This window comes from Rhinoderma darwinii, chromosome 11 (genome assembly GCF_050947455.1).
Source record: "Rhinoderma darwinii isolate aRhiDar2 chromosome 11, aRhiDar2.hap1, whole genome shotgun sequence".
NCBI classification, from domain to species: Eukaryota; Metazoa; Chordata; class Amphibia; order Anura; family Rhinodermatidae; genus Rhinoderma; species Rhinoderma darwinii.
The window spans coordinates 61,677,324-61,821,502 of record NC_134697.1 but is presented as its reverse complement, the minus strand read 5'-3'; the positions used below and the strand labels follow the sequence as shown (position 1 = coordinate 61,821,502).

The following is a 144,179-nucleotide window of genomic DNA, read 5'->3' as shown; positions in this document are numbered from 1 at the left end:
CATACATTGAAAATATAGCGTCTATGAAGGGGATAGGGAAATTAAAGGACAGCAAAACTTTTCTCATATATAACCAGTCAATTCTATCAAATGCCTTCTCGGCGTCTGTGCTGAGAAGGACCATAGGAAGTTTGTGTCTGCGTGAATAATGTAAAACGTGCACGACTCTAAGAGAATTATCTTTACCCTCTCTATTTTTAACGAACCCTACCTGATCGGGTGAAATAATATCAGGAAGAATATGTTTAAGTCTGTTTGACAATAATTTAGCAATAAGTTTTAGGTCTGCATTGAGAAGAGAGATGGGCCTATAATTGGAGCAAGAGGACGAGTCTTTACCCTCTTTAGGAATAAGAGTAATATGTGCATGAGTGATATCAGAGGAAAGTGGATGTCCCAGTAGAGAGAGGTTCGCTAATGACAACAATCTAGGTAGCAATATATCCCTAAATGAGGAGTAATATATAACAGGTAGGCCGTCTGGACCAGGACATTTACCGGGAGGAGTTTGCCTCAGGGCAACTTCTAATTCCGTCATAGTGAATGGCTGAATCAGCCCCTCACTTTGGGAGGGTGAAATCTGTGGTAAAGATAAGGATTCCAAAAATTTAGAGATGAGCGAGAGTCTGTCTGTCTTAAGAGAGGAGGTATCAGCTGCTGTTAGATTGTAAAGATTGTTATAGTAAGAACGAAATTGTTCAGCTATAGAGGTTGAAGAGTAGATATAAGCACCTGTCGCGTCTTTCAGCATATGTACGTAGTTAAGAGTATGTCTTTGTTTAAACCTTTTAGACATAAACTTAGAAGCTTTATTTCCATGTGCATACAATTTATGTCTAGAATGCATAAAGGACTTGGCTGAGGACAAGTTCAATTTATTTAACAGCTGAGTTCTCAAGGAAGTCAACTCCTGCGTATGCTGTATCGCGACAGATGCTTTATTCAATCTCTCCACCTTCTGAATTTTAATTAAAAGTTCGTCAACACACTTAGTTCGTTCTTTTTGTAGGTGGGAACAGTAGCTAATAAAATGGCCACGGATAAACGCCTTATGAGCGTCCCAGATTATTTCAGGGGAAACTTCCGGGGTTTCATTAATTTGGAAGTAATCAGCTAATTTAGATTTGAAATGTTCTTTAACAGTCAATGAGCCTAGTATAGAATCATTTAGCCTCCAGGTAGATGAACGTTTGTGCCTGTTCGGGAAATTTAAAGTTAGAATAATAGGTGCATGATCGGAGTGCAACTGCGAACCTATCTCCACTTGGGAGCAATATTTAAGTGAGGATTTGGAGAGAAAAAAATAGTCTAACCTGTGGTAGGAAAAATGTACAGATGAATAATAGGTGTAATCCATCTGAGTCGGGTTTAGGCATCTCCAAACATCTATTAAACCATACGACATTAGTAAAGATTTAAATTTACATAGTGCATTAACCGATAAAGCCGACTTCTTGGAGGAGGAGTCAACCAATGGATCAATAGTTAAATTGAAATCTGGCAATATGAGTACAATTGCATAAGATAATTACTATAAGTAGAGAAATAATGAGCAGACAAGGTCATAGCAGATATGCATCACATCATGGTAAGTGAAGAAAATAAACTTTACATATTTAGCTAGCTCAGAGAAAATCGAACGAAAGGACGCATAAACGCATAGATCAGTCATTATCTTCCACCAATCTCCTCGGAGTCATACGACCTGCTCGTTTCCTATGCCTCGGCGCTTTGAACGCTGGATTTTGCTTCCACGGAGTGGTCTGAGTGACCGGAGGGAGAGAAGCGAGATCCGTTACAAGGTCCCAATCTTCTAGGTGATCGTATACTTCAGCGACATCACCCACAGACGAGATGTTAAACCTGTGGCCCTCCACCGAGAAGGATAGACCAAAAGGAAAGTTCCAACGATATAAAAATTTTCTTGCTTGTAGGAGATCTGTAAGTGGTTTAAGCTTACGCCGCTTCTGAAGGGTGACCGCTGCTAAATCTTGGTAAATGGAGATCACTGTGCCTTTAAATAAGAATGGTGCAGCTTCCCGAGACTTAAAGAGGATTTTATCTTTCACTTTGAAGTTAAGATATTTGCAAATTATATCTCTAGGCGGCTCGTTCACCTTAGGCTTCGGGCGTAGTGCTCTGTGTGCTCTTTCAATAATTATTTCTTCGTCAGAATAAGTGTCCCCCAGGATAGAGCGGGATATGGACATAATGGCATCCGAAATTTCTGTCGGCGATACCGATTCAGGGATACCACGAAAACGTAGGTTTTTTCGGCGGCTACGATTTTCTTGATCCTCAAGAGATCTAAAGATAGTATTGAATGTAAGTTGGCAAGAGGAGAAGCTTTGCACTGTTGCTGCATTAAATTCTAAAATGGCTGCTTGATTATTTTCCAGGGTCTCAACCCTGTGGCCAATTTGCTTAATATCTTGCTTTATCTCTGCAATATCTTTTATAGCCGGTTCCAATGTTCTGGTAAATACCTGAGTGATAAAGTGTCTCGTCAATGGTAGTTCCTCAGCGTGCAAGGTGTCAGCATTTTCTCCTTCCACATCAGAGGCGTCTGCACTCGTGTCTCCTTGCTGTCTGTGAGAGGACGGCGCCATCTTGGGGCCTCTCGGCGGGAGGGAGACGGCACGTTTCTCGAAGTATTTCTCCACCTTTGCTTGTGAGGGGGTCGGAACAATGGTCTCTGGTGCTTCCCTCACCTTACTGCCTCCATACTTCACCATTGTGAAGTTTTATGCCGCTTATGTTAGCTTCTGTGGGTCACTGGATGTACGGAGCTCAGCGAGACACGTCCATGCAGTCTCAGCGCTGTGACAGAGCCTCTTTAAACAAGGTAGTTATCTCACCTCATGAAAGATCAGACCCCAGAGAATAGTGTAGACAATGTTGCATCATCAAGCTGGCTATGAACACTACATAGAAGTGGTCCAAACCTGCTGGTTTCGATGGGAATGGTCAACTTTCTAATTTGTATTTGAGCCTTCAAACTGTCTCCCAATCTCATGGGAAAGAAAAATCAGACGTTAGATTTCAACATGAACATTCAGCAGATCCAAGCATATATGTTTACAGTGGAGTTGGGAGGGATAACTGTTGGATAAATAAGCATTTAGGAGACACCTATGTGGTGACCACTTGGGATAGTTATATTGAACAATTTATACAGAACAAGAAGTTAATACCGCAACCCGGCCTCTCCGTTCCTTAACATCTCGCGATAGCATATGGAGCCGGCCTCCCTTCTTCTCCCGCCATGGTCACAACAAAGAATCTGCTCTTCTCCATGTCCTACTCTATCTCTACACCTATCTCGTGTATTGCCAGCTTTTAAATCCTGTGGGGCAGACGATTTAAAGTATATAAAAAAGCAGCAATGTTAATATTTGCTGTCCAAATGTAGGTGACGATTTTAACCCATGTTATTTTGCAGGCCAGCTCTGTTCTAGTGATAGAATACTGGCTAATTTTTCTTTTCTTCTAATTCACACCATTTATTCAATCAGATGCTTGGAAGTCAATCGCCGTACAGTTCATGGTGTGTTAAATAAAAATGACAGCGTCTATTCTTACACTCACGTGATATATATTTGTGCTGTGTGTAATGTCAACACTGGTCTTATTGTACTGAATAATCCTTTGTCTAGATGTCTATGTGCGCTGTTTGTGTAGAGATTTATAAGGTTGTGGTCAGAGGAAGTACGGCTGATTCCTTACAAACACTCAGAGCCTACGGTCACAGTAATATACTAAACCCACTGGATTGAAGTATTTCCGAAAAATGTTTTCCATAAAACTGAATTTAATCTGTGTAGATAACAAAACAAGGGACAGTGATGTAACCCTGTGTACCTGTTGTATCTTGTAAAGATACTTGTCAGACTTTGTCGCAAACTGATACAATATGGCCGATCTGCAATACCAAACAGCCCATGGGCAAACATGGCACTGTTTTCTAATGTAACACTATTCCTTTTAAGGGGTATTCCCACAAACGGCACCAATCACTTATTCACAGGATAGGTGATAACTGTCTGATAGCTAGGAGCCTCACTGCTCACTTCCGTGTCCCCGTTTGAATCGAATGATAGTCAGACATTTGCACTGCCGCTCCATTCAACTCTATGGGACCGATGGAGATAGCCGGGTACAGCATGTCCAGTGTAAACACTACAGAATTTCCTAATAAATTTTCTATGCCAAAATTCGGAAGCGCATTCGCAAGAGAAATTGACATGCTCCAGATTTCATCCACTTTGCTGCTGCTCTAATACTACTAATGTGGAGATTACGTTGTGTGTGGATATACCATTATTGTGCAAAAGTAATAAAAATGTTCACACGCAAACTCAAAAACGTCTGAAAATACGGAGCTGTTTTCAAGGGAAAACAGTTCCTGATTTTCAGACGTTTTTAAGCCACTCGCGAATTTCGCATCGTTTTTCGCAGCGTTTTTTATGGTCGTTTTTGGAGCTGTTTTCTATAGAGTCTATGAAAAACAGGCTCCAAAACCGTCCCAAGAAGTGACCTACACTTCTTTTTCGCAGCCGTTTTATTACGCGGCCATTTTTCAAGACGGGCGTTTAAAAAAACGGCCTGTCGGAACTGAACGCCGTTTTTCCCATTAAAATCAATGGGCAGATGTTTGGAGGCGTTTTGCTTTCCGATTTTTCCGCCGTTTTTCGGCCGTTTACGACCCAAAAAATGGCCGAAAATATGCTGTGTGAGCATACCCTAAATGTACCGATCCATACAATAAAGGATACATGTTATTTATGCCCAAAAAAACAAAGGCGAAATTGCTGTTTTTGTTTTTTTTTTTCAATCCCCCCCCCCTAAAAAAAGATAATAATAAGTTATATGTAACCCAAAGTGGTGCCATTGAAAAACACAACATGTCTTAAAAAAAAGCCCTCCTACAGCTCATTCGGCCGTAAATATAAAAGTTATGACTCAGAATGTAGCAACACAAAAAAATAATGATTTAAAAAAAAAAAAAAAATGTTTTTATTGTGCTAAAGTAGTGAAACATAGAAAAAAAATATACAAATTTGCTATCGTTTAATCATAATGCAGAATAAAGTTAACATGTCATTTTTTTTTGTTGATAATACAGAAGTAATACAATGAAGAATTAGGAATAGGAAAGGTGCAACAGGGTCGATGTTGGAGGATACTCTTTCATGTTGCGCTGGCCTACCCCATTAATAGATATTTATTCGTTTTAGAAATAACAGTAGATTCTTTCTCAGATAATTTATTAAAAACAACCCATTCAGGGGACAATGAGAATTTTAAGAGCTAGGGCAAGTCCAGAAATGATGATAAATATCAGTATTTATGGTTCAACAATTAGCACAGGGCAACATTCCTGATCCAGGCATTTTGAATTGCAAATAGGGGGTGTTATATGCCCAATGAAAAATTAAGAGCGCCATGCCTTGATAACTAGCTACTGGGATCGAATTATTGAGATCTAAGGTGGCATCTAAAATTGATTAAAGTGTGATGTTTGATAATTGGGTGGTCTTACTTTGAAGGGCCATCATAGACTGAGTCCCGTTATATCTCGGGCTTGATGAATTTATAAATCATGTTCATGGATAATCGGGTGGATCTAAGCTTGTTAAGGAGTGAATTACAATGGTCAAAACATTCCCCTGGTAAAGAAGAAATGACTAAATGTCTAACATAACTACTAAACTGTGGATAAATAAATTGTTTTCCCTGTAGAGCTGGAAATTTAGGACACGCAGTTGAGTAGGATAAGATTTTATGGTTGAAAACAAGTATATCTGAGATAAGTGTATAACCTACTGAATCCAAAGATTGGGAAATATGGGGTGGTCTAAGAAAGGCAAGCGGGGAGATACTTGGTGTGGTAATAAAATCAGGGATAGCAGCTTTGAGGGTTGGATATTATCAAAAGAAGTTTATCCATCACCCATAGGCAATAATGGTATTTGTTTAACAAACAGTATATGTCATGAACAGTCGTGAGCGTCCATGACGTGTATGTTAAACTGATAATATTATAGTCAATGGGTGACAATCACAGCGACTTTTCCAACGTATATGTTAAAACGGAGACCATAAGGCAGTGTGAACAGGGGCTAATGGGTCTTACTATGGCTTTCCTAGTTTGCCCTAGCAGTGCCTGATAGTTCTCCCTCAGTTTCCGTAGAAATGCTAAGCACTGGGACTCAGAGGAGGTTTCACATATCTGACTGAGCATATGGTAGGGAGTCATAGACGCGGAAGCTGTCAGGCAGTGATATCTCTAGCCATTCTGCTTGTACAAGTAGGCAGTTGTCAGTCACGTTCTGTGTCTGTCCTGTCCTGAGGGCTGTAGCTGGGCTCTGTAGTTCTCCACACAGGTTCGGTGCGGTCTCCTCACTCTTACCTTCCACCATTCCTCTCTGCTCAAAACCCACACTCGGCCACTCGCCCTTTCTCCATATATGGGTTCACCTGCTCCTTCATTGATTCATACTGTGATTTGAATAGGTGGTTTTCTCATCCTGCCACTTGCCCATAATCCCTGACAGCCTCCTGCTGTGGTAGTAAAACATGTTGTTGTGGAATCTATGGGGTTAATGCAGGTGGGCAGCTGTCAATCACAACCATCATCCCAACTGTGGATAGATAGATAGATAGATAGATAGATAGATAGATAGATAGATAGATAGATAGATAGATAGATAGATAGATAGATAGATAGATAGATAGATAGATAGATAGATATGAGCTCTTACACTATTTACAAATAAAGAACTTTGTGTCTACTCAGATGTAGGATAGTCCTCAATGCCTCAGACCTCATATTTGCTCTATACTACGATATGCTACAGACCAATTATACAGCGGATCTTTCTTACGTGTCCAAATGGGAGACAAACCACCCAACTCACTGACGAACAATGGCGCCAGATATGGGAGTCCACTGTGAAAAGCTCTCTAAACACATTGGGCTTGTCTTGTAGCGTCCTTTACACCAGACAACCACATTCCCTCCTTTTGCATCGCGTATGGTTGATTTTTTTTCTCCTTACCTATTGGAGTCAGAATCATGGTTGGACATTATACCTCCACTTCACATTGAAGTTCTATTTGGGCTTCTACTAATAGCACTTTGCACTTTATATTTGTATTTGTGGTTGATTGTATGCCTCACATCTTAATGTATTCATGTATTTATCATGAGATATAGCTACGCTTTTTCAGCACTTTATCTTTCTTTCCAAATTTGGGGCCAAGTAGCACAACAGTGAGGGTGTTACATCAACTATTCATTTTTTTGCAACAATTTTTCTCTGTTAATTTACATATTTTGGTTTGTCACTCCAAAAGGGTCTTATGTTATAGGTTTTGAAATATTTTGTAACTTTTTGTCAGGTGTATTGTTTGCTTATAATGAAATAAAAATTGTCTAAATATATGATATTATGGATGTGCACATTGCTTTTTTGGTTTGTGTGGTGCTTGAGACCTTTTTACAAGGTGTTAATGTAGTGGTGCCTTTTGCCTAACCGAATAGCTCACACTGTCCCTGGCTGTCTTTCTACCTGTTTAAGAAGTTGTCCCGCAAATGGTGACGTATTGCAAATCTGGTGGTCATGTCCTAAAGTAGATCATTTTTGGTATAGACTCTACCACCTCATTCACGTATTCAAAGGGGAGGCAAACTATTTTAGATAAATGTTATAATGTGATCTATTGATGGCTGCTTGGGACAGTCTTGCTTCTTTTTTTTTTTATGTAACCACCTCATTCACGTATTCAAAGGGGAGGCAAACTATTTTAGATAAATGTTATAATGTGATCTATTGATGGCTGCTTGGGACAGTCTTGCTTTTTTTTTCTTTTTTTTTAAATGTAATCCTAATTAGTTTCCCTTTCTTGGCTGCGAAACAAACCATTGCTTGTTTATGGAAATAGCCTATCTTTTGCTTTTACAAAATTAGGTCCCGGATTACCCTAAACACTTTCTGTAAAACTTGTGAATCATAGACAATTTATATATTCCCGACAGGAGAACCCTTGAATTAAAACACTCACACAACCCAGGGGTGTAGCTAGAGGTGGCAGGCGGGGCTGGGGCCCTGGGTGTAATTAGGATGGAGGACATGCAACCCAGTTCCCCCTGCACTCAATTGTATCTGCGTACCTAGGACGCAGATACAATTGAACAGCCTCACTTAGCGCTGGAGGTTGCACGGGAACCATCAGTTCTCTGCCCCACTATTCGGAACTTCTTTTGTGTTGCAGGTGGCATGATACCATCATCGCGCTGTCTGCAACATTCCGCTTGAGAAGCACTGGTCTGAAGGAACCAGGCCTGCATTGCTGGATGACAGCATAGCAACGGGGACAGGCGAGTGTGTTTTTGCCTGTTTGACACATTCTACAGGGTGCCCAGAGTGTGGCACAATCTACCGGGTGCCCAGAGTGTGGCGCAATCTGCAGTGTGCCCATGGTGTGGCACTTTCTACAGGGTGCCCAGAGTGTGGCACTATCTACAGGGTGCCCAGAGTTTGGCACAATCTACAGGGTGCCCAGAGTGTGGCACTATCTACAGGGTGCCCAGAGTGTGGCACAATCTTCAGGGTGCCCAGGGTGTGGCACTATCTACAGGGTGTTCAGGGTATGGCACTGTCTACAGGTTGCCTAGAGTGTGGCACTGTCTACAGGGTGCCCGAGTGTGGCACTATCTACAGGGTTTTTTATTTTTATTTTCACTGAGTCGCTTAGGGGATATATCCCCTAAATGACTCAGTGAAAATAATCTTAACTATTCATGTTGGGGAAAACTAACGGAAACTGAGAATTACTGACAGTGATTTAATACTATCAACAGGGTGCCCAGAATTACATATTTTATTCAGGGGCATAGTGTGTAATAGATTGTATTCAGGGGCACAATGTATTGTGCTATTATGTTCAGGGGCGTAGCGTGTCGCACCATGAAAATTTTGTGATAGTATATGTATAGTAAATGGATAGTTTTTTGGATATGTTGAAAAAGTGAGAAGCCGAAGACAGCTGAGCGGCAGTCTCTGCAGATATGAGGTCGGAAGAAGTCGTCTTCGTGGTCTGGACCAGATACAAAAGAAAGGAGAACGACTCCAGTCAGAGAAGACTTCACCTTGTGAGTCACTAAATTTAAATATTTTTTCTCCCTCTGACGGATCAGTACTGCAGTCACTGTATGATCTGAAGCAAAATGATGGATTGTTCAATTCTCTTTGTAAAACAGCAACTTTCAGCATATACTTGCCATTGTTCAGGCCACACTGGGAGTTCTAGTTTCACATGGTACAAACATATAAGACTTATTAAGGCTAATCTTAATTAACTAATGGTTTCTGTACTGAGCTGCATTTGTGCTCGTATTGTATAAATATTGAGCCTGTTTCTGGCACTGTATTTGATTACTAAGCTTAGTTGTGGTGCTGTATATATGTATTGAGCTTGGTTCTGGTACTATATTTATCTATTGAGCTTGGTTCATCTGCTGTATTTATGTATTGAGCTTGGTTCTGGTGTTGTATATATGTTCAGAGCTTTGTTCTAGTGCTGTATGTATATACTGCACTTGGTTCTGGTGCAGTATGTATATACTGAGCTTGGTTCTAGTGCTGTATATATGTACTGAGCTTGGTTCTTGTGCTGTATTTATGTACTGAGCTTTGTTCCGGTACTATATTTATGTACTGAGCTTTGTTATGGTGCTGTGTATATGTACTGCGCTTTGTTCTGGTGCTGTTATGTATGTACTGAGCTGCTGTATATATGTATTGAGCTTGATTCTGGTACTGTATTTATGTACTGAGCTTTGTTCTGGTGCTGTTATGTATGTACTGAGCTGCTGTATATATGTATTGAGCTTGATTCTGGTACTGTGTTTATGTACTGAGCTTTGTTCTGGTGCTGTATATATGTACTGAGCTTTGTTCTGGTGCTGTATCTATGTATGTACTGAGCTTTGTTCTTGTGCTGTATATATGTACTGAGCTTTGTTCTGGTGCTTTATGTATGTATGTACTGAGCTTTGTTCTGGTGCTGTATATATGTACTGAGGTTGGTTCTGGTGCTGTATGTAAGAACTGAGCTTTGTTCTGGTGCTGTATATATGTACTGAGCTTTGTTCTGGTGCTGTATATATGTACTGAGCTTGGTTCAGGTGCTGTATATATGTACAGAGCTTGGTTCTGGTACTATATTCAATTATTGAGCTTGGTTCTTGTGCTGTATTTATGTATTGAGCTTTGTTCTTGTGCTGTATTTATGTACTGAGCTTTGTTCTGGTGCTGTATATATTTACTAAGCTTGGTTTTGGTGCTGTATTTATGTATTGAGCTTTGCTCTAGTGCGGCATATATCTACTGAGCTTGGTTCTGGTGCTGTATATATGTACTGAGCTTCGTTCTGGTGTTGTATATATGTACTGAGCTGGGTTCTGGTGCTGTATATATGTACTTAACTTGGTTACGATACTGTATATATGTACTGAGTTTGGTTCTGGTGCTGTATGTATATACTGAGCTTTGTTCTGGTGCTGTATATATGTACTGAGCTTGGTTCTTGTGCTGTATGTATGTACTGAGCTTTGTTCTGGTGCTGCATATATGTACTGAGCTTTGTTTTGGTGCCATATATATGTACTGAGCTTGGTTCTGGTGCTTTATATATGTACTGAGCTTGGTTCTGGTACTATATTCAATTATTGAGCTTTGTTCTGGTGCTGTATTTATATACTGAGCTTTGTTCTGGTGCTGTATATATTTACTGAGCTTTGTTCTGGTGCTGTATTTATGTATTGAGCTTTGTTCTGGTGCTGAATATATGTACTGAGCTTTGTTCTGGTGCTGTATATATGTACTGAGCTTGGTTTTGGTGCTGTATATATGTACTAAGCTTGGTTCTGGTAGTATATTCAATTATTGAGCTTTTTGCTGGTGCTGTAATTATATACTGAGCTTTGTTCTGGTGCTGTATATATTTACTGAGCTTGGTTCTGGTGCTGTATGTATATACTGAGCTTTGTTCTGGTGCTGTATATATGTACTGAGCTTGGTTCTGGTGCTGTATGTATATACTGAGCTTTGTTCTGGTGCTGTATATATGTACTGAGCTTGGTTCTTGTGCTGTATGTATGCACTGAGCTTTGTTCTGGTGCTGCATATATGTACTGAGCTTTGTTTTGGTGCCATATATATGTACTGAGCTTGGTTCTGGTGCTTTATATATGTTCTGAGCTTGGTTCTGGTACTATATTCAATTATTGAGCTTTGTTCTGGTGCTGTATTTATATACTGAGCTTTGTTCTGGTGCTGTATATATTTACTGAGCTTTGTTCTGGTGCTGTATTTATGTATTGAGCTTTGTTCTGGTGCTGAATATATGTACTGAGCTTTGTTCTGGTGCTGTATATATGTACTGAGCTTGGGTTTGGTGCTGTATATATGTACTAAGCTTTGTTCTGGTGTTGTATTTATGTATTCAGCTTTGCTCTGGAACTGTATATGTATACTGAGCTTTGTTCTAGTGATGTATACATGTTCTGAGCTTTGTTCTGGTGCTGTATATAAGTACTGAGCTTTGTTCTGGTTCTGTATATATGTACTGAGCTTGGTTCTGGTACAGTATATATGTACTGAGCTTTGTTCTGGTGCTGTATATATGTACTGAGCTTGAGACAGCACTACCAAATATTCAAAACGAAGATCCTTTTATTCCACGTGTGTGCAACGTTTCAGCTCGATGTGAGCCTTTCTCAAGCATGAGAAAGGCTCACATCGAGCTGAAACGTTGCACACACGTGGAATAAAAGGATCTTCGTTTTGAATATTTGATAGTGCTGTCTCAATTTCTTGTTGTCCTGATTGAGGGGTCACTCTTGGACTGTGACCTAGGAGGCGTGCACCCGCTTGAAAATATTGTCTTGTGCTGCTGATCTGTATCTATCTCTGTACTGAGCTTGGTTCTGGTGCTGTATTTATGTATTAAGCTTGGTTCTGGTACTCTATTTATGTACTGAGCTTGGTTCTTGTGCTGTATGTATATACTGAGCTTGATTATGGTGCTGTATATATGTACTGAGCTGGATTCTGGTGCTGTTATGTATGTACTGAGCTTGGTAGTTGTGCTGTATATATGCACTGAGCTTTATTCTGGTACTGTATTTATGTACTGAGCTTGGTTCTAGTTCTGTATTTATGTATGTACTGAGCTTGGTTCTGGTGCTGCATATATGTACTGAGCTTGGTTCTGGTGCTGTATGTATGCACTGAGCTTTGTTCTGGTGCTGTATATATGTACTGAGCATTGTTCTGGTACTATATTCAATTATTGAGCCTGGTTATTGTGCTGTATTTATGGATGGAGCTTTGTTCTGGTGCTGTATTTATGTACTGAGCTTTGTTCTGGTGCTGTATATATGTACTGAGCTTGGGACTAGTGTTGTATATATGTACTGAGCTTCATTTTGGGGCTGTATATATACTGAGCTTGGTTCTGGTGTTGTATATATGTACTGAGCTTGGTTATGGTACTGTATATATGTATTGAGCTTGGTTTCGGTAGTTTATTTATGTACTGAGCTTTGTTCTGGTGCTGTATGTATATGCTGAGCGTGGTTATGGTGCTGTATTTAAGTACTGAACATGGTTTTGGTACTATATTCAATTAATGAGCTTGTTTCTGGTGCGGTATGTACTAAACTTGGTAGTGGTGCTGTATATATGTACTGAGCATTGTTCTGTTGCTGTATTTATGTATGTACTGAGCTTTGTTCTGGTGCTGTATATATGTACTGAGCTTTGTTCTATGGCAGTATGTATGTATGTATGTATGTATGTACTGATCTATGTTCTGGTGCGTCATATATGTACTGAGCTTGGTTTTGGTGCTGTATATATGTACTGAGTTTGGTTCTGGTGCTGTATGTATGTACTGAGCTTGGTTCTGGTACTATATTCATTTATTGAGCTTGGTTCTGGTGCTGTATTTATATATTGAGCTTGGTTCTCGTGCTGTAATTATGTACTGAGCTTTGTTCTGGTGCTGTATATGTGTACTGAGCCTTGTTCTGGTGATGTATATATGTTCTGAGCTTGGTTCTGGTGCTGTATATATGTACTGAGCTTTGTTCTGGTGCTGTATATATGTACTGAGCTTTGTTCTGGTACAGTATATATGTACTCAGCTTTGTTCTGGTGCTGTATACACTACCGTTCAAAAGTTTGGGGTCACCCAGACAATTTTGTGTTTTCCATGAAAACTCACACTTATATTTATCAAATGAGTTGCAAAATGACTAGAAAATATAGTCAAGACATTGACTAGGTTAGAAATAATGATTTTTATTTGAAATAATAATAATTTTCTCCTTCAAACTTTGCTTTAGTCAAAGAATGCTCCATTTGCAGCAATTACAGCATTGCAGACCTTTGAAATTCTAGCTGTCAATTTGCTGAGGCAATCGGGAGAAATTTCACCCCATGCTTCCAGAAGCCTCTCCCACAAGTTGGATTGGCTTGATGGGCACTTCTTGCATACCATACGGTCAAGCTGCTCCCACAACAGCTCTATGGGGTTGAGATCTGATGACTGCACCGGCCACTCCATTACAGATAGAATACTAGCTGCCTGCTTCTTCCCTAAATAGAGGTGTGCTTTGGGTCATTGTCCTGTTGTAAGATGAAATTGGCTCCAATCAAGCGCTGGCCACAGTGTATGGCATGGCGTTGCAAAATGGAGTGATAGCCTTCCTTATTCAAAATCCCTTTTACCTTGTACAAATCTCCCACTTTACTAGCACCAAAGCAACCCCAGACCATCACATTACCTCCACCATGCTTGATAGATGGCGTCAGGCACTCTTCCAGCATCTTTTCAGTTGTTCTGCGTCTCACAAATGTTCTTCTGTGTGATCCAAACACCTGAAACTTCGATTCGTCTGTCCATAACACTTTTTGCCAATCTTCCTATGTTCAATGTCTGTGCGCTTTTGCCCATATTAATCTTTTCCTTTTATTTCCAGTCTCAGATATGGCTTTTTCTTTGCCACTCTGCCCTGAAGGCCAGCATCCCGGAGTCGCCTCTTCACTGTAGACGTTGACACTGGCGTTTTGCGGGTACTATTTAATGAATCTGCCAGTTGAGGACCTGTGAGGCGTCTATTTCTCGAACTAGACACTCTTGTCTTGATGCTCAGTTGTGCAGCGGGGCCTCCCACTTCTCTTTCTACTCTGGTTAGAGCCTGTTTGTGCTGTCCTCTGAAGGGAGTAGTACACACCGTTGTAGGAAATCTTCAGTTTCTTGGCAATTTCTCGCATGGAATAGCCTTCATTTCTAAGAACAAGAATAGACTGTCGAGTTTCAAATGAAAGCTCTCTTTTTCTAGCCATTTTGAGAGTTTAATCGAACCCACAAATGTAATGCTCCAGATTCTCAACTAACTCAAAGGAAGGTCAGTTTTATAGCTCCTCTAAACAGCAAAACTGTTTACAGCAGTGCTAACATAAATGCACAAGGGTTTTCAAGTGTTTTCTAATCATCCATTAGCCTTCTAACACAGTTAGCAAACACAATGTACCATTAGAACACTGGAGTGATGGTTGCTGGAAATGGGCCTCTATACACCTATGTAGATATTGCATTAAAAACCAGACGTTTGCAGCTAGAATAGTCATTTAGCACATTAACAATGTATAGAGTGTATTTCTGATTCATTTAACGTTACCTTCATTGAAAAAAACTGTGCTTTTCTTTAAAAAATTAGGACATTTCTACGTGACCCTAAACTTTTGAACGGTAGTGTATATGTACTGAGCTTGGTTCTGGTGCTGTATTTATGTACTAAGCTTTGTTCTGGTACTGTATTTATGTACTGAGCTTTGTTCTAGTGCTGTATGTATATACTGAGCTTTGTTCTGGTGGTATATAGATGTACTGAGCTTGGGTCTGGTGCTGTATTTATGTACTAAGCTTGGTTCCGGTACTGCATATATGCATGAGTTTGGATCTGGTGTTGTATTTATGTAGTGATCTTGGCTCTGTTGCTGTATATATGTACAGAGCTTTGTTCTGGTGCTGTATTTATGTACTGAGCTTGATTCTGGTGCTGTATTTATGTGCTGAGCTTGGTTCCAGTACTGTTATGTATGTACTGAGCTTGGTAGTGGTGCTGTATATATGTACTGAGCTTGATTCTGGTGCTGTATTTACGTACTGAGCTTGATTCTGGTGCTGTATTTACGTACTGAGCTTGGTTCCGGTACTGTATTTATGTACTGGGCTTGGTTCTGGTGCTATATGTATATACTGAGCTTGATTATGGTGCTGGATATTTGTACTGAGCTTGATTCTGGTGCTGTTATGTATGCACTGAGCTTGGTAGTCGTGCTGTATATATGTACTGAGCTTTGTTCTGGTTCTGTATTTATGTATGTACTGAGCTTTGTTCTGGTGCTGTATATATGTACTGAGCTTTGTTCTGTTGATGTATGTATGTACTGAGCTTTGTTTTGGTGCTGTATGTAAGTACTTAGCTTGAATCTGGTGCTGTACTGTATTTATGTACTGAGCTTGGTTCTGGTGTTGTTTGTATGTACTGAGCTTGGTTCTGGTACTATATTCAATTTTTGAGCTTTGTTCTGGTGCTGTATATATATACTGAGCTTGGGACTAGTGTTGTATGTATGTACTGAGCTTGATTTTGGTGCTGTATATGTACTGAGCTTGGTTCTGGTACTGTATATATGTACTGAGCTTGGTTCCGGTACTGTATTTATGTACTGAGCTTGGTTCTGATGCTGTATGTATATACTGAATGTGGTTTTGGTGCTGTATATAAGTACTGAACTTTGTTCTGGTACTATATTAAATTAATGAGCTTGTTTCTGGTGTGGTATGTATGTACTAAACTTTGAAGTGGTGCTGTATATATGTACTGAGCTCTGTTCTGGTGCTGTATTTATGTATGTGCTGAGCATTGTTCTGGTGCTGTATGTATGTACTGAGCTATAATCTGGTGCTTCATATATGTACTGAGTTTGTTCTGGTGCTGTATATGTATGTACTGAGCTTGGTTCTGGTACTATATTCAATTATTGAGCTTGGTCCTTGTGCTGTATTTATGTATTGAGCTTGGTTCTAATGCTGTATATATTTACTGAGCTTTGAACTGGTGCTGTATTTATGTATTGAGCTCAGCTCTGGTGCTGCATATATGTACTTAGCTCTGTTCTGGTGCTGTATATATGTACTGAGCTTTATTCTGGTGCTGTATATGTACTGAGCTTGATTCTGGTGCTGTATATAAGTACTGAGCTTTGTTCTGGTGTTGTTTATATGTACTGAGCTTGGTTATGTTGCTGTATATGTACTGAGCTTGGTTCTGGTGCTGTATATACATACTGAACTTTGTTCTGGTGTTGTTTATATGTACTGAGCTTGGTTCTGTTGCTGTTGATGTACTGAGCTTTGTTCTGGTGCTGTATATATGTACCGAGCTTTGTTCTGGTGCTGTATGTATATTCTGAGCATTGTTCTGGTGTTGTATATATGTACTGAGCTTAGTTCTGGTGCTGTATACATGTACTGAGCTTTGTTCTGGTGGTGTATATATGTACTGAGCTTGTTTCTGCTACTATATTCAATTATTGAGCTTGGTTCTTCTGCTGTAATTATTTATTGAACTTGGTTCTTGTGCTGTAATTATGTACTGAGATTTTGTTCTGGTGCTGTATTAATGTATTGAGCTTTGCTCTGGTACTGCATATGTGTACTGAGCTTTGTTCTGGTGCCGTATATATGTACTGAGCTTTGTTCTGGTACTGTGTATATGTACTGAACTTTGTTCTGGTGCTGTATATATGTACTGAGCTCGGTTCTGGTGCTGTATTTATGTACTGAGCTTAGTTCTGGTGCTGTATATATGTACTGAGCTTGGTTCTTGTGCTGTATTTATGTACTGATCTTTCTTCTAGTGCTGTATGTATATTCTGAGCTTTGTGATGGTGCTATATATATATATATGTACTGAGCTTGGGTCTGGTGCTGTATTTATGTACTAAGCTTGGTTCTAATACTGCATATTTGCATGAGTTTGGTTCTGGTGTTGTATTTATGCAGTGATCTTGGTTCTGTTGCTGTATATATGTACAGAGCTTTGTTCTGGTGCTGTATATATGTACTGAGTTTGATTCTGGTGCTGTATTTACGTACTGAGCTTTGTTCCGGTACTGTATTTATATACGGAGCTTGATTCTTGTGCTGTGTATATGTACTAAGCTTGATTCTGGTGCTGTTATGTATGTACTGAGCTTGGTAGTGGTGCTGTATATATGTACTGAGCTTGATTTTGGTACTGTATTTAAGTACTGAGCTTTGTTCTGGTGCTGTATTTATGTATGTACTAAGCTAGGTGCTGTATATATGTACTGAGCTTGGTTGTGGTGCTGTATATATGTACTAAGCTTGGTTCAGGTGCTGTATATATGTACTGAGCTTTGTTCTGGTGCTGTATATATGTACTAAGCTTTGTTCAGGTGCTGTATATATGTACTGAGCTTGGTCCTGGTACTATATTCAATTATTGAGCTTGGTTCTAGTGCTATATTTCTGTATCGAGCTTGGTTCTGGTACTGTATTTATGTACTGAGCTTTGTTCTGGTTCTGCATATATGTACTGAGCTTTGTTCTCGTGCTGTATATATGTACTGAGATTGGTTCTGGTGTTTTATATATGTACTGAGCTTGGTTCTGGTGCTGTATGTTTGTACTGAGCTTGGTTCTGATACTGTATATATGTACTGAGCTTGGTTCTGGTGCTGTATGTATATACTGAGCTTTGTTCTGGTGCTGCATATATGCACTAAGCTTTGTTCCGATGCTGTATGTATGTACTGAGCTTTCTTCTGTTGCTGCATATATGTGCTGAGCTTTGTTTTGGTGCCGTATATATGTACTGAGCTTGGTTCTGCTGCTGTATATATGTATTGAGCTTGGTTCTGGTACTATATTCCATTATTGAGCTTTGTTCTGGTGCTGTATGCATGTACTGAGCTTGGTTCTTGTGATGTATATATGTACATTAGCTTGGTTCTGGTACTATATTCAATTATTGAGCTTGGTTCTTATGCTGTATTTATGTATTGAGCTTTGTTCTGGTGCTGTATTTATATACTGAGCTTTGTTCTGGTGCAGTATATATTTACTGAGCTTTGTTCTGGTGCCGTATTTTTGTATTGAGCTTTGTTCTGGTGCTGCATATATGTACTGAGCTTGTATTTGGGGCTGTATGTATCTACTGAGCTTGGTTTTGGTGCTGTATATGTGTACTGAGCTTGGATCTGTGGCTCGAAAAAAACAAGTGGTTTGTAGATCAAGTGGAGTTCCAAAAACCGGATTGACTTACTGTGTTGTGTGTGACAAAGTGGGGGGCCATTGTATGTGATATATGTATTGATTGCTTGCTTGCTACAAAGTTTGCAAAAGTGACATAATTTAAAACCATTTTTCCTTTGCAGCTTCCTTCCTGCTGAGTAGCTGACTAGGGGGAGGGGTTAGCTGGTCCCAGGTGGTATAAATCAGGCCTCAGTACTCTGTAGATCCTGCTCTGTCGCTTGAAAAAACAAGTGGTTTGTAGATCAAGTGGAGTTCCAAAAACCGGAGTTGCAAAGAGGCGTTAAGCCCCAGTAAGTACACTTCTACTTCTTTTTCTTTTTGCATTAACAACTGTTCGCTGTTTTTTTTGTAACTTGGATAATGGATAGCAAGATTGGAGGTTTTCTTCAGTGCACAGTTTGCCATATGTATGCACGACTGGAGCAGGAGTTCCAGGGTGAATACCTCTGTGGCAGATGTGAGCATGTTGGTCACCTGGAAGCTCGTATTAGAGATCTGGAGGAGCAAAATGCAACACTGAGGAGGATAGACAATCTTGAGCTGAGCTTGCTGCTCACGGAGCATGCAGTTAGTGGGTTAGAACTGGAGGGTGAAGACATGGGTGAGCAGGATCAGGTAAGTAGCTGGGTTAATGTAGTTAGGGGCAGTAGAAAGGGGTCAAAGAAAAGGAAGGCCGATCCGGTTTCTGACATTCCAGGCAAAATTGCCAAGTTGGGTGATGATGCGAGGGTGTCAGTCTCAGAAATGGCAGCCCTAGTCGATACTGATCTCCCTAACAGCCTGATTCTATAATCAGGAAGACGGATAGAATAATTTGTCGCCAAGACCACCTCAACCGAATGGTTTGCTGTCTCCCTGGTGCCAGGGTTCGGCATGTGGTGGAACGGGTGGACAAATTGCTTGGAGGGGCTGGTGATGATCCAGCTGTCGTGGTCCATGTCGGTACCAACGATAGAATAAATGGTAGGTGGAGGAGCCTTAAGAATAATTTTAAATAACTAGGTTACAAGCTGAAGGGACGGACCTCCAAAGTAGTATTCTCAGGAATACTGCCTGTGCCATGCGTATCACAGGAAAGACAGCGGGAGCTCAGGGAGTTAAATGCATGGCTGAAGTCTTGGTGTAGAGGAGAAGGATTTGGGTTCCTAGAGCACTGGGCCGACTTTTCATTGGGGTACAAACTGTATTCTGCAGATAATTTGCACCTAAATGGAAGGGGGTCCGCTGTGCTGGGGGAGAGAATTCTAGCTGGGGTGGTGGAGTATTTAAACTAGGGCTGAGGAGGGAGGTCAATGTAGAAAAAAAAGGGGTAGCCAGGTTAGAGAGGGGTCAGACTATATTGGTGGGGGGAGAAACAGAATGTGGGTAGAGGACTAGACAACAAGATAAGGAGATCCTTTCGTTACAAAACATCAGTGTAAATAAAAAGGCCCAATTAATGTCAAATCACATTTCTGATAATAAAAGTGAAAAACTGACAGGCAAGTTAAAGTGTATGTTCACAAATGCCAGAAGTCTAGCAAGCAAAATGGGGGAGCTGGAGGCCTTGATACTGGAAGAAAATATAGATATAGTTGGTGTTGCTGAAACATGACTGGACTCTTCACATGACTGGGCTGTAAATCTTCAGGGTTTTACACTTTTTCGGAAAGACAGGACAAATAGGAAAGGTGGTGGTGTATGTCTGTATGTGAGAAATGATATGAAGGCGAGTGTGAAAGAGACAATAGTGGGTGAATACTGTGAGGAGGTTGAAACCTTGTGGGTGGAACTAGAAAGGGAGGTAAACACTGAAAAAATTACTTTTGGTTTAATCTATAGACCCCCCCAATATAACTGAGGAGATGGAAGTTCAGCTATATAAACAGATGGAGCGGGCTGCACAGGCGGGTACTGTAGTGATAATGGGAGATTTTAATTTCCGGGATATTAATTGGTGTCATGGTTCAGCTTCAACTGCAAAGGGGAGACATTTCCTCAACCTGTTGCAGGAAAATTTTATGGGCCAGTTTGTGGAAGACCCGACTAGAGGTGAAGCTCTGTTGGATCTGGTCATTTCTAATAATGCAGATCTTGTTGGGAATGTCAATGTTCGTGAAAACCTCGGTAACAGTGATCATAATATAGTTACATTTTACCTATACTGTGAAAAACAAACGCAGGCTGGGAGGGCAAAAACATGTAATTTTAAGAAAGCCAATTTCCCGAGGATGAGGGCTGCAATTCAGGATATGGACTGGGAAGAACTAATGTCAAATAATGGAACAAATGATAAATGGGAGATTTTCAAATCTACTTTGAGTTATTATAGTGCAAAATTTATTCCTATAGGTAACAAGTATAAACGACTCAAATTAAACCCCACATGGCTTACACCTTCTGTGAAAGGGGCAATACACGACAAAAAAAGGGCATTTAAAAAATACAAATCTGAGGGTACATCTGCAGCCTTTGTAAAATATAAAGATCTTAATAAAATCTGTAAAAAGGTAATAAAATTAGCAAAAATACAAAATGAAAGGCAGGTGGCCAAGGATAGTAAAACAAATCCCCAAAAATTCTTCAAGTATATAAATGCTAAAAAGCCAAGGTCTGAACATGTAGGACCCCTAGATAATGGTAATGGGGAGTTGATCACAGGGGATCAAGAGAAGGCAGAGTTACTAAATGGGTTCTTTAGCTCTGTATATACAACAGAAGAAAGAGCAGCTGATGTAGCCGGTGCCAGTGCTGTTAATATATCAGTTGTTATACTGAATTGGATGAATGTAGATATGGTCCAAGCTAAATTAAATAAAATAAATGTGCACAAGGCCCCGGGACCAGATGGGTTACACCCTAGAATTCTTAAAGAGCTTAGTTCAGTTATTTCTGTCCCCCTTTTCATAATATTCAGAGAATCTCTAGTGACTGGTATAGTGCCAAGGGACTGGCGCAGCGCAAATGTGGTGCCGATTTTCAAAAAGGGCTCTAGGTCTTCCCCGGGTAATTATAGACCAGTGAGCTTAACATCCATCGTGGGGAAAATGTTTGAGGGGCTATTGAGGGACTATATACAGGATTATGTGACAATAAATAGCATTATAAGTGACAGCCAGCACGGTTTTACTAAGGACAGAAGTTGTCAAACTAACCTAATCTGTTTTTATGAAGAGGTGAGCAGAAGTCTAGACAGAGGGGCCGCTGTGGATTTAGTGTTTTTGGACTTTGCAAAGGCATTTGACACTGTCCCCCATAGACGCTTAATGGGTAAATTAAGGACTATAGGTTTAGAAAATATAGTTTGTAATTGGATTGAGAATTGACTCAAGGACCGTATCCAGAGAGTTGTGGTCAATGATTCCTACTCTGAATGGTCCCCGGTAATAAGTGGTGTACCCCAGGGTTCAGTGCTGGGACCACTATTATTCAACTTATTTATTAATGATATAGAAGATGGGATTAATAGCACTATTTCTATTTTTTGCAGATGACACCAAGCTATGTAATATAGTTCAGTCTATGGAAGATGTTCATGAATTGCAGGCAGATTTAAACAAACTAAGTGTTTGGGCGTCCACTTGGCAGATGAAGTTTAATGTAGATAAATGTAAGGTTATGCATCTGGGTACCAACAACCTGCATGCATCATATGTCCTAGGGGGAGCTACACTGGCGGATTCACTTGTTGAGAAGGATCTGGGTGTACTTGTAAATCATAAACTCAATAACAGCATGCAGTGTCAATCAGCTGCTTCAAAGGCCAGCAGGATATTGTCGTGTATTAAAAGAGGCATGGACTCACGGGACAGGAATGTAATATTGCCACTTTACAAAGCATTAGTGAGGCCTCATCTAGAATATGCAGTTCAGTTTCTGGGCTCCAGTTCATAGAAAGGATGCCCTGGAGTTGGAAAAAATACAAAGAAGAGCAACGATGCTAATTAGGGGCATGGAGAATTTAAGTTATGAGGAAAGAATTAAACCTATTTAGCCTTGAAAAAAGACGACTAAGGGGGGACATGATTAACTTATATAAATATATTAATGGCACATACAAAAAATATGGTGAAATCCTGTTCCTTGTAAAACCCCCTCAAAAAACAAGGGGGCACTCCCTCCGTCTGGACAAAAAAAGGTTCAAGCTGCAGAGGCGACAAGCCTTCTTTACCGTGAGAACTGTGAATCTATGGAATAGCCTACCGCAGGAGCTGGTCACAGCAGGGACAGTAGATGGCTTTAAAAAAGGGTTAGATAATTTCCTAGAACAAAAAAATATTAGCTCCTATGTGTAGAAATTTTTCCTTCCCTTTTCCCGTCCCTTGGTTGAACTTGATGTACATGTGTCTTTTTTCAGCAGTACTATGTAACTATATTCAATTATTGAGCCTTGTTCTGGTGCTGTATGTATGTAGTGAGTTTTGTTCTGGGGCTGTGCATATATATATATATATATATATATATATATATATATTTATATTTACTAAGCTTAGTTCTGGTGTTGTATTTATGTATTGAGCTTTGCACTGGTGCTGTATATATGTACTGAGCTTAGTTCTGGTGCTGTATATACATACTGAGCTTTGTCCTGGTGCTGTATATGTACTGAGCTTTGTTCTGGTGCTGTATTTATGTACTGAGCTTGGTTCTGGTGCTATATGTATAAACTGACCTTTATTTTTGTGCTGTATATATGTACTGAGCTTGGTTCTGGTGCTGTATATACATATGTACTTAGCTTTGTTCTTGTGCTGTATGTATGTATATATATATATATATATTTACTAAGCTTAGTTCTGGTGTTGTATGTATGTACTGAGCTTGATTTTGGTGCTGTGTATATGTACTGAGCTTCGGTCTGGTGTTGTATATATGTTCGGAGCTTGGTTCTGGTGCTGTATATGTACTGAGCTTTGTTCTGATGTTGTATATATGTACTGAGCTTGTTTCTGGTGCTGTAAATATGTACTGAGCTTGGTTCCGATACTTTATTTATGTACTGAGCTTGATTCTGGTGCTGTATGTATGTACTGAGCTTTGTTCTGGTGCTGTTTGTATATACTGAGCTTGGTTCTGGTGCTGTACATATGTTCTGAGCTTGGATCTTGTGCTGTATATATGTACTGAGCTTGGTTCTGTATTTATGTATTTAGCTTAGCTCCGATGCAGCATATTTATACTGAGCTTGGTTCTGGTTTTGTATATATGTACTGAGCTTGGTTATGGTGCTGTATATATGCACTGAGCTTGGTTCTGAAGCTATATATATGTACTGAGCTTGGTTTTGGTGCTGTATGTATATACTGAGCTTTGTTCTGTTGCTGTATATATTTACTGAGCATGGTTCTGGTGCTGTATTTATGTATTGAGCTTAGCTCTGGTTCTGTATATATGTACTGAGCATGGTTCTGGTGCTGTATATATTTACTGAGCTTGCTTCTGCTGCTGTATATATGTACTGAGCTTCGGTCTAGTACTATATTCAATTATTTAGCTTGGTTGTAGTGCAGTATGTATGTACTGAGCTTGGTTATGGTGCTGTATATATGTACTGAGCTTGGTTCTGGTGCTGTATTTATGTACTGAGCTTGGTTCCGGTACTGTGTTTATGTACTTAGCTTTGTTCTGGTGCTGTATGTATATACTAAGCTTAGTTTTGGTGCTGTATATATGTACTGAGCTTGGTTCTGGTGATGTATTTATGTACTAAACTTGGTTCCGGTACAGTTTATATGCATGCGTTTGGTTTTGGTGTTGTATTTATATAGTGATCTTGGTTCTGGTGCTGTATATATATACAGAGCCTTGTTCTGGTGCTGTATTTATGTACTGAGCCTCATTCCAGTACTGTATTTATGTACTGAGCTTTATTCTGGGGCTGTATATATGTACTGTGCTTGGTTCTTTTGCTGTATATATATACTGAGCTTTGTTCTGGTGTTGTATGTATGTACTGAGCTTTGTTCTGGTACTGTATATTTGTACTGAGCTTTGTTCTGGTGCTGTATTTATTTACTGAGCTTGGTTCTGGTGTTGTATATATGAACTGAGCTTTGTTCTCGTGCTGTATATATGTACTGAGCTTGGTTCTGGTGTTGTATATATGTACTGAGCGTTGTTCTGGTGTTGTATGTATTTACTGAGCTTGGTTCTGGTACTGTATATTTGTACTGAGCTGGGTTCTGTAGTTGTATATATGTACTGAGCTTGGTTATGGTGCTGTATATATATATATATATATATATATATATATATATATACTGAGCTTGTTCTGGTGCTGTATTTATGTACTGAGCTTGGTTCTGGTACTGTCTTTATGTACTCAGCTTAGTTCTGGTGCTGTATGTATGTACTGAGCTTTGTTCTGGTGCTGTATTTATGTACTAAGCTTGGTTCCAGTACAGTATATATGCAGGAGATGGTTCTGGTGTTGTATTTATATAGTGATTCTGCTGCTTTATATATGTACAGAGCTTGGTTCCAGTACTGTATTTATGTACTTAGCTTTGTTCTGGTGCTGTAGATATGTACTGAGCTTGGTTCTTTTGCTGTAGATATATATACTGAGCTTTGTTCTGGTGTTGTATATATGTACTGAGCTTTGTTCTGGTGCTGTATTTATGTACTGAGCTTTTTTGTCGGTACTGTATTTATGTACTGAGCTTTGTTCTGGTGCTGTATGTATATACTGAGCTTGGTTCTGGTGCTGTATTTATGTACTAAGCTTTGTTCCGGTACTGTATATATGCATGAGTTTGGTTCTGGTGTGGTATTTATGTAGTGATCTTGGTTCTGGTGCTGTATATAAGTACAGAGTTTTGTACTAGTGCTGTATATATGTACTGAGCTTGGTTCTGGTGCTGTATTTATGTACTGAGCTTTTTTGTCGGTACTGTATTTATGTACTGAGCTTTGTTCTGGTGCTGTATGTATATACTGAGCTTGGTTCTGGTGCTGTATTTATGTACTAAGCTTTGTTCCGGTACTGTATATATGCATGAGTTTGGTTCTGGTGTGGTATTTATGTAGTGATCTTGGTTCTGGTGCTGTATATAAGTACAGAGTTTTGTACTAGTGCTGTATATATGTACTGAGCTTGATTCTGGTGCTGTATTTATGTGCTGAGCTTTGTTCTGGTGCTGTATATATATGTACTGAGCTTGGTTCTTGTGCTGTATATATTTACTGGGCTTGGTACTGGTGTTGTATATATGTACTGAGCTTCGTTCTGGTGCTGTATATATGTACTGAGCTTAGTTCTGGTGTTGTATATATGTACTGAGCTTGGTTCTGGTACCGTATTAATATACTGAGCTTGGTTCTGGTGCAGTATTTATATACTGAGCTTAGTTCGGGTGCTGTATATATGTGCTGAGCTTTGTTCTGGTGATGTATAGATGTACTGAGATTGGTTCTGGTACCATATTCATCTATTAGGCTTGGTTTTTGTGCTGTATTTATGTATCGAGCTTTGTTCTGGTGCTGTTTATATGTACTGAGCTTTGTCCTGGTACTATATTCATCTACTGAGCTTGATTCTTGTGCTGTATTTATGTATTGAGCTTGGTTCTGGTGCTTCATATATGTTCTGGGCGATTTCCTATTAAAATCAATGGGATGATTTTTCAAAGCACTTTCTTGCATATTCTGGAGTGGTTTCCATGCGGAAATACATGTGAAAATTCTCAGTGTGAATATAGCCTTATGGTACCCACAAAACATGGCAGATATAGCTGCAGATTTGCTGTGGTTTTCACCGCTTCTACACATCCGCAAAAGAATGAGCTTCCTGTGTATTTGAAAATCCGCAGCATGGTCTGATTTCCATGCAGAAATAAATGGAATCAATCTGTCACATCTTCTATGTTTTTTATACTAGATTTCTACACTTGGGTCTTAACAGATGTTAATACTTTATAACTTAGGGTTAATGTGCCACCTACTGGCAGAAGTTTCAAATTGCATCTGAAAAAAATAGGCGCTTGATGACTGTTGAAATTTCCAAACAAACAATGGTCCGTTATGGCAGTATAAGCTGATTTGAACAGGCCCTAACAAGTATTCTGTGGTTTTTGCTGCCTTGGTATTAAGGACAATGTTTTTTGCGAATTCAAAATACATAAGAAAAAAAAATGCTTTAGTAATTTTTATAATTTTTAACTGTATTGCTAATACCATTTCAATATGCATTATCTTCTCCTAAATTAGAGGATTGTACATCCTTCTAATATAAATTAGAATTGAACATAAAATATAATACTCTGAAAGGCAGACATATAGCTTAAAGCTTTTGGCCCCCAGAGTAAATGGCTTTACCTGGCCTAACACCTAACCATTGTTTCCAATACATTCTGCTATATTACACATTATCTGAACCCTGTATAATTATGCCACTGCTGAGAGCAACACCCAATATAATGTGTGGCCAAGCCAGCTTTGCCCCTTTCATGAGATGTACAGCAACTACTACTACCTGAAGCCATCAAAGAGAATTAGCCGTGCTGTTCATTACAAACAGTTTTGTATCGGCGCTGGAATTTTTTTTTTTTTTTTGTGAACTCTATAAGCCTTTTGTACATCTTTTTCCCAAATGTTCTTTCTCTTAGTGTCACACGCCCCCTTGTGGTGGTTCTCTTTATTTTTTATATATGTCAGCTCCCCTACAGCTGTTTTTCATATTTGCATCCATTTAAAATTCTGGCCTTGCTTCCATAAAAGCAAAAAATAAAAAACTATATAATAAATATATAACAGGAGGTTAGGAATTGGTTGGTGATCTTAGACTCCTAACATCAGATCGATGTCTTAGACTGTTTAGGATCGGCCTATTTTGTGTCTTTAGGACAAAGCATCTTTATTATTTTTTTTATCATAGCATTCCGATGGGTGGCGATTGGGAAACAGAGAGAGCACCTTCTGTTAAACTACCAAAAAACAAAAAAAAGGGGGAAATAGCAGGGGGAGGAAAGAAAGGAAGAAATAAGGAGGGCATCGGCGGAAGATGTGCTGAAGGTGAAATAAATTCAAGTATTACCTTTTAGACATCGGGGAAGCGCATGTCTGACTTTGTACAGAATCCAACCTGTCCAGCTATTAAGGAATCTGTCAGCTTTTCCATTAGGGTATGTGCACACGATGAGAGGCTTTAACGTCTGAAAAGACAGACTGTTTTCAGGAGAAAACAGCTGCGTCGTTCCAGACGTAAAAGCTCCTCCTCGCATTATGCGAGGCGTCTGTGACGCTCGTAAATCTTGAGCTGCTCTTCATTGACTTCAATGAAGAACGGCTCAAATTACGTAGCAAAGAAGTGTCCTGCACTTCTTTGCCGAGGCAGTCATTTTACGCGTCGTCGTTTGACAGCTGTCAAACGACGACGCGTAAATTACAGGTCGTCTGCACAGTACGTCGGCAAACCCATTCAAATGAATGGGCAGATGTTTGCCGACGTATTGTAGCCCTATTTTCAGACGTAAAACGAGGCATTATACGCCTCGTTTACGTCTGAAAATAGGTTGTGTGAACCCAGCCTTATCGCTCACCAAAATACTTTCCATTCTCATTATGTGATTTAATTCTGAGGCCCATTCAAGTAATGAAGGGCATCTTGTGGATTTCCGGTGTCGAGGAATCACACATCTGGCAGCTGTAAGGAAGTGTCTGAAAATATATTTTTTTAAAACTGCTTCATGGCCCGGTATAATGGAAAAGAGGCCTATGGATGTACTACAGGTAGTTGGGATCCAGAAATCACATTGTAAAGTGAGAACATTTTATTCCAGAAAGGAAATGGGACATTCCCGCCAAATGCGAAGCATAGATCCAGGAGCAGTGAGGCATCTCCAACAACGATCCGATACAGAGAGAAATGCTTTGTTTAATGGGACCGGGTAACGATACTAGCGGGTGAGTATCTTGTAGTTCTTTTCCGGAGCATAAGCTGTTGGTAATCTATGAGTAAGAATAAATATTTTGTGCCAGTCTTTTTCCAGGATATGGAACCCCAGTTCACGTTCCCATGCCTGCAGATATCGAAGTTGCGAGAGATCAGAGGAACAGCGAATCATGGTATGGAGGGTTGACAGAAGTTTAGAAGGCATAGGAGGCAGCAACAGAAAAGTTTCAAGTGCAGTTTTATCCAAGTTAAGAGCAGCACAACCAGTAAAGGTTGATATGAAATCCCTAATTTGGAGCTATTCTAGCCAGGATAACCGCTTGTGAGGACAGGATGTGCGGAAATTTGAAAGAGGAGGACGTCCCGGAGTACTTGTACGTATAGACAATATCCTAACATTATCCTGTTTATTCCAAATTAAAAACGCATCTGACCCAACCTCTGATGGAAAATCAGGGTTATCAAACAAAGGAGTAAAAGGTCCAGGAGAGTGTGATAAATTGGAGGACACCACATCCCTATCCCAGGTCACCTAAAATTGTTGGATCAATAAAGGTAGTGTGAACGAAGTGCTGTGTTTCTGGTCTACCCACGGGAGAGATGTTAAAGAGGCTCTGTCACCAGATTTTGCAACCCCTATCTGCTATTGCAGCAGATAGGCGCTGCAATGTAGATTACAGTAACGTTTTTATTTTTAAAAAACGAGCATTTTTGGCCAAGTTATGACCATTTTTGTAATTATGCAAATGAGGCTTGCAAAAGTCCAAGTGGGTGTGTTTAAAAGTAAAAGTCCAAGTGGGCGTGTATTAGGTGCGTACATCGGGGCGTTTTTAATACTTTTACTAGCTGGGCGCTGTGAAGAGAAGTAACATCCTCTTCTCTTCAGAACGCCCAGCTTCTGACAGTGCAGATCTGTGACGTCACTCACAGGTCCTGCATCGTGACGGCCACATCGGCAGCAGAGGCTACAGTTGATTCTGCAGCAGCATCAGCGTTTGCAGGTAAGATCGACTTACCTGCAAACGCTGATGCTGCTGCAGAATCAACTGTAGCCTCTAGTGCCGATGTGGCCGTCACGATGCAGGACCTGTGAGTGACGTCACAGATCTGCACTGTCACAAGCTGGGCGTTCTGAAGAGAAGAGGATGTTACTTCTCATCAGAGCGCCCAGCTAGTGAAAGTATTAAAAACGCCCCGATGTACGCACATAATACACGCCCACTTGGACTTTTACTTTTAAACACACCCACTTGGACTTTTGCAAGCCTCATTTGCATAACTACAAAAATGGTCATAACTTGGCCAAAAATGCTCGTTTTTTTTAAATAAAAACGTTACTGTAATCTACATTGCAGCGCCTATCTGCTGCAATAGCAGATAGGGGCTGCAAAATCTGGTGACAGAGCCTCTTTAAAGAAGCTCTGTCACCAGATTATAAGTGCCCCAACTCCCACAAAATCTGATCGGCGATGTAATGTAGGGTAACAACAGTGATTTTTATTTTGAAAAACAATCAATTTTGAGCACGTTATGCACAATTTTAGATTTATGCTAATTAGTTTCTTAATAGACAACTGGCCATTTTTTTAACTTTTTGCCAACTGAGCGCTGTAAAGAGAAGTGTATGACGGTGACCAATCAGTGACCAATCATCATCATACATTCATTCATTCATTCATTCGAGACGTTCATTGTGTCCTATGCACTGTAGCTGCCGTATTTCATCAGTGTATGTGTCGTTAAGAGACACATACACTGATGAAATATAATATGGCAGCCCCCAGTAAAGAAAGAAAGTGTTAATAAAAAAAACAACATTGTGTGTGAAAAAAAAAAATTTCAATATATTTTATTAAATAAAAACACAAATTAATAAAAATAAATAAATCATGACACTGTCCCTTTAAGCACCATACCACCAGATCAGGTTGATCTCTGGGCTTTCTTATTGTCCCCATATGACCAATTGTAAACATCACTTGCAGCAGGAATAAGAACATGTCATCTTTGGAAGAACTTGCAGGCAGACGGTAGATGTAGCACGCTGGTAAAGTTCACTGCAGATAAATTAGAGGAGTTGGGAACACAGGTTCTATCCCTGGGCTCTGCTCCTTGTGTCTCAGCTTTGTAGGCTCACAAGATGTATTGCCCTGTTGAGAGTCAGCTGCTCGACAAAATTGTTGTCATCCTTAAGCACAGGCAGCAAGATTACATAGGTAAGGAAAATTTCATCTACTACACAAGCTTTGAACCCAGGTGCATGGGCTGGCTCCATAGAATGCCTGACCTCAGCTTTCAAGCCCCCAGCCACTGTGCTCCCCTCCTCCAATGTGGTCTAAAGTAACTGATTATCAAATTTAAAAAAAAAAAAAAATAAAAAGAGATGAAAAACGTGTTCTGGTTGAGCTGCTGTGCAGCTAGCTCACAGAGAACAGGGATGATTTCTGTACAATGTGGGTTCCGGTACCCATGTTTGCCTCCTGGTGACATTGGCCAACTTCCCCCCTTTCTCAAAGTTCCACCTATGGAGTGATGGAATATTATACCTGTTTGAGTGAGGAGTATATTGCTGAAATCTACAATAATGTACTATATAAATACAACTGTCTAGAAAGAGACAGCTGCATAAGTAACTTTCTTATGCAGCAACATTCTCATTGCGCTGCCTCCACACCACCATAAACACTGCATATGACCACATAGCAAGGTATGGTTTTGGACAAGGCCACACATCAGGATTTGAACCGGGGTCTACACAGAAGACACTCCCTGTTTAGGCACTGCTTAAGCACCATACAGTACCACATCATCAGGATGATGATCATCATCATCATCAGGGCTTTCTTATCTTCATCATGAGACCTTAAGTAAAGGTCACTTCCAGGAGGAACAAGACCATGTCATCTTTGGAAGAATTTGCAGCCGGCACTTGACTGCAGACTGGTAAAGTTTTCTGCTGCTAAATTAGATGGGTCGGTAACATGATGCTCTGTTCACACTGAGATTTTTTTTCCACGGTTTTTGCCGCAGAAACAACTGCCAAAATTGCATGGGAGGCAGAGGCGTTTTTTACCCTCGAGCGAGAAAAACCGCTCGCGGGAGTAAGAAGTTACATGCCCTTTCTTCAGGCGTTTCCTCCAATGGGAGGCAGAGTTGTTCGCTGATTTTTTTGCCCACGGCGCTCAGTGGCCGGGGCTGAAAAAAACGGCAAAGAGAGTGCAGGCAGGTCAATATCTGCCTCAAAATTTCAGCCGTTTTACATGCATCAATCGTTTTTTGATGCGTTTTTACAGCCGTTTTTGGAGCTATTTTTCTATTGAGACACGAAAAAAAGACTCCAAAAACGGCTCAAGAAGTAACATGCACTTCTTTTTACGGGGCGTTTTTTTACGTGCCATTTCTACAAACGGCCGCCTAAAAAAAAACGCCCCGTGGGAGCAAAACGCAGTTTTTCCCATTGAAATCAATGGGCAGATGTTAGGAGGCGTTCAGCCCAAAAAACGTCTGACAATAAGCTGTGTGAACATATCCTAAGAGTTCTATCCTCAGACTCTGCTCCTTGTTTCTTTTTTAATTTAGCCAGTTCCTTCATCCAAAAAAGATGGTCAGTCAGCCAGAACAACTGGTAACTTTAAAAAAAATTACTGAAAAATTCCAAGTAAGAGGTTACCTCAAATCTCTAATACAAACTCCTAAAAATCGAGCCACGGGATTAGACTGGAGAGAACCGATTACACAGAGGACGGAAGATAGGAATCAGCAAAGGATCCCCTTTGTGTCAATGTAGAGTGAATACAGCACTAGGATTTCCAACATTATCAGGAGACACTGGTCAACACTAGGTAAATGCATTACAGGGATACCTGAATTCCAAAACCCACCTCCTTTTTCCTACAGGCGCTCAAAAAAAAACTAAGACACATTGGTCAACTCAGATGTAGGCTCCCTAAGGGTATGTCCACACAGGCTATTTTCGCCCGTTTTACGGGCCGTAAACGGCCCTAAAAACGGATGCAAAATCTAAGCAGAACGCCTCCAAACATCTGCCCATTGATTTCAATGGGAAAAACTGCGTTCTGTTCCGACGGGGTGTTTTTTACGTGGCCATTTTTCTAAACGGCCGCGTAAAAAAACGGACGCAAAAAAGAAGTGCATGTCACTTCTTCAGCCGTTTTTCATAGACTCTATAGAAAAACAGCTCCAAAACCGGCCGTTAAAAACGACGCAAAAAACGCGACTTAGAATCAAAAACGTCTGAAAATATGGAGCTGTTTTCAAGGGAAAACAGCTCCTCATTTTCAGACGTTTTTTATTCACACCCTTATACCCAAACTACCATAAGAGGGCAGGCACAGAAAGGTTGCTATCCGTGCATAAGCTGTGTCAACTGTCCCCAAATGATCAAGGGGGACAAGTTTACACATCCCCACACTGGAAAAACTTACCATATTAGACATTCTTTAACATGTGATAGTGATCATGTGATTTATTTGCTCCAGTGTCCCTGCAATATCTGGTACATTGGAGAGACAACCCTTAACCTAAATACCAGGCTTAACCAGCACCGATATACTATTCAGAAAAATAATGGTGATTTGCCCGTCCCTAAATGTTTATCTTAATGTAAACACTGAGTGGCAAATGAAGTTCAGGGTCATAGACCATGTGCCCCCATAATGGCGTGGTGGCATCAGGGTCCAGTTTCTAAATAGAAAAGAACTTCAATGGATACACAAAATAGGTACCCTCAAACCTAGTGGCATGAATGTTGATTTCAAGATTAGCAGTATTCTATAAAGTGACATAATGGTCGTTGTATGGAGGGACTTGCCCTCTGTGCGTGTTTCCCTCTCCCCCAGAGATAGGAATGGTGTACTTCTAATAATACAGCAAAAACAAACAAGCAAACAAGCATAATATATATACATACACACACACACTCATACACACAATATATGTCATTTATGTATGGGAGTAGTTGAGACACATACCAGGATCCAATCTAATGGGAGATACCTATGCTACACGGAGGCCTTTAGGATTTGCTGCTTTTTAGGTGGTCTATAATCGGAGTTGCTATACTCCAACTATTTTGGTGGAGCATTAATGTCCCCTGCCATCAATATAATGACAAATCACCATAGGGAGCAAATCCCCTGATATAGGGGTTATTCACTATAGTGGGGTATACGTTGGGTAATGGGTGTGAACATTGTCATAGAACCAATGGTTTGCGTTTTCTCAGATGGCCACTGTGGTCTGATATTCAGAGAGTGTAGTGCTAATGTTTTATTGGCTCTCCTCTCTACAACAGCCCGACAGTCAAGTATTAGCGTCCCCACACATGGGTGTTCGCAATCTTATTTTGCGCCACATTAATATACCAACCCTAAGTCCATAACTACCGGCTATAAACTAACATACAGTTTAGCTCTGTGGGTCTGTCTAGCTGCCAGTAATAAATATGGCCGCCGTGCTTTCAACAGTTCCTACAGCCCACGTGCATTGAATCGGCGCCTCTCTCCTATACTTTCAGTGGCCAAGTTATTGCCCATCCACCTGCTATTGGTTTAGGAGGCTAACCCGGCCTCACTGTCTGAAATGTAGGTCTACTGAAAAGTATGTACAGTATATATGCACTCAATACTTGGTCTGGGCTCCTTTTGCATGAATTACTGCATCAATGCTGCGTGGCATGATCAGCCTGTGGCACTGCTGAGGTGTTATGGAAGTCCTCTATGGGGTTTAGGTCAGGCGAGTTTGCTGGCCAATCAAGCGCAGTGATACTGTGGCTATTACACCAGGTATTGGTACTTTTGGCAGTGTGGGCAGGTGCCAAGTCCTGCTGGAAAATGAAATCAGCTTCTCCATAAAGCTCGTCAGCAGAGGGAAGCCTGAAGTGCTCTAAAATTTCCTGGTAGACGGCTGCGTTGACTCTGGACTTGATATAACACAGTGGACCAACACCAGCAGATGACATGGCTCCCCAAACCATCACTGATTGAGTGCCTCTCCACTCTTCCTCCAGATTCTGGGACCTTGATTTCCAAATGAAATGCAAAATTTACTTTCATCTGAAAACATGACTTTGAACCACTGAGCAACAGTGTTGATCCACCAAACCAGGAAGTGGCTGGGAGACCTCGGAGCCGAGTAAGGTAGGACTAGTGGTCCCCGCTCTAGAGATTTGTTCGGGTCCCAGAATCTAACATTTATGAAATATCCTGTGGATGTCATAAATGTCCATTATGGGAAGACCCCTACAAATGCCACGGTCGCTATTGACTACGGCTTTTAACTAGTTAAATGGCCAGGAACAGCGCCATAGCTGTTCCTGGCCGTTAGAGCAGGTCAGCTGTAAAACACAGCTGACACCTGCAGTGTATGGAGCGGGCTCAGCACGTGAGCCTGCTCCGCTCCAAACATCATCCCCTCCCCATGATGTGCTGGCACACCTGGGTCCCTTGACTGCAGACTAGAATACGCAGGGACTTTGTAGCAAGATTTATTCTTGCTAAAAACTGTCTTATAGCCTGAAAAATCCGATATATATATATATACACACACACACAAACACACACACACACACACACACACACACACACTAACAAAAAAGTTAATTAGCCTAGCGAAAAATGAATCACAGAATGCTCTCTGCAGGGCAGACGTACACCTTGCTGTGCTCCAGCAGTTCAGGCTGCGATACAGACACTGCATCAGAAGCAGAACATGGTTCAGAAAGCGACACAAGTTCTGCTTCTGACACTGGACCCCCCCCACCCTCAGCCCTATAGTGGTGGACGCAGCTGCCACCGTGGAACCATCAGGAGCAGGCCCTAGTAACACAGTCCCTCCCGCAATGTGGGATCCTGCAGATTCTCCCCCCCCCCTCCATTTATAACCACTCCAGTCATCAACACGGATGTTGCAAATTTTACTCCCTATGACTTTTTTAATTTGTTCATAGGCGATCAGGTCCTGGAACTAATTGTCCAGAAGACAAATTAATATGGCAGGCAACGTGTGACCGAAAATTCCAGGTTTTGCTATGCCAGACTATGGATCCCCACAATGGTTTTCTGAACTAATTTTTTTGGGGAGAATTACCCTAAACATGGGGTTAGCCCAGTAGGACCGGATGGAAGGCTTTTTTACTACCAGCGCTATCCACAGCACCCGTTTTTGTAGCCGTTATGGCCCGAATTCGCTATGAAACAATAATGCGTTTCATGCACTTCTGACAATTCCCAAACCACCCCAAGCAGTGACCCAGGCTATGATCGTCTCAACAGATTAAGACCCCTTCTCTCCCTCTTAAGAGAGTCATTTTTAAACTTATATACCTCAGGCCAAAGACTATCAGTAGATGAATCTCTTATGAGCTTCAAGGGCCATCTATCATTCTGACAATTTATCCCCTCCAAAAGAGCCTGAATCAATGTGAAACTTTATAAGTTGTGCAAGAGCACAAACGGGTTACACCTGGTGTTTTTTTTTTTTTAAAGAGGGCAGGGACCGCCATCTTAATCCCCCAGGCTACCCAGAGGATATTGGCATTAGTGGGAAAATAGTCTGGGAACTCATGGTGCCCTTTCTAAGAAAGGGTACCAGGTGTACACAGACAACTACTACACTAGTGTGCCCCTGTATAAGTCCCTCCATGCTGCTAGTACAAGGGCCTGTGGGACGATAAGAAAAAAATAGAACCAGCTTCCCTCAACAACTGGTGTCCAGACGTATAACAAGGGGTGCGTCACTCATTTGCCAGTGAACAGTTGCTTGCTGTTGAGTGGAGTGACAAAAAGGTGTACATGCTGACAATTGTGCACGAGGACACCACAGTCGCAGTGAGAGAGGGGAGCTACCATGGATAAAAGGAAACCGGTCTGTGTAGTGGATTATAATAAATTCATGGGGGGAGTCGATCTTTCGGACCAGGTCCTACAATATCAGGAAAAAAAAAATTATAGAGCACCACCTGTTTGACTCCCTCGCACCTGGAGAATCCTTTGTCAGATGTCAAAAGGCTCACTGAGCGCCACTTCCTTCATCCTGTCACTGATTGTGTACCGCGTCACTTGGCACGTTCGTCCCTCATATAGGGATTGATGGAGCTAAAGAGACGTTGTACAACGAGTCACGGAAAAAAAAAAAAAAAGCTGGTCATGACAGTCCTACAGGTTCTATCTAGTGAACAAACTCGAGTCGGTCAAATAGTTGGATACATTTTCCTCCATTTTTTTTAAGATATTGCCCGTCACTCTGATTTTATATTAGAACAGAATTGTGTCCACAATGACACAGATGCGGAACAACTGCTTCTTTAGAAAGACAGTCATAAGTACAGGCAAATAAGTCTATAGCAACATGTATCCGTTATGAATACACGGCTTCACTTCTCTTCTGTATGCCGCACAAGTTTATTAATGTGGCATATTTCTAACAAAATAACCTTTTACCACAGGTCTCCCCTATTTCATGTGGAAATGTAAGAAGAATTTGAGGAGAACATTTTATACCCATAGTGTCTGAAATAATACCCATAATATCCTACTTTAACTTTTTTTTTTTGTCAGCATTATCACTACACCACTAGATGAATAAATTAATACCTTTAGGGGTCTGGTTTTTTAAATGGAGTAATTCTGGGTGGGTTTTTTTTTGTTCAGGCAGCTCAAAATACCTCTAAATGCACAATATGGGGCCTAGAATTTATTCAATTGTGCCCTGAAAGCCAAAAGGGTGATCCCTCTCTTTTTGGCCGAGCCACACGTCTAGTAAGCAGATTGAGGCCACAATGGGGCTATTTCTGAACACAAGAGAAACAGGGTTATAGATTTTGGGGTGTGTTTCTTCATTCTCATCTTCGTTTTACAAGGAAATCGGTCTTAAAATTTTTTCACAAATGTGTCGTCATTTTAAACTAGATTATTAGGACTTTTTACGCCTGCTTTTCATGTATTCTTACATAAAAACTGTGGGCTCAAAATACTTACAACACCCCTTAATACATGCCTTAAGGGGTATCGTTTTCAAAATGGGGTCATTTGCGGGGGTTCCCATCATTCTGAAACCTTTGAGCCTATGAAAGCTTGGCTTGGTGCAGGAAAACAAAATGTACTTCAAAATTTATAAAATTCTTATAAAAGTTGTAAGTCTTCTAAATTGCTCAAATTGATTTATTTTTTTAAAAAGTGCTGCCAAAATTGGAGATTGAAATATATATTTAATTTAAAAAAATGTACAGTATGTATGTACATGTGACAGTACAGTTCAAAATAGAGAAAATGTTCATTTTTGAAAAATGGAATACATTTTTGTATTTGATACGATTTGCGTAAACTAATAAACACAGTCTACCTTTGCGGCTAAAATAAAGTACAACATGTGACGAAAAAAACTGTCAGAATTACTTGGATATGCAAAGCTATTGCAGAGTTATTCTCTGATAACGTCAGACATACCAGATTTGAAAAATCTGTCTTGGTCATTAAGGCCCAAACAAGCTTGGTCATTAAGGGGTTAAATATTTGAGAAAGCATGAGGCTTCGAATTATTGGGCTGGCGTCACTCTTATTGTAGAAGGTACCACCTCACTTTTCCCAGATTAGGGGTTTCATATCGGTTTGATTAAACCATAGGAACAGTACGGATACAAAGTTGGACACACAATCACAACCCATTTACCACAGAAACATCCTTTAATAGTCATAAGTCCTTTAATATTTTCAGACAAATGTACATATTTCCCAAGCTATAAAAAGAATTTAAAAAAAAACAGGGCAGATTCGGTTTTAATAGAACTATTTTATATATTTATTTGAAAAATACTTACAAAAGCAAATGTTTTGACACTAAAATATTTAATTTATCCTCTAGCTGTTAACATCAGTGGGTTTAAGCATGCAGTGATAACAGTCATCTGTTATGAACTTGCTACAATTACTGGGGAGAAGGAAAAAGGGGTGGGCAGGGCATTCTTCAAGAACCGTGGTATTGCCCCCCTCCTCTCCTACCTCCCTTACAGTAGTCAAGATTTGTGCTTAACTATCTGCATGGTTAACGCTGGGTTTACTTTTCAAGTCTCTTGACTGCACGATGGTTTTCTGTATAGTGTGCCACTGGATAACCAACCGCTGAGCGCCGGGTCCTTTGGATAGTTTTCTCTTAGCCAGTGGTTAACGGGTCCTTTTCTGGCAGCAAAAGCTATTAAGGTAAATTCAAGGAAGGACCGACTATACACCCTGTAGAATTGCAGTGCATGGGTAAAAAAAAAACGGATACGATCCTTTGGTCACAGACACCAAAAGGAATCCAACACATAACAAAAATGGTTTACTCTAAGTATCACCACTGCAACATATAACTATTGCTAACTGAAGCAGGGTCTGAGAGAGCAAAGGCAATGGTTTCCAAAATACTTCGGCTTTACTCCTTTACAGAGTAGTTGATAAACACCCTGTACATTAACGCTCTCTTTTTAAGCATATTATTGCTAAACAAGCACCATACTGACAAGGTAGGAAATCAGCAATTGTTCTTATGGTTTGTTAAGTGGAAGAATGATTTGTCAGCAATTCACACACCTGAAGGAGCTGTAAGCTTTATAGAGTATGAATGTCTGCTAGCTCTGATGTTACGTCATTGCAAAACCCTCCTGCACCAGTTGGGCAATCTAAAATAGTAATTACGATTCCAAATCTTGACCAAACATCTAGCACAAAGGGACTTTCCACAGGCTTAAATGTGTTAAGACAAGACTGGCGATCACACTACAAACAAATAACCTTTGCGTTGCAAGGCTTGGATCAAAGGTGTAAGATGCAAATCTGGCAACTTCTGTAAGTAAGCATTCCGGACAGCTATACAAATACATTTACCTCCCGTTTCTAGAAAATGCAGAAGTACCCCTCCAGCTGGCTTTACCGTACATGTCAGAGGCAGACGAATAGTTCCGATGAGGGGAATATGTTGGATGTTGCCTCCATTCACTCATTTGAGGGGCAAAATTGTTCTGTCTCCAGTCTTCCTCTGGTGGCATGTCTACTCTCCTAGGACCCTGGATTCTAGGCTGCGGAGCAAAAGCATTCGCCAACACATCTCCTCTACCCATGGAAGAGCTACGTGGCATACTTAAGGTGCAGTACTCTGTAGATGGTGGTGGTCTACGATTTATCTTATAGGTCTCATAGACTCTGTGACTTGACTCTTGCTGAAACAGACCATTTTGTAGTTTTCTGCCCGGTGAGCCCAAAAATCTGGAATTTATCATGTTTTGGTCTGGTCCATTGGCCTGCACTGTGTGACCTGACCACGGGTGGTAGGTTGGAATGTTATGTTCCATAGCTCCTGGTTGTTGCCAAGAGTCAGGCGAAGACCTCTGTGAAGTAGTGGAGTATAAGTTGGAACCGATCTTGGGTGCCCTTGGGAGAGTCGCATAGCTCACTGCCATATCGGAGTGTTCGCTACCTCTGACACCTTCACTCCTGTCAGGCAAAGCCAAAAACTTCTGCATAGACGAGTCTCCTTAATTTAAGGAAGAGACGATACAAAAATACATTTCATTACTTATCAACATAGCATAAGATCACTTAAGACAGATCATAGGACACATTCTCTATGGCGCTCAATACGAGGCCTCAAAGCTTTAAAACATTAGTTTTTAGTATTTGACTAATAAATATTGCATCATATAAGTCAGTAATGTACTTCAATTTTTCATTTGTGTATAGAAGAACAGACAGTTGTAAGAATAGCTATCTTGCTTCGATGGGAGGGGGCTGCCAATGAAGAAAGCTACTGGTAGGCCCGATTGTGTCTGGACTGCCAAGAAAAAGTGCTTCTGGTAAACTCTTGCGGATTGATTCACAAGCATGTGTATGATTATTTCCTCATTTCCTATGTCGAGGTGCTGAAGGGAAATTGAACACTTAGGGTATGTGCACACGGTAGCAGGCTTTTACGTCTGAAAAGACAGACTGTTTTCAGGAGAAAACAGCTGCCTCGTTTCAGACGTAAATGCTCCTCCTCGCATTTTGCGAGGCTTCTCTGACAGCCGTAAATTTTGAGCTGTGCTTCATTGAGTTCAATGAAGAATGGCTCAAATTACGTCTGAAAGAAGTGTCCTGCACTTCTTTTGACGAGGCTGTATTTTTACACGTCGTCGTTTGACAGCAGTCAAACGACGACGCGTAAATGACAGGTTGTCTGCACAGTACGTCGGCAAACCCATTCAAATGAATGGCCAGATGTTTGCCGACGTATTGTAGCCTTATTTTCAGACGTAAAACGAGGCATAATACGCCTCGTTTACGTCTGAAAATAGGTCGTGTGAACCCAGCCTCACTGACGAATTAACCCGCAGATTAAAACTGGTCGCTCAAAGTACTACAGCGGGATACCCTGTGATCAACTAATTTTTGGGGAAATACTCTATTGGAAAAAGAAGAAAACCCCTTTGTTTAAAATGGCACTCAGGGTTACAAGGACTTTTCATGGTCAGATGCATTTAAGGAGTCTCTCCTGAGCATCTAGGGTGGCGTTTCCATCAGATTTTGAGCTCTGGTGAACGTGTTCGTGGCAGACGGGTACGCCCTAAGCTTCAGCAAAAGGAGGCTACCCATCCCTGCCTCTTGCGGGACCTTCTGGCATGGAGGGTTGGGGAATAGGTTGGGAGCCCTTCTCAATTTGGAGAGGGATTGCGATAGACCACAATCTTTGTGCAATTTTTTTTGTGTGTCACGCTGCACTTTTATTTATTGCACTAGGGTGACATATTTGATTTTTAAAAGCCCACGTGTATGTTTTCTATCTTCATTCTTAAAAAGTATATGCACTTTGAAAACTTCTGATATGTCAGAGACATATAAGATCTTTTCATTGGTGGGGGTCCGGGTGTTGAGACACCCATCGCTGATCAAAACAAAGGGGCTGAAGCACTCTGCTGAGTGCTCCTCCTTAGGTGGGCTCATAGACGTTGCGTGTGAGCCCACTTCAGTCTAACAAGGAGCTCTGATCACGTGAGGAAGGTGCAGGGCGCTCAGCTGAGAGCTTCTGTGCCTATGTTTCAGCAACAGTGAAGGTCTCAGCACCCGGACCCCACTGATCAAAACTATGACACATCAAGTTTTTTTTTTAAATGTGTAGATACTCTTTAATGACCCTAAATTGGTATGCCATTTACAATCAAATTAAAGCAGGGTTTTCTGGACATCTAGTCTTCATGCTGCAAACGCCACGCAAATTAGCACTGGCATGGAATGCGGTTTTGTTCCAAGATCAATTTACATTGACTGTTTGATAGCAGAACAGGCTCCTGCTCATACCAGAAATAATCAGTTCCCTGTAAAAAAGGCCGCTGTATTGCTCATTATAGTCCAATGCAAAATATTCGTAAACATTTCCTACTTAAAGCAAGAGTACATTTGACATTCAACATCACAGCTAATCGGAGACACATTTGAGGAAAATACGTAAAATAGAAGAGAAGCACTTGTTAGCTGTAGTAGGAGGTGCATGAATGCATGCCCTTTTATTGTGTATAACTCCTTTAAAAAGGGAACTGGTCTCCACCATTTCACCTATTGAACTCTCCTCATCTCTCGTTGACCTCTGCTGTCAAATGTTCATTGGCATTACCCCCTCTCTTAAACTCCTCCTCCGACCGTAAATAACGGTCTGCAAACATTTTGCACCTTTTATGGTAATAATCCGGCAGTCTCGTTTGTTAATCTTCTTATGCCCATCCACCGCCAAAAACTGGCATGCCCTGAATGCGGAAATCTTGTCTGAGATAGCGCGCATGCGCCCGTCATTAATAGCCATCTTTATCTTGACTCTTAACGCATTAAATATACTGTGTCAGGAAGTTTTAATTTGACTTTTTCTATGGCTTTTGTTGTGTGATCTCACGCTGCAACAAGTTATCAGAGTCAAGATGGCTACATCTGTATGGTCTAAACACCCTTCCCGGTTTCATCCGGGCCTCAAATCTAGTTACTGAGCATGCGCTGCTATGGTGTCCCATTGTGCGCATGCACCAGAACATCGATGCACAAGCGTTGGATTTTGTGTGTGTGCTGGAGGGAAGCGAAGAGCTGTTAATCAAAAGTAAGGAGGTGGGGTAAACTCGGAAAGGCTTGAGGAATGAAGATATATGTAAAGTGAACACTAAAAAAAAATTATGGAATACTAAAAAGGTACAGAGCCGACTTAGAAGAGAATTATAGGTTATGATTTTTCACCCACTACCACCAGGTATTGCTGGTTTAATAGATGAAATGCTGGTGACTGGTTTAAAAATATGAAACATAATAGTACAGTATAACGCATGTTTAAACTTACATATTAAATCACAGTATAAATTCTACATACAATGTTGTGTATATGCCATTAATGTATGATTGTTAGGGTAAAACCTTTTGCAATCCCACTGATGCATAGAATGAATGGGCCCAAGCAGGCTCTCTGTAGGGAATGATACAGATGTATTGTATTACCATGGCACCTTCTTTCTAGGCAGCGGTGGGGGTTCTAGCTGTCAGAACTCCACCAACTTTACATTGGTGGCATATACTAAATTCTGCTGGATTCCTACCAGCGCTCAGGCTGCATTACTTCACATCTCCAAACAGCCGTTTGCTGGTTTAACATAGATTATAGTTATACTGTGTTGCTGTATGGCAGCCTGAACAGTCGGCTTTAGAATAGAAATACAATTTCCAAGATATTTATATTATTGGACATTAGCTAAGCTGTCAATACAGTATAGACAGATTTTTTTTTGTGGCAAGAAGCAGAACTCTGAATGCAGCTCTGGATGTGTAAGGTGCATAAGAGATTTTACTTATTTTGTTCAGATCCACAGTTGGATCAATGTATTTAAGAAAACGGACAATGGGGTCGATTTAAAAATTCACCAGAATTACGCCTCAAATTGCGACAGAAAAGTGGCAGAATGGCCATGCCCCAAATTTATTATTTGTTTTAGATCTTTTTTCCAAACTTTTGAAAGAGGTATAAAGTGTCTACAAAAATTGTCGTGGCTAGCGGGAAGAAGTTAAATGCAACACATTTATTAATGTTGTGTGACATTATTATAACTGTAAAGTACACCAGCCAAGAAGTGGAGCGTGTCTAAACATGTATAGCAAAAAGCACCACTGTGATTAATTTGGCACAGTTACAGTCTGTCTGGTCTAGTTTTAGGACGTCTAACGTTAAGACCCCATTCACATCAACTATAGGCCTTCCATTGAAGGTATACGTCGGGAAGACTCCCAACATATACCTACCGACGAAAGTTCCAAACGTATCCCACTGTATGTCATACAGTGGGATACACCCCACCTAGAAAACACCGGGAATATTCCTGAAGTCACTGTCCATTTGCAAAGCCGGAGTCCCTGGCCAGAGTGTCGGCAACACCCTGCCGGGATTCCGGTCTGAAGAATCCCCGGACGTCCTTGTCCATGTAAGGACAGTGACGTTGGGAGCTTTGAAAAGCTTGAGTCCCCGGCAAAGCTCTGACTGGGGATTCCGGCTCTAGTGAAGCCTCTGACATCACTATCCATGTATGGACAGTGATGTTGGGAGCTCCCCGAGGTATACGTTCAACGTATAACGGTGACGATTGCCATGCTCCCATGTTAAAAAAAAAAAAGGATCCCCAGAATGGAATACCGTTTTCTACTATGCTATTCCATCCTTCAAAATAAGGTATACCGACGTATACCAGTCTGACAGAGGCCAAAAGGACACTCTTGGTCTCAGTTGAAATAATGGAGCCCTCTGAACAGGTTTATCGTGTATTTCGTGAGCTTTCCCGATGTCCACGATAAACATAGGGCAATAGCGTAGTATGAACAGACTAAGACAGCATTATTAAATCTACCCCATTGGATGTAGTATCAGCCGTAAAATTATGACTTACATTTAAGTAACATGACTTCGTCTTAAGACTTAAAAAGCTATGTCCAGCTTGCTATGTTTATTTTCTTTTTATTTCTCATATGCATATAGAATGAAAACTGAAGCCACTTTGCAAACATCCTATTGTTTTGGGTCTACAGCTCCTATACAGACCTTTGTGTCTCCATGGTAACAGACTCAGACTACACAAGGTTTGTTAGTAAAGTTTGGTCATACGCTCTTCCATTTGTCCTCTACTTCTTGCTAACCTACCAAATGGATGTTAGTAAGAAGTAGGGCACAAATTGAAAGGAGTAATACATGACTAAAGGGTCAGACACAGGATTTGTTTGCAGTCTGTACCCATAGAAACATAAAATAGAATATATTAAATCAACTATTTGCAAAGTTGCTTCATTTTATTCTCAAGATATATTGAAGAAATATAAAATACAAATAGGAGAAATGCTGTAAATTGTGAGGCACCAAATGCTCAAAGAACCATCCAAGCTTAACGCTCACTGAATACAGGGTGATAAAGAAAAAAACAGAACTATACGCAGCCAATTCAAGACATCACAAAGGATATAACAGGAAAAGCGAATGGCTTTCAATGAAGTAGAACAATACCGTACATGAGATAAATAAAACATGCAGGAGGGTTGTGTGCAATTACCTGGTGGCCTGTGTGCCTCACCCACCATGCTGGGCGCCAGAACCTCATGAGATGGGTGCTGCATCTGGGTTGGGCAGTGCTGGGGTTCATAGGATAAAACAGAAGGATTGTGGGTATAAGGGTAGGAGGAGGAGCTGTGAGAGCGATGACTGCTGTCCACAAGCGGTTTCCTCTCATTGGATGCCTCCTTTTAATAAATGAAACAGAAAAAATAAATACACCCATAAACAAGATGGTTAATGTGAAACTAGATAACATTTTGTAAGAAAACATACTTGTTTGGGATAACATGTGGCTAAACATCAAGCACCACATACAAGAATTAAAATGAAAAACCAACCAAAGACCATAAACAAAAGCAGTGTTACAAGCAAAAGAAATACAATTCTAGGCCATGAAACATGATCCACGTTAGTCATACACCCATAAAGTACCAACAAGCAATCCAATTATACTGTATTTACTGCTTAGCTAAAGCTGCACTTAGCAAATGAGTATTTGCATAATCGCCCCTTTTAGACATTCAGTAAATCAGAAAACAAAAGTGAACATAAAACTTTTTTGTGATGTCACAGGCCCGCCGTCAACACAAATAGTAAATCCAACCAGTATGACAATCCACTCCCTTACATTCATGATGTAGTAATCTATAAACTAGTCCCATACTTGTCGTGTTGTGCCATGATCTAATAATTGTTATGTATGCCATGATCTAATAGTTATGTATGCCATGATCTTATAGTAGTCATGTGATAAGGCACAGTGGTTGCTCAGTGGTTAGCACTGTTGCCTTGCAGCACCGCAGTTCCAATCCAACCAAGGACAACATCTGTATGTAGTTGATATGTTCTCCCCATGTTTGCGTGGGTTTACTGCGGTTTCCTAGCACTCTCCAAAAAAAATACCGCCCAATTAATTGGTACTGGTGTGCATGTTTGAGATACTGAAATTAAACCGTGAGATCCATTGAGGACAGGGACTTATGTGAATGGTGACAGTCTCTATACAGTGCTGTTATGTTGGCGCTATATAAGCAAAAGGAAATAGAGAATGAGCCATGATGTTAGTCATGTTGTGCCATAATGACTGGCAACAATGCCTAAAATATAAAAAAAACAAAACAAAAAAAACAAAAAACAACAAAACTTCAGAAAATCAACTGAGCAAACAGGAGTGAAGATGACAAACAATAAGTGTCTGGTGGTAGTAAGAGTGGACACAGACAGCTCGGGGCCCCTGTACAAGAACAGTAAATGGGCCCTTTGCTCTCCAGTATCTTATTATAGATCACCCCGTTATGTCCTCTAACAATCCATCAGTAATTGTTAGCCATAAAATATATTTACTCAGACATTTACATGCAATCTAATAGATAGGCGACAGTGGGCCCCGTACCTACTGGGCCCCTGTGCAGCTGCACAGGTTGCACCAATGTTATGTCCGCTCGTGGGTGGTAGGATAAGTAAGTATTGCCATTAGATCCTTCCATGATTTTTACACGGCACCACATTTTAAAGCTGTTAATGCATAGATGTCTGTAAAATGATGGGAAAATATTGTGTTTGTCTGATTCAATGTTGTCAAACATGTCAAATCAAGTCGTTACTACTTACAAAACTGTGAGAAGAGACCAGAGTCTCTTCTCTGCTAGAGATGACAGTCCCACTGAGGCTCCTTGCCAGCCGCCGGAAATTCTCTGCACTGTACAGCTTGTCTTCCTCAGACCTCCTGCCCTGGTCCCTGACATGAGTGACCTGCAGGCGCACACACAATTTGGCAGGAAACTCATAATATATAGCACCATTTACACCTGCCACTTATTTCTAGCCATCTAAGTCAAATACTCACTGCCCCTAATCTTTCAGGGCATAAACAATACCAAAAACTGATTTGACCCCAGGGCCTACATTTGCTAAAAAGTAATTATATAAACAGAAAAAAAATAATATGACTGATAACATTATCAGAGTGCGATTTTGAAGCGCAAAAGTATTACTCCAAACACCTTTGTAATTTAAATTACCAAGGGTGGAAGGAAGAAAAAATAAATAAAACGGCCCCATGGAACAAGAACGTTCAAGAGCAATATTAATAATTCATCCTAAAACAATAGATTGTCCTTGTCCATTAGGCCCAGTTCACAGTTTTTTTAGCGCTGATTTTGAGCGGAAGCAGCTTCCGAATCGCCTCCCATTGATTTCAATGGGAGGCGGAGGCGTTTTGTTCCCGGGAGGCTTTTAGACGCTTGCGGGATATAGAAGCGGCATGTCCTTTCTTGCTGAGGTTCCGCCTCTGACCTCCCATTAAAATCAGTGGGAGGCAGAAAAATTGTTCTATCGCAGTGTTTTTTGCCCGCGGTCCTCAATGGCCGCAGGTAAAAAATGCAGTAAAGGCCTTGGCAAAAAAGCGAAGGCAGGTCAAAATCTGTCTCAAAATTCCTGAAAGAATTTTGACGCATATTTTTTCTGCCTGCAAAATACTGTGTGTGAACTGGGCCTTCGGCTTAATGCACAATATACAGAGAATATGTACATAGCCTTTAAAAAGTATTTGCTCCCTTCCTGGTATCCAATTTTGTTTCTTTTGGGCCATTCAGAGATGGACAATGTGACAATTATGCTAAAATAGTAAACTATGCTTTACATATAAATAGTAAGTAGTGTAAGGGTCACTGCACACGATGCATATTACTAGTGGTTTTGCCACGTGTATTGGTGTGCCGCAAAACCGCAGCATAATAAAGTACCGGCATAGTCAATGAGATTCCAGGTAATCTCATGTCCACACTGTAGTATTTTCGGGATATAAATTGACACGTGGTGCATAATTTCGAAACCGCAGCATGTCAATTTCTTGCGATTCCGCTTGCGAATTCTTTCCCTATAGTTCTACAGAAATATGCAGCAAAACGCTGCAAATTACACAGCAAAACGTAAAAACCAAACCGAAAAACGCATCAGAAAACGCACGTGCGTCTTTTCCTACGAATTTCTTACGGTTTACTGCAGTTTTGTTGTGTTTTCCATAGCAAAATACGCAACGTGTGCATGTAGCCCAAGCGTGGAGATCATTCAGTAAGAATGCTCAAATATTGAAACAAAATCTGCTGCTATCGCTAATTTTTAATGACAGGAATTTCTTAATTTGCCTTGGTTTTAAACCACATTCAGACAGCCACAATGCGGTTGAATTATAGAGTCCGTATTACGGCCACAAAACCTGGGCTACAGGGTTCTATGTTGATCTAAGTTCAGTTCACTTGAACCGCGCACTAAAATGCAGGAGTATTATGGCCGTCTGGCTGTGGCCTTACAGTTTTTTGGTCAGAATCTAATTAGTGTGACAAATAAGCAATAATGGGGGGACATCTGGGAGGCAGCAAATACTTTTTCAAAGCACTGCACATGTAGAAAATTATTTTACAAGGAAATCTTTTAACTGCCAATTTGTATCATGCTAAATTACTTAGTAGCAAATGGCGTCCATCATGGAATGAAGGTTAGTATTTTATGCAAAGCGCAAGAACCGTTTTGGACAGCATAATACTGGACAGTATATAGAGGTAAATCAGTATACAAAGATACTCTATGCTTATTAATGTAGAAATGAGTGCATGGAGAGAGAATGTGGAAAACAACCAGTACAACATGCCATTACTCTAGTCAGCCGGATGTACTTACACATGGCCTAAATGGTTGGTTACTTGTGCAAACAGGACTCATAACATGGTGAATCTAACAGAGTACTAACTTGCAGGCTGTCCATAGTATTGGTGCACCAGTTGAAGAGACGACCATGCATACAAAGCCTGGTATAGATCAAACCCGTTCAGCCATAACATTAAAACCCCCTGCCTAATATTGAATAGATCCCCCTCGTGCAGCCAAAACAGCTCACATGCCGTAGGGGCATGTGAAGGTGTCCAGTGGTATCTGGCACCGAGACGATAGCAGCAGATCCTTTAAAGAGGTTGTCTGGTGAAATAAAATTGATGGCCTATCCTTAGTATAGGCCATCAATATCTGATTATTGGGGGTCCGACTCTCGGCACACCCACCACTCAGCTGTTTGAAGAGGCTACGGATGCTGCGGCAACAGCGGATTCCCTTACAATTCCTACACAGCTCTATACTGCACAACACTGTCTTATGAGCCTTGGGCGTCCATGACCCTGTCGCCAGATCACCTGGAGTTCTTCCCTAGACCACTTTTGGTGGGTACTAACCACTGCATCCCCCAAGACTTGCTGTTTTGGAGATGCTCTGACCCAGTCGTCTAGCCATCACAATTCAGCCCTTCTCAAAGTCAATCAGATCCTTACACTTGCCCATTTTGTCCAACACATCAACTTCATGAACGGACTGCTCACTTACGGTCTAATATAGGACACCCCTTGACAGGAACCATTGTACTGGGATAATCAATGTTATTCACTTCGCCTGTCAGTGGTTTTAATGTTGTGGCTGTACGGTGTATTCACCATAGTTTTAATGTTATGTATTTTCTGGATCAGTAATGAAATTCCTTTTATTAAATGCAATAACCCAGGGGTTGACTTTGGTAGTTCATTTCAGTTAGTTTATCATATTTATAAAGCTGGCCCTAGGGTATGTTAACATGGTCAGGAATTGCTCTAGGCAAATCTGCTATGGATTTTGAAGAATGCTAGAAATTTCCATCAGGATAAAAACAATTAAAAAAACAAAAAAAAAAACACTAAAAATGCATGTAAAAAAAGCCTTAAAAAAAAGAAGAAAAAAAAAAAGTTTGAAGTACAGGCTTTTTTAACATGCATTTTCCAACACCAAAAAACAAACAAACAATAAAATGACAACATTGTGTGAAGGAGGCATAAAAAGCACCCTATAGTATGTACGTGGACAGTGTCTGGGGAAAGTACAAGGAATTTGATTTCCTGTGGCACCATTAACTAGTTGCAATTGACTTCTTTTAGCTACTTAAAGTGTATTATTGAGTTTTTAGGTTTCATGTGTGAAGGCAGCCTAAAACAACACTGAATAAGCCCCAAATGTACAAAAGCTGTTAATGATCAGCTTAAAATTTGGAAGGATTTGGCATCCAAAAGCTCTGGCAAAAATAAAAAAAAAAAAATATTCAGAGATGCTCACACTTAGAGGATCTGTCACTAGTTTATTCATTCCCTATTTCCTAACTAATCTAATAGGCGCTGTGATGCTAACCACAGTGTAAGGCTTCATTCACATCTGTGTCGACTACGCTATTGCACAACAGAGACAAACGGAAACCATGGGCACCGGATCCGTCACCATTGAAATCAATGGCGATAGAAACGGAAACCTCTGTCAGTTTGTGTCTGTTCAGGATCCCGTTCTGATGGAAAGCTCAGACGAAACGTCAGAACGGGACCCCAACGCAAATGTGAACAAAGCCTAAATTGTGTTTCCAAATGTTTATTATTTGCAAAGTTATGAGCATTTTTCTAAATATGCTAATTTGGCTAAGCTTGCCAAATGGGAGGTAACATTTATAATGTTTTCTCTAATATTTTCTGAATGACAATGTCCAATCAGCATCATACAGTTCTCCACTTCCCAGCCCAGCGTGATCTCAGCTTCAATCGCGATATCACACTGTGTTGCTGGGCTGGGAAGAGGAGAACTGTATGATGCTGATTGGACAGCTTCATACAGAAAACATTACACCACCCAGAGAAAAGAAAAAAAGTTACCTCCCATTTGGCAAGTATAGCCAAATTAGCATATTTAGAAAAATGCTCATAACTGCAGATAATTTTGAAACACAATTTACACTGCAGTTATCAGCATCATAGCGCCTATTAGATTAGTTAGGAGATAGTGAACTAATAAACTAGTGGCAGATCCTCTTTAACTGTAGTATGCGTTTCCAGTCATTATAAAATTTAATTTGATCCTGACCATCCAGTTACCAAACATACCTTAGATACAGGTGAATGTGTGGTTCCACAGAGACTGCGTTCTATCTCAGCTGTTGGTGTCCTTGACAGACTTCTTCCAGCAGCATGCTGCATTTTCCTTGCAGATGTGTTGTCCAAAACTGTTGGGCAAAAAAGAAAATTGAGACCTTAATAATGCAAACTGGTCAAGATAATACAGATTTAGAGCGGTTACTGCAACTATAAATACTTTTTGTTAACCAAAGCCTTACATAAACTGAATAAGACTTGGAAGCATGGCTTCAGAACCAAAATACCAACATATGCACAATGACACACTGTTGAAAGGGGTGCTTTTTTGGGGGGCCAAACGTGCATCAAATGGATTCTTTTTCAGTATTATAATAGTTTACTTTTTTAAGCCACATAATGAATTACTCAACTTAGAATTGGTGAAACAATTAAAGTGTAGCTAAACCTGACAAAACTTCTGACATCTCATAGTGACATGTCAGAAGTTTGTATTGGTGGGGGTCCAAGCACCGAGACCCCCACTAATCGCTAGAACAAAGCAGCTGAAGCGCTCGTGTGATGGCTCAGCCGCTTCGTGTCTGTTCGGCTTTTTCTGGAAAGCCGATGTATCGTCTCAGACTTTCTATTGAGTCTGTACACCGATACATTTATTTCCGGAAAAAGCAGAGAAGAAACCAAGCGGCTGAACACTCACACGAGCGCTTCAGCTGCTTCGTTCTAGCGATTGGTGGGGGTCTCAGTTCTCGGACCCTCACCAATATAAACTCCTGTCATGTCACTATGACATGTCAGAAGTTTGTCCAACGTTTAGCTACACTTTAAAGTTGGCCATTTGGTGCACACAAAACAACCTGCAAAATCTAGTGTAGTTCATAGATTAAACACTTACATGGTTTTCCGAATGTCTGTCTGGGGTTCTCGGATCTCCACTGCAGAGTCCTGTTGCTGGGACAAGTCTGAAGGCTTGTTTTATATAAGGTATCCAACTCAGAAGCATCATGCTCCGAATCCTGCTTCCACTCCTGCCGGAGATCAATGGAGCTCTTTGATAAGCCATATCGGACAGACTTTCGATTGGAGAGACTTGGACGAGCATGGTGTTCCACATCAGTATCCTCCACTTGGGCATTATAATATCTGCTAACACTATCAACCCACTGGTTCATGGGCGCAGAGGCTGGCAAATGAACTGTGCTTCCAAATTTCACCTTTTTCTCAGCTTTGTAGTAAAACTTGCCACGGTTAACACTGTCGACCAGGTCTCCTGGTAATACTTCCTTATGTGACACTGAATTATGGCTGTTTAGATGGCTTACACTGGATCCATTTACATTACAAGACCCATCCTCAGAGTCTGGAGAAGTACTTGCTTGATCTGTACTGACTGATTTATTCTCTCGCATTACTAGAGGACGTGAACCAGATTCTGTTTCCAAAAGGTTCAAGGAATTCTGCATTTTCCCTGCTGGTGTAGACTTCTGTTCAGTGCTGTCTATTCCAGTAAAATTCACACCAAAACTGCTTCTCTTTGGTGAGCCCCCTTGTAGCCTCTGGAACTGTTCTGCGAGAGATCGCACCAACCCCTTACTTTTTGGCGCCTCAACTTTGCTAGTCTCAAAGATATGCAATTCACATTGTTTATTTAATAAGTTGTCCTGGCTGTTTGTTTTTGTGGAGACGTTAGCTGGATGAACATTATTACTATTTGTAACAGTTGGAGAGACTGGTGGGGCTATGCAAGAACCAACCTTATCTTCACTGGTATGAATTTCTGTACTAACAGATTTGTTACAGTGGCTGGGTTGGTTGTTTCTATCTGGAGACGGAGCATGTGCTCGACGTGCCCAGGGAAATAACAATGATGGTAAAGAACCAGATTTAATACCACTGAGTTTCATCTTCCGCAGAGGTAGAGGACCATCTTTAGCTTCATGTTCCTCAGTCACCTTACCATTATTAGGGCTTCCATCAGCAGCTTGTTCACTTTTTCGGCTTTTGAGTTGTAGGTCTGGACTACAATCATTCACTCTTAAATTTTTATCAAATGTGCTCTGTGTAGGAGTTGAGGAACTCTCTGGGGAATTAGGACCTGAAGGAGCACGGTTGTTAGAAAATGCTTTACTACATGGGCAATGTTCAGAAGCTGACAAGTTGGAAGACTCAGCTGACAATGGAAGCAACTCATGGCTAGAAGCAAACGGGTGTGGTAATGGAGTGGTCGTGAAATCCTCCTTTGTGGTGGTCTCTGCCATTACCTGATGGTTCACTGGAACTTTGTCCGAGATAGCCTGGTCACTGCAAGGAGGCGAGATATTATTTATTTACCATATTATTTGAAAATAAATAAAGGGACTTCTGGTTAATTATGAAAAATATATATATTCTAGACACCTACCAATGCTGCAAAAATATAATTTTTTATACCTTGAAAATTTTATATGGCACATCAATTATACAAGAATAAAATATTTTCATATCAACCCCAAATTTTATGTATATAAATTAAAGGGAACCTGTCACCAGTATTTCACCTATTGAACTTTACTTATCCCTCACTGGCCACTGCTATCAAAAGTTCATTGCCGTTATCCCCTCTCCTAAACTCCTCCTCATACTTTAAATAACGGTCTGCAAACATTTCGCGCCTTTCATTGTAATAATCCGGTGTCCCATTGTAAGCACACACCAGAAGAGGACATCAATGCACAAGCGCGGGATTGTGTGTGCTGGGGGAAGGCGAGGAGCGGTCAATCAAAAGTAAGGAGACGGGGTCAACTCGGAAAGACTTGAGGAATGAAGCTATGACTCTCTTCAAAACTAAGCTATGACTCTCTTCAAAACTAAGCTATGACTCTCTTCAAAACTAAGCTATGACTCTCTACAAAACTAAGCTATGACTCTCTACAAAACTAAGCTATGACTCTCTACAAAACTAAGCTATGACTCTCTACAAAACTAAGCGATGACTCTCTTCAAACGAAGCGATGACTCTTCAAACGAAGCGATGACTCTCTTCAAACGAAGCGATGACTCTCTTCAAACGAAGCGATGACTCTCTTCAAACGAAGCGATGACTCTCTTCAAACGAAGCGATGACTCTCTTCAAACGAAGCGATGACTCTCTTCAAACGAAGCGATGACTCTCTTCAAACGAAGCGATGACTCTCTTCAAACGAAGCGATGACTCTCTTCAAACGAAGCGATGACTCTCTTCAAACGAAGCGATGACTCTCTTCAAACGAAGCGATGACTCTCTTCAAACGAAGCGATGACTCTCTTCAAACGAAGCGATGACTCTCTTCAAACGAAGCGATGACTCTCTTCAAACGAAGCGATGACTCTCTTCAAACGAAGCTATGACTCTCTTCAAACGAAGCTATGACTCTCTTCAAACGAAGCTATGACTCTCTTCAAACGAAGAACTGACTCTTTTATGCTCATTAGCATATGGTGTGGGAACACTGAAAAATGGAACACTAAAGCTACAGAGCCGACAAAGCAGACAATTACAGGTTATATGGAAATTATTTTTCACCCTCTACCACCAGGTATTGCTGGTTTAATAGGTGAAATGCTGGTGACAGGTTCACTTTAAGTACTGCATATGATAAAATTAAGTTTTTAAAGTTGGCAAAATGTACTAAAATGCCTGCAAAATATATATTTTTCATATTTCAGACTGGTAAAACGTACATTTAGTAGAAAACTCCAAATCGAATATGAAAAAAAGAGTCACAAATGTAAAATCAGTTAAGCACTTGCAAATCAACAAATGCAAATAACAATAAAATGACTAAGCCGCAATGGAATTAATGCAGAAGAACAAATATGAACTTCTTCAATGTATCAGCTTGGAAGGCTTCTTGTCTCTTTTAGCAATAAATAATCACTCTATACATTAGTTTTTTCAGTCTGATCCTGAAGTCTATCTATCTGTTCTCCACTAATTGCTAATCTACCATTATATGTTAGCATGAAGTAGAAGACAGGTTGGAGAGAGTATGACCGTAGGATTAGACTATACAGGGTTTGTTAGGTCTGCATTGGACCTAGCTAGAAGATGGTAGGAAATTTTTAAATCAATAATTTTTTTCCCATATTCCACCATCTTTATCTTTCCACTTTAGATGGCAATGTTCCTTAAGGCTGGGTTCTCACATAGCGTATCTGCAACAATCACAGTCCAATGGAAAATAAATAGGGTTTTACGAAACCGGCCTAAAGGCTCAGTGAGTCATTTATAAAAAGACAGACTTCATTAGATAGACCTCTATAATTGGGACAGTCATAAGAGGCAAATTTTTTTGCATAATTTTCCCACTGCTTTTGAACAACCATATAGTTGATCAGAGAGTAGACAATCCAAAAAGAGCAGCACTAATGCAAGATCCCATGTTGATCAATATACAGTCAGTTTTTATTTTATGTATAGTATTCCTTTAAATGATTTCTAAGTCATGTTAAGAGCAACAGTTCTCTAGTTCATTCCTAGTTAAGGAAGTTACATGGCAGCTACCTTGTAGATTGGTTTATAGCTCCCCCCTGTGGAAAGGGGTAAGCTGGTGGCAGTGGTTGAGGAATTGTCGACAGCAGCATGCGGTCCTGAAGAGTCCGTGCCTTTCGTAAACACATTTGCACCTTCTTATCTGCTAGGGTTCTGCAGTGTGTGCTAGATCTGGCATCATGCATGGTAAGTCTGAATTTAGCTAAAATGCAAAAGAAAACATAGCAGAAACAAATGCACGCACACAAACCAAAATAAAAAAAAAATAGAAATGCCAAAAAGAGCATAACATGGAGTCATGCAATACAGAGGGAAAACAAAACAAAAAGTAACGCATCCTAAGAGTCATCAACAATGCACACTTATGTAAGCAATGCACCCTGAGCACGTTAACTGAGCCAACTGAACCAATATGGAAAGACTGGCAGGAGGAACAGACTCAACTACATACCTTCCAAAGTGCGCTTCATCACCCCAAAATATAATGGTCTGCTCCATTTCAAAACACATGTTCCTATAGCAATTACCTTATATAATTTCTCGTGGAAAAACTAATATGCATTTCATTTTATTTTTATTAATTATATGGAAGTCTGTAGCAGAAAAAGAAAGTGTTTGTACTGTATTTTTTATATTTTCAAACACTGTTGCTATTTTATTTGTTTTTTTAAACCTCTAGGGGGAGGGGGGGGGGGTCAGATTTTTACAGACCAGGAATTGATGATGCACAGCTCCAGAGTCACAGGGGAACTGCACATGGAGCCTTATTTGTGTGTATAGATCTGTGTGTGTATAGTGGTACTATCTTGCCTTATTTAGGCTTCTAACATTGCAAGAGAGTTGGAATAAACTTGCCCACCCTCTAATGAGATGTCCCGGCTATACTATACAGCAAAGCTGACAGTGGGCTATGGAAGATAGGAAGGGAAAGCCTATTGTGGCCGGTGTGGTTATCCACATTAAAAAAAAAACACCAAAGAGTTTAAAAAAAATATGGTTATAATAAAGATCTGATTTTAAAAAAAACATTAAAAAAGGAGCAAAGAAAATAAGTATGTTGCTTCACTAACAGGCAATATATTATGTTGTATTTCCTGTAGTGAATAACATACATAAACCTATGATGGCAGAGGTACCACCTGGTACCTCTGGAGTTTTATTTACTATAATTAGAAACATACTTGAGGGGCGTTAAAACAGTTCTGGTGCATCTACTGTAAATGACATTAGATACATCAGTTGGAACTTTAGGCCAAATATCTAGTGTGTATGGAGGTCCCCCAACTCTCCCTAAACGGCAGATGTCGGGAGGGTGCGTGGATCGGGTATTATGTAGTTTAACATGCCCGATCCTTTGTTCCCGTGTGGGGTCTGGCAGTAGCTTATTCCCCTCTAATTGAACTAAACATGAATGCCCGGATCACCATATCGGGGAAATTCAAATGTTTCTTATGCCGATGAATACAATATTTTGTGCGACGTATGAAGCAATTATGTCCTGGAAGAGGATGGTTTTTACGTTCCTTAATGGGGTTACTAACTGAAAATTCCAAATATGGATGTGGCTTGCCCAAATATCACTACTTAACCTCGCAACCTCCAGATCTCAGAGCCTCCAGAAACATTTACATACGTGTGTGAATTATATTAGCTACTTATTTATTAAGCTACATTTTTATAATCTGCAGACTTTTAGGTGGACATACACCTTAGATTAATAATTAATTAGATTAGATTAAGTTTGGGCAGAATCGGCCGACTAATGTGTATGGGGGCCTCCAGACTCTACCCCAACGGCAGATGTCAAGGGAGGGAAGAATCGGGCAGTTGGATTTCAACATGCCTGATCCATTTGTTCTTGGGGGAGATAAGCTGCCGCCAGAGGTGCCTGGCAACGACTTAAGGCCCTTTTGCACAGGCCAATGATCGGGTGAACGAGTGTTCATATGAACGCTCATTCCAGATTATTGCCCTGTGTAAATCGGCTAAAGACCAGCTGATGAATGAGCAAACGCTCGTTCATTGGCTAATCGGGGGACAGGGAGATGCAAATTGACGAATGATGGTGGTAACGATCATTCGTCCCAATACTTAAAGATTGTTGCTTCTTGTGAATGGATCAAATAAAATGCAGATTGACAAGCCGTATTGTCAATTGGTGTTCGTTAAATGTGGTTTAACACGAGAGATATCTGCCCGTGTAAAAGCGCCTTTTATCTCCTCTCGGAGAGCGTGCATATGAATTGGGGGTTTGGGAGGAATAACGGTTTGCTGAACGACAGCTATCGGAGGTGTATGAGCCTTAAGTTTAGTGCTCCTTTAAGAATTCTCCCATTCCACAGAGAACCCAACAACCTGGGAAAGAAAGGTGGAAGTAAAGTCCCTACATGTTCCTTAACTTAAGGGGCATTAATGTTACTGTGGGTTCAGAATCCTGATGAATTTGACCAAGTAGCTGAACAATGCATGACCTTCAACTGGAAAGAAAAGTAATTAAAGTGTCTCTTCTGATCCATGGTACAGTCAGATGAAAGAGACGTTTTGTTATTCTTGTCACATGAAAAATAATTGGAACCTAGAGCACTGTTTCCACACTGCAAAGTCTCTTTTGTAGAAATGCGGGCAAAGCAACAAAAGCAGAAAGAAAGCAATGAAGTATTTTTTATTTGAGTTAACAGCAATTTGCAAGATTCTGTTGAAATAGAGAGACAAAGGTCACCTTCCACAGCCAATAGCTGAGCCACAAAATGCTAAGCATGCCATGTTAAACTATACAGAATTCAAAGCAAAGTGAAGCATTGGTTATGAGTTACTTACAAATAGCTTCATTACACAGTGCCAAAGCTGTAGTGTAATCTCCTTTCTGCTCCAGCCTCAGTGATTGCTCAAAGACAGAGTCTGCCTCCTGTATGGATCGCTCAAAGCTGTCACTCCTCCCTGCAAAATAGCCACATATAATTGTCCATTTCTTAATTGCTTCTTATATGGCTTACATCAAAATCTACACCGTCCGTCAGTTTCTTTATAGTTGCTATGGCCACAAAAAAGCGTCTAAAAACCACCGCGACTACCGCTTAGCAACTACACGGAGTAAAACCAATGTTTTCAGAGGAGCTTGTGCCACTCACAATAAATTATAACGCCTGCCAAATAGCACTGACACTTATAGTCGTGTTAACATTTAAAAAAACTACTAAAAACAAATGGTTGTTGTGAATGTGGCTAGGAAAGCCCAGAACATCCCTTGCCCGTATCTGAAAAGCCTGGCTTCACCTAGGTCAAATGTCGAACTAGAAGGGAAAACATGCAATGATGAACTATATTTTAAAAAAACTAAATGTTAATTTGATTTGTCATTTTTGGTGAATACTATAGTGAAGAAAAAACACACGCACACAACCCCGAAATATTGGTTTTATGTGATGAAATAAATTGAAAGCATCAAATTTATTATGCGTTTGAGTTAAAGAAGAAAGGGTCATGGCTAACAGGAGTCGTAAACTGCCTTTCAGAGGTTTACATAGCCTTTCTTTTCAATAAAAAGTTCAGTCAGTGTGATTGGTGCAACTTTCTAAATAGTTTTCATAAAAAATTTGTTTTACTTTGAGATACAGCTGCTCTGTATTATGTATACAGGGCAGCTGTATCTAGTGCTATTCACTGAATCCATTCATCCCGCGGACGAGACGGGTTCAGTTACAGTGGGTCCTGCGTTTCTGTCTAGAACACGAACAAGAATAAGACATGTTCTAGAAGTGCTCATGCACATCACAGGGAAGCCAATACTATCCGCGTTTTGCAATCCGCCGAATGAAAACGGTGGTGTACAGATCTAACTTTGCGGAATATACGTTTCCACAAAAAAAAAAAAAAAATAACTGATGCGTGCATGGCCCCATAGAAATGAATGGTTCAGTATGCTATCCACAAAAAAAAAAAAAAATAGGATAGGTCACCGACGAAAACAAAAGGTCATATGCATGAGCCCTATAGTGTGTAATACTGTAGGGGGTATGTTCACACAGGGTGGATACGCTGCATAAAAGCACACCGTGTGTCACCCCATGCCGCCACAGGGAATTCTGGCCGAAAAACCGCACCAAATTGTGGTGCAGTTTCTCTTCCGGAATGTCCACTGCAGGAAAACTGCACATAAAAAACACGTAGTCATGGCGACGCGTCCCTCTGCCGTCCTCCTAGAATGAGGTTTCATCCCATGTGACCACTGCAGCGGTCACAGGTGATGAAGCGTCATCCCCGGTTGCCGGCGAGGATGAAGTAGCACAAAGTTCTGGATAAGTAGAAGATTTTTTTTTCTTTTTTCTGAGTTGCGATCTTTGCAGCGGAATCGCAGCTTGTCCGCCGCAAAATACACAACATCTGCTATTTGTTGCAGGTTTTACCTCAGTATTGAATTCAATCTGGAAAACCCAAAACAAAAAAGAAGCGATTACGCAAATACAATGGACAATGCTGCAGATTAAAAAAGTTTTTTAAAACTTTTATTCCACTTATCATTTACGAAACGTGTGGATGAGATTTGATCAAATCTTATCCGCTTTGCTGCAGATTTTCTGCAATGAAATCGGTTTTGGAAAATCAACAGTATTTACACTATGTGTAAACCAGGCCAAACAGTGAGGATCAATTATGGCTGTCTTGAATTCGGATTAACTGAGGCCACACTTAAAGAGGCTCTGTCACCAGATTTTCAAACCCCTACCTCCTATTGCAGCAGATCGGCGCTGCAATGTAGATTACAGTAACGTTTTTTTTTTCAAAAACGAGCATTTTTGGCCAAGTTATGAGCATTTTTATATTTATGCAAATGAGCCTTTCTTAAGTACAAGTGGGCGTGTATTGTGTGTGTACATCTGGGCGTTTTTACTTGTTTTACTAGCTGGGCGTTGTGAATAGAAGTGTATGATGCTGACGAATCATCATCATCCACTTCTCTTCGTTACCACCCAGCTTCTGGCAGTGCACAGACACACAGCGTGTTCTCGAGAGATCACGCTGTGTCGTCACTCACTTCCTGCCCCAGGTCCTGCATCGTGTCGGCAATTAACATAACTGGTATCTCCGCGTTTGTAAAAGTCTGATCTATTACAATAGTACATTATTTAACCCACAGGGTGAACGCGGTAAAAACAAGAAATTAAAAACACCAGAATTGCTGTTTTTTTGTCACCTCAGTTCCCCAATAAAATGGAATAAAAAGTGATCAAAAAGTCAATATAGTACCAATAAAAACTGGAGTTCGCCCCGCAAAAAAATAAGCCTTCACATCGCTCAATCGATGGACAAAAAAACATTATGGTTTTTAGAACGAGGCGGCAACTTTTTTTTTTAACTAATAGGCTTTTTTGTAAAAAGTGGTGAAACACAAAAAAAAAGGTATATACATTTTGTATCCCTGTAATCATATTAACCCGTAGAAGAAAGTTAACATGTCGTTTTTAGCAAATTACGTACGCTATAAAAACTAAACCAAGAAAACAATTGCGGAATTGCAGTTTTTTGTCCATTTAACCACACAAAGAATTTTTTTTTCAGTTTCCCAGTACATTACATGGTACGTTAAATATTGCCATGAAAAACTGCAACCTGTCTCGCAAAAAACAAGCCCTCATACTGCTACGCTGTCTAAAAAAAGTTATGTCTTTTGGAAGGCGGGGAGGAAAAAAATTTAAATTAGCCTGTTTACTTCGAGTGAGAGAAAGGTTGACAGAAATGAAAACGTTCAGTGAACTGGAGCCAGTTATGTAATTTTAATTAAAAAAAGGTTAGCTGTTCCACAATGATGTCTTCCATAGGTTGCCAACTTAAAAATCTTGGGACAGATGGAAAAAATAATCCACAACCATTCTGAACTCTGAAGTGTAGGGGGGAGGGGGGTAGGCAAGTGTAAATTACCCTGGTTCTGTAACTCATCCAAATCCAAAAACCGCCGAGGCTGCGGGTTGAACCCCATGGCTGCCTCAATATCTTTTTCCCTCTTCCAGCGCAGTTCTTGCTCACTCGCCCTTCTTGCAACTTCCTCTTGAAGTTCATCCAATTCACTCTTTATGGATCCCGGACTCTCTGCTGCTACAATTACAACACAGAAACATGCTGAAAACCACAGGAAACAGTAGGTTTTGTTAAGGCAAACCTAGATGGATTGAAAATAAATGAAAACGGCTGTGTGAGAAGTGCAGCATGACGTATAAGTCTTCCAAAAATGACCACCGTTTCACCCATCAGAACATCTCTGAGCCGTAGCCACTCAGTGAGCTGCTCTAGGGATTTCTTTCCAGTGCCTTGTTAGAGTTACTCTCCCCTAGAAGAACAGATCTCTGTAACAAGGCATCCAATGGAGCATGCCACGATTTTTTTCACATGGATTTGTACGGCAATGTACAGAAAACAAAAAACAAACAAACAAAACACTGCATAGGGCTATTTCACATGAGGATATACAGAGAACATTCAGACAGTGATGACTGTTTATTAAAACACAACCTCTTTTAGAAGCGCATAGTAAAAAATATCTTACCAACATGAGAGGGATGGACCTTAACCCATACACTGGAGGCAGAATCGGCCATATCTAATGCACTGCTGCTCTGAGACTTTGGGATGTTTCGCCTGGTAGGAGCTTGAGCTGTACCAGGACTTTTCCTTGAGTGATATTCCCTTAAAGTAACAGAATTCCACAGTAAAATAAGTGATTTGTGATACCATTTTAATGCACAGGTGGCAAGAGGGTGATCAGTCTACGCATAAAGCAAGGCTTAGTTTTGCACATTAAGGCCCCATGCACACGACCGTAAAACCATCCGCGGATTTACAGACCCATTCGGTCCTATTGGCAGCGGACACCATTCCATAGCGCTACAGATGGGTATCTGTGCCGTAGAACAGTGCCGGGAATTATGGAGCATGTCCTATTTTTTGTATTTTACGGGCCATGCTCCTATATTTTGTATGGGACAACGGCTTGAAAATGCGGGCGGCAGTCAGCGGCCGGCCTGCTGAGATTACGGGCACACGGTGTGCACGGGACCATAGTTTGTGTGTTTCCTCTCTAAACATCACATCAGAGAAATTACTCATCACTTATTACATTGTTCTGCAAGGAAATACAGAATCATGGTCCTCTAGAATTACGCCTTCTGCATTTAATATAATTTTAGATAGAGTAGTACACTATATTAAAAATAATCTTTCCTAATAGCTTATCACAAGAAACATAAAAAATATAACAAGTGATTTCAAGTTTGACCCATCGTTTACGCTTTTTAACAATAAATACTGTATTCAAAGATAATAAACTTGCTCTATTTCTCTACTTATCAGACTTGCACCTTTTCCTGGCTATTGCTCCGTAACTGTTCAGAAACTCTGCACTCACTGAAAAACAATGAATCTATGAGGCACAAAAATTGTCAGAGTTTAAACGATGCCTGTGCACATAGCGGTAGTGTGAACTTGTATCATCTGTACAAGCTGTAGCCATATTGTTTTTTATGCGCAGTTCTCAGCCGCACAGTACACTACCGCTACGTGATGCAGGCACGGGGACCGGGTGCAGAGCTTGCTCCATTCTGGGACTAATAATAGCAAAAACTGAGCATTACAGATTAAACCTGCAAAGGGGAAAAACTGCCGAAAATGGCTTTATAATGGAGACATTGTGGTCAGGAATACTGTTGTGGTCAAGTACACACAGTTGATGGTTTCACCTAGAATGATAGGCAAGCTTTAAACAAACCAGTAAAATGATATGACCAGGGAATCCCTTTCCTAATCCATCTGGAATTCAAGCTGTGTATTTTTCTTGCTACATTATAATTGCAATTTTGAATGCATGTGGTTGTTATAATGTATTTCCTTTAAATGTTCTATGTAAAGCAGTACAGAATATAACGATGCTATATAGTTATTAAAAGGCATTTACCGAAAAGCACTACAATTCTCTGATAAAGGCAAGTCCATGCTGATGGGACTATTGCTGTTCCGTTCACTGCTTTCATAGCCAGACTCCATCCTCTGGATAAGACGAGGCTGCTGCTGATCCACAAGATGAGGATGAATACCGAGTCCGACACCCCAACTCCTATATTTCACACATGGATGCTTTTCCTTTGTATCAGGATTGGCGGTTTCCCTCCGATCATTAACAGAGAATTCCTTAGCTTTTATAGGAAATAAAAAATTTATTTCCTCATCATATTTCACTCTATGAAATCCTTAAAAGAAATCCTGGAGAATCCCTTAAAGTTTATAAAGTGTTGTAAACCACAAACAGTCTTTACAACAAATACAGCATTTGGATGGACACTGGCGAACAGGGTCAGAATCAGGGAAAACCACGTGAAGGTAACTATTCTTATGTAAAGGTAACTATTCTACATCAGTATGTAAAAAATAAAAAATAAATATTTTTTTTTATAAATATATAAAAAAAACTGTTATTTAAGAAGCTCACTCTATCCCACCACATGCAAGTGCATTGACATAACCCTACATTAAGATGAAGCATATATAGCAACAATTCCTGATATACTTTCATGGGACACAAAACATCTGGATAAAAACTACTAAACCCTTATGCCAAGTTAGACCCACAAAGGCTTATGTTTATGGGCTGCTTCAGCGAAAGGTCTATACTATGAACAACACCTGTTACTCCTTCATAGGAATAACATTTAGCTGCACATTAATGAGGAACAACATTAAAAAGCCGTTATCTTCACATTTGTCTTAGACCTTGGAGAAGTCATGAGAATAGAGGAGTACAAGACCAACAAAGGAGCATAAGACGTATTTACAAATGACATCCCCTTACCAGAGTCTTCTGAGAAGGGACTGAGTGGACTGTATCCTGTATTTTTCCTCTTTTCATGTCTGAAGACACTATCAACATTTAATGGCTCACGTGTTGGGCGCCAAGTAGGCCGATACCTGCCAGATAACCCAGATTTGATCTCATTGCTGTTATTTTCCATATCCCAGTCCCTGGGTCTTACTGCTAAGCTTGCGGGTGGCTTGATCTCTGCCTGATCCACCGCACTTCCAACATGATGTACGCTTTGCGTTGTTTGTGATGCTTGCGATGGTCTGTGAATCATATTGCTAACAGTGGTTTTAAAGTCTCTCAACCTACTGGAACTGCTGGATAGCTTCAGACCTGCTCTTGGAGCTTGCTTCTCCTTTAAGGTTTCACCTAATACAATGAACAAGCAGTTAAAGAGAAAGCCACATATTAAAAAAGGAAGCAAAACTAATTCAGAAAAAGGAAAAAGAGATATCAAGCAGGACCACTAGTAATAGTGCAGGTCAGACCTTCACTGTGATAACCTGACGATTGGGACTCATCTCCTTTTCTCCGAGGCCGACTGGAACTTCGTTTTCGGTCAGTTAAGGGTCCCTTCCTTGAAAAATGTCTCTGACTACACTCACTATCTGTCAGGTGTCCTGTATACAAGAAAGTACACCATAAAACCCTAGAAAATGAGGATACCTGCACAGCAACCTTAAACTCATTATAAAAATGTATATCATGGAAACCGCGAAATACCTAATGTGATATCACACGTTGGCTTTCTTCAGAGTAACTGAGGCATAAATTCCCACAAATGTGAGACTCATGATGATATTAACAGCTGATCTCTGAATCGGTTTGCACGCAATACAATGGTTGGTAAAATCTTTTGATGTAAACAATAGAATAGTTATCGTTGCAAAGGAGAAAGAAGAATATTTACATCTATTCCTGGTAAAATATCAATAAACACCTTTAAGAAAAATTCCACCTAAAAATCTATAATATATTTCTGGATATTATTTAGGAAAAAAAAATTGTAATTGATATATATTGCCTACCCTCCCTCCATGATGTGCATCAATAAACGAACAGAAGTTTTTGCTGGTCACACATAGAACCGCTGTCCAGGCCTGGTGATTGACACATGGAGGGAGGGATGGAGCATAAGGGTTGGCCCGACAGCACAGAGCAGAAGTTGTCAGGCTCTCTAAAAAATGAACAGTTTTATACACATACATTTCAATGAAATACCCTTAAAAAAAAGTCAGTGGGTTTAAAAACATAATATAATTCTACCACTATCCATTATATCCAGAATTTTATTACATGTTTAAACTCGATTTTATTTTTTTAAGTTGCTTTGATTTTTAGGTAAAAATTTATTATGGACATTTTATTTTAAATATACCTGGTAGGGTTAAATGAAGAGAGAATAGATTTTAAGGCTGGAAACACACATGCAGTTTTTGATGCAGTTTTTGAGCCACAGACAGAAGTGGATCCAGCAGGTAGGAGAAATATAAGTCATGTCATTATAGTGCCCAAATGCCCATTCCTTTTGGATCCACTCCTGGCTTTGGCTAAAAAAAAACAAAAAACACTAAAAACTGCCACAAAAACCTGCATGTGTGACCCCAGCCTAAAAGAAAAATGAGATACATTGAGGATCAGTACCTGTATCTCTACTACTCTGTGATGCTGCATCGTTCTCCAGGTTGTAGATGACTGTGCCTTGGGAGTCCGAGGAGAAGTGGCTCATCACAGATTCATGATGTGAATGTTTGTAGGGATAGCTGTCAGTGGAGGAGTCTGTCCTGGTGTCACTGGAGATAGAGGGCTCCCTGCCTACGACAAATAATTCACAACTGTGACAAATGCTGCTCATTCATCTTACAGACAAGGAACGACAAAGACTGATACTAAAATAAAAGGTAATAATTCATACACAAAATCCTGCACTTACATTTTATTCAACCCTCACACAATAACTATTGCGATGTGAAGGAAATCTAAAAGATCAACATTACCTAGGAAAAGGAAAAATTCATGCTGACAGCATTGACTAGTATGTAAATCAAACATTGCCTTTTTCTTACTCCAAAGCACAAGAATTAAAAAGTCTTTACAAAATTATATAAAAGTGAAATAAGATAATGGTCGTCTAAACGGTCTTACTGGCTACGAATTTCAATTACACAATTAACACTAAGGCTAGAGTTACACGGCGACTTTGGCCACGACACAGGTCGCATGGCCAAAAATAGCTGTGTGCCCCTGCGTGCATCGCAAGTAATTCAAGTCAATGTGGCCACGTAGCGACCCACATGTTAACGCAACCTGACAGTCACAAGAACCTGCTGGATATCTTGTCGCGATATCTTGACTGTCATCACGCAGGGGCACACAGCAATCTTTGGCAGCACGATCGGTCGTGCCTAAAGTTACAGTGTAGTCCTAGCTAAACTCACATGTGAATCCCTATGGAAGGAAGAGGGACTACCAGAGACATCACTGGTGCCACTTTTCTGGAGCTTTACACTCCTACAAATTTAAGTTACTAAGTTTTCCTTCATATGTGTATTACATCATTTAGGTCGGGATGCAGAAGTTTTAAAGAAGTTTGTTTTTGGCAATAGTTATACTAAATCACAGTGATCGGCAGTGTCAGATGAAAAAGAGTGACATAGTTACCAGAGTCTTCACTATCATAGCATGTTCTGCTATACTGTCGAATATCCATCTGAGACAATACATCTGGAACAGACACTGGAGTACCCCTAGGATCAGCATACAAAAGTAGTAATGGCTGATAGTGCCCCTTTATGCATTTTGTCACTACGTCTTTCCATTTTGGACCAATCTGGGACAAAAAAACAAAACATAAAACAAAATATAATCCTCTGGTAAGACAAATATTTTTCTTCCTTTGCATGCAATTGCCTTTCAAAGTGTAAACTTACAGACAAGTAAGAAACTGAACTAAGCATGCTCTGCCTCTGCACAGTGATGGAAGATAGAACAGCATATTCCAGTTTACAATGGACTTCTGAACAAGTGGAAATTTTAGTTAGCTTTGTAAATGTATAATGGGGGGGGGGTGTTCTGAGAAAAATTCATTGAAACTCGCTCAGCAGATACGGTCACAAAGCAAACTAAAAAAACGTTATGTGAATCATTCTCCATCCAAACATACAATCACAATGGCGATACTTACTAGGGAAGCTCAGTATGCGATTTCCTTCTACCTGACTAGCAAAACAATGGCTCATTGGGGTTAAAAATTCACAGAATTTTTACCCTTCAGAGTCAATAGTCAGGGGAATAATAACTGCGCTGCTCTTTAGCGTGAGGAGACTAATGAACAAATTCTTATATATCTCAGTTTCCTAGACGATCCCCGAGAATAGGACATCAGTCCGGGAGCAATGCTGAAATGGACTACGCACAGCTTCCGAAAATTGATGCAACTTATCAAGTAGAATGTTATTTAAGAAATTTGTTAATATGGCAATTCTAAAAACAACCGGGAACACGGATCTCAAAATGTATTAACAAACCTTGTTAGTAAAACACTTTAGGATTTTGATGGCCAAAGCAAATCTTGTACACGGACGTACACACAAAATGTATGCTCTACATCGGTTATAAAAGGGTTCACAGCAAACAAACACAATGATGGCAGAATATTCCAAATCTGAGGTTTGCAGTATACAAGGTTTAATTTGCCTCCTGGAGAATCAACAGGAAGAGGAATTTTAAAGAGTCACTTGTTTTTGGTCAAATTATGTGGATTACCTCTTTTACATGGGCATCATCAAAATACATCCACTTCCGTATTTTGGTTTGAAAGAAGAAGGTGGAGTAATGTTTCCCATAGTAACAGATCATTCCAACCAAATACAGCTCAGAATGCTTCGCTCTGTCATCTGTAACCCTATAAAATAACTGAAAAGAAAATGTACTCTAAGCAGATAAATCTAAAAAACAGAGGGTATTATGGTGTCCAGCAATGTGGACTAAAATACAATCTTATATTTTTATAATGCATGTGTAAAATTTATCAAAAAGTATATCAAGTTCCATAACTATAAAGTAATGGCATGTCCTAATGCCAAGATTACTTGGCTACAGAAAAGCCCAATGTAGTAGCAAGGCAATATGGAACAAAGACATTATAAGGAATAATTATTTTGATTGTCTAGTCAACGTCAAAACGGTCAATGCATTCAGTATATTGCTCTATTATTGGATGCTGCTTAGAAACGAAGGCATAAAAGGAGGCAGAAAATGAGGCTATATCGATCCCTACACATAGTCTGGTCTAGAAATGAAACATATGGCAACAGGACACTTACATCCCCGAGCTTAAGGCAGGTTCCAAGACTATGAATGACATCCTCCGCAAGATCAGAGTGATCGGAGTCCCACACCAGTCCAATTGTTATGATCTGAGGTGCATTCATGAGCACTCGACGGATGCGGATTTTCTCACCACAATTGCTCTGTAAATTCAATAGTCTTGTTATAGCACAATAGCAAAAAAGGACAGAGTGTAACAATTCAGCCTTTATAACACAAACAGAAATGATAAAGCGTAATTTCCGTTATAAAAAATAAAATAAAAAAAAAGTACAAGATACTGAGTACTTACAGGACAGTTCCTCAAGTCCCCCATCGTACTAGCTTTTTGCAGTAATTCTCCGAACATGTCCGGGGTTGGTTTTTCTCTCCTTTCTAACATACAAATTGCCTGATTGCTACAGTGTAAACAAAATATATAAATCGAGGAATTAGAGTAGTGAAAGCTGTAATAACCCTAAAGGGCATTGTCAAATAATTCTCTACTTATAATACGGCTTCGTGCAAGACCTGCAACTATTATTTAAGGCAAGGATTTCTATTAAATGGTTTATGATCATCAGCTAACAAAACATTACGCAGGTTCCATCGGCTCAAATCCCCATATTATATAAAAACTCTGTCCGATCTGGTTATCCAAAATGTAGATGAGAGCAATGGTATGCATAGACCTAAGCCACAAAGTTAAATGATCGGTATTATATTTATTTAATATTGGATAATTTACCTAACATACAAGATATGTTACTGTGACCAAAGCAACATTCCCAAACAATCATCCTGGTCAGAGGAAAAAATAATTATTTAGCATCTATAAATAGGGACAATATCGGTTAATAAATACGATGATCACGGAGATACATTTTCAGTCGTCCGATCAGTAAAGCTGGCCATACAATGGTCAACATGTCCCCAATCCAACGAGCACGCTCATATTGTACATGATCGGGGAAACGGTTTTGTTTGTTACAAGAAAACGCACATGAATGAAGATTGCATGACAGCGATTTTAGCCTTTAATCAGCAACGACATTTGAAACAGATTGACAGCCGATGAAAGGTGATCCTATCAGAGATTTTAGAGAGATTCCTCAACCATTCTTTTCAGCAACATACACGACAAAATTGTAATTGATCGGTCATGTAGCTGACAATTATCCCGTCCATATGACCTATTAAGGTATAAGGACGTCAGAGCAGGGTTCCCTACTCGGAGACTTATTTATTTGTAGTGCTTTTCATTTATACAGTGATTGAGCTTTATTTATATAAAACTGGAAAATTATTTTAAGTTAGTTGTTTTTCAGTACAAATGTTCAACATGACAGAATTTGTATAAATCAGCTGAATGGCTACCAGAATATATAGTATAATGTGTAGAAGTATATATTTAAAAAAATCAAAAAAAAAATCACCTTACCAGAGTGCAGTAGTAGAGATATAATGCACCATCTGAATAAAAGGCAGAGGGTCTGATGTGGCACCACAGCTGGTACAAACACACTACAAAAGGAGATACAAATATTATTCATAATCAATGAAAACAGTTGACACACCACAACAGCTGATAACAGAGAAATAACAGCTATGTCAGATCATTTTTTAAACAAATACCAGTAAAACCTGATGGACCTTTAATGTAATCACTTTAATGTAGTCTGTCAGAGTTCCGGTATTTTTGACCGCAAGTATAGTACTGTAGACTGCGCTTTTCTTGCCCTCAATAATACAAGAACGGGGGCGATGGAAACCTCGACAAAGGCTCTGAATGCTGGTATGTTTTTAAACATGTTCTGAATTTATTCAGTACCATTACCGCAATTTAGGTAAGTAGAATACAAAAAGTTTGCTGGATCTAGGAGAAACGAAGGCTGGCAATAAGATAGATGTAGGCCAAAAGCCATCTCCCCCGACCTAGACAAACATTTATTTCAATGGGGAGAGGGAGACTATCTGCTGCCACTTCTAGCAGCCGGCTTATCTTCTGGCAGACCAAATAATCAGTAAAGTTGAACTCTAACAATCTTTGTTTCCACTATGACTTCGGCTGTTAGAGGGCAATCCAGACACCCCCATACACCTTGTCAGTGGATCAGTCAGTGACATTAATCTAATGTGTATTGAGGCTTAAAGAGGCTCTGTCACCACATTATAAGTGGCCTATATTGTACATGATATGATCGGCGCTGTAATGTAGATTACAGAAGTGTTTTTTATTTAGAAAAACGATCATTTTTGACGGCGTTATGACCTATTTTAGCTTTATGCTAATGAGTTTCTTAATGGACAACTGGGCGTGTTTTACTATATGACCAAGTGGGTGTTGTACAGAGGAGTGTATGACGCTGACCAATCAGTGACCAATCAGCGTCATACACTTCTCCCCATTCATTTACACAGCACATAGCGATATCGCCATGTGCAGTCACATAAACACACTATAACGTTACTGCAGTGTCCTGACAATGAATATACATTACCTCCAGCCAGGACGTGATGTGTATTCAAAATCCTGAAACTTTGCCAACACAATCCCGACACTGTTTTTTTCCTTTGCCCGTTGAATAGGTAAAAACGCGACAAAAATCGCGTCAAAACACGCTTGGGGTGCAAAATTACTTTAAAAAAACCAGAGCAGATTTTTTCCAGGCAGAATTTTCTGCCTGCAAAAAACAGTGTGATCAGGGCCGTACAGTGAAGCAAACAACTCCACACAATGGTAATAAAGTTTTTTTTACATCATTTACCGTAAACGTATGTAAGTCTCTCTCTGTCTCCAAACCTCACAACTTTCAAGTATCGCAAAGAGGGACAACCGATGCTGTGCAAGTAGTACAGCAATTTCTTTTCCTTTTAAGCCACGCCTCTAACCCCGCCAAATCCCATCCCATACACACCCAGTTCAGCCCACATAGTATCATGCTCCCATTGTGCCACCCCACACTATAATGCCCACATAGAACCCCCCACACAGTATAATGCCCCTACAGCTTCCCCCCACAAAGTATAATGCCCCATAGTGCCTCCCACACAGTAGAATACCAAATAGCTGCCCCCATACAGTGTAATGCCCTCTAGCTGCCCCCATACAATATAATGCCCCCATAGATGCATCTAAAGCCAACACAGATGCCCCCCATACAGTATAATGCCCACACAAATTCCAACATACAGCATAATGCCCCCATACAGTAGAATGCCCCCACAACTGCCCCATACAATATAATGCCCCCTTAGTCACCCCTAGTGCTAGTGCCCACATAGATAGTGCCACACACAGTGACCATGTAGATAGCGCCAGTATCCCCTGTAGACAGTGCCACCCCCCCTCTAGGAGTGGAATCCCTGGCCAGAGTGTCAGCAACATACTGGCAGGGGATTCCGCTCCAGGATCAGCCCCTAACGTCACTGTCCGTATATGGATAGTGATGCCAGGGGCTTCTCCACAAGCAGAATCCCCGGCCACAGCAAGGCTGATCCTCTGGCTGGGGATTCAGTTTCTAGATGGAGCCTCAATGGCACTATCTATATGGGCATTGTGGCACCATATTGGCACCATCTACAGAGAGAGGAAACAGTGTCCGGGACAAAGCAAAAGGAGGGGGCATGTATGCCGCAAGAGTAGGGGGGTAGGCAGTGGGACCAGAAGCGGATGCTCAGGGAACATCTGCCTGGCCCAATGCCTGTACATGTAAACGATGGCAAGCCGTGCCTTGGCTCAGCCTGAAGTACAGGCTGGGCTGAGGCATGGAACGTGACAGGAAGTTAAAAATTCACATACGGTGCGGTCATGTGACCATATTCCAGACCTCAGAAACCCTTGGACCTTGAAAAAGCAATTATATTAGAAAAGGACTTGTAATAGGCATATTAATGCATAATTAAAAATTAAAATGATTCCTGGCCAACCTCTTTAATTATTGCTTGTGTCAAAGTAAAAATATTTTGCACGTTCAAGGCGATAGGCATGTTGTGTAACTCAAATGCACTCAAATTAATTTTTCCCCCCATTTTCCGAATGTGGCAATAAAAAGCAGGTGTGGTTTAGTAGAAGGGGCATGGCCTCTGCCGGAATAACAGATTTACCATAATTTACGCCAGTAGCTGGGATAAATTATGGCCCAAATATAATATATTCCCCCCATTCTACGTGTAATAGAGGATCAAACATAGTGAAGCACAGCAGCTCGATGGAGATAGTTATAATGGGTAAACGCGAGACATCATATGGTATCATATAGTAAAATGTCTATACAAAGAATCAGCGATATCAACAACGTTAGAAGGGCCCATCCCGATCCATGGTTTTGTCATCCCAGAGAACAGATGGTTAGGCAAGCTAGGGGGTATTAAAAAAAATAAAAACACACTTCAGAAGCCCAATAATACAGACCACCAAAAGGCCATGTATTCACTCCACTAGCATGAATGATTTAGCAATCCTATGATTCAAATTATTTTGATCGTGGATAGCCAGACAACGGTTATACGGAGTGCGAGGAAACTTGACAGTAGCGGTAGAGTGCGAGTAGAGAGTCTTTAAAGCCATTAAAACACTGTTAAAACAGTGAGCCCTTTGAGCAAACAAAGTAGTGAACATGAATAGCCCCAACAGGCAAGTGAACAATTTTCAGAATCTAAGCTTAATAATATCTAGTCTCAAATGTACCACATAAAGCCCACAAGAGTTACACATTGCCTGAACTGAAGTTACTAATGGCATAACTTACTAATGGAATCAACTAAAATACCTGTTCAAATAAGGTCATTGCAAACTTCTGATGAGAAATACAATGCTGGGCAGTGCAGATATCTTCTTTGGATTCATCTGCGATGTGAATGTGGAGGCGAATCAGAAGATTTTCCTACAAATTGAAAAAAATTAAAAATAAAAATAATTCTTCTAGTAAACTAGAATCAGAATTATATCATTCAAAATCACAAAAGGAAGAATTGGTCAACCTTCATGTTAAAATAACCCTAGACTACAAAACTTCTAAGCTGACCATAGCAACTATTATAGCATAGAGGTAAAAAATAAATAAATAATTATATATATATATCATATGCGGTGGATTGATCGATAATTAAAAATTGTCTTCTGTATAAATGTGAATTTTATCTGCCTTGAGGAGAGCAAACCATAAGACAACAGAATATCATATTAATGTAATGAATAACAAAAATATTTCACCAAACAGAAGAAAAATAAATAAAAATAAAAGGCAGTGCGACCATTTCGACCTTGTGGCTGAGCAGCCAGAACTCTGAATACTAGTATAACCCAAAAAGGAGCAGTTGGTGATCATTTATTGTAACGATTATTGAGCAATTAGGCTTTTTCATTGCATGATATAATTTTTTCCACAAAAAAAAAAAAAATATATATATAGTATAAAAACTACAAAGGGTGAACAGAAAAAAAAATACTAAAATAATTAACTTACAAAACATTCTGCTGCATCATCCATAATACCCAGTTGAAAACGTTGTTCGTCTTGGAAGGTCTTGGCAAGGGCACTGCGGAGGGCATCTGATGGTAACACCTTCTCACTGCTACACTGAAACTGGTTGAATATCCCCTGTGTAGACAACAAATTTTAAAATTGACATGACCCATAAAAAGATTGCATTGCAGCATTCCAAACATAAATCAAAGAGACAAATGTTACACAAAATTGTGCAGAGGAGCTCAAACTTACAACGATCATACCAGACAACAAAAAATAAATAAAAAGGGGCCAAGTTCACACAGGACGCTTGCTGTTTTTGGTGTACACTTTGGTCAAATGTGCAATGAACAGAAATAGGAACTAGAAATGAATAACTTATGTCACCGCTACATCCTCTACAAGTATCATTTTTAAATGAATGGATTAGTGGCTTCACATCCAAACCTTGAAATGCACACCTTAGCATCAACAAAAAACATTTTGATAAGGGACAATCGCCATGTAGCCTTCACATAACACTCCTGACAAATCCATTACTCCTCCTCTTTATCTCATTTTCATATTATGTGTCAAACGTTAATCAGTGCAGGAATCAGCCAGCAATAATAGTGTTCCATCAGATGGAGAACTGAAAACTGCTCTTAGGAGTAAGAATTCCATATATATTCCCAGATAAGGACTCCTAGGGACTACAACTGAGGCGGCGGTAGTTCTTTTAAATATATATATATTTTTTTTAACTGCTGTTTCTGTACCTTGAAGGTTGATCGGTGTGAATATATCACTATGTGTGATACACGTCCTTCAAGTCACGTACAAGGACACGGCTTTAGCCTCCTCCGTGACAACCCACAAGCGTTGAACATTATGCTCTGGCCACAACGTTTTAGCAGGAAAAAAACCTCAGGATAACGCTCGGTTTAGGAGTTTTCGGTGCATGTTTTTACTATCATAGTGTCACTTGGCCTGATAAAGATGCTGGTTCATCGTTGAAACGTGTAGTCTTTTACAATAAATTATTAATTTTTGTATTTCAAAACACTGGAACTTCTTCTACCTTTATTACCAGCAGCACCGTTTATGGTCCACCCATTTTTTTCTTCCTGCAAATCAAGCGCAGTGATACTGTGGTTATTAGACCAGGTATTGGTACTTTAGGCAGTGTGGGCAGGTGCCAAGTCCTTCTGCAAAATGAAATCAGCATCTCCATAAAGCTGGTCAGCAGAGGGAAGCATGAAGTGCTCTAAAATTTCCTGGTAGACGCTGCGCTGACTCTGGACTTGATATAACACAGTGGACCAACACCAGCAGATGACATGGCCCCCAAACCATCACTGACTGTGGAAACTTCACACTGGACCGCAAGCAACTTGGATTGAGCCCCTACACTCCTCCTCCAGACTCTGGGACCTTGATTTCCAAATGAAATGCAAAATTTACTTTCATCTGAAAACGTGTCTTTGGACCTCTGAGCAACAGACCCGAACTTTTAAAGGCTTAGGAAACCTTTGCAGGTGTTGTGTTGATTAGCTGATTAGAGTGTCACACCATGAGTCTACAATCTTCAAATTTTCGGAGACACCAAATTTTGGGTTTTCATTAACTGTTAGCCATAATCATCAACATTAAAAGAAAAAAAAGCTGGAAATAGATCACACTTTGTGTAATGAATCTATATAATGTGTAAGTTTCCCTTTTTGAATTGAATTACTGAAATAAATTGACTTTTTGATGATATTCTAATTCATTGAGAAGGACTAGTATATATATATATATATATATATATATATATATATATATATATATACACACATACATATATATATATATATATTTTTACACACACACTTTTTTTTTAATTTTTTTACTTTAACCGGTTATCTGTGTGATTTTCTAATAAATAAATTATTTCACTGCTGGTTCCCATACTGCAAGATGAGACTGTACTAAGGATCACACAAATACCAAATACGATGCCTATCAAATAAAAAAAATCTGCAGGCCTCTACTGAGCCTAAAGCTCTGTGTAAAATTGCAGCATGATCTATTCCGTGTGATGTAACAGAGGTATTCTTTCCTAGATGCATTGCTTTCAGGGAAGAATATGGCCCCATGGAGGCATAGTGATGAATCGATGATCATGGATATCTTGTATAGGACATAGTGTTTGAGGATAGAGGAAGTCATTGGTTGCTAGGTAGTAGTCAGCCATCACAACATGCAGAAGGGGGAAACTTGAGTGGAAAACACACATCAGCATGTTGAAAGATACTTGTTCGGTATTAAATTATAGAAAGGTGGTTTTCCCAAGTGAAGTTTTTAGTCACTGGTAATTTGGGTGGGTGGGGGGGTCATGTGGCATTTTGGGTTAACGCACGGTGCCTTTTTGGCTCCCGTATTCAGTATGTTTCAAGTGTTTTTTGTTGTATATACGATGACAAACAAAACATCCTGTAATATTGTGCTAATATCCCTTCCTGGTGTAACTGAATAAAGCCAAAAATAGTATGGCCCCTAGTAATACACAGATAGATGTTTTTTTATTTTATTTTGTTTTTGCTAAAAGACTATTTTCACCAGAAGCTTTGCACATTTAGGCTATGTTCACACGGGGTATTTTGCAGAGTTTTTTGACGCGGAAACCGCGTTGCAAAACTCGGCAAAAACGGCCCGAGAACGCCTCCCATTGATTTCAATGGGAGGCGTCGGAATCTTTTTCCCGTGAGCAGTAAAACTGCCTCGCGGGAAAAAGAAGCGACATGCCCTATCTTCGGGCGCTTCCGCCTCTGACCTCCCATTGACTTCAATGGGAGGCAGGAGAAAGGGTATTTCTCGCTGTTTTATGCCCGCGGCGCTCAATGGCCGCGGGCGAAAAACGGCGCGATAATCGCCGCGAAAATCGGCGTGCAGGGAGAGGAATATCTGCCTCAAAGTTCCAAACGGAATTTTGAGGCAGATATTCCTCCCCCAAAATACTCCGTGTGAACATAGCCTAAAGCAAATGACAGAGGACATTACTTTGCCTAATGTGTCTGTATATAAATAAATCAGTTTAATGGGCACAGAGTTTTTGCCTTCACAAACCAGAAACATCCATTTAGAAAATTAGTGGGTATGGGCAAACATTCTTTCAGCCATTGTTTTAGATCTTAAGGAAGACATTTGGATTAATTTTCTGCCACGTTTTAATGAACACACAGCAAAGAGGTAAAATGAAAGATTTCCCCCAAAAGACTTGTGGTTCATATTTACCTCTGAACTTTGTAACAGCATGGGTGGGGGGGGTGAAATATAATAATAAATTAGCCACAAGCCGATGAACAAAAACGTTACTTTCGCATAACGGCCATTTTAGTTTTTACAATAAATTGTGGCTTCCATAATTTGAGAGCAATATAAACTTGGTTTAAGAGCCACCCACATGTTATGATGGCCCTTGATCGCTTCTCTATGTGAGTTAGAAAAATTTAGAACCATGTAGGGGTAATAATCACCAATATCCACAAAGGGCTCTCCAAATATGTATATCGATTGGATCGGCTCAATGCTCAAATCAACATCTGAATGGACTTTGAATAATGCTCCCAAGTACAGTTTTCTTTCCGAACTCGAAACCATGCTGACAGGTCAAACGAGACTGCCGATTCCCAGAGTCCTTACAACTTGTTAATAATCTATGCCCAACAGCAGGCCTGGAAGTCAAAAGGTGACCTCGACCCATCTCATGTGGCTCTTGAGGCAAGTAAAAGCCTGTTCACATCAGCGTTGTAAATGAAAAGTTAAAAAAAAAAAAAAAAAAAAAACACCTTTTCCAATTTCCCCCTAGAGCATAGTAAAAAAAATAAAAATAAAACATAATTGGTATCGCCGCATCCGTAAAAGTCTGAACGATTACAATATATCATTATTTAACCCGCACGGCGAACACCGTAAAAAAAAATAAAACTAGTAAAACGCCAGAATGTCTATTTTTTTGATCACCTCATCTCCCACAAAAAAATGAAATAAAAAAAAAAAAGTGATCAAACCGTCGCATGTAGACTAAAATGGTATTATTAAAAACTACAGCAAAAAATAAGCCCTCATACCACTTAATCGACGGAAAAATAAAAAAGTTATGGCTCTCGGAATTTGGCGACACAAAATAAAAAATTTTTACACTTAGGTTTTTACTTGTAAAGGTAGTAAAATATAGAAAAAAAACAATTTATATTTGGTATCGCCGTAATCGTATTGACCCACAGAATAAAATGAACATGTTTTAATAGCACAGTCAATTCCGTAATAACTACACGCAAAAAAACAATGGAGGAATCGCTGTTTTTTTTTTTTCATTTTCTACCCCACAAATTTTTTTCCCGTTTCCTAGTACATTATATGGCACAATAAATGGTGCTATGAAAAACTACAACTCGTCCCGCAAAAATCAAGCCCTCATAGGACTATAAAATCGACTAAAAAATAAAAAGTTATGGCTTTTGGAAGGTGGGGATCAAATAAACGGAAATAAAAATCTGAAAAAGGGCTGCGGCGGGAAGGGGCTAATAAAGTTTGTAATAAATAAAAATCCCAGGTAAAAAAAAAGAAAAAGAAAAAACAAACCCACTTTTTCCCCCTTAAAAAATACTTCATTATGAAAAAAAAAAAAAAAAAGTTATAGCTCTTTGTTTGAATGAGACGATGGAAAAACTTAAAGAAAATTGCTTGGTCAATAGGGTTTAAAATACCTTTGATATTAAGGGGTTAAATCTATAAGAAGTTGAAAACAACCATGAGATATGCAATTATGATGCAGCAGCTAAAGAGTCCAATTATCTTTAATCGTCAAATCTTTTATACCTTGTGTTACATACCAGCATCCAAGGCTGGCCGCATTTCCAGCATAGTTTCGACATCTACTGCTTTGTATTTGTGATTAGTCAGGCAGGTAACGCTCCGCTAGCATTCAGTGCATGGATTTCATTCCATGACCACCATTCTGATCAAATGTATTCACCTACTTACAATAGATTCCGTTTTTAGGTCGCCTCATATCTGATAAGATTTCCAAGATACTGTAAAAACCTATTCCTTCCGCAAAACTCATTAACGGTTAGGTGTGTGATGATTAATTCCTGCGACAATCTGATTGAAAGTAGGTCAGCGCAGCACAGTGAATGTTTTGTATTAAAAACAGTCTATTTTAAAAGAAAGCCCTTACCATTACCAAGTATCATCTGATCAGTCAATTCTGATGACTGGTCGCCCCTTCCTCCATGTAGACATCATCTGCTTTCTAGACTTCTGCTCCCTTATCCCAATATTACTGAGTCAATTCAATTTCTAATTGGCTTTAGTAAGCTGCAGGGAGTGGATGTAAACTTACGCCAATTTTAGAATTCTATAGACCGATGCATTTGTGAGGGCAATGGTTCACCCAAGTCCCCTTGAGAGCAGAATAGTAATTTTGGGGTATAAAATTGGCATTTGGTTACATTTTTTCACCACTATGTTTACCCCATTTACCGTTCTTCAACAATAGTACATTACCTTTGTTGTACAGGCACTTTTCGGTGATCCCAAATATGTATGATTTTCATGTTTTGTAATATTTAATTAAAAAAAAGTTTATTGAAACAAACATTTTTTTTCGCATTTAGGCCCTGTTCAGAGAGGAATTTGCAGGCAGAAAAAATCTGCCTCAAAATTCCTTTAGGAATTTGCAGATTTTGACCTGCCTGCACTTTCTTGCCATGGTTTTTGCAGCGTTTTTTTGCCCACTGTTCGGGTACATGCGCACACAAACTCAAAAACGTCTGAAAATACGGAGCTGTTTTCAAGGGCAACAGCTCCTGATTTTCAGACGTTTTTTTAAGCCATTCATTTCAATGAGAGGTCAGAGGAAGAACCACGAAAGAAAGAGAAAGACACTTTTTTACCACGAGCAGCTAAAAACCGCCACGGAAAAAAACGCCTCCGCCTCTCATTGAAATCAATGGAAGGTGGTTTTGGCCATTTTTTGGCGCTGATTCGGACGTCGTTTCCGCGTCAAAGAAACTCTGTGTGAACTCGGCCTTACTTAATTTTAGTAAGGGGTTAAACGTTGAGGATTTTTCTACAACCCTAGCTATTGCAACAAGATTGCAGCTGTTGCACTACAATGGGTGACCACGCAGACACAACTACTGCTATTAGTATCCTCTTGGATCCTTTTATTTTCTGCAGTATTCGATTGATGTGGATAGAGCCTGAATCTATTCAGGCATCACACTAATGCACTGCATGTTCACACGCAAACTCAAAAACGTCTGAAAAATACGGAGCGGTTTTCAAGGGAGAACAGCTCCTGATTTTCAGAAGTTTTTTAAGCAAACTCGCGTTTTTCGTGCCATTTTTGGAGCGGTTTTTCTATTGAGTCAATGAAAAACTGCTCCAAAAACGGCTCAAAAAGTGACATGCACTTCTTTTTCGCCGGCGTTTAACGCAGACGGTTTTCAAAACGGCCACGTAAAAAAATGGCCCGTTGGAACAGAACGCCGTTTTTTTTCATTGAAATCAACGGGCAGATGTTTGGAGGCGTTCTGCTTCAGATTTTTCGGCCGCTTACGGCCCAAAAAATGCCGAAAATAAGCTGTGTGAACACACCCTTATGTTTAGGCCTCCTTCATATGCTTAGAATTTTTAATATGAGTTTTTTGGTGACATTTTCTATTTAGTGCCTATTTGTCCTATATAAAAACCTATGAAAAAAAATAAAAAATAAAAAGACGCCATACGGTGTACCTACAAAATGCTGTATTTGGGGGGGGGGGGGGTGGAGCAAAAAAAAAAAAACACCAGACCCCAATGCTGGTTATGTAGAATCTCTCATTTAATTATAGCCTCTAAAGTACTATCTGACCGCAGAGGGCCAGGACGCGCCAATTTTCAAATCAATCACTTGAATCTGGTATATAACTCCTGCTCTGCTTCTCCTTGCCAGAGCAATTTGGTTACCTTAGTGTTTCCTATCTCGTTGAAATCTTGTCCACCAACCTTCTGGGCAGTTTTTGACCATCCATGCCTGCCCTATTGCTACGTTTACCGTTATGAACCTCTGCCGCCTGTCCCGACTTCTAGCTATGTTTATCGCGTTGAACCTCTGCAGCCTGCCCAGACAAATTCCTGGACGACAAGGAAGGTTCTCACCGCCCCCTGCTGGCACTACTATAGCCCTATCCTAGGGCTGTTATGCCGCTGCTATGACCAGCTGGTTGCCATAAATTCATGATTCCAGCTAGACAAAACATATCCAATTTAAAATAAAATCAGACATCAGGGATGGAAAACAAATTATTTAAACACGTATGATACAGGCACTCACCATGGGTAACAGAAGGAAGGAAAGACGTGTAAGGCTACATTCACATGACCGTGAAAAACAGCCGTGCGACAAGCGTTTCTTTAGCGCCCATCACACACCCGTTTTCAAAACAACGTAGTTCTGTGGCTGTACTCACACGGCTGTTTTTTTTTTTTTAACGGGCCGTGAATACTGGCCATCACAAAATAGGACGTCCTATTTTTGGCCATTTTCACTTCCAGACGGCCCCCATAGAAGTCAATGAATCAGTTTTTAATGGCCGTTTTTCAGGAATCAATCCTTGTGGCGGCCGTTAAAAACAGATCCTGGCCAAGAGGACTCCCAGGGCACAGCGCTACTTTAAGCATTGAGCCCGGGGAAGCCCTTGATGTCACTGCCGGAATCCCCGGCCTGAGCAGTGGACAGACACGTCAGGTGATCCTCCTTGAGCGGAATCCCCGGCCAGAGCGTTGGCAATGCTCTGGCTGAGGATTCCGCTCCTACAGGGAGCCCCAATGGGGGGGGTTGTCTGGCAATATCTACAGGGGGACGGGGACGGTGCCATCTATATGGGGAGTGTCGTGTGGCACCATGTACTTGGGTACTGTGTGTGGCACTATCTACGTTGTCACTGTGGCGCTATCTACCTGGGTACTGTGGCACTATCTACGTGGACATTATCTACAGTGGGCACTGTGACACTACCTACAGGGGCATTACGGCACTATCTACATGGGCATGGGTGTTTTCAGGGGGTTTGGACAAAAAAAAAAAACCCTGACAAATTAAATTTTTAACAGCCATGAAAAACAGATGACAAATGGCCAATAAAAAAAACGGACAGACGGACTGGAAATGGATGAAAACTTCGAGACACACCGATGCAGAACGGCCATGAAAAACTGACCGTTGATCAGTTTTTAATGGCCATTTTTTTCACTGTCGTGTGAATGTGGCCTAAATAGCAAATTTAACAGTAACACAAATGTTCAATGTATAACACCACAGTATCAACAAGAAGTTAAACTAGATAATACATTAAAAAGTCAGTAAGATGATATTGCATGATAAAAACCTAATCATTTACTATCATATTATATAACAAAGAAATATAAAAATCAGTTTAAGAATGTGATTACCATACCACAGATATTATTGGTAAATAAACAAAAATAGAAGTGTTTGTAATGAAAAAATTATTGTATTGTATGTACTTTGATTGTGATCATAAATGTCCTCTAGAAATAAATTATTGTATAGTATAACCTACCTTGAGTGCACAGAATATGCAGGAGTCACCCATACATTTGTGTGTGGTTAACTGGCGGAAGCTCCGGCGGAAAATATCAAGGTGCCACAAAACCTGTGAGGAGAGATCACACATTCATGTTAATACAATGGGTGTTAGACCATCGTTCTAAGCCTGTATGGCGTCACCAGTACAATTTACAAAAGGAAAAAAAAAATAACCCAATATTTAAATGTACACCTTTGGGGGATCATTTTTTTTTTTAAATAAAACTATGTTTTAGGTGATTTTAAGCAAATTTACAATTGACTAATAAAAAAAAAATACGTTTTACTTTTTAAGATGCAGGTTTTATGTATCCTATATGTATAGAAGATGTATCTGGATGTCAAAGCGGATTCTGTCAGATCACCTGGACTGACGGCTTGGCTGAAAAATAAATGCCACTATCATGTTTTCTATAGCCAATATGCGTTGTATATTTTTGACTATTACATTTTGGATTGAGCATGCTAGATGTTCTCCAACATATTTTTCTAAACGGCAGCACAAATTTTGCACCTTATGATAGTTTACTCAATAGTGCAACAGGGATTCGATATGGTTATACTTTGTTTTCTCATACACATTAATGTCAGTGTGTCTCACGATTTCTGGTGGATTAGGCAACAATCTAATGTTAATGGAGGCTATCCTGACAAGGATCGGCATGTTGGCTTTTGGCGGACAGCTACTTTAGGTGTATAAACAGCTTTATATTGTAAATGGCTTTTCTATAACTTTTTGTCATTATACTTGCTTTTTTAACACTCTACCGATTATTCTATTGCGCTTTTATTGATTGTAATGTGCTGATTACTAAACAAAATGCAATAAAAAACAAAAACAAAGATGGTATAAAAGAGAGCTATTATAACCAGCACACTTAATTTATTCATACCAAGGCAGAAATGTATAAATGACAGCTGGGTGTTACCGTTGGGGGTGTGTCCCTACACAGACTGCCAATGTCCAATCAGTGCTGACAGAGTGAGACTGTAGGGACACGCCTCTATGACAAGGGAAATCGTAACACCCAGTTGTCAATTTATTTAAAAATTTCTATCAGGTAAAACAGAGAAACAACACAATGCAGAGTTCTAACAATATACGTTCCGGAATTGTTTGTTTTTAGTAAATTGCAGAAAAAAAACAAAAAATTCAGGGAGAGGTGACGTCCTCTGTAAATACAAGCAAGTATTTACAGTGGCCAGAATTATATATTTATTTCTTTTCCTGGATGCCAGGCAGCGCTCAGTCGTGTAATTTATTCGCAGTTTGGACTCTCGAGTTAACGTTTTTACAAATTGGACAGTTTTCTCAGCTCAGGTTGACCAACTTCCTTGGAAAGTGCTACAAAATAATTTTCTCCCCCCACTTACTGTTAAGTATAGTCACATACAGAAGAAATAATGCAGAGCTCCAAAAGCCACAGCAAAAAAAAGGTGTGTTTTGACATGCGTTTTTTGACAGTTTTCCCTACAATTGTGAGGTACAAATAGAAAAAATTTTTTAATATATTGAAAACCATGACTGTAATTACAGGAAAACCGCAACAAAAACTGCATATAAAGTAATTGTTTTTTTCTGGTGCGGTCATGGGGTGGCTCTCTGTTGCGCCCCTATTGCTGAATGTGAACATACCAGATCGGTGATCAGAATAAGTTTACGGGTAGGATATTACCATTGCAGGTTTACTGGGCTATTACATAAAACGGCACAAAAATAAAAAAAATTGTGTACCGTTTGGTTAATAGCCGCTAAGAAACAATATCGCAGACTACTAGTTAGTACTCTGGACAGCGTAATAGACAACAAAAACACCGCCCACAGAGAAAGAGCGGCGTTACCGCCCCTTTGGCTAGTATTGCCTCATTTGCATATTTAGAAATGAGCTCATAACTTTTTAAAATCATGAATGTTTTGGGACACAATTTTTCACTGGAATGATCAGATTAGTAATGCCCAATGGCCTAACTAAGCCAGTGACAGATCCTCTAAGAAAACAATAGAATTTAAAAAGGGAGTCAGAATCACTTAAAGTATTCTGGGTTTCTGATGGTCTTCAAAGAACTCTCGGAAATGTTGTAATACACTTACCAGTATTCTTCAGCCCCGGCAGACTATATCACCATCCGATGTGAATACTAGGCCGAAGTGGTACTTTGTCCATACAGACACAACATCCCGCAGCAGCCATTGGACGTTAACTCACTAAGGGTATGTTCACAATGCCGAAATAGCCGTAAATGAGCTCAAAATCGGCAAAAAAGAACGCCTCCAAACATCTGCCCCTTGATTTCAATGGGAAAAACGGCGTTCTGTTCTAATGGGGCGTTTCTTTACGTGGCCGTTTTGAAAAAACGGCGCTTAAAAAGAAGTGCATGTCACTTCTTGAGACGTTTCATTGACTATAAAAAAACAGCTGCAAAAAAACGCAGCGAAAAACGGGAGTTTGCTTAAAAAAATCGGCTGAATCTCAGATGTTTTCGCTTGAAAACCGCTTCGTTTTTTTCAGATGTATTTTGTTAAGCGTGTGAACATACCCTAGTGGTGAAACGTCACTGCGGCCTAGTCTTCAAATCTGATGAAAGGTTTCTTTTGTTTCCTGGTGTTGTTTGAAAACAACCAGACACCCGGAAAATCCCTTTAAGTAATGATATAAAATCAAAAATCAAAAGATTTAAAAAAAAAAAAAACATTTAGTGACTAAACAGAAACATCTGAATGGAAAAAGACCATAAATAAATCATGTGATTCCGTTTTCTCAGAAAATACTGTGCAGTAAAATAACGGGGCCGGGAACATGACAAAAGCTGGACCACTACAAATATTTTACTTGGAATAGGGCAAACAGACTATGCAGCAGTCCTAGGTAAGCATATTCCCACAAGCTGGAACAATATTGTTTTATTGCAGGGAGTGTATTCAGAACAGCTTGTCTCTAAGAAGCTCTCCTTTCTCCAAGGTTACGCCGAAAAAAAGAGAAATATTCCAGTGGCCAACCCACTAAAGCTCAAAGCTATGCAAATAGAAATAGCATTACAGAGTCTAATTGCTGTCTTAGTCATAAAACCACGAAGGGAACACCCAGTTGATGGCTTGAAGGAAATTATATTTGGTTATTAAAATAGCAGTGACATTAAGAATTATCCAAGATTCAGCTGCAGAAGTCTGCGATTTAACGGAGGATTTCTGATGCAGATTATCTATGGCCGCACATCAGAAATAGTGATAGACTTGCCGTTATATTTTTTTTCCTTTACCAACAAAATGAGGATTAGAACAACAAAAAGAGAATAGAGGTATAAAAGGAAACCTCTCGTCGTTGGATCCAATCTTGGTCTACACTTGCACCTCAGCTAGGTGTGGGAGGCCGTCAATGGCAAATCTCTTTCTTTAGGGCAGAACTTCATGTCGATTATCTGTGTTATAATACTAGATAGTCTTTTATGTTATGTTAATCTTTAGGTCTGTCTGTGTGCGTTGCGTTAGGAATCGGTGTGATTTACGAGTGGCATGCGTTTTCCACGCACTCGCAAAGCACTTTTTTTTTCAAAGGAATTGATGCGTAAATCACGCATCGCACACGGATGTGATAACGCACCAATATAGGACATGCAGAGAGTTTGACGCAGCAGACTCTCGCTGTGTGAAAACTCCTGCATGTGTGAACGGCCCCATTGAAATCAATGGGTCCGTGTGCTGTGCGTGATTTCCATGCGCAGCACACACGCGAAATTCATGTTCGTGCGAATGTGCCCTTAGTGGTTGCCTTTAAGTATATTCAATTAATTGTGAACTCCATGAGGAGTCCCAGATCTTACTTAACCTTGCCCAATCAGACGCGTCCATTGTAGACTTAATTAAAGCAGGAAGTGTTCTCGGTAATATGGCTCAATGAGAAGCAGGGTGATTAATTTACATAGTGCATACTACATTGTAATCCCAATCAGCACTTTCATGGGTTGTCCCAATCTAATCGTCGGGAGGAGTCCTAAAGTATACTTGAGACAGAAGGTAGCGACTTATCCCCCTGTATAGGCATATAGTGGGATACGTCGCTCGAAGTCCCCGGACACAGCACTACTTGAAGCGCTGTGCCTGGGGGAGCCCCTGACGTCACTGTCCATATAAGGGTCTGTTCACACGGTTAACAAAATATGGAGCTGTATTCAATGGAAAACCGCTCCTGATTTTCAGCCATTTTTTTAAATCAAACTAGCGTTTTTCGCTGCGGTTTTTTTATGGCCGTTTTTGGAGCTGTTTTTCTATAGAGTCAATGAAAAACAGCTCCAAAAACAGCTCAAGAAGCGACATGCACTTCTTTTTACAGGGCGTCTTTTTACATGCCGTTTTTTGAAAATGAGGCGTAAAAAAAACGCCCCGTCAGAACAGAACGCCGTATTTCCCATTGAAATCAATGGGCAGATGTTCGTAGGCGTTCGGCTTCCGATTCTTCTGCCGCTTTTTCGGGACGTTTACGGACCAAAAAAAACTGCTGAAAATAGCCTGTGTGAACATACCCCAAGACGTCACTGTCGATGTAGAGACGTGTGTAAATTCACCTATAAATTTGTAAAAGGCATTTTTTTTTTTAATATGGAGAAAAAAATAAAATCTAACTAAATAAGCCCACAAGTCCATTTGGGAACCCAATACAGAGTGAGTGCCTAGCACATCAGTTTAGTAATCACAATAGAGTGCTCAATATTGCCCTAAAAAATAAAAACATTTACAGTGAATGTCCCAATTTCTTTTTCATATCCAACAGAATCATTCTAGAAGTGTTTGCAATTGTTGCTAAATTTTGACCAAAGATTTCTTGACTGCTTTGCCCATTCTCAAAAAAAAATATCACTGAGCAGGCATAGACCAGGTTTTCATCCCTACTGCATTCATGTACAGAACCACTGTCCAGGTTCTATAGAATAGAGAGAATTTACACAACCTCTGAGAAACAGTCAGTCACAAAGTATAACTCAGACATATGCCATCCAACATCTCAGGACAAGCCTGTTGATGCGGGTAGTTAAAGAAAGGACCATCAGTCATCTAGGAGTCTATGGCTGGTATATCAGGTACAGTAAGTATGGCTGACAAACTTTGGTAATCACAGACTTTACAGAAAAGCTTACTGAAAGCTTATGTGATTAAAACTGCATATAGATTTCTTTATTATATACCTGGCAATTACGGTGTTCCTATATCGCTCTAATGCCGCAGAGATCCAAAACATCCGATCACAGAATACAACTGCCATGCAATTTTGCATAGAATATGTATTTTTTGTACACCCAGTTATACTGGTTAAACAGTTCACGGAGATCTCAGTACCATCAGCACTACTGTCACAGCAGCTGTCTAAAGGCAATAAAGTTCAGTTAATAATGAATCTTTGACACATGGGAGCTACTATTGCAGAACTCAGGTCATGTGGGAGAAAAATCTGTCAAACTGATGCTATTAGTAGCACACATAGTAAAAATTCAAAATGTATGTAGCTCTGGTGCATGCTGACCGCCGGAATCTCCCTCCTACCGGCGGCAATCGGCCTGTTCACCGTCGCTGGCGTCTTTCTTCCCAGGTATGCCGGCTCGCTCTGCTCCCTGCCTGCTCTCCTGTACAGTGCCCGTAGGGTGCGAGCACGTTCCTGACGTTTCTTAAAAGGGCCTGTGCGCATACCAGTAAAAAAATAAATAAAAAAAATGCGTCCCCAACCTATTCTTACATACCCAGGAATTTTAGTGACCTTGCTCCTTGCCTGAGCAAAGTTGGAAAAACCTAGTGTTATCCTGCGAAAGTTCTGTATCCTGATTCGGTTACTGGTCAGTATACCGTGCCCTCTGGGTGCTTCCAGTAATCCGGCACCAGCCTGTCTCCATTAATCCGGCACAAGCCTGTATCCTGCTACCACCAAAAAGGTACCATCTGCCTGTGTCTGCCTAGCATCTGTTTGGAAGGCAGCTACTCCTAAGGTAGCGACCTGGAAGTCTCCCCTAAGCGAAGACCAGATCCCGGTAGAGGGGGTTAAATGGTGAAGACCGGAGAGGCTGCTTCGACAACACCCTTAGAAGTGGCCCTACTCAATATGGCACAGTAGCCCAGGGGGGGCCATAAATCTGCTGGTCATTACATTGCAGTGATTGGCCATTGCGGGCACATGTTGTGACATCACTATAAGGCCTGATTCACACGAGCGCTGCGCATCTCGGACATGAAAAACTGCAGTTTTTCACGTCTGAGGTGCATCCGTGCTCAGCGCTGCGGGACGCGATGTCACGCATCCCCCATAGATGAGAGTCTATGGAGAGATGCGTGATGCGCGAAAAGAACGGACATGTCCTATTTTCCCACGGACCCTTCACACGGTCCGTTGAAACAATGGCTGTGCGAACGGCCACATTGAATTACATATGTCCCGCGGACGTTTAACACGTTCGTGTGAATCAGGCCTAAGGCTGGGTGTAACATCCACGGCCTGTCAGGACTACTCACTCCCCGATGGCCGCAGCCATGGACTGGTGAGCACTGGTCCGCATCTCCTACCCAGGAGACGTCGGTGCTCACTTCCGCTCCACACTGCTGTGTCCCATAGGGTGCATGACACGCTCGCGCTCGGCCTTAAAGGTGCGCGCACATGCTAAACATCACTAATTAGCCCATGATCACCCTGGACTTCAGTAGGACCCTGCTCTTTTGCTCATTCCCTGAGTGTGGCTTGTATTCCTCTGTTAGTCTTGCAAATGGTCCCTTAGCTGTATCCTGTTCCTGGTGTTTCTGTGCCCTGCTACCTGTAGCCCGTGCTGTATTTGTTCCTGTGCCATCTCTAGTGTTGGAGTCGTCTTGTGACGTCTACTACACCTGCTGACTTACACCACATCTGGTGTCATCTGTCACGTTTTGCATCACCTGCTGCCAAGGTCCCATCTGTTCCATTGCTACTGTCTGGACTATTACAGGTACCCTTGTGCTGGACTTTGTGTATACTTGGTACACTGTTTGGCCAGCGGCTATCCCGCTATGGTAGTGCGGCCTAGTGGGTCCACATACTCACAGATGGTGACAGTGGGGTCCCACATAGTGTAAACGCTGCAGAATTTCCGCAATGGAACTCTGTGCGGAAATTCCGCAGCATGTACAGTAGCAGCAAATGAAATGAGATTTCGCTGCAGAAGAAAAAAAAACGCACAAAAGTAGTGTGGAAAGTGTTCTGTGGTGCGTTTTATCAATTCCGCAGCATGTCAATTTATGCTGCATGTTCTGTTACGGAGATGCTGCGAGTTTGGCCCATAGACTTCAATGGGAAGCAGAAATTCTGCAACAGATTTAGGTTGTTGCAGTTTTTTTTACCGCGTTTACGCAGCGTAAACGAAGTAGAAACCGCTAGAAATCCGAAGGTGCACATATACTTTGCTATAACCAATGTGTACTACTAAATATGCAGGTAACACCGCTGCACAGGAAAAACGCAGCGTTTCTGCAGCAATATGATGGGATTTCTGCGACAGATTTACCAGCGTTTTTCTAGAGATTCTGCTGCAGGAAATCTGCAGTGTATCTGGTCTGTGGGAATATAGCCTAAGCTGTTGTTTTTTCTGGCAGCATTATGGGGCTTACTGTCGGAAAAGCTTTAGTGTTTGGTTGTGTCGACTACTTTGCATGTTATATAAACAACGAAGTGAAGGTTTTCGCTGCAGTCTCGTCAGGTGAATAAACCATTAGGCCGCCAGGTATGAACCATCTCTTTTACCAAAGTCCACTTGGGAGTAAATTATGAACATTCGTTGTACCCTAGACCACCAAAGTATGAACATCCTGTACTACCCTTGACCACCAAGGAAGGAGGCTTTTCTATTCTCACCAGAGCTAGTGATATTAACCCCTCCACAACCCTAGACCACCAGAGAAGTTTTCATTCTAATGATCATAACATTTTAAAAATAAAAATAAATAAATTATCTGAACAATCACGAGCTGAACACTCAGGTCTCATCTTATCTGGCTAAATCAGACACAGTGGGGCAGATTTACTAATACGGTGTTAAATTCAGACAGCTTAGAATTAGGCCTCATGCACACGAGTGACAGATTTAAAAACTGTCAATGTGCGTTGCACATCAGTGTGCTTTGCAAAGCACTTTTTTAAAGGTATTAATGCGTAAATCACACACAGCACACGGATGTGAATCTGTGTGCGGTGTGTGGTTTTCACACACCCATTGACTTCAATGGGCACGTAGGTGCGTGAAAACGCACCAATATAGGACTCTCGCTGCGTGAAAACTTCTGCATGTGTGAACGGCCCCATTGAAATCAATGGGTCTGTGTGCTGTGCACACGGGAGAGATTGACGTTCGTGTGAATGGACCCTTATACTAGATGCACCAAATTTATCATGCTAGATGATAAATTTGGAGTAACTTTAGACACTTCTGTCTAACTTTTAATAGGTTGGGGTATTTTAATTCACTTTTTTGCGGCAAATGTTTGGTGCAATTTTGCGAATCTTAAGCCTTGCCCAATTTCTCACTAAAGAGTATGTTCACACGCAGTGACTAAAAACGTCTGAAAATACAGAGCTGTTTTCAGGCGAAAACAGCTCCTGATTTTCAGACCCTTTTGTAGCAACTCGCATTTTTCGCGGCGTATTTTACGGCCGTTTTAGGAGCGGTTTTTCAATGGAGTCAATGAAAAATGCCTCCATAAACATCCCAAGAAGTGTCCTGCACTTCTTTTGACGTGCCGTCATTTTACGCGCCGTATTTTGACAGCGAAGCAAAAAATGAAGGCTCGTGGGAACAGAACACCGTAAAACCCATTGCAAGCAATGGGCAGATGTTTGTAGGTGTAATGGAGCCGTTTTTTCCTAAACATTATAAAAAAAATATGGCTTATTACTGGTAAAACTAGATTATTAATACGTTAAAACTATTATTATGGTTTGTCATGTAAATGGCTGTCCTCCGCTGCAGAAAAAAAATGCGTCAACCCACTGCTTCCTCCGTGGACCCGTGGCATTTAGCTAACCGCTATGTGATGTAAAGTTTTTAAAAAATCCAGCTTACACTTTATTATTTCTTATAAACATTAGATTAAACAGGTTTCTACTTGTGCTGCTAATCTGCTATTTGTTCAAACATCTGCATGGTGTCACCTGCTGTAACTAGTTCCTTGGCAACAGTTACTGCTCCTCTTCCAAAACTGATGGATTAAAGGGTTGTTCCCATTACAGAACGTGATGGCAAATGGGATATACCACCACTTTCTGATCATTGGGGTCCTACTACCAGAACCCCCTCCGATCCTGAGGTCGAAGGGGCCGCAGCACTGCTTTAGCGCTGTGGACCCTTCACCTTTTTTGCCTGCACAGTAGCACTTCTGTGCAGGGAACGCGCTGTGAAGGAAAAAAACTTGGAAAGGGATACAGAATTTAAGCAGCTCTACAGCTTAAATTCAGAATCGTGTGGGTCGGCAGTCCGCCCGCTGCAATCAGAAAGTGTTGGCATATCCTAGCGATAAGAATAACTCGAAGTCCCTAAGATGATACATAAACACATGGTTGCTATAGGCAAATGCTCCAATATTCCTTTACACTAGTTTTTAAGTATAGCACTCGGTATAACTGTGATATCATTGCTGTAATAGCAAAAATAACTTTACTAAAGAAGGGGAGCATTTTAAGACTGAGAAAGAGAAGGAAAAGCATTACATCAAAATCATGTAAAGTAGATGTGATTTAATAGGGGAAGGGGCGATAAAAGCGACTGTTACTTTACAAATAGTTATTTCCAGCCCCGACATCCTTTCCTCAATAAAAATCGCAGCAATGGCTATAAACTGCTACCTGGAGGTAGTCATGGTGACTGAGATCCATGGTAACATGGGGAAGCGGTAGTCTGAGACACTCCCTACTCTGTTCTGATGCCTGTGCACAGTGTAAGTGAATGGAGCGGCACAGCTCACAATGCTAGTCATCACCTCCTGCCCGTGCGCTTCATTCTAAAGCCAGGAGTGAAAAGATGGACCGGAGGAGAAGCGTGCATTTTTAATACTTATTTAAATGCACCCACCAATGTTTAATATTCCCGATACCTCGGATTGCTGTCACTTTGAGATAAAGAAAAAAAAGTTTGAACTAGAGAAATAAAAAAGGTCAAATAAAAAATGGAGAGGGGTTATCCTCATGAGACAACCACTTCATACATTTATTCAGTTTGCTTACTTATTGGACACTTGGATTATTGCTACACCTTCAAAATTTTGAGAGCTGCTTACCAAAGAGGGTATCTAAAGCATACCAAACAGTACGGTGAGGTTCCTCTTACACAGCTCAACGTGGGCCGCGTCGAGCTGTCTCGTTAATCGGCGCTTGTTTGCTCCTTTCACAAGGAGCTACGTATGGAGACGAGCACTCGTTACTACGATCGCTCACCCCTGTACATATGTATCATGTCGGCAGCACATCTGGTTTACAGAGGGTGATTTGCTGCCGACAACAAATAATATTTAATGCTGCATAAACTATACAATCATTTGCTCATTTATCCGCTGATCGTTGCTCTGAGTAATCACTACAGGTACTGGTCGGACATGTCCATAAATCTCATATACAACCTGGGAGTATGAAAACAACGTAACAGACTATAAAGCAGTAAGAACCTCACCATGACCAGGGGAAGCCACTCTAAACTAAGCTGTGCATCTCCTTACCTGCAGTGCACTGTTGAGGAAGCAGCTATTTTGTCCTGGTTCATTAATCAGGCCCTTGCTTGGAGCAATAGATATGGAATTGCGTGGTGTAAACATCTCCTGTACCCCTCCTCGACCCGTAGAGAAATAGTTTCTCTTCCAAGACATCATGGAGTCAAGTGCAAAAATAAATGTGAATAAATAGAAGCAAGAAGAGGTTCAACACAATAAAACAGATCTAAGGTCCTCCGCTGGGATTAAAGGTCCAAAACCGGTTGGCAGGAACAAATAAATAGAGAAATGTTCCTTTCAGTTCCACCCATAAGAAATAGCGCAGTACACAAGTGATGCTGAAGTACAAAGATTTTGCTGAAATCCAGAAGAAAAAAAAACAAAAAACTTGTTCCAGATGAACCGCTTAACAAGGGAATCCTCCAGGGAAGAACAACAATAGGGAATGAAACGCTGAGATTTTGTATTAGCTGTCCAGGGTAAGTGTTAGTAAAGTCCAGCAGAGTCCTGTGCAGCAAATAGATGTGTCTTAATTCGCTCAAGATCCCCCTAAAGGGTGAAACAGGCAGGAACGTAAAAACAAAACAAAAAAAAACGAAGAGGGAGAAAAGCTGGAAGCAACTCCTACCCACACATGACTAGGTGCCCCCTAGTGAAGCACAAGTAGGAGTGTCAGACAACTTGAACTACAGCAGGTTGCAGCAGGATACCAAAGGAATCTTGTTTGTTTTGCTTTTCTTTTCCAAATCCAAGACACTCCTTCTAAAAGCTTTTAGAAATCCAACCTCTAGGAGATGTTCATCCCAGTCCAGCTCCTTTACAAATGGAAATCCCAAGCAGCTGAGAGGTTTATATGAGAGAGGGAAAAAAATGCAAAGGGTTGCGTCATTTAATTACTGTACTGCATTGTTTTGTGGTGTGCTGCCAAGTCTGGCAAACCTCACCTCCCACAGTAAACAGCAGCCTTCGGAGAAGACGTTCGGGGAAATAAGTGACAAGGAAGACACTGAACTTTGTTAAAACAGATGGAATTAAATATCGTCTGGGGTGGTTAGGAAAGGGCAAGAACACATGCTCTGCTTTAATTCCACTAAACTCAATGGAATAAGATCTTCGTCACGCTTTCTTGATGCTCGAAAAATCCACAACAGTAATCACTTCACTGAATTTAATGGCTGGTGTAGTAGGACTTGGTCTTGAAAGCTCTCCATGATACTCAAGGTTCCTTCCCACTGTTAAATACATGACTTGTTGTCCAATATAGCAAATGGTTTCATGGATAAAGTAACTTTACAAGGTTTTACTCTTTTACAGGGCATCATCCGAATGTTAGGCACCTAAGCAAACCGAGACAGAGAAAAAAAAACAAAAAAAAAGTTAATTTTGAGGATGTAACAATTAAAAACACGATTGTACAAGTTAGAAACAGTGCAACTCCACCCTGTATTATATAACTGGTACACAAAATCCGTCCTCTTTCACCTGAAATTTCTGGAAAGCAAAAAACTCCACCCAAAAAAAAAAAAAATAATTTTTTCACATCTTGTTTATTTATCCCTGAAATGGCCAGTTAACCGATGAAGACTAATGTGATTGTATTTCAGTGCTAGCCATAGACATGATATGGAAACCAGCAATCAGATCAGTCATCCAACCAGTAGTAAAAGGTAAGTACTCTAACCTTTAATAACATATGCAACGACAGAAAAATGTGATCATACACTATTCATCTTAATACAAATCAAAAAAAGTTAAATCCCTATAAGGCTCTCTTCACCCTTATGCCATGGGAGTAGGGCTGGGAAACTATGACCCAAATAAAATCACAATTAATTGAACATGTAATCTCAATTACGATTAGTGAACTATTATTTAGGCCACACACTTTTGCATACCACGCCCCCTATTTGCATGCTACGCCATTGAATTAATATTTATCCCCTGAGCCTGCTGTATACTACTTTATATAATATACCCAGATACTGCCCCCATACAGTACAATGCCCCTATAACTGCCTCCACACCGTATAATGCCCCTATATCTGCCCTTTACAGAGTATAATGCCCCTCATAGCTGCCACCACAGTATAATGCCCCCCATAACTGTCCTCCACACAGTATAATGCCCCTCATAGCTGCCTCTACATAGTATAATGCCCCCATAACTGCCCCCATGCTGTATAATGCCCCCACAGCTGCCCCGATAGTGCCTGATAAAAAAAATATAATATACATACTCACCTAACCCCTGCTCTACCATTGGATTCAACTGTATCTGCGTCCTTAAGATGCAGATACAGTAAACCGGGAAAGAATAATTGATAAAACCAAAATTTGCAAGAGGACATCGATTAATTGCACGGAATTTTGATTTCGATTAATTGCCCAGCCCTACATGGATGTGGATATATTTATTTTCAAGAGTCCGATTTTAAAACCAATGGCAGGTACTGAGCTCTGCTATCCTGCAAGGGAATAACTTTCTGGACTGCTATTTTACATATAACATTAACTAGCTTAAAGAGGCTCTGTCACCAGATTTTGCAACCCCTATCTGCTATTGCAGCAGATAGGCGCTGCAATGTAGATTACAGTAACGTTTTGATTTTTTAAAAACGAGCATTTTTGGCCAAGTTATGACCATTTTCGTATTTATGCAAATGAGGCTTGCAAAAGTACAACTGGGTGTGTTGAAAAGTAAAAGAACAACTGGGCGTGTATTATGTACGTACATCGGGGCGTGTTTACTACTTTTACTAGCTGGGCGTTCTGATGAGAAGTATCATCCACTTCTCTTCAGAACGCCCAGCTTCTGGCAGTGCAGATCTGTGACGTCACTCTCAGGTCCTGCATCGTGTCGGCACCAGAGGCTACAGTTGATTCTGCAGCAGCATCAGCATTTGCAGGTAAGTAGCTACATCGACTTACCTGCAAACGCTGATGCTGCTGCAGAATCATCTGTAGCCTCTGGTGCCGATGTGTCCCCGCTCGTCTGACACGATGCAGGACCTGTGAGTGACGACACAGCGTGATCTCTCGAGAACACGGCTGTGTCTGCACTGCCAGAAGCTGGGCGTTCTAAAGAGAAGTGGATGATACTTCTATACACAACGCCCAGCTAGTAAAAGTAGTAAACACGCCCCGATGTACGCACATAATACACGCCCAGTTGTACTTTTACTTTTCAACACGCCCAGTTGTACTTTTGCAAGCCTCATTTGCATAAATACAAAAATGGTCATAACTTGGCCAAAAATGCTGTTATTTAAAAATAAAAACGTTACTCTTATCTACATTGCAGCGCCGATCTGCTGCAATAGCACATAGGGCTTGCAAAATCTGGTGACAGAGCCTCTTTAATATTACATATGAAACAAAGGGAATCAAATGCCCATTCATGCAAGTGATGCCGCTTGCCTTTTCCAGAAGAGAACAGTTCTGTGTATTTTTTCACAGTAATGCAGGACTTTAGCGTGTTCCCTTTTCTCGTACATTAGTTGGTACAAAAGAGTTTATATATATTCTTTACAGATCGCTACTATTTGCAAAGCGAAAATTCTGTATGGACTCAGGCTCCATTCACATCACAAATGAATCTTCCACTTAGATGAAGAAGAGGGGAAATATTTCCTTGTCCAGTTCTGAAAACTCCACTTCAGATCAACAGACGTTAAATCATAGCATAATTTACAAGGTTTCAAGTCTATAAGAGAATCTTCGCTTATTAGGAAAAAAAAATGCAGAACTGCTGAAACAAGTTTTACAGCTAATAACATTTGAAGGGTGTGAAGTTCTTCTGAAAACAAAGTGTTGTATTTAGATGCTGTGATGGTAAACCTAAAACTATGTCATGCTTGATCTTGTGACTTGGAAAGACACAATGTGACAAGTTGTCATGAAGGAATTTAATTAATAAATAAATAGCAGTATATATCTATATGCACTGATCGGCCATAACCAGATGCCTAAAATTGTGTAGGTCCCGCTCGTGCTGCCAAGACAGCTCTGACCCGTTTAGGCATGGACTCCACAAGACCTCTGAAGGTGTCCAGTGGTATCTGGCACTAAGACATCAGCAGATCCTTTAAATAAATATGCCATAAATGTCAGATAGTGCCAGATAGGTGCGGGTCCCACCTGATGGACGCGCACTTATCTCTATAACGGGGCTCCCTAAACCCCATTCTACCTTTCTCTGTTATGGTATGTTCACACGCACTAATTACGGACGTAATTCTGGCGTTTTTGCCCCAAATTACGTCCGAAAATATCGCCTCAATAGCGCTGACAAACATCTGCCCATTGAAAGCAATGGGCAGACGTTTGTCTGTTCACACGAGGCGTAATTTACGCGCCGCTGTCAAATGACAAAGTCATATAACCATGACAATTTGTCATATATTGCTTTCAACGCATCAACTTCAAGAACGGACTGTTCACTTCCTCCCCTATATATCCCATCCCTTGGCAGGCAGCATAGTAACTAGATAATCAAGGTTATTCACTACACCGGTCATTGGTTTTATTGTTACGGCTTCCCCTTTACTCCATTTATATTGCCCTAACATTCTGTAATGCTTTACATTAAAGGCTATGGACAGCTTTGACATGGAAAAAATATTTTCTAAATGTTAGTGGTCACCTAGAGTTAAAAAAAAAAAAAAAAAAAAAGTTGCAGAGTTTCAGGCTGCAATCTTCATTCCTTAATTCATTTTCAGACCCCCTGATATTCAGTTTTGAAAATAGCGCAGTTTACCACTTTTCTCCTGTAGACATGTCTCTCCCAGAAATACATGCTGGATAGGAGTTCTGAGTCCATGCTAGGGACTTCACTTGCTCTCATGCATCAGCACAGCTTTTTCTCTACACTAGCCTGCGAGATTCCCCCACTACTCTCCTCCCTATCTATACTGACAGCTTGTGTGATCTGCCCTCCCTGAAAACTTGGAAGCTTTCCCCCCTTTAAACTCTCTGATCTGCCATGTACAACACGAGGAGAGCGGATTACATCAGCGCATCAGGAGAGGTGGACTGACTGATTTGAGTTAGGGTATGTTCATTCCTATTTTCTGCAGTTTTTCGGGCCGTAAACGCCCTAAAAATCGGAAGCAGACTGCCTCCAAACATCTGTCCATTGATCTCAATGGGAAAACAGCGTTCTGTACCGATGGAACATTTTTCGCTGCGTTTTTTTACGCTTAAAAAAACGGCCGCGAAAAAGAAGTGCAGGACACTTCTTGGGACGTTTTTGGAGCAGTTTTCCATAGACTATTGAAAAAATGCCGTAAAAAACGCAGCGAAAATCGCGAGTGGCTCAAATGTCTGAAAGTCAGGAGCTGTTTTTCCTTGAAAACAGCTCCGTATTTTCAGACGTTTTTTTAGTAAGCGTGTGAACATACCCTTAGAAGCAGCAGCACAGCCAGTTATCTACAGAAGCTGCACAGACCCTACAGCAGCAAAATGGTAGGACATTTTTAATGAACACTTTTAGAAAATTGCTAAATTTTGCCTTTAAGAAGCAAATGAACAATAAAACGAGTGTCAGTACAAAGGTGTCCATAGCCTTTAAGGGCCAGAACTGAATAACTAAAAATGGAAAATGTCTGACAAACGAAATAATAGGAGGACCAATGAGCCTAAGGGTTCTTTCACACCTGCGTATTGTGGATCCGTATTATTTCAAACTTTGAAAATATATTTAAAAAGGTTATATTCACATTTACGTATTTTTTCTGCACATTTTTTTTTATCCTTATGGCACATATGCAGCCTGTTTCTTTTAAGTGTGCCGTTCATCCCCTTGAAGGCTCAAAATAGACTGGTCTTTAATGGATTTAAATATTTAACAATTCTATCCTTTTATTGTCTTGCAGGTTATGGTTTAGAACAATGGTAATCGCACAGGCACAGAGACTGACAGCCGGATCCCTGCTGCAATTGCCGAGAGTAGAGAAGAGAGTAGAGAAACCTCCAAACCTGGGGTCAATAGCGACCGCGGCATTTAAGTGGTTGTCACCCATCGCTTCTGATACGTTGACATGTCAGCCGCGGGCCTAACAGAGCCTAATAGCATGCCTGTCAGTTTTTCACTGACAGGCAGTAATGCTTTGGTATACTAGAAAATAATTATGACTCTTGAAATGTGATGGTGAAATAATTAAAAAGAATGCATAGGTCTGGTCGTTTAGGGTTTAAAGGTAACAGGTCACCAGCATTTCACCTATTAAACCAGCTATACCTGGTGGAAGTGGGTGAAAAATCATTATGCAACCTATAGTTATCTTCCAAGTAGGCTCTGTACCTTTAGTATTCCGTTTAATGTTCCCGTGCCGTATGGTAATGAGAATAAAAAGGTCATATCTTCATCCCTCAAGCCTTTCATGGTTTACCCCGCCTCCTTACTTTCGATTGACAGCTACTCACCTCCCCCCCCAGCACACACAACATCCCGCGCTTGCGCATCGACATCCTGTTCTGGTGCGTGCACACAACGGAACACCATAGTGGCGGATGTGCAGTAACTAGACTATACATGACAGCGCGCGCATGTGCCTATCTCAGACGAGATCTTGGCATTCAGGGCAGGCCAGTTTTCGGCCATGGGCGGACATAAAAAGAGGAACAAACAAGACTGGCGGATTATTACCATAAAAAGCGCAAAATGTTTGTTATTAACGGTAGGAGGAGGGGAGGACGGCAATGAACTGTTGACAGCAGCGGCCAGCGTGGGCTGAGTAGAGCTCAATAGGTGAAATGCTGGTGACCGGTTCCCTTTAATGAGGGATTCATTTAAAATTTAAGAAAAAAAATAATCCAAAACGGCAACTGGGTTTTTGCGAGCCTAGTCTAACACATAGCTTTATGTTTGCCCCACCAGTATTCAGAACAGAGCACCCCTTAATGGCAGAGCCCCATTCTAGTAGTAAAAATTGTGTCCCACACCTTTCCCTGATAATCACAGCAAGACCACCTCACCCCATCCCCCTCCCGCAGCAGGTCGACCCAGCAATGATCAATTCTGCTGTGTTCCCACCCACTTTTGTTTTTAAAATTAATGTGGGGATGCCCATGTAACTCCATGTCATGTGACCACAGCAGGAGAGCGGGGGCTCGGAATGCATCAGAATTGGTGAGGAGAGTACATCATGACATTAGTTTTAACTCATAGTGTTTGATTATTACAACCAAAATCCCCCTTTATTAGAAAGATGCACTTGCGCTGGTTATTATTTTAACTGAGGAAGATATTATCTCCTAATATTTATGAAAATGGATTGTAGAAAACTTTTATATAATCTTTGTTCTTTTTAATCAGTGGAGCTTTTCAACCAAGAGACAGGGAAGCGATTGCTTATATGTTTCTTTTACTATGTCCGATCTTTATTGAGCTCTTTGAAACTGCATCATTTCGTACCGTGCCAAATAGAATGTCTTCATTACGTAAGTTCTGTTTTACAAGCCTAAAATGTTTTATGTACTGGCCAGCACAGCATGGACAAGTAGTAGGACACTAGGATGACACTGTAAGCCTTGCCCTGTTCCCTAGTGTGTACCATGCTCTACACAGCTCTGCACTAGGCATACAAAACGCTCTTTGTATTCGGAGACTCGGGCACCTGCTGTTTGGTGTTCTCAAAGTTTGTTGATGTAACAACAGGGCATTCTCCTTCTCATAATATCTCAGTGTAGTAATACCCTCTGGAGTGTACATTCCTGGTTTATATGCTCGCGGTATAATTAGGTGTATGAATTCTTTGACTGTAAGGAACACTAGTTTATTAAAATAAAAACCTTTAGTCAACCGAACATAATATCTGAAAACAAGAGGAGAAATGGTAAATGGACAAGCAGCACTGCAGCTCTTGTTAGGTCCTGGCCTCCTCAACAATATTCTGCAAATCATTCATCATTTGATCGTAACTTTCCATCAGGAATTGCCTTGGTGATACTTGTCCAGTTTTATCCATTCTACCGTATGTGAGAAGTATGGCCAGCTGTAGGGACAGATCTCGAAATCCGCAGTCACATAAAATGGGAAACGATTTGCTGGATTAAAGGTCAAGATGGACGGCTGTCCCCGAACACATTACATTGTGGGTAAATCTTGACAATATATAAAGTACAACCATCTTAAAGCCGGCCATGCACACGGGATTGGCTGTTGGCCAAAACAGAACGACTTCTTTTTGCACTTCTCTAGAAACATGCATGCTCCCAGTGGCCTAACTTGTATGTTTCTGTGCTGAAATGATAGTAAGCCAATGGGCTTGGCAGACATTTATCTTTTGTGTAAATTTCGCTGGCCTAAAATGAGTGCCAATCATTAAGGGTCGATCAGCACTCGTTTGACCCTTTCAGGAACAGACTAAATTTTGTTTTTATGCTTTTGGTTTTTCCTCCCCGCCAACAAAAATTCATAACTTTTTTCGTTGACACAGTCATAGGAGGACTTAATTTTTACGGGACAAGTTGTACTATTTAATATTATGTGTGATGTTTTATTATGTGGGAAGCTGGAAAAAACAGCAGTTTCGCCATTTTCTTATGGGTTTCTTTTTTTAGTGTTCAATGTACGGTGAAAATGACACGTTATTTTTATTCTGTTGGTCAGTACGATCACGGGGATACCAAATTTATAGTTTCTTTAAAAAAAAATTAAACGTTTGAAAGAAACGAAAATTATTTAGCATCGCCATATTGTGACCCCCGTAACACTTTTAGATTTCTGTGTACAGAGCTGTGTAAGGTGTCTTTTTGCATGTGGAAAGGTGTAATACCATTTTGGAGAATGTCAGGTATTTTGATCCCTTTTTATAAAAAAAATTTTGGGAGGTTGAAGTGGCAAAAAAACAAAAAACACAGCAATTCGGCTATTTTGACCTTTTTTCCCCACGACGGCGTTCACCGTATTGGATAAATATTTTTATATTTCTATAGTTCGGGCATTTTCGGACGTGGGGATACAGAATGTGTTTATTATTGTTTATGTATATATGTGATCTAGGGAAAGGGGTTGATTTTAATACATTTAATTTTTTTCACTTATTTAGATCGCTTGAATTTGCGATCATTAGATCGCTTATGCCACAGACTGCAATATCACAATATTGCAGTCTATGGCAAAATCAGTACATTGCTATTGAGACCTGCCACAGGATAGCAATCTTCCTATAGCAGGCATAGGAGCGTTCACAAGGCTCCCAGCTGCTAGAGAAATACTTCGGCTCACAAGAACTCGCCGCGCGGGAGTCGGTGACCGGGCAGTAAAAACCACTCAGATGCCGGTGGTCACATCAGACACCAGCATCTGTGGTGGTTAATTGCTTGAGATCAGAAATTTTTCTGATCGCATGCATTGCTGCTGGGTCCCTGCTGTGCAACCCAGCAGAGACCGGGCGGCTATGGCGCCCGATTTGCTTCTGAGCGGACGCCAACTTTAAAGACCCTTTCCCGACGAAAGGTTAAAGGCCCTTTACACAGGCCAATGTAAACCGCATGGGCTATACGGATAATAAATATGATCATTTAGTCTCCATACAATTCATATAATGTGGGCAGAACATCCCCCGTTTACACGTGGAGATGTGCTGCCAACAATGATAATCTTTAGGGCAACAAACCATTGGACAAATGAGCATTTGCTTGTTCGTCGGCTGATCATGGACCCGTGTAAATGGGCTTTTAGTCCAAGGGATTGCACAAATTCTGTGATTGTTTGTTGGTTTGCCTATACCATATGATTGCTTTTTTGGCTTTTGAAGGTCATGTCACGATCTAGGTGTATATTGATCCACTAGGCCCTTCCGCCGTAGTGGAGTGGCAGCTGGCCAAATCACAGTCTATACAAAAGTCCTTAGCACAAGGGTACCTGTGAGGGCATGTTCACACGGGCTATTTTCAGCCGTTTTTCGGGCCGTAAACGTCCCGAGAAACGGCTGAAAAAAAATTGGAAACAGCCAGACCTTTGCTCCCGGAGAAAATTGAGGAGGAGCCTCTCTCTTTATCTGCATACCTTTTCATGCAGTCCACTGCCTGGAGGATCGCAGACTTGCTGCCAGATATTAATGAAAGTCCCAAATTAAGAATTTGCTGCTGGTACTTGAATCATGGTTAGCACAGGAAGATGAACTCAAGGATGCTGGCTGTACACAATGTAGAAAGGAGATGAGGCAGTAGACTCACTTGTGTGATTGTTGTAAGAGAACTACACCCAAGGCAGAAGTTGTACCCAATGGTCATGTTTGGCAGAAATGAGATGACTAATATAATGCTGTAAAATTTGATTGGTCCTCTCCACTTGACCATTGGACTGTGGGTGATAGGCAGAAGAGAAGTACAGCTTTACATCTGGCAGGTTGCACAGGACTCTCCAGAACTTGGATCAGGGTGTACAGTTTACATCCGAGACAATATGCAGAGGAAGTCCATGCAGACGGAAGACGTACAGAATAAACAGATTTGCCAGGCGAGGAGCAGACGGGAGACCATTCAACAGAATAAAGCATGCCATTTTAGAGAAACGATCCACTACTACCCAGACTGTAGTAAATCCAGCTGAGGGAGGAAGGTCTGTAATAAAGTTCATAGCGATATGTTGCCAAGGGTCATCAGGGACAGACAGGGGTAGGAGCAGACCAGCAGGTTTGGAGCGGGTAGACTATTCACAGAGGCAACAGCCAGAAGTCTCTTCAGAGGAACAGTCAATAGCTACAGGCAATCCACTAGATCCTGCTGGATAAAATTTGCAGCCACTCCAGAATCCAGGTAGGCAGGGAAGGTGTGCGATCTCTCTCCAGAGACAATAGTTACAGGAATAGATAATTTGACAGAGGATTTTGTGTTTGGCACCATTCAGCCTACAGTTGTCTCTCCAACCAACCCTATGTGTTGTAGTCTCCCGGATTTTTGTGGACATTGGCGCACAAAATGGCCTTGGAGGCCACAATACAGTCACAAACCTGAAGAGCATCTGCTCTGTTTCTTCTGCTCGGACAATTTGATTCTGTCCACCTGCATAGGGTTTTCTGGTGGAATGACAGGGGAAGGCAATAGGGGTCTCTGGAACGAGGGTGCCAGTCTGTAGAAAAGTCTCTCCTGCCGAACCTCCTGAGCAAGTTCCTGGATCCTCATGTCGATCGAGGTTGCAAACAGGATAAGAGCATCCAGAGTGGAAGGAAGATAGCGTGTCTTTGATGTGCGTGGACAGTCCTTGACTCAAAATGTCTTGACTCAAAAGTTTTCCTTGCCTTCCTTTGCTGGGATCCTTTCTAATTTTTGACAAGCAAAAAGATGTGGTGCGGCTGTAGCCACACAAAATGGGGGAATTTGTTAACTGGCTAACAAAAAGTTCTATTGCAAACCGCACAAAAGTCACAATTTGCAGGAAAAATAACTACTTTTGTGCGGTTTCCACTGCTCACGCCATATATCGAAGGGACTGGGGCCCCCACGGCCCTTCATATTTCCTAGAATTTATGGAAGATGTGGCGTAAATTATAGCGGAAGTCTATGCCAGCATCTAGCTGCCGTTGATTTCACACTGTGGCGAACAGAAAGTCAGAGATGCACCTAATGTATTAAAAGGAGTGTGCATCTTAATAAATTAGGCACATTTTACTCCAGTGCTCTTCATATTAAGACTGGCGTATGAAACGCCGGTCTTAATAAATTCCCCACTATGCGTTGTGAGAAGCAGTTGTAAATATCACATACGGTACATGTTTGGTCTATTAACAATAATTGTGTTATAATCTGTTATTAAAAAAGTCATCAGAAAGGAACACTACATCTATACAGTACAACGGACATCACGCCACAATACTCATTTAGAAATTGTCTATCTCCCGCAACTCAACAAACATGCATGCTCACATCAGTAGAGCTTGCATATTTACCGGTCTAGGCAGAAAGGCATAAAGTGCTGCTAGACACTACTGGAGCCGCTTATATACCTGAGAAACAAAGGAACAAGCATGTTGAAGTCAGACATGTCCGATCTCCAGGGAGACCAGTCAGTCGGGATGAACCCATACACATAAGGGTATGTGCACACGATAACTGCATTTACGTCTGAAATTACGGAGCTGTTTTCAGGAGAAAACAGCTCCGTAATTTCAGACGTAATTGCTCGTACTCGCGTTTTGCGAGGCGTCAATTACGGACGTAATTTGGAGCCGTTCTTTATTGGAATCAATGAAAAACTGCTCAAATTACGTCTCGAGAAGAGTCCTGCACTTCTTTTGACGAGCCGTCTTTTTTAAGCGTCGTCGTTTGACAGCGACGCGTAAATGACAGGTCGTCTGCACAGTACGTCGGCAAACCCATTCAAATGAATGGGCAGATGTTTGCCGATGTATTGGAGCCGTATTTTCAGACGTAAATCAAGGCTTAAAACTTCCTCGTTTACGTCTGAAAATAGGTCGCGTGAACCCAGCCTTAGATAATTGCTGTCAAAGTGATAACCTAATCTATATGAACCGGTTGTACCAAAGTCGGAACTTATTCTGTAGAAAGGGGAGAACTTATAATTGTCTGGTCACATTGTGCACCAACGCTGGGGAGCCCAATCGATTGCGCAAAAGGAATGCCCTGAACCCTATATTTTCTTGCTCACTGCTCAACCTCAGAAAGAAGGACAAAAATGGAGCAGTGGTCGAGCATGCACGCAGCCGCTCCATTCAAAGTCTATGGGAATGAAGGAAAACAGCCAAGTACAGCGCTCGACTGTTTCGATCATTCGCATGGACATTGAATGGAGTGGCGGGCACATGTTTGCCTGCAGCTCCATTCAAGTTCCTCCTCATTGTGGGGGGCGCAGAATAGAGGATCTGGAACCACAGTCTAGCAAATCAGAGGTTGTTTATGAGGTTTCTAGCAAAGCAAAAAGAAGATTGGGAGGGCACATGGGAAAAAATTTAGCCTGGGTTCACAGAGTATTTTGCAGGTGGAAAATCTGCCTCAAAATTCAGTTTGGAATTTTGAGGCAGTTTGCTCAGCCTGCACGCAGATTTTCGGCAGGGGTTTTTCACCCCTGGCCATTGAGCGCTGCGGGAAAAAAACGCAGCGAAATACGCTTTCTCTGCCTCCTATTGATGTCAATGCGAGGTCAGAGACGTAAATACCCGAAGATAGGGCATGTTGCTTCTTCCCGCGAGACTGTTTTTCCGCTTGCAGGGAAAAAAAACAAAAAAAAAAAACGCCTCCGCCTCCCATTGAAATCAATGGGAGGCATTTTCTGCCTTTTTTTTTTACGTGTTTTCTGACGCGGCTTCCGTGTCAAAAACCTCTGTGTGAACTGGCCCTTACAGATCAGTTGAGGTATTTTGTGTGCATATTTCTGTAATCTTCAGCCTGATATGTATGGCGTATATACATTTTGGGTCATTATTTAGTTGCAATAGTGTCATCTATATTTTGGCAGAATATTGATGGGACTATGTTACGTTCTTCAATATGCATACTAAGAAAGAGGAAAAGGTACATGTACAGAATTGTGCACACCCTGCACAATTCTGTACACTTGCTTTTTCCTCTCTCCTAGTATGCATATTTTTTGCATGTTACTGCAGCACCCCATATAGATTTAAATAGTGGTGCCCATACGTCCCCATCCTTTTCACGTTCTTCAATATTACACATCATCAAATAACAGGGTGGTACTTAGAATCACCCAATCTTTGGTGAGGAATCAACTTTTCCACTGGGTTTAGGACAATGAACATAAACAACAATTTAAGACAAGGACAAATTTAATTTTCAAACTTAAGAAGTTTAAGCTCACCTACGTTAGGCTCTTTGCACACTACGTTTTGGCCCTACGTTTAGCTTCAGTGGCATCAGTCACCCATAAACTAGAATGGTATCTGTTTAACGTGAACGTCATGAACAGGTTCATGTTTAACGTATAGCATTAAACTCTATGGTATTTGATGCCACTGTTAACGTATCCATCACAGCCTACGTCTCACGTACACTTCAGGAGCTATTCCCGACAGATACATTAAACGTAGGCCAAAAGTGTGATGTGCACAAGCCTTATAGTGTTGATTTAAATCACTATTGGATAGCAAAAAGACCCACCAGTAAGTAAAAATATTTTTACATTCCAGACAAGAAAAGTAAAGGGATCAGTGGAGTAAAACACAATAGATTCAGTGTTGCAACAGGAAGAAAAAATAATCGATTATGCGGAGGCCAGCTCAGAGCTCTTATCTTTAGTTTCATGACAAGCTGCCAAAGGGCAGTCCGGAAATAAAAGAAAATCCCACAAATACATCAACCTGTTCTATTACATAACACATTACAAATCCCCTGTCAGTGCAAAATGTAGGTTTATAAATAACTAATGCAATGATGTAAGACCAAGGATGACAATGAAAACTCTAAACCAAGGAAAACAAACATGAGTAGTGTGAACGGGTTAGTCACAGAAGATTTCACAATACTGAAACTTTCTGCCCAGATAGGACACTTATGGCTGGTGCGTGCATTATTCTTGTAAGGCTGGGTTCACACGACCTATTTTCAGACGTAATGGAGGAGTTTTACGCCTCAAATTACGTCTGAAAAAACGGCTCCAATACGTCGGCAAACATCTGCCCATTACTTTCAATGGGCTTTAAGATGTACTGTGCCGACGACCTGTCATTTTACGCGTCGCTGTCAAAAGAAGTGCAGGACACTTCTTGGGATGTAATTGGAGCAGTTTTTCATTGACTCCAATGAAGAACAGCTCCAAATTACGGCCGTAAAAGACGCCCCGCAAAACGCCAGTACATGCAATTACGTCTGAAATTCAGGAGCTGTTTTCTCCTGAAAACAGCTCCGTAATTTCAGCCGTAATTGCAGTTATCGTGTACACATACCCTAAATCTGTCAGTCTTGTAGAGCTCCACAAGCCAAGGCCAGTTAGCAATAAACGGCCACTAGTCCAAAAAGTAAGTTGCCTTAAAAAGGGCTTTACCAGTTAATATAAATATAACGTTACTAGACTCCATTCACACCACTCTTTACATCCAGCGTATACATTGGGGAAATCCCCCGCTGTACGATACTGTATGTCATACAGAAAAAAAAGAAAAAGGTGTATACCCACGTATACCTGCTGGACTGATGCCAAAAGGACGCTCTTTTGGCATTTGCCAGGCAATAGGGCTCTACGGATACGTTCAGAGTTTGTGTTGGGAGCATCATCCACCGCATACGCGGAATCACCAAGCGTGATGTGAACAGAGCCGAAGGCATTGTTCACACCTGCGTTGTGTCTTTCAGTTGTTCTGCTCAGTCAGAGGAGCAGAACAATGGAAAAACGGAATTAACGCTTCCATTGTAAAACGGATACCACCAGCGGCCGACGGATATCATTGACTTAAATGGGTTCCATCGGCTTTCCGTCGGGGTTTTACCGGAGACGATATCAAAAGTATCCTGCGATATGGTCTCCAGAAATCTTGGCCGGATCTGCGACAGAGGCCTTTAATGGAGCCTCCAACGCAGACGTGAACGAGGCCTAAGTTTTATCATTGTTATGGAAATTTTAAATATGGTTTGCGTTTCAAAACCTGCTTTTAAGGCCTTATTCACACGAACGAGTGAGTTTTGCACGCGCAAAAAAGCGCAACGTTTTTTGTGTGTTGAAGTTCCGTGTGTCAGTGTGGCTGCGTAATTTTCACGCATATGGTATAGTTATGACACTGTTTTTATGTTTAGAAACAGAAAAGGAGGTGCTTTTATTTTTACCTTCACTTAACAACTGTAGCACGAATCACGTGCGGCACACGGAAGTGCTTCCGTGTGCAATTTTCACACACCCATTGACTTCAATGGGTGCGTGATGCGAGAAAAACGGCCATGTATAGGACATACGCTGCGTGAAAATCACGGACTGTCTGAACGGCCCCATTGAGTTACATAGGTCCGTGCGACATGAACTACGCTCGTGTAAATGAGGCCTAAGGCTAAGCGTCACAAAGGTTCCCAAGCCTTAGGCTGGAGCTACACATACATTTGTCCACAGCTACAATTTCACCTGTTGCACAACTTGCAAGCAACTTTTTTCTTGATATAGATTTGTTAGGCCTAATGTATCACTGATGACTATAAGAACACAGAAAATAGTTAAACACCGTAACTTTATAACGGGCATTCTGCAGAGCGTTGCACAGGAAGACTTTGTTCCAGCTTCCTCCTTTGTTCAGACTTTGTTCACTGCTTCATCACCCACTTCCCAACCGGTTCCTGCTTCTTCCCAGTCACCCCCCCCCCCTCCCACCTCACTCAACAAAGAGGGCTTTTCCTGCCATTTCGGATTAGTACTCCTGGCAGCGCCTTCTGTTTATGTAATGACTGAACTCCTACTTTGTCCTAATTTCATCTGCATTTTTGTAATACGCAGAATGTGCCTTGAATGTTTCAATTTACTGTAAGATAATGGGTACCAAGACAGGGTTTTATGGAACTTGGTAATGTGTTCTGCCATGATGATAGCAGAGACCCTTAAAGGGGTTTTCCGAGTTATTAAAAAAAAAAAAAAAAAAAAAAATAAGTACAGTTAGTCTCATATTGCACTGTTCAAGATGTAATCATTAAATGTAAAAAAAAACCAAAAACTTATTTTTACAGATTTCACTTACCATGTCGTTCGCCGTTTGTTTACATCCTTAGGGTATGTTCACACTAGAGTATTTTGCAGGCAGAAAAATCTGTCTCAAAATTCCTGAAGGAATTTTGGGTCAGATTTTGACCTGCCTGCACTCTGCCGTGGTTTTCGGGGCGTTTTCCGGGCCGCTGAGCACCGCGGGCGAAAAATGCTTTCTCTGCCTCCCATTGATTTCAATGGAAGGTCAGAGACAGAACCACAGGAAGAAATAGCATGACGCTTTTTCTTTACCACATGCGTTTTTTTCCGCTCGCGTGAAAATATACCCCTCCTCCCATTGAAATCAATGGGAGGCGATTAAAAAACTGTGTGAACTAGGCCTTAGACTTCTCTTGTTGGGCGTTTCATAACATGCTCGAACTACATTTCCCATGAGTCTCTGTAGACTGCAGATCAGGGTTTAGTTCCTCCCTCTGTCTTTTTCTCTGCTCTCCGAATAACTTCTAAGACGATCGCCGTGTCTGCGGCTCTGCTCCCCGCCACTCTCATTCTTCTCGACGCCCTGACACCAACATTGTAACCCAACGTTGATTTCTTTGATCTACAGCAGGGCTATGGCACGTGCCTAGAAGCAGGAGAGAGCAGCAGGGACCACGAATGCGCGTTCCAGGCTTTATAACAGAACCGCCAATACACGGCACTAGTGACGTGCCATATACCAGGTAGATACTTTCAACAGGTTGACCGCGTGATAGGTATGCGGCTCGTAAACAGAGAGGGCAAAGAGTGTGATGTCCGTCACTTGGCAGCATCGGAAAACAGGGCCAGTTTAGATACAGTAAGTGAATTACAAAACATAATCACTTTCAGAGGTTAAAAGCACTAACACGTAAGTGTTAACTCGGAAAACCCCTTTAAACCGATTTCTTTAATTTAATTTTAAAAGGGGGTTGTCCCATTCCAACTAAAGACTCGTTGCCGATCAGCTGGCTACTGAAATCCACAACGGTCAGCTGTTATCACAAGCCAAAGCTGTGGGTAGATGCAGATTTCTCCTTCAGGGGCCACACCAGCAGGAGAAATGTGATATTACATGGCGCCCATTCCAACGAATGAGCAACCATGTAATGCATGATCGCACTCCGTCCCCCAGTGCTGTCCATACGCCCTATACAGTCGTGGACAAAATTGTTGCTACCCTTCCGTTAAAGAAAGAAAAGCCTACAATGGTCACTGAAGTAACTTGAAACTGACAAAAGTAATAATACATTTTACATTTACTGAAAATCAACTTATGTAAATCAGACATTGCTTTTGAATTGTGGTTCAACAGAAAAACATTATAAAACAAACTAACGAAGCTGCCCTGGACAAAAATGATGGTACCCCTAAAAAAGATTGAAAATAATTTGACTATAGGAACATGTTAAAGGGGTTATACGGGGACCACAAAAAAATGTATAAGCACATTTCTACACTACTACAACTACTCTGCCTGCACAAAATCACACTTCTGCAACACTCACCACTTCTGATGTAGCTGCTCACAAAACTTCCAGGTAGGCGCGACCAGCCGTTTCAGTGCGCTCTGAAACTACAACTCCCTTCATGCCCTTTTCCGTGCATGCAGCGGGAAATGCCAGCCGAAGATAGTGCTGAGGAAGAAGGGGGCTGATTTACTTCCTCTGCGTCGTCCCAGCCCCCTGGCAGTCACATGTTTTGACGCGCTGAAACCATGGAAGAGGGAGACCGCTATTTGTCACGTGGGTATATGCCGGCGCGTCAAAGCAGAAAGAACTACAGGACTTACAGACACATGACTGTGTTCGCAAATGGGGCAACGGCACAATATTGGAACTAAATGTATATTAGTAAGTGTCTTTATTTTATGCATTTATAGCACTGAAATACAAATTTTCGGGGCTGGATAAACCCTTTTAAACTAAAGTGTGTCCTGTAATTAGCACCACAGGTGTCTTCAAACTTTATTGACTGAAAAATAAAAAATAAAAAAAAAGTTACGGCTCTCAGAATATGGTGACAAAAAATAATTTAATAAAAATGTGATTTTATTCTGCAAACGCTGCAAAACATAAAAAACAACTATATACACATGGGATTGCCTTAATCGCACCGACTTGCAGAAGTAAAACTTAATTTATTGCGCACTGTGAACGCCGTAAGCAATAAAAAATTGAAAACTCCAAAAATCGCTGTTTTTTGGTCACCTTAGCTCTAAAAAAAAATATATGTAATAAAAAGTGATCAAGAAGTTGAATGTACCATAAAAATTGTAGCAATAAAAGCTACAGCTTGTCCCGCTAGAAATAAGCCCTCACACCGCTCAATCGACCAAAAAATTAAAAAAAAGCTACGGCTCTCAGAATGTGTGGATACAAAACAATTTTTTTTTTATCAAATAGTCTTTTCTTTGTAAAAGTAGTAAAATATAAAAAATATATATATATAAATTTGGAATCACCATTATTGCATTGAGACGCTTAATAAAGTTAAGTTGTCGTTTTTACCGCACGGTGAAAGACTTAAAAACAAAACCCAAAAAACAATGGAGGAATCCGTTTTTTCCAATTTCAGCCTGCGAAGAATTTTATTTTCAGTTTCCCAGTACATTATACGGTACTTTAAATGGGGTCAATAGAAACTACATCTCCTCCCACAAAAAATAAGCCCTCACACCATTCTATTGACGGAAAAATTAAAAAGTTACGGCTCTTGGAAGGCGGAGAGTGAAAAAAAAAAAGCAAAACGGATCAGTCCTGAAAGGGTTAATTAATTTCTAATTTTAAAAAAAAAACAATTATGACTACATATTGGGTATTGCCGTACTCAGGAGAAATTGCTTTTAAAATGTTGGGCGGCTTTCTTTTTTATCCCTTTTAAAAAAATGTAACATTTTAGTGGACAAAAATGCTTATAGTAATTTTCACGGCCGAATACCACTAAATTCTACAAAAAACCTGTGGGGTCAAAACGCTCACTATAACCCTGGAAAAATTCCTTGAGGGGTATAGTTTCAAAAATGGGGGCACTTTTAGGGGGGGTTTCCATTATTTTGGTCCCTCCAGGGCGTTGCAAACGCGACATGACACCGAAATCTGCTATCCAAAAGGCGCTCCTTCGATTCTGAGCCCTGCTGTGGGTCCAAACATCGGTTTATTACCACATATGGGGTATTTCCGTAATCGGGAGAAATTGCTTTACAAATGTTGGGGTGCTTTTTCTCCTTTATTCCTTGTAAAAATGAAAAATTCTAGGTTTTAGCAGAAAAAAAAAGTAGCTTTTCATCTTCACAGACGAATTCCACTAAATTCTGCGAAGTGGGGTCAAAACGCTAACTATACTGCTAGAAAAACGCCTTGGAGGGGTGTAGTTTCCAAAATGGGGACACTTTTGGGAGGTTTTGACTGTTTAGGCACCACAAGACCTCTTCAAACATGACATGGTGCCGGAGGTGAAATTCACACGAACGTGTGCGTTTTTCGCACGCAAAAAATGCAGCGTTTTTTGAGCGTTGCAGTTCCGTGTGTCATAAGTGTGTGGCTGCGTGATTTTCGCGTATATGCCATCCTTCTGACACGCAGTTTTGAGGTTTAGAAAAAGAAATGGAGATGGTTTTATTTTTCCCTTCATTTCTTGATCTAATGTTGCGCGAATCACGCGCAGCACACGGAAGTGTGTCCGTGTGCTGCGCGTGATTTTTCACGCACCCATTGACTTCAATGGGTGCGTGATGCGCAAACGCTCAAGTATAGGACATTTCGTGAGTTTCACGCAGCGGACACACGCTGCGTGAAAAACACGGAATGTGTGACTGTCCCGATTGCCTTACATAGGTCCGTGTGGCGCGCGTGATTTTCACGCGCATATCACGGATGTGAACTACGCTCGTGTTAATAAGGCCTAAAATATATTCCTAAAAAAAAAGAGGCGGCCCCAAAATCCACAAGGTGATCCTTTGCTTCTGAGACCGGTGCTTCAGTCCATTAGGCCCACATGTGGGATATTTCTAAAAACTGCAAAATCTGGGCAATAAATATTACGTTGTGTTTATCTGGTAAAACCTTCTGTGTTACTGAAAAAAAACAAAAAACTATTACAAATGAATTTCAGCAAAAAAAAAAAAAATAATTTGTCAATTTCACCTCTACTTTGTTTTAATTCCTGTGAAACGCCTAAAGGGTTAAAACACTTTCTGAATGCTGTTTTGAATACTTTGAGGAGTGCAGTTTTCAAAAAGGGGTGATTTATGGGGACTTACTAATATATAAGGCCCTTAAAGCCACTTTACAACTGAACTGGTCCCTGAAAAAAATAGCCTTTTGAAATTTTCCTGAAAATGTGAGAAATTGTAACGTCCTAGGAAAATAAAAGAATGTTCAAAAAACGATGCAAACAAAGTAGACATATGGGAAATGTTAACTAGTAACTATTTTGTTTGGTATTACGATCTGTTTTACAAGTAGATACATTAAAATTTAGCAAAATTATAATTTTTTACAAATTAATATTGAATTTATCGACAAAATTTTTTCACTAACATTAAGTACAATATGTCATAAGAAAACAAATCTAAGAATTGCTTGGATAGGTTAAAGTATTCAAAAGTAATCACCACATAAAGTAACACGTCAGATTTGAAAAAAATGATCGGTGTCAACAAGGCCAAAACAGGCTGTGTCCTAAAGGGGTTAAATGGTGAAAAGTAGTCACTGTGCTGTTTGGTATCATGGTGGGTACCACACTGAACATGGACCAAAGAAAGCTAAGGAGAGAGTGGTCTCAGATTAGAAAGAAAATTATAGACAAACATGTTCAGGGTAAAGGCTAGAAGACCATCTCCAAACAGCTTGATGTTCCGGTTACTACCGTTGCACATATTATTCAGAAGTTTAAAGGTCTATGGGAATGTAGCCAACCTTCCTGGACGTGGCCGCAAGAGGAAAATTGATGGCAAATTGAAGAGCAGGATAATACGAATGGTAACCAAAGAGCCCAGAACAACTTCCAAAGAGATTAGAGGTGAACTCCAAGGTCAAGGTACATCAGTGTCAGATCGCACCATCCGTGGCTGTCTTTGCCAAAGCGGACTTAATGGAAGATGACAGAGGAGGAAACCACTGCTGAAAGTGAAAATCACAAAAAAAGAGAGAGACTAGAATCTGTTAAAATGCATATTGACAAGCCACAAAGCTTCTGGGAGAATGTCCTTTGGATGGATGAGAAGAAAAAAAAAAATGGAGCTTTTTGGCAAATCACATCAGCTCTATGTTTACAGATGCAAAAATGAAGCATACAAAGTAAACATTGTACCTACTGGGAAACATGGAGGAGGCTCTGTTATGGTTTTGGGGCTTCTTTGCTGCATCTGGCTCAGGGTGCTTGAATCTGTGCAGGGTAAAATGAAATCTCAAGACTATCAAGGCATTCTGGAGCGAAATGTGCTGCCAGTGTCAGAAAGCTTGCTCTCAGTCACAGGTCATGGGTCCTCCAACAGGATAATAACCCAAAACACACAGCTAAAAACATCCAAGAATGGCTAAGAGCAAAGCATTGGACTATTCTTAAGTGGCGTTCTAGGAGCCCTGATCTAAATCCTATCGAACATCCGTGGAAGCAGCAGAAACCTGCAGTCTGGAGAAGGAACCTTCACACCTGAGATAGCAGGAGCAGTGTCCTCACGAGGACTGGGCCAAAATACCTGTGGACGGGTACAGAAGTCTCATTGCAAAAAAACGATTTCTGTAACTCTCAGAGATTGCCTCAAAAGGTTGTGCAACAAAACATTAAGTTAAGGGGACCATCATTTTTGTCCAGGCCAGTTTCATTATTTATTTTTAATTTTTCTGTTGAACCACAATTCAAAAGCAATGTCTGATCTAGGCTTCTGGGTTGTGGTCCCGTTCTGAAGTTCTGTTGGAGGTTTCCGTTTCCACCACCATTGATTTCAATGGTGACAGAGCTGGTGCCCGTGGTTTCCGTTTGTCTCTTTTTGCGCCGGACCCGTCGTTTTGCCGGAAGTAATAGAGAAGCAATGGAGTAGTCGACTACGCTATCGCTTCCGGCAAAGCGACGGGTCCGGTGCACAAAAAAGACAAACGGAAACCACGGCACCATTGTGGGTCTTCTACTACACAGTTTATAGATTTGTAATGTTAATGAGTTGTAATTTCTTAAACCTTTAGATGAAGAATGCAGCATTTTCCAGTGATTTCGTTTTATAAGTGATGTTGCTATTATTAAATAATTGTAAAATATTTGTGTTTCTTTTCATATTTATAATGATTATAGTCTAGTGACTAATAGCGATCATTTGAATGCATTAGAAATAGTGTGACGTGCAGACAGTCCTCTAGTGGTTTTAGCGATGGGGTGGGCAAAAGTGGTGACAGACCCCCTTTAAATATGCTGAAGCTGATTTAGTAGTAAAACGAATTCTCTGGTCCATATTTAATGTGAGATTATATATATATATATATATATATATATATATATATACACACACACACACACACACACACACACACACACACAAATCCCTATCAGATCCTGCCAGAGGGATAATAACAAAGGGTATACGTTTGACAGATCTGCCAAAAAACAAATATAAATCGCATCCGCCTTTCTTTGGATACTTTCTATTTTCTTCATGAACCTAGACTTACCTGTATGTCTACAGCTGGCAAAGCAGACAGTACGAATTTGCGTGTTGAAGTTCTGTGACAGTTCATGAGATAAATCCCAGGCTCTGTCATCAGATCGCCTTTATTGATTGTTTCAACTGAAACGGAACTCGACAATCAACAATGAGGACTAGAATTGCATGAACGAACAAGAAAATGTCCATTATTTACATAACATTGTGTCAGAATACTGACAGGTCTTTTTCCATCAGGAGCATACAGATAGATGTGACTTCCAAATAGGGAAAAAAAAAGCAAAAAGCAATACAAATACCCCACATATAATAAACCTCATCATAGACCTCTATACATACAAAGTTTTCTAGAACCAGCTGCATATGAGTTGGCAGAACATATCAAAGGCAATGCATTAGCATATCAAGGCTGAAGCAAATTCTTTGTTTTCATGACAACTTACGACCATTCCAAAATCTCTGCTCTCTGATTGGTTGGTTCGTCTTTCTGATTTGCCATAAAGATTATTCTGCTTGGGAAAAAAGCAGGCTAAATAAAGACAGCTTCAGAGAGCGGCGCTCCGGCCCAGGACTGCAGTCCCTGAGGCTGAAGCAACTGACAGCTATGCTAATGATAACACGGATATACCACAAACTGACAAGACACACAAAACCAGCTCCTCTGTACTGGCATCAATGAGAGTGGGCACGGTTACACCGGTTCCTTTTATATTCTGGCACACGGAGTGCAATAGCTTAGCATGCAATTTAGAAAAAAAATCATACAACCAAAAAAATAAAACTGAAGATAAAAGCATATTGCATACATTGTCAATTCTGCATACATTGGCAATTTTGCAAGCAAACACGAATATATATTTGTATATGTACACATTTTACGAGGATACAATACACATTAAGATCTGCATACATATCAATTGATTTTCCCCTCTCTGATCTAAAATACAGTGCAGCAGCCTCCACGGGAATCTCTATTCATAGTATTATCAGCATCACACAAAGCAATAGCCGTGATTACCTAAAATAGTCAGCCAATAGAAGGCATCCTCTTCTTCCCGCCCTCCTCTTGTATTAACCATAGCCGTTCTGATCATGGCAGCTTTATACAGCAATGTATCAGCACCACTAGGCTGTTTCACCCTTGCAGGCAGTTGAAGTTCAAAGAGACAGTGCCGCCTTTTCCATTGCAGTAAGTGGGTCACCAAATGGGAATATTGGATAGGGCCTAGGATCACGTGACAGCGTCGCACAGGCCTCTGCACAACATGCTCTACCAGTCAGGCCTGCATGATTTAACACCATAGCCTATGTAGACTGGACTTTTTTTCCAGAGGAAATATATTCGTATAAATGAGATAAGAAAACAGAATCTTCTGGCTGGTGATCTTTAAATCAGCTGTGCTTGACACCAAATATATACACACTATATGGCCAAAAGTATGTAGTGAGTCACTCTGCATTGAGTAATGCAACGAGGCATTGACGATTTTCGCGCGACCTATGCTTCAGCACTAGACGACCCACTCTGAGTTTGCGTGGTCTATTGCTTCGTGGGTCAGCGGTTACTCCTAGAAGCTTTCACTTCACACTAATGCACGGTTAGGGTATGTTCACACACTTAACCAAAAAAGTCTGAAAATACGGAGCTGATTTCAGGGGAAAACATATCCTGATATTCAGACGTTTTTTGAGCCACTCGCGATTTACGCAGCGTTTTTTACGGCCGTTTTTGGAGCGGTTTTCTATAGAGAAAAGTAAAAACGGCTCTAAAAACGTCCCAAGAAGTCACCTGCACTTCTTTTTCGCTGCCTTTTTTTTGGGCGTTTACAGCGCGAAAAACGGACAAAAATAGGCCATGTGAACATACCCTTACAGGTCACTGGGGCAGATTTTGCAGATCAGAAATTTCACAAACTGACTTACGGCAAAGCAAACATCCCACATTTAGGCTGGGTTCACATAGAGCATTTTTAGAATGCGTTTTCTCTCTTTCAGCATCCGGACAGCCCCCTGATGAGAAACACGTTTGTGTGAATAAGGCCTTGAAGGGTTTATCCCAACTCAGACATTCTGGCATAAATATCTGATAGTTGCACCTATATCGGGAACGGGGGTCACCGACCCGTTGCGCTTGGCGAGTCAGCCGCTGGCTGCCAATTCCAGGTGGGGACTAAGTGGAGAGGAGGCGCTCTCCAATATGTCCTATGAGAGTTACGTCAACAGCTTTCTAATAAACACTACATGTCAAAGCTGAAATCACGCTTTTAAAAGTGATACTTCAATGCTTTGTTTCATAGTCAGAGCCTTAGGAATTGTTACTAGAACCTTTTCTTTTGGATGTGCCATTTCTGTGGTACATTAATGGCGTAGCTTTTTTCTGCATCACTGTAGATTCGTATGCACCTTAAAACATGGTGTACTATTTAACTGGAAAAAATACACATTAAGGCCTTATTCACACGAACGTGTTATACGTCCGTGCTACGCGCGTGATTTTCACGCGCCTCGCACGGACCTATGTTAGTGAATGGGGCCGTTCAGACTGTCAGTGATTTTCACGCAGCGTATGTGCGCTGCGTAAAACTCACGATAAGTCCTATACTTGCCCGTGTTTTGCGCATCACGCACCTATTGAAGTCAATGGGTGCGTGCAAATCGCGCACGGGACACGGAAGCACTTCCGGGTGCCGCGCGTGATGCGCGCAACAGTAGTAAAATAAATGAATGAAAACTCAAAAGCACTTCGTGCTTTTCTGTTTGTAAACATAAAAACTGAGTGTCATAATGATGCCGGCTGCGCGAAAATCACGCAGCTGCTGACACACAGACCTTTTGCGCGCGCAAAACGGACACGTCCGTGTGAATAAGGCCTTACTTAGAGGCTCTCTGCTCTGGCTTATAGAGGGGGTCGCGAGCAGGATCCTCCTTTAAGTCATCCAAATATCCTAATGGGACAAAGGTGGTCTTCATGACAATCCCTTCAACAACAAACAATATGGGGTTTTATTGACTTTGGAAACTGCAGTAAAAATACTGTGGCCGAAGTAAAGCAATGGGGCACAAGAGACGGGTCAGTAGAGGTTTGAGTGCTATAGAATGTAAGGAAAGTCGGTTTCTTCCATCTCCTGTATAATTCCATGGATTACACGACCCACATCACATCTAATTGTATATTAGAAAAGGCAGTGTATGAAAAGGCCTGGAGATTATGTTTACAGATCTTCGGCTGGGAGGCAGCTAGCTGCAGCACAAACTTGACCTACTGCCCTGCCTGCAAAGGAAACCAATGAAGACTGTACGGTTCTGACACTCCAGGCAAAAAAAAAAGAGAATCCAAAGACAACGGACTCCTGTTCCAGGATGATTTGTGGCAAGAGATTTCAGAAAGTATTGCAGATGGAAAACAAACGTGTTTGTCAATCATTTTTTCTTATTTATTTCTCAATTCACTGTCTCTTTAAGGTGTTACGCTAATCATGTTCTATTTTTAAATCTTGACACAAACTACATAAACTAACTATGTCAAAACATATTTTCCATTCATCGATGCCAGATAGCATTCTGTAGGCTGCCGCTTAGGAGAATGCAGCTAGGTATCTGTCCTATAGCTCTTATTTGTAAGTGATCCAGTAGGCACAAGTCACATCCCATTTCCATCTGGATAGACACCTACACACCATCTACACTGGGCACCTACTAAACATGGTTTAACAGTAGGTGCCAACCAGGTTCTGGGAACAAAGGGTTCTGCCGTAAAGAAATGCTACTCGAAATATAAATATACTCAGCTTATCTTATTTATATTTTATGTGGGTGAGGTGGTGAGTCAGTTACCAACGTCTCCAACATCTTACTTAAAAAACGACCACCCAGCATGCCAGTGTTTGGCCGTGACCATCATACTATTCTGTAGACCACCATGCCCAGTAATTTGTTTATGTGATACAGAGTCCATGCCAACACAAGAAAGCCAGTCAGGTGCCCTACCATGTGGCTGCACTTCCCATGGCCACACAGACTACAGGAGCAAAAGAAAACATAACCACAAGTTCACCATACATGCAAGGTGTTAGCCAAACAATTCATCACCCAAGAGTCATCTTCCCTGAACCCCCTCCTACACAGCAGGGACCACCATCAATGTCAAGACAGGGTAGGCCCTGGCCCAACGCAGAGGTGCCATGGATGAACTTACTTGTAGGTTTCCTTTTAACCCCCCCCCCCCATTCATTTCAAAGGACATGTCACATTGACTGTCTACCACCCCCTCTAAAAGCAGACCAATAAATCCATGATCCAGGCATCTTCCTCTCCCTAGCAGCGATATGTGCTCTGTGCTGTTCTACTGAATGATAAGTGACACAAAGAGCTTGTCACCCGTGGCCTCTATTACCCAAGTTTCCCAATAACCATGGGAGAACCCAATGGCTGCGTTCACATAGGGCGGATACGTTGTGTAAAGGTACACAGCGTATCCGCCCTGGCGGCCGCAGGAAAATCCAGCCCCAAAAAAAAACGCACCAAATTGTGGTGCAGTTTTTTGGATGAAATGTTTGCTGCGGAAAACAGAAGAGGAAAAAAAAAACATGCATATCTCTGACATCCTGCAGCCTGGCCTCCTGCGATGACGTGTTATTCCATGCGACCACTGCAGCCTGTGAGTGGCTGAAGCGGTCACACGGAATGAAACGGCATCCCAGGACGCCAGCCTGGACGAAGAAGCATGGAATTCTGGTTAAGATTTTCTTTTTTTCAGAGTTGCGTTTCTTGCAGCGGAATCGCAGCTTTTCCGCCACAAAAAAAATACAATTGACATGCTGCGGATTAAAAATACTGCGCCACAGTTCAATTTCTGAGCGTTTTTTTCCGCTTATCATTCACGCAGCATATGGATGAGATTTGTTTAAATCTCATCCACTCTGCCGCAGATTTTCCTCAACGAAGTCTGTTGCGGAAAATTCGCAGTATTTACGCTACGTGTGAACTCACCCTTAAAGGGGTTGTCTAGGAATAGAAAAACATGACTTCTTTTGTTTAGAGACAGCACCACACATGTCCAAGGGTCGTGTCTGATATTGTAGTGAATGGGGCTGATCTGCAATACCAGACACAACCTGGAGGCAGACGTGGCATTATTTTTTGGAAGAAAGCAGTTATGTTTTTTGAAAACCGTACAACCCCTTTAACACCAGGATCTGCCCCTCGGGCCTTCAGACTTCTTCATGTATAATGGTAGTCTCCAACCTGTGGCTCTCCAGCAGTTGTGAAACTACAACTCCCATCATGCCCTAACATTCTCCAGAGTAACAGGTTGGAGATCACTGATGTGCAGTAGCAGGTGTCGCCGCGGGGACAAAGCAGCTACTTTTATATAGAACATTAAACAAACTTCGTTCCTCTTCCCCTGGTAACTGATAGCATTTTGGTGAAGACGACACATCAGATTTCTGTGAAGTACAGGAATCTACCGTGCCTAAAAATAAAACTCATCGCGGTCTTCTGGATCTTTTTCATGTGTTTAGTCTGGAAGATAAATTTACCTTATTAGAACATATGGTAACTTTTCGTGGTTGGAATCCAGTTTTGGAATCTACATTGTTCATCTGCTTCTGAGAATTGATTTCTATCATTATTACACAAACATAACAAAACAGTAAAAAATAAATACCATAGAGCAATTCTGTCCTGCAGTCCACCACGTCGGGTGATCATCTGTAGTATCTGAAGACATCTGCTACAACATAAGCATTGACACATAGGCACACACTGACATAAACGTCAAAAGATAAACTAAACCCAAGTGTCAACGCTGCCAAAACTGACAAATGTTTTGTGGATTATTATTATTGGGGATAGAAGAACGTTGTGCATTTTTTAGAAGAAAAAAAATAAAATGGATAAAGGCAAATTCAACTTTAAAATAAAAACTATATACGGTACGCTGCCCTATTCACTTTTTAAAGGGTCTATTCAGACATTTCTTAGTTATATCCATCTCTAGGCAATTGCTAACCATAACATTCGCAGGTTGTCACCCAGCTTTCCTGGATGACAACCACAAAATCTGCCAAGATAGGAGGTCATATATCCCAGCTATCATGTCTTTATCTAACTAGGCACATTTCATGTTCAGGGCTCTAGGAAAGCTGGGTGACAACTCTTGCAAGAGCCAGAATTTTAGGGAAATTAGTTGCCACCCAGCTTTCCCAGGAACAGATGCACTCGTTTTTCACAACCTGATAGCAGCGGGGGGGGGGGGGGTATATTGTTTAACATGAATTGCCTTTAATGGATGAGCAATACCCCAAAAACCTGTAAACGAGCCGTGAACGACGTGTTACTGCCTCCAAATGTTGTGCCCACTCCGACGCATGCTATGTAAGGCCATGGAATATGTTCTTCAGCGCATGTAGATGCCAAAAACCATTGCCACCTGTGCTGTGACGGTCTGCATATTGGTTCACACCCAGCTTTCCCAGAGTCCTGACCAGCGTAGCTTGCCAGTTATGCAATGATAGATCCCAGATCACATACTTCTGCCTAATTCAGCAGTTTCACCATTCAGGGTACTTCAGAACCTGGGTGACAGCCCCTTCTAGAGCTGTAATGGAGGTCACATTGGCTGTCACCACGCTTTCCCAAACTCCTGACTGGCAAATCTGCCACGTAATGCAGAGATACATTTCAGATCCCATACTGTTGCATAACCAGGTGGTTTTGCCATTTAGGGTCCTAGGAAAGCTGGGTGACGGGCCCCGCTGGAGCTGTAATGATGGCTGTCCGTCATTCCAGCTACAGATATAACTAAACATCAGTGGATAGCGATAGACAGATACATAGATAATTTAAATTTCATGCCAGAAAACACAAGAAAAGCAGATCCATGATACACCTATCATTAGGATAACACCTCAGAGTCCTGCAACCTCTCCAGCAGGTGTGGAACTACATCTCCCAGCATGCCACAGGTTGCACATCACTGCTAGGTGTGTAGTGTGCCAGCTTGTTGGACATATAGCAGGGTCTGCAGGGCCTATACAGGACTGGCAGAGCGGTCCTCCTTCCATTAGTACATGTCCTAGTAATGCACGGAGCGCCGCTTGCAGCAGAGGCAGCCCTCTCCCAGCACCGCCTAGTAACATGTCTATATATATATATGTCATTAAGTGACCAGCAGCATGGCAACTGATTGGGCATCTCCGCGCACGGCACCAGACATGATTGCACGATGAGTGCCAGGTCAGTGAGCGCTAGGCCCGGCTGGCAGTGCCAGTGGTTGGCTCCTGAGCACAGCTGTGCGGGCCTGCAGTTCTTATATAAGAAGTTGTATATAAACACGGAGCGCTGGCTGCGTGTCACCTTCATGTGGGACGAGCTCAGGCGGGAACTCACCGTCAGCACTGGCAGTCCGGAGCGGCTCCTCATCCTCCCATCTGGAATGTTACAATTAGGGAAATCTCCTGCTCTGCCTCCGTGTGCTCCGTCCCTTCCCTCCCGGCAGGTCTCGTTACAGAGATGACATCATCCCTCCTTCAGCCGTGCACCTGATTGTCAGGATGCGGCCCCTCCTCCCACATACAGGTCATTGTGCTTCTTAAAGGGGCTGCAGCTCCGTGTGAGCGTCCGCCTCTGCCGCAGCTTGGTGGGGAGAGTATGACTGGAGGTGCGGGGCAGAGGTACACGAGCTAGTGCTGCGGGAGGGGGGACGCTTCAGTCAGGAGGACGGACTATGTGCGGCGGTTCTCTCTGTCCCCTTCACACACAGGGTCTTTTCCCGCCTCCAGTGCAGTTATTATTTGTGTTGCTTATAAAGCGCCAACATAGTCTGCAGCGTTGTACAGAGATTGTAGGTCCCATAACTCGGGTCCATTTAAAATCATCGTTTTTTAAGACAAAACCAGAGTTCCGGGTGGTCAAGTCCTTGGTTGGATTTGAACCCAGGACCCCAGTGCTGCAAGAAGACCATGCTAACCATAGAGCTGCCCTATTGAGAAGCATCGACAAGGATAGAACCACAGCCAGGTCCGGAAACAATGCATGGACCTGGTTGTGGTTTTTCAAAACGGCCGCGTAAAAAAACAGCCTGTCGGAACAGAACTCCGTTTTCCCCCTGAAATCAATGGGCAGATGTTTACGGCCCGAAAAACGGCAGAAAATAAGCCGTGTGAACATCCCCTTATGGTCATGGCGGTATTACACCTCGGTTTTGTACAAAGCCGCGAAAGGTCTGCCATAGTTGTCCACCCCGTGTGCCTTCGATTTCATACAGCGTATCGTGCCATGCTTAATCGTGCCATCACGCCTTCTAAAGAAGAAAGGGAAGACCTCTGTGTAAGGTCTCATCACACACGGGGTGGGGAGGGGGCAGTAAAAGCCCCTAGACTTCTGTGGGTCCTGTATTACAGCTGTGTGTATGCTTGAGGTAGAAAAATGGTCTTTATTTATTTATTGTATGTGTGTTTATTTGTCTGCAGCTGGTAAATTTATATATACGAATACAATATTTATACAAATAGTGCTGTCACTCAACAAACACAGTACTAAGCGCTGATTCCGTCATGCAGCTGAACCGGCGCTTACAATATTTTCGTTGTTTTGCTCCTCTGGCGGAGCAAAACCACAGACGCAGATGTGAACGAGGCCTAACCCATAGAATTTAGAGCGAGGCTTACGACTTGGTCAGAATTTAGACACATTTATAAAATGCAACTTTCTAATAAGTCACAAATGAGAAAAAAGTCTCATCTTTACTCCACACGGACCCTGGCATAAAAAGTACCGTCATTTTGGCCAGTGTAAGGGTATGTTCACACAGCAGCGTCCGTTACGGCTGAAATTACGGGGCTGTTTTCAGGAGAAAACAGCTCCGGCATTTCAGACGTAATGGCAAGTGCAGGCGTTTTTCGCTGCGTCCATTACGGACGTAATTGGAGCTGTTTTTCCATGGAGTTAATGGAAAACGGCTCCAATTACGTCTCAAGAAGCGACAGGCACTTCTTTGACGCGGGCGTCTTTTTTAAGCGCCGTCATTTGACAGCGGCGCGTAAAAAAATGACCGTCCACACAGGACATCGTAAAACCCATTCAAATGAATGGGCAGATGTTTGCTGCCGCTTTGGAGCCGTATTTTCAGATGTAATTTGGGGCTAAAACGCCCGAATTACGTCCGTAAATAGTGTGTGTGAACCCAGCCTTAAAGTTAATAGTAGTGATGTATGTTTGACAGATTTATTAACCCGTTAGTGACCGGCCCATAGTCTTTTTACGTCGGTCACTAACGGGCCTTATTCCGATGCCATAGACTTTTTAAGTCGCGGCATCGGAATAAGTAAACAGAGGCAGCTGGGGGCATCCCTGCTATGCCGTGTGAGATCGATATTAATATCGATCTCACCTGTTTAACCCCTCAGATGCGGTGCTCACTAGCGAGCGCCGCATCAGAGTTGTTTTGGAGAGAGGGAGGGAGCTCCCTCTCCCACCGACACCCGGCGATAAAATCGCCGAGTGTCTGTGTCTCCAATGGCAGCCGGGGGTCTAATAAAGACCCCCAGGTCTGCCTGTAATAAATGCCTGCTATATCATGCCGGAGGCATGACCTAGCATATGCCTGTCCGTTTTAAACGGACAGGCATAATACACTGCAATACAGCACTATTGCAGTGTATTATAATAGTGATCGGAGGATCGCATAGTGAAGTCACCTAGTGGGACTATTAAAAAAGTTTAAAAAAAAATGTAATAAAGTTAATTAAAAAAAAAGTGTGAAAAAAAAATGAAAAACCCACTTTTTCCCCTTACAAACTGCTTTACTATTAAAAAACCAAAATAAAGTTAAAAAGTTACACATATTTGGTATCGCCGCGTCCGTAACGACCCCGACTATAAAGCTATTACATTACTTAACCCGCAAGGTGAATGCCGTAAAAAATGAAATAAAAAAACGACGGAAAAATTGCTGTTTTCTGTGAATCCTGACTTTAAAAGAATTCGATTAAAAAGTGATCAAAAAGTCACATCTACTCCAAAATGGTACCAATAAAAACTACAAGTCGTCCCGCAAAAAAAAGGCCCTCATACAACTGCATCGGCGGAACAATAAAAACGTTACGGCTCTTCAAATATGGAGACACAAAAACAAATAATTTTGAAAAAAAAGCGTTTTTACTGTGTAAAAGTAGTAAAACATAGAAAATCTATACAAATTTGGTATCGTTGCAATCGCAACAACCCGCTGAATAAAGTTATTGTGTTATTTATAGCACAAGGTAAACAGCGTAGATTTAGGATGCAAAAAAGAGTGGCGAAATTTCAGATTTTTTTCTATCCCCCTCCCAAAAAAAGTTAATAAAAGCTAATCAATAAATAATATGTACCTCAAAATGGTGCTATTAAAAAATACAACTTGTCCCGCAAAAAACAAGACCTTATACAGCTATGTCGACGCAAAAATAAAAAAGTTATAGCTCTTGGAATGCGACGATGGAAAAACTTAAAAAATAGCCTTGTCATTAACGTCTAAAATAGGCTGGTCATTAAGGGGTTATGGGGGAAGACACAGTCATAAATTTGTTGCAGCTTATTTCAATAAAATAGCCAAGCGTCAAATTAAAAATTTGCTAAAATGACGCTACTTTTGATAAAAGTGGAACAAAGTCTGTAAAGAACACACAAAGTTCTCCATAGAAAACTTATCAGCAGCTCTCTGATAGATGTGCTCCCCTCCACCCCCAGTTTCTGCTGTGGAGTTTCTGGTAGAGAGAGCTCAATTGTTAAATGTGTTGTAGTGAAACTGCCCAGTGCTGTGCCATGGACTATACGTACAATAGATGCAAAGCAGGAACATTCCTTATTCTACTATTTATTTCCTGAAAGGAGGACAGTTCAAGTGGCAGCACTAAAGTGGGTATATTTTTTATTATGTATAGTTTTGCTATTGATCCACCTGTCAACTGTCTAATGACTTTAAAGTGTAGCTAAACGTTTAACAAACTTCTGACATGTCATAGTGACATGTCAGAAGTTTGGATTGGTGGGGGTCCGAGCACTGGCACCTGCGAGCGCTCGGCCGCTTCGTGTCTGTTCGGCTTTTTCCGGAAATAAATGTATCGGAGTACGGACTCATAGACTTCCTATATGTTTAGCTACACGTTAAACATCAGAGTGGTCCACTTTTAAGGCCATGTTCAGATGTGGCGGAATTTTTCCGCTGCAAATGTTGGTGCAGATTTGGGGCAATTACGCAATGAATCTGCACCAACATTTGCATATTTGACAGGTAATTCAGACGTTGCGGATATCACAGCGGACTTGCCACAGATTTCAGTTTTTGCATTGCAAAGGCTGAAATCCGCAGTGAAATTCCGCTTGTTCTCCGCAACATAATGTGCATGCTGCAGAGGGAAAATTCTGCACCGCAGCCTAAATTCCGCCCTAAGGGTACGTTCACAAGCAGTAGATTTGTTGCAAAAAAAATCTGTTCCCTAGAACTGAATGGAGCTTGTAAAAATAACTTACACGCTGCAGAACAAGCCCCATTCATATACTCTATAAAGTGGAGAGTAAACATACCCTAACACATTTTAACCCCTCAAAGGGGTTATCCGTGATTCTAAAAGTGATGGCCTATACTTATGATAGGCCATCAACATCAAATCAATGGGGCTCCGACTCTTGGCGCCCCTGAGGATCAGCTGTATGAAGGGGCCGCAGCGTTAGTACTAGCGCTACAGTCTCTATATTGTTAACATAGGTTTAATTTCAGTTCGTACTTGTAAGTGCTATTACTTTCATAGCGGCTGTGAAAAGTATTGCAGCTTTGTTCCAGTCCAGTGTATTGGACAGTGCTGCAATACCTTGCACAGCCGCTACGAAAGTAACGGCATGTGCCAGTACAAACAGAAATTAAACCAAGTATGGCCCCTTAAAATATCTGATTAGTGGGGGTGCCGAAAATCAGACCCCCACCAATCTATTATTGATGACCGCAAAACTTCATACACATGGCAGAGCAGAAGTCTGTATGGCAGCCCACATAGTAAAGAGCCACAGGGACTACTTTCTCAGCCGATTCCGTCAGTTCAGCTGAACTGACGGAATCGTCTGAGAGAACGATACAGCTTCTATATATATACAGGATACATAGAAGCTTTATAGTAAAAAGTGAAACAATTTTTTTTATAAAAGTCAATTTGAAAGTTGAATAAACACACATTCGTTTATTATTAATAATAATAATAATAAAATAAATAGCTTCCAAAGGGGTGTGCATAGCCTTTAACTATTGCTACAATTTTTCCACATTTTTTTGCGCCATGTGTTTCTGGTAAAGCTGGGTGGCAAACCATATGGCTGAAATCACAGCTTCCACTGTAGAATGGTACCGCGACCGCACAGTGCTGCCTTATTTCCACTAGATTTCTTTTAAAAGTGATGTAAAATAATTTGTTAGAATTCCTCTCTACTTCCACAACATACAGGAAAAGTCACATCCTATAGCTGGTACGTGAAACAATGGGAAGAGAAATGCTGATGCAGGACAAAAGGCTTCAGTAGTAAATCAAGTCTGTCATCGCCATTGTTCGTGCCTTTGTGTGTGGGTCCATTGATATGTACATTTGTGTTAGAACATTACTGAACCAATAAAAGAAGAAGATACACACATCATCTAAAGATGGAAATGAAAAATGTTCAGTTGTGTTTAGAAAATGTTTGTGTGATTAGGATCTGAACATTCATGTTATTTTATAAGTATTGCAATAGCAAAAAAAAAACACCAAAAGCAGCTTATGGCTAGTTTCACACAAAGCGTTTTGATGCCTTTAGTGGCATTTTGTGGCCAAATGATAGAGTACAGTTTATAGTGATATGAGAAAGCCTTAGGCCCCATGCACACGACCGTATTTTCAACCAACCGTAAATACGGATCCATAGTCATCAGTAAAATACACGTATATACGGAGGACCTCTATCCGTAAATATGGACCGTAGTGCATCCATATTTGATCCATATATACGGATCCGTAAAAAGAGCAGGAAGCTGCAAATGATGTCACAAAAATATCCCAACCCCTTAAATCAGTCACATGATCGCTCTTGCGACATTTTCTCTGTCATTTGTGCATTGTGAGAGCTCTGTTGGATTCCTCAGCTGCTATAGCGTTGGTGTTTGGAATTTCTCTCATTGCAAGGATATCATAAACACATGCGGATGATGCTCTGCTGGGCTGGCTTGTCTTGCGGCAACGTGGACAGCAAGCTATGCTGGAAGAAGAACTGTTGAGGAAGAGGTATTAGGTTCACCGCATTGTCTCCCAAAGGCCTAGGAAGGAGCATTTCCATTCCCTTTTACGATGATCTGCAGCAGCACCCAGAGAAGTTTCACAACTTCTGCCGCATGTTAATTTCAATCTTTGACCATCTGCTGTTGGAGCTACATCCAGCACCTTCCAGTACACCACGATGCGACGGTGCATCTCCCCGGAGAAACGGCTCATCGTCACCCTCAGGTAAGAAAACCTGTCCCCTGTGCCCATTGCCGCCATGTCACCCTGCTACAGCAAGTTTCTGCTTGGCTCATCAACAATTTCACAGATAATCCGTCTGATTTGCAAAGCCACCTGGGAGAGTCCGAGAGCGTCGGTGATGCCAGAGCCCAAGGCACAAGACTGGCTTCGAATTGCCGATGGCGTCTACACATCTGCCCAGTTTCTCAACTGTGTCGTGCCGCTGCATGGGAAACACATTTGTGTGAGTAAGCCGCCTCACTCAGGGTCCCTATATTTCAATTACAAACAGTTTTTCTCGGTGGTGCTGTTGTCCTTGGCTGACAGCAACTACCGGTTTGTTATTGTTGATATCGGGGCCTATGGGAGCTCTTCGGATGCTGGCATCTTGGGCTTCCAGAATGGGTGAACGGCTTCAGACGAACCAACTTTTTCCAATCAGAGACTACTCCCCGGATCTTCTGGATCTCCAACGCCATTCGTCATCGTGGCAGATGAAGGTTTTGGACTCTACCCCCTATGTGTTGCGGCCATTCCCCCGGCGGGGTTTGGATGACCAGAGGCACATTTTTAATTAGTGTACCTTCAGGATTCTGAGCAGCAAATGGCGGGTATTCCAGAGCCCTCTTCAAATGGATCCACAGAACGTGATGCTGTTTATCCAAGCAAGCGTCATTCTCCACAATTTCTGCAGGATTCATGAGTCAGCGCTTGACATTGACTTGGAGCAGTTTCCACCTAATTCTACCATCCCTGTGGACAACACCCTGCAAGGAAGACCTGCAGCTGCTGGAATGTTGACTCAGGAATTCTATGCGGATTACTTTGTGTCCTCTGCTGGGGCGGTTCCTTGGCAGATGGATGCAATCCACGGCGGTAGATAGTTGGATATGCACAGTTGTCATTCCTTTGCTGGTTCTGGACTGTTTCTTCTGTGTTCTAGTTAGTTGTTCCAGGTTTTAGTTAGGGACTCGCAATACAATGAGGACACTTGACGTGGGTTGCGAGCTTCTGTATTTCTGCCAGAATATATATTTTTTATTATTATTTAAAAAGGTATTGTGTGCAGAAATACATACGAATACCTCATTTCATATGTGATATTAGAAGTTTTAGTAAAATAAAATTTGGAATACAATAAAAGACGGAAGCAGACTTAATAAAAGTTGAACAGGACCGGAAGAGATGATCAAATGAACGGTAAATAAAATGAACCCACTCTATAAAAATACTTTTTGTTTTTAAAAACAAACATACTGTGTAGGTGCTTTTCATGTCTCAATACATTCCGCATACAGTACACATACCCATACATTACACATACAACACACATACCCATACAGTCCACATCAAGCAAACATAGCCATACATTCTACATAGAGCTTATGTGCCTATTCATTACACATACACTATACGTAAACACATACAAACGAGAAAAGACTGAAACTTTTTTTGTTAAAGAACATTCTTTTTTTTGGCAAATCCAAAAAAGTAATAAAGTATTTTAAACTGTACAAAAACAAAATAAATCTTACAAATCTGTAAAAAATTATTGAGTGACAGTGCCACGATCATTGATGCCTGATTGTTCCCTTCCTTGCCCTTCACTTGAGTGAGGTTAGCTGTAGTGGCCACCAGAGTACTGGCTAAGGGCATGATACATCAGCCTATCCCGGGAGTATAGTGGCTGTGACTGCTGATAATCCCTGTATTGGGAGATCCTCGGTGGTGGTGGTAGTGGTGGTAGTAGTGGCGTAACAATGGGGGATGATTGTATATCAAGCCTGCTCCGATGGAAATGTATGTCACTGTCTCCATTCCTGCTCCGGTGGAACTATGCATAGACCTCCAGGACCCCGAGAATCGCCGTCTCGCACCTGAGACGTCTATCACTTGGCGCAATTGCATGGCCACTGTCTTCCTGAACCTGTCCTCCACAGTCTCTTCATTTCTTTTGTTCAGATGTGCCAGCACCTGGACATCGATCATTGCCCGAGAATCATCCTAATATGCTCATCTTTTTCGGCCTCTTGATCTGGGTGTTGAGGTCTCTGGAGGCTCTTCTTGTACTTCTGGGTCCACTACCACAGAATGTAGCGCTGTCAAGTAATGTCCCGCAGATGGCAACTCTATCGTCGTCTCATCAGAGTCGTTATCCTGAAGACTATCGTGTTTTCCATGATTGCAAACATAAATTAAAATAAATAATCATAAATGAAATATCTACTCCAAAATAATGAAAAATCTCCAAAAATACACACCTAGCAGCATCACATTGGGTGACACATGGAGCTATGCTATGTCCCCTAGGTACCTGGGAGACTTAGAAAAACCCTGTGTCCAAATTAGGCCGAGCTAAACACATAGCAGCATCACATTGGGTGACGCATGGAGGTATGCTATGTCCCCCAGGTACCCGGTACCTGAGGAGACAGCAATCGTTTAAAAATATATTTAAAAAAGACAAAGTGGTATACTTACGGGCCAATCTCCATGACATCAGTCAGGAAATGCAGGTGTTCTGTATACATGTAGGGTTTTTTTTGTACGCCCATCGCCGCTCCGGCCCTTCGTCATTAGTTCCCAACTAAACTGGTCACGGCAGGCGTTCCACCTGGACTTAGCATCGCTGGAAAAAAAGGGAAGAAATAATAATTAATACGTTTAAAATTATATATATTTACAAGGTGGGGAGGGGAACTTACCAAATTTTTTTCCGCTGTTTTTGGGATGCTACTTCCCAGTCATCCTCTTGTAATGCCATCACCGCTTCCATCCATGCTTGCTCCTTTAGGATCGTGTCCTTATAGTCCTCCCTAAGCTTCTCCCAAATTATGGGGTGGTCTTGGAGTCCCTGGATCAGGGTCTCTACCTGAACTTTAGTTAGAGACATGGTTCCTGCTGTAGCTGAAGAATTTGACGTGGCTTTGGCCTGTACGTTGGGGAATCCCCTGACGTTGCATAGCAACGCTTTCGTAAATATGGACGGCGACGGGTTAACATCCATAGCCGTCATTAAATACGGAAGCACCCATAGAATTCTATGGGGAGTCCATGCCGTAATTAGGGACAAGAATAGGACATGTCCTATCTTTTACGGCCATAGAAATGAATGGGTTCGTAATTATGGATGAAATCTACGGTCGTGTGCATGGGGCCTTAGAGCTCATTCAGACGAGCATGTATCTCGTCCACGGACACATGTATTTCAATGGGGCTGTTCACACGACCGTTGTTTCAACAGAGCGTATGAAGGGTCCGTGAAAAAATAGGACATGTCCTATTTTCTTGCGTTTTCACTCCTCCCTCCATGGACTCTAGTCTATGGGGGATCCTTGACAGTGCATCCCGCACGGGTGCACCTCGGACATTAAAAACTGCAGTTTTTCACGTCCGAGGTTGGCCACGTACGTGTGAATGTAGCATTAAGGTATGTTCACACGACAGCGTCCGTAACGGCCGAAATTACGGAGCTGTTTCCAGGAGAAAACAGCCCCGTCATTTCAGCCGTAACGGCATGTGCAGGCGCTTGAACGCCGCGTCCATTACGGACGTAACTGGAGCTGGTTTTCCATGGAGTCCATGGAAAACGGCTCCATTTACGTCTGAAGAAGTGACAGGACACTTCTTTGGCGCGGGTGTCTATTTACGCACCGTCTTTTGACAGCGACGCGTAAATATATGCCTCGTGTGAACAGACAAACGTCAGCCCATTGCTTTCAATGGGCAGATGTTTGTCAACGCTTTCAAGCCGTAATTTCGGACGTAATTCCAGGCGTAAAACGCCCGAATTACGTCCGTAATTTGGCCGTGTGAACATACCCTTAGACTGGCATTTCATACGGCGTTCTAAGGGTCAGGTCACAAGTTGCGTAAATACTGCGTATTTTTCGCCATGTAATTAGTTGCGGAAAATCCGCAACACAATACAGTAGCAGCAAAGTTAATGAGATCCAAAAAAACTCATCCACACGCTGCGTAAATACTAAGCAGAAAAAAACGCTCAGAAATTGACATGAGGTGTGTAATTTTACTCCACAGGATGTCAATTGTATTTGCGTAAACGCTGCTTATTTGTTGCAGGATTTTCACATTGAATTCAATGGGTAGGTAAGACCCGCAACAAATAGCAGTTGTTGCATTTTTTGCCTTGGATTCACAGCGATTCCGCCTCAAAAAAAGCAACTCAGAAAAAAATAATCTTATAGAAGTCTGAGTTTCTTCCTCCAGGCCGGCCTCCCTGGATAATATTTCTTCCCATGTGACCGCTGCAGCCAATCACAGGCCGTAGTGGCGGTCACATGGGATGAAACGTCATCCCAGGAGGCCGGCCTGAATGAAGTCAGAGTGCCGGCCTCCTAGGATGACGTTTCATCCCATGTGACCGCCGCTGCAGCCAATCACAGGCAGCAGTCTCCTGGGATAAAACGTCATCCTAGGAGGCTGGCCTGCTAGCAGACCGGCTAAATGCTGCAGCTTTCCACAGTGGACATGCCGGGCGAAAAACTGCACCACAGTTTGGTGTGGTTTTTCGCCCAGAATTCCCATTGGCCACCGGGGCGGATACGCTGTGTAACTTTACGCAGTGTATCCGCCCCGTGTGAACTCAGACTTAAAGAGAAGCCCGCTGGAGTAAGATGGGCTAAATTTATCTTAATAAATCTAGTGCATCTTGGACTGTCCTTGCCCCACAAACTAAAATTCACGGCACCTGTAAACTGGCAAACATTTCCGCTATAATTTACTTAAATTTGTTCTGTCGTAAGTGGCCCGTCCCTCTTTTTTTTTAGAAAAGTGGCGATAGCGGCGTAAAATTAGAAAAAGGTAAATTTTTTTTTTTTGCACAAAACACTCGTGTGCTATAATTTGCAACTTTTTTGCCAGAAAACTGGTGCATATTGCTTAATAATTCTCCCCCATAGTGCCTAATTTTTGGGTGTTTTGTAGCATTTTTTGGTGGCTTTTTATCACAATTCATCACCATTTCGATACAGCATTTTTTCTGGCACTTTGCTCCATAGGCTTCTGTATAGAATTTCAAATACAGCAGGAAAAACACATTTACAAAATGTCACGAAATAAAAAAAAACACCACTAAAAACGGATGTAAAAAACACCATAAAAATTATTTAAATAAATGGCGTTTTTTACATGTGTTTAAATTGAAGAAATAAAAGTGTGTGAGAAGGAGACCTATGAGATCTCCGCAGCCTGAAATACCTGAAAGCAAGGTACAATAGCTTAGACAGATAAGGTATATTGTGTGTGTGCCTTTAAAGTCTATGCTCATCAAAAAAAAACAAATGAAAAATAAAATATTGAATTGTTATATGATGTTTGTGTGGGAGTCTCTATTTGGTATTGTGGTTTCCTACCACACTCCAAAAACATACAGTTAATTGGTTTCCTCTGAAATAGTCATTGGTGTGTATGTATCTGATAAGGAAATTAGATTGTGAGCCCCATTGTGGACAGGGACTGGTGTGAATGGTGACAATCTTTGTAGGATACATTTGGGGGAATTTCTTAAAGGGAAGGTGTCATGATTTTTTTTTATTATTATATTACTTTTAATATAATGTAAACAAAAAATGTATTTATTAGTGTTGTCACTTTCTACTTTTTAATGTATTCATACTTTTACTTCTCTATGAGTGCTGCCATAATTTTTTTCATCTCTGTATGTGTCGATTAACGACACATACACAGATGGAATACGGCAGCTACAGGGCATAGGGCACAATGAATGGGAGCCGTTCATTGCTTCTGCTCTCTGGCTCTGTACTGCGCAGACGCAGGTCAGAGTCACACAGCGGAGAAGCCGGTTTGTAGGGAGATAGCAGGCGCCATACTGAAGACCAGCTGCACTGCAGGTAAGGTGTGTGTCGCTGTCTGTCCCTCTCTCTCTCTCACAGACCCCCGCTCTCGTGACCCCCGAAGGATGATCAAAATGTAGTAGTTGTACATTTAAAGAGGCTCTGTCACCAGATTATAAGTTTTTACTTTAAAAAACTATCATTTTTGAGCAAGTTATGAACAATTTTAGATTTATGCTAATTAGTTCTTAATGACCAACCGGGCGTTTTTTAACTTTTTACAAAGTGGGCGTTGTAAAGAGAAGTGTATGACGCTGACCAATTAGTGACCAATCAGCGTCATACACTTCTCTCCATTCATACCCAGCTTGTTTCAAGCTGTGACGGGATTTTCTCCCACAGGTCCTTCACAGACATCGCCTCCAGCTGTGCCAGGACGTTTATCCGAATCTGCAGTGGCTGGAGGCAATGTCTGTTCAGTCTTCCATGGCTCCGATGAAGAACCTGTGGGTTCTTCTCGCGAGATGACGCTGTGCAGTGAAACAAGCTAGGCATGATTAATGAGAAGTGTATGGTCACTGATTAGTCAGCGTCATACACTCCTCTGTACAACGTCCACTTGGTCAAAAGTTAAAAAACGCCCAGTTGGTAATTAAGAAACTCATTAGCATAAATAACTTGCTAAAAAATGATTGTTTTTCAAAATAAAAAACACTGTTGTTATCTACATTACAGCACCGATCAGATTACGTTGAAGATAGGGCACTTCTAATGTGGTGACAGAGCCTCTTTAAAGTGAGACTAAGAGGGAAATCAATTCATTTGTGCCAGTATTTTGGCGTAGAAAAGTCACAAATTATGGTGTATGCCATATTTGCGCTTTCATTTGCAACTTTTTGGTACGGGTTTAGCATGCGGGTGTTTGGCCTGCAGATGTCAGACAAATTTATTGCATTTAAAGCCAAAAAAATATGCAAAAAGCCTTAGCACAGCACAAGAAATGCTAAATAAATTTGTCACATTTCACTCCACCGCCCAATTATAGCAAATTAATGTAATGTAATATTAATTCCTCATGGTTTCCAAGATCTCTGCTTGTTGTTAATCAGTAGGAACATTCATTGTTTACTTCCAGTGGATAAAATTCTGTCTATGGTCATGTGATGGACACACAGGTGCATGGCTCGTTACAGTTACAGTATGTGTATCAGAGCTGTGTCTTCTAACAATCTCAGCACCTTTGTGTTCATCACATGACCATGGATAGAATTATATCCACTGGAAATAAACAATGAATGTTCCTTCTGAATAACAACATGCAGAGCTCTTGAAAAACTGAGGAATTAATACAGAAAGCATATTGTAAAATTGTATAACTTTTAATTATACAAAAAATAACATTAATTTGCTGAAACTGGACAACCCATTTAATAAAACTATGTTGCCATTATCATACCCAGAGGGCAAATTTTGGTGGAGTGAGATTTAGACTTGCAATAAGATAATTTTGCATCAGTCTTTACCAAGTGTTCAAGTAGCTTGAAAACGAGGCATTATTTTTTTGTCGTGTGGGAGTGTGAACAGTGTGAACAAAATCCATTTTTGCCAAAATGCTTATACGTTTTTATGGGAGAAAAGCAGGGATAGCTTTTGATGTTGGTTTGTTAGCTTGCACTTTATAGCTCCCAAACAATTACTCATGGATCCTGGCAGTGATTGCTTGATAATCACTGCCTTATCCTAGCATGCCCTTTCCCACGGCCTATCTCTAAACTGAAGGAAATATTCCCAGATTTACCACTCCTTGCCTACAAACAGCCACCAAACCTAAGGAATCTCCTGGTCAGAAGTGCCCTCTCACCACCATCAGAGACTGGCACTTTTCCTTGCAACAGTAGAAAATGCAAGACCTGTACCAACATCTTGTCATCAAACACCATCCAGATACCAAACACGCAGCAGGACTATAAAATCACTGGCACGTTCTCCTGTACATCCTCCAATGTAGTGTACATGATCCTGTGTACAAGGTGCATCAATAAAGGAATCTACATTGGAGAAACAATACAAAAACTACAAACCAGGATAAATCTTCACAGACATACAATAAAACAGGAGGTGGATACACCCGTGGGAAAACACTTCTCTGGACCTGACCACAGTTTGGCAGATCTAAAGGTACTCATTCTGAAGGGTCATTTTAAAAACAACACAGAAAGAAAAATTTGGGAATTCAAGATGATGATAAAATTCCAGTCATTGACACAAGGCCTCAATCTAACACCAGGATTTATGAGCCACTACATGGACACACGTCACGTCCCCCATTAGACTGACTCCAGATGCCTTAACTCCTAAGTCATCACCCCTATAACCTCAGTTTTATTGCCCCGGCTTATCTTAATGATGTATCACCTCATGTACTAATTGTCTTTGTGTAACATCTAAATGTTGTGCATTTTTCTAAGTCATTCATTTGTAAACTGCCTGAAGAAGGGGCCTCTGTGCTCTGAAAGCTTGCATATAGAACTTTTATGGTTAGCCAATAAAGGTATCATACCTATTATACTTTTGTCTTTTTTGACACAAAAGTATTTAACATTTCATATAACCTTCTCCCTGAAACATGAAGCTAGCCTTCATGATCCTCAATGTAGCTACAAACATTCCTAGTTAGGCCCCATGCACACGAACGTGCTTTTGCGACCGCAAATCCCCCGAAAATCCAAGGGAGAATTGCGGTCCCATTCTTTCCTATGGGACCATGCACACAACCGTGGTTTCCACGGTCCGTGCATGGCTCGGGAACCCGCACCGCAGAAAGAACGGACATGTCTTATTACGGCCGTCTTCTGCAGTCCGGGCTCATTGAAAATAATGGCCGCGGCCATGTGCATGGCCCGCAATTTGCGGGCGGCTTGCGGCTTACAGTCCGCTGCCGGCCGACCCGAAAATCACACCCGTGCACATGGCTACGGTTGTGTTCATGAGGCCTTAATCTTATTGGGAGTGGCTATTATTATTTAAAGCACCTGCTCACTCTCCTTCATCAGCGTTTCTGACCTGGCTGTGTCCATTTGTAAGTATGGCCTTTTTCGGTGTTTTTGTGTTATATGTCCCCTTGTTTTTATCTATTTTGTTTGTGTATCAGGAACATTTAGTTCCATTTAGGGAGTTAGGGACTCTCAAGTCTGGGGATCCTTGTCGTGGATTGCAAGCTTGCGTTCTTTTGGCCAAAATGATTACTAATACCCCAGGTATTTTTCATTATTACTTATATTTGCTTCTTTTGGACACAGCCGGGTCTTTGATGCTGGGAGAGTATGGTGTGCTGTTGTTTGGCATAGTAAGCAGGGTAGCCCGCTCTATGAATTATCAAGGCGTCACAAATAGGCTTCTACCTGGATATACATGCTGTGCCTCATGACTTACACACTATCCCTCCATGTTTCACATACTGGCACCCCATTATTCATTTATTTTTATTTATGCACTTTACTCATTACTGCCCCCTATATTTCACCCCTATTATTATCACTTGCACATACACTATTCATTCATTATTTTTTACTACACATCCCATGCACCACACGCCACTCCCCTCAAGACTAGTGGGAGTGGCTATTATTATTTAAAGCACCTGCTCACTCTCCTTCATCAGCGTTTCTGACCTGGCTATATCCATTTGTAAGTATGGCCTTTTTTCTGTGTTTTTGTGTTATATGTTCCCTTGTTTTTATCTACTTAATCTTATTTGTAAGAAGCAGTACAAAAAAAAAATCAGTGAAGAGAGCAGGTACATGGCAGGAAAGGTTATAGGCTGGTAGGAAACAAGTGCGTGAAAAGCAGAGAAACACCAGAAGGCATGCAAATGGCCAGAAGTCAGAAGTAGACCCAAGCCAGAAGACAAGGTATAGTTAGGCTGGGTTCCCACGGGACGGATATGCTGCGTAAAAATCATGCAGCGTATCTAACCTGGAACCCACAGGACATTCCGTCTGAAAACCGCACCACATTGTGGTATGGTTTTTCGAACAGAATATCCGCTGCAGAAGAAAGCCCTTCATACTTACCCCCTCCCTCCTCTGACATCCTCTCCGGCCTCCCTGGATGACGTTGCAGGCCATGTGACGTGGCAGCCTGTGATTAGCTGCAGCAGTCACATGGGACACAATGTCATCCCAGGGGGCTGGACTGCAGGAAAAAGAAGTGCGTTCTGGGTAACTATATTTTTAGTTTTTTTTCATAGTTGTGACTTTTGCGGCCTAAGTGCTGTGAATACGCCGCAAAAGTCACAACACTTGGCTTTCTGTTGCAGGTTTTCCATACCCATTGAATTCAATGGGGAAAAGCCACAACGGAAAATCAACAAAACACAGCATAAATTGACATGCTGCGGAATTAAATTCCGTACCGCAGGTGGAGTTTATTAACGTTTACACTGCGGTTTTTTTCCGCAGCGTGGGCATGAGATTTTCTAAATCTCATCCACTTTGCTGCTACTGCAAATGCGGAATTGCGGAATTTCCCCTGACCTCATCATTGCCTGGTCAGTTGGCCGCGGGCCGCCAATACCTGGCGGACACTAAGGTGGCTGGATTACAGAAACAGTCGAGCTCACTGTGCTACACTGTCTCCTTAACTCCCCTAGAAGTGAATGGGAGTTATGTAAACAGCATAGCACAACACACCAAAGGAAAACAGCGAAACTGCGTAACTTACTCTGCTATGCTGTTTCCATAACACCCATTCACTTCTATGGGATAACATAACAGCCGGGCACAGCAAGCCACGCTTTTTCCGTAAACCTGACCACCTCTCAGCTGAATATCCGCCAGTGGCCGCCTCACTAGGCGGGGTTGGGGGGACCCCGTTCTTGAGTTAGGTGCAGGTCCCAGTGCTTCAACCCCCAACATATGGTAAAATAATACAATTACAAGTTAGATCTTGGTGTTAACTTAGACAACTGGTGAGCTAATCATAGTTCGGTCAGGACAGGAGAACAAGCGACACAACTGAGTGAACTGCATTTTGCGAACAATATAGGTTCTTAATCATCAAAGAACAAAAAGCGTGCATTGTGCCCAAGTGGATTTTCCCGGATGTAAATGTAACCGCTATGAGTAGTTCTGTGTGGTTACTCATCAATAAATAGAACTACCAATTTAAATCAACTATTATTTTGATAAGTAGCAATTGTATTTAAATACAGGAACAACTCATGTAGAAGACAGCCATGGAAAGCAGGGAGGCACATACCGTTCCCATGACTAAAATGACCTACTTCCTACACTGATCCAAGTGGTTTGCATGCTTCAAAAAACAAAACACTGTTTTGCAATGGTTCATTTAACATATTCATTTGTAACATTGAAGCAAACTTTGTACTTGGGCAACTTGGGCAATCTGAAAGATGTTCAATTTAATTGGAATAGTCAGATTGCACAAAACATGATGCTGTGTTACTCTGTAACAGGCGGAAACTGTGCGTGTTAAATGAAGGTACAAGAAGAAGTTCATGAAAGCAGATATTGTGTCTCAAAAATGACTGGACCAGCTGGGTCCTCCTAATCATCTACGCTACATACTTTTAGTCCACGTTCAGCTTCTGGTTTAAAGGGGCTGTAGTTAGCGGACTATTCACTGTCTTTTTTAATTTGAAGAGGGAGAATAGAAGCAAGAACTTTAAAAACCTTCAACTCTAAGTCTCAAACAAAGACAAAGTATTTGTAATAATAAATGTATTTATTTTATTTTTATTTTTACAGAGGTTTTAAAATAATTTTTGAAACATTTAAGCTTTATATTTATTTTGGGCCATACACTAGAGTCTAGACCTAGGACAATGTTAGACTGGAAGAGGGGTAAACAGGTTTTCACACAAAATGTCATTGACTAAATAATACCACCTACTGTACATTGATTAAATAATACTACCAGCAGTGATTGCATGAGGGTATATTTACACGAGTCGTTTCTGGCCCCGATTTTCGTAATAATTTTCGTAATTATATTTGTGGAAAAAGAAAAACGCAAGAAAAAGGCCTCATGTAAATACACTTTAATACTACCATGTAGTTGCTGGACAATATCACCATATAGTGACCAAATTGTGGTAAAAATCTGTTCCACAAAACCTGACAACTGAATTTTGTAATGATCAGACACAGTAAAAAGCACAAAAAACATCAAATACTGAATATCCAAAGACTCATGGTCCACATCTTTTTTGATAGTCTGGTATTAGACAAACATAGTTCCACTGCTTGATTTTCAGGAAATTTCTAATGAACAAGACCCTGGTAGGTAAAATTGTGCGCCCGCTATATTTCCTGCATGCCCAGCTCACACAAACCACATAAGAAACCAAGAGATGGTAAATACGATACAAACTAACATTTTATATTGTCTTTTAGAAATCGGGTGGGTGTAATAGCAAACATAAGTCTTGTTTGTTACACAGGCAGATGTATGGTGCACATGAATGACGTCTCTGTGCTGTAATATGTGTAGCATTTTAATTAAAGGTGCAGACACACTTTGTTAGTTTATAAAGAAGAAAAAAAAAAAGGAGCAGCGCCTGCAACATAATCACCATACCCAAACTTACAGGAGAGGCAAAAAGGAGACAAAAGTCTGCGCTGTGTAATGACAGCTACAATGGCATGATGATGCCAACAGTTTATAATATCAAATCCTTGGCATTCCACTTCACTCACAAAAATGGTTCTTATTGAGAGCAATTTGCTATTTTGTGATTTTGGGCTCTACTCTTGTAATTAGTGTTTACAACTTTCACCTGAGCTTTAAATAAGTGATGGCGTTCACAATCCATTTTCTTCTTAAACACAACATGTTGTTCAAATGCCATAATAACAAATGAGGGAGTATAATCCATTGTAACTGATGCTGGAAATTATGACGGAATGATGACACAACGTAAAGCAAATCATCACAGCTCCTAGTAATAGTGGGATGAGGTGCTAAAAATGGAATTTCATTAACAGCAGGATGTTAGGCCAGATACTCCCAGGATATACTACTGAAAACGTTTTAAACTTTTTTGAAAAACATTTTTTATTAGTCTCCCTAGGGGACATGAACCAGCGATCGTCAGATCGCTGGTTCAATAAACAGCAATATTAATGTATTGCAGTGTATAGTCATTTTTACAGGCTTCTGTTAAGCCCTTCCAGAGACACGGCTTAAGGGCTTATTCAGACAAACGAGTGTAAAATCGGATGTAAAAAAAACCTTCATTAGGCCCCCAGGCTGCCATGACAACCATCAGCACCCCGCGATCGCGTTGTGGAGGGGGGCGATGGGCTGTCGGAGGTGGCCGCCCCTCTTTCTAATGGGTTAAATGCCGTGGTCACTATTGACCGCAGCATTTAAGTGGTTAAATGGCTAGAAACAGCACGATTGCTGTTAGTGCAGCTGAAATAAAGTTCACCCCCTCACCATGACGTACCAGCATGTCATGGTGAATTAAGGGGTTAAAAGTGTTAACTCCTCACAGTTTCCAAGATCTCTGCTTGCTGTTATTAAGTAGAAACATTTATTGTTTGCTTCCAGTGAATACAATTCTGTCTATGATCATGTGATGGACACAGAGGTGTACGGCTCGTTATGAGGCACAGCTCTGATACACATACTGTAACGAGGCCTGCACCTATGTGTACTTACATGACCATGGACAGAATTTTATCCACTGGAAGTAAACAATGTATGTTCCTACTGAATAACAAGCAGAGATCTTGATAGCCATTAGTAACTAATACAGAACATATGTAGGAAATTGTACAAATTTATTATACAAATAATAACATTATTTTGCTCAAACCGGACAACCCCTTTAAGGCTTGATTCACACATTCCGTTTTTGGTGCCGTTTTTGATGCCGTTTTTATAGTCAAACAGAGGATTAGTTACAAAAGACAGGAGAAATATACAGTCATGAGTAAAATAAAGTACACCCTCTTTCAATTCTACGTTTATATTTATCAGGACATAAATAACAATTGTGTGGTTTTGATCAATTTTTATAAACAAATTAATAACCTCTGGTGAGAAAAAAAAAAACAACATAAATTCAGTCCAAGGTCAGACCATTAACCCCTTAATGACCGCCGATTAGCCTTTTCACGGCTGTCATTAATGGGCTTTATTCTACAGCGCCGCTATTCCACGGTGCTGCATTAGAATAAAGTAAACAGAGCAGGGAGCCGTCAAATCTCCCTGCTCTCAGCTGCCAGAGGCAGCTGAGGGCTGGGGGCGTCCCTGCTCTGCCGGGTGAGATCGATATTAGTATCGATCTCGCCCGTTTAACCCCTCAGATG

The 144,179-nt window shown here is 41.1% G+C and overlaps 1 protein-coding gene across 7 annotated transcripts; it reads right to left on the bottom strand.

Annotated features, from left to right (window-relative positions):
- Positions 1–37,976: 37,976 nt before the first annotated feature.
- USP54 (ubiquitin specific peptidase 54) lies at positions 37,977–124,309 on the bottom strand. Of its 7 annotated transcripts, none has more exons than XM_075841667.1 (23): positions 123,915–124,304; positions 93,259–94,586; positions 82,528–82,620; positions 73,931–74,065; positions 73,235–73,348; positions 69,904–69,986; positions 68,776–68,881; positions 68,480–68,626; positions 67,920–68,069; positions 66,816–66,984; positions 65,799–65,969; positions 64,643–64,774; positions 64,146–64,523; positions 63,255–63,492; positions 61,851–61,990; positions 61,229–61,402; positions 58,130–58,249; positions 55,325–55,514; positions 51,698–53,103; positions 50,818–50,936; positions 46,493–46,633; positions 44,880–45,066; positions 37,977–39,817 (listed from the first exon to the last, which is right to left on the bottom strand). In XM_075841667.1, the coding sequence occupies exons 2-23, from the start codon at positions 93,406–93,408 to the stop codon at positions 39,171–39,173; spliced, it is 5,190 nt and encodes a 1,729-aa protein (XP_075697782.1). In that variant the 5' UTR covers positions 93,409–94,586; positions 123,915–124,304; the 3' UTR covers positions 37,977–39,170. The 7 variants fall into 7 exon arrangements, with proteins under 7 accessions (XP_075697782.1, XP_075697779.1, XP_075697781.1 ...); XM_075841664.1 differs by having other exon boundaries at positions 37,977–39,820; positions 123,915–124,303; XM_075841666.1 differs by lacking the exon at positions 123,915–124,304 and adding an exon at positions 116,530–116,557 and having other exon boundaries at positions 37,977–39,820.
- Positions 124,310–144,179: the final 19,870 nt, after the last annotated feature.

Bases quoted from the DNA above. Each gene is read 5' to 3' on its own strand.
- USP54 (XM_075841664.1), bottom strand. From the start codon at position 93,408: ATGATGTCTTGGAAGAGAAACTATTTCTCTACGGGTCGAGGAGGGGTA. The intron at 64,524-64,642 runs GTCTGACCTGCA...TCATTGTATTAG, and splicing joins GTCAGGTTATCACAGTGAAG to GTGAAACCTTAAAGGAGAAG. The intron at 39,821-44,879 runs GTAATTGCACAC...CCTTAAATTAAG, and splicing joins TGAGGCACACAGGCCACCAG to GAGACTCGTCTATGCAGAAG.